Raw genomic sequence first — 144,179 nt, forward strand, 5'->3', positions numbered from 1 at the left:
GGGACCACAAACAAAGCCTTCTGCTTCACTGATTTTAGGATAGCTCAGCTCTGGATGAAGAAACTTCAAACAAACTAGATGGGCTAAATGGTGTAGTCCCATAGCTTTTCAGCCTGGCTTGATGTGATCAATTATGCTGTAAGAACAAAATATTACTTTGTGCTTACATCTAGGCCTCAGAACAATGAAAGCAAGTGAAAACACTCCATTGGACAATAATTGGTGTCCTCATTCGAGGAGACAAAAGCAATGTTTTTTCTCCCAGTGTGGAGATCTTTGAGATCCCTTAATTGAAACTGCTTTGGTCTACTGCCTGTAGAAAATAGCTTAATTTTATTTTAAACAACTTTTCAAATACATTATATAATATTCCAACATGTCATAAGCTATGTAGCCTGAATTATGTAAATCAGTTTAAATCAGTCACAGTCTTTAAATTGCTTGTGTTGAACGTGCAGCACATGGCATTGTTTCTGTTTCTTTCACATAATTCTGTGCATTCCTGATAATATACTGTCACTTATATCCTACAACTATCCTCACGGTCCTTCTGGTTGGATCTAACAATACATCACTATCACAAATGCATAAATAAAATGTATTCATTGTATTTTAAAAAAAAAGATTTTGGAGGGTGAAAGAAGATGTAAATGTTTTCAAATAAAAAGCTATCCTGTTTACAAATTACTAATCCAAAATATACAATCAGAATATTCCAAATATATAGATATTCATACAGGCAGAAGGACAACAATTTGGTCCTATTTACAGGGCACATTCAAAAGTGCTGACAAGGATACTCAAGCTCATTCCGAACATCTCCATTCTATGACAAAAATAAAATTAGAGACTGTATTTTTAATATACAGAGTTCAGTTAGCCATATATCCACTTAACATCAGAAAAATGAAGAAGAATAAGCCCACTAGCTTATTAGCTACACCAGTCCTATTTAGGGCTCTAATAAAAATTTATTTTATCATTCGGAATAACTTCGCTCTGAGAAAGAATGGTGCTCTCTCGATGGGCAGGAGGTTCAGATGTTTTGCCATACCACCCAACATCATTACGTTCAGTCTTGCCACCGATCACATAGATCTGGTTTCCACTTCCTCTTTTTCCCAGAAATCATTGCAAGTCTTGTCTCCAGCTCCTGTTCTTCCCAGCTCTTCTTTAGATCGCACTCCCCTGCTGTTTGCAGTCCAGTAAAACTCCAGTTCATGAATATTCATGAATGATCTTAAGAAAGGTCCGAGACGTCCCGCTGGGAGCATGACTGCGATCCTCAGGCAGAAGCAGAGGAGTCGTACTCATCCGCAGACTCGGTCATAGCTGGGTAGGGCCGAGGCTGGTCCAGGTTAACGTAGGTGACTTTGAGGTTAATGTAATGCTCGCCCTCCAGGTTTGACAGAATGTCCAGGATACTGCCGACAAGGTGAGCAAAGGTAGGCCGCTGTTCAAGCTCAGGGTCCCAGCACTGCAGCATGATTCTATACCTATTGAAGGTGGGAGGAAAAGGAATATTGATCTTTCCGTTTGCTTGAAGCAATGTTTGTACAAACGCTTCTGACGTCAGTTTAACTAAATATAATCACAAATGGGCAAGAGCCCAAGTTTGCAAGAATTACAGTATACCTTAAACTGGCTGCTTCTTCTCTAGTCACTGTAATAACAAATACAGTATAATGTGATGTACGAGCGAATAAGTACAGGTTGTGCAAGCAGATGTTTCACCGGAGAAATGTTCCAACGTGATCTGCACTCAGAGTTAACAAGTAAGGCGTATTTGTCGGCACAATCATCTCAAAAACGAGAGCAACATTTTTGTTGGATTAAAAGAGATATTCAAAAGCCTGCTTGCTTTCAATGTAACAGGGCCTTTTCACGTCACTGTAAGTTTTGTTGCCTTGGTTTTGTTGCCTGACTGAATCACAGACAATGATGGCAATATGGCACTGTGCATATTGTACCTGGAAGTTTTGTCTATTTTGTGAAGTAAACTGGAAGTTTTACATGTAACTTTGATTGTGGTTTGGAATTTACTAATCAATGCTAATTCTTTCTAACCCTGAAGTATAAAAATACCATTGCAGTTCCCCTTTAAGTATCCAAAGCACTGGTTATCAGCCCTGGTCCTGGAGAAAGACTGCATGTACTGAAAGCTGAGCTCTTAAACACAGGCTAAATGATCTCAGTTCCTTATTTGGGGCATATTTGTAAATCTGTTCTTAGGTCTTAAATGGTCACACAGGATTTGTAATTTGTATCAACCCTGGAACAGTTTCAGTTTCAGAATTGCCCAGTCAGCGCATGCTTTTGAAATATAACCAACAGAACATCTAGAGAAGAAAGAGCACTCATCATGGGTGTGTCTCTGTTCAATATCAATTGATCGATTAATAAGAGCAATGTAGTCAGGAATAATGACTAGCAAGTTGAAGACTGGCTGTGTATTGTTCTGTGTGCTGAAATTGTTGGAGACACTATCCTTAAAGTAGTGTATTTTTGACTGACCAAAGAAATATGTTCAATGAACGTCTAAACAAGAAGATCAAGCACCGGTGAGTTAGAATGCAACTAGACTGAAAATCAATAGACACAGTGTTGTGCCAGGACCAGAGCTTGGAACTACTGATTAAGTGAAACAGTGGTGTCACTAGTTTACTTGTTTAAGTTTTTAGCTTTTGAGTTTACAAGTCAATACTAATCTGTCCTGAACAACTATTCCAAAAGTAACCACAATGTTCCTAAGCAATGGTATTTTACAGATTAAATAAACAGAACCCATAAAGACTACAGTATATAGTTTGCCGTTAATTCCAGAGTGAAATGACGTTTTTTTTTGTCAGACCAAAGTGATGTAATTTAACTCAGATTAATTTAACACAACTTCAGTTTTACAAAATCCCAGTCTTTTTGCATGTGTCAGTCTACTGAGGGCTACTCAACTTGTGGCTCCTCCTGTCTACTCCATTTCTGCTATACTTTGTTATAACCAGTTTCTTTATTTTTACACTAGTCGTGATACGGATGACCTATTCTGTGTTTTGCTCTGTACTGTACTGTATTGAAACAGTCACACAGATTGTCCTTTTGAAACACTGAAAAATGTGACCACTTTATTTCCATTGAAAATGGAACAACCAAGAACTGAAATTAGAGATGTGTGTGCAGCTGAGACACTTCCTACTGGCTTTGTAACCCCACTTTTCAATGGTGAATGGGAGCAAATATGTAAAAAAAACACACATGGAGAGCAGAGCTAAAATCTAAAAGCCAGAGGAATTCGAATGCCTTGAAAAAAATGATTTTTTAAACATTTTAAACAGGCTGATTGCAGTGCTAATGCAGTGTACTCACAAGGGGTCAGGGCAGTACTGAGGCTGAGGTAGCCTGCGGCCCTTCAGTAGGAAATGTGTGATGTCATAGGGATCCACCTCAGGGTAGGGACTTGCTCCTCTGGTCAGCATCTCCCACATCAGAACTCCAAAGGACCACTACAGAGAGGCACCAGTGACTACAGGTGTGGCAACTACAGGTGTGGCTCATCACATAATTAAAAATCAGTTCTCAAAGGTGTACTTGGTGCCACACTTTTACTAAGTTTGTGTTTTGCTTGGTGAATTGTTTTTGAGAAAGAAGCTAAATGCAACTGCACAAAAATGTACAGCCTTGCATTCTTCCAAAAGTGTGACGTTAAAAACCCTTTTTGCTTTTTTATGTAACATTCACAAACATTCACACTCTGTGACTCTGGTCACAGAGTCTTTAGCTATAAAGATTAAATTATACAAAATGTTCCAAGTTTTAGAACACCAAGACAAAGCCGTTATCAGCAGTAACTATGTAAATGTACTTGCATTTGCAGTCTATTATATGCAGATTTTGCTAATATGGTTTAGCACAAAGCTACAAAAGCCACTACCAAGCAAGTTTATCATGTTTTCATTGTGAGTGACATAGCTTAGAATTAAATGTGCATCTGCAGCTTTATTGAGAACGCTGTATTTACAGTGTAACTGATGGTGCTCTGAGAACTCACTTGTAAAACAAACATTACTACTCAGATTAGAATTCCACCCAGCCTTGTACTTACCACATCTGACTTGGTGGTAAATTTTTGTGTCTGCAGGCTCTCGATTGCCATCCACTTCACCGGCAGCTTAGCCTTTTTGTGGTCTTGCACACTGTAGTACTCCTTATCGAAGACATCCCTTGCCATTCCAAAATCAGCCACTTTCACAGTGTAGGACTCATCCAGCCTGTGGCAATTCAATTAAAACTCCAGTATGTATAAAGGCACCAATGGTGAAAGCTCAGCATGCTAAAGACTGGTTTGTTAGCGGCAAGTATTTTTAGAATTTTTCTATTTATACATAAAGCATAACGCAATTAAATATGAACAGCAGTTATGAGCAATCCCTTTTTTCTGTTAGTAAGCTAACATGAACCACAAGAAACAGCAATAATCAAAGACAAATTTTAAAATGAAATATAAACGGATAAAAAATAGCCTACACTAGTGTTTAGAGAGCTGAGTTACTAGCAAATGTGTTCATGGCCATAAAAAATTACCGTCACTATGTGCCTGTCTTTAATATTTATTAGTTCAGGCCCTCCCATAAACTAATACATCTGAAGGATGGTGAAAGGATGGGGTTTAAATGAGTCATGAGCTGAAAGAGCATCACCTGGATGTGAAAAGCATAAATCTCTCCAGAGACAGAACTTTCAAATTTATGTGAAGCCATTAGATCAGATGGCACATCTGACACAGTATGATGTGGATTAATCTGACATTACACAGGTCTGACAACACAAAGAGATTTGCTGCTATGAAATTAATGTGTTATTTCACAGGGCTACTGCAATAAATACAGTATATGATTTCATCATTGATGTTGTCCGATAATTGCTATATTTTAGACTAGGGTATTAGCTATAGGTACTCCTTTAGGACCACCTAGCTCAGCCACAGAGAGCAAAATTGCAAAATTGTTCCCTATTTTATTGTGAAACATACCTAAAATGTACTGTATTACAGGCTTCATTAACAGCTACAGAGATGTGTTCATTTGTGCCATTGGCTAACTACAGACAAGGAGGGACTGACAAACTGGCCCCAGATGTGGAATATAAGGAGATACCATATACAGCACAATAGGAGTTTTATTAAGTATGATGCTGCCCCCTGTTTATTTCAAAATTTATGTTGAGGTTTTTCTTCTCTGTCTTACTTAATAATAAATTAAATAAATAATAAATAAGCATGTCAGTTCATACAATTTAAAGTTTTAAATGTTTGTGCCAACGTTCTTTGCTGATGATAACAATACATTCATCTAATAGTTTGGGATTTTCTTGGCAATTCTTTACTGCATTATGGCATAAAACGGAAAGTTTACAGTTTAATTACTTAGTTGTAATGTTTTACAAAAACTATAAGGTAATTAATGGCTGAATGGGTGACCTTAATTTTATCCAACTCAATGTGACTCACCAATTTACCCATTTTTATTATTTACCAATCTCTAAAGTGCTTTTTTTCTTCTGGAACTTTTCTGAGGGAAGGAGTCCTGCTTCTGATCTTAAAGGTACAGTAGATCCAGATCTCAAGGGACAGAATAGTTCATTGTTTTCTATCAGCCTGAATGTGGTGGCAATGACTCACATGCAGTTCCGTGCTGCCAGATCTCGGTGCACAAACTTCTTCTGTGCTAAGTACTCCATCCCTTTGGCAACTTGTAGACCAAAGCCAATAAGATCCTTCACTGTGGGATTCTTGGAGGAGAAAGAAGACCAGAGAGGAAGCCTCAGAAATTGCTTTTCAGGTAGATGGTTGATTTTTTGAAAGACGGACAGCAATTTTGGTGTCCCTCTTAATCACCAAACATGCACTCAGCTATGAAATCATCTCACAGCACAGCAAATGAGAAAACTAAATATAATGCAGCATTTTCACTAAATGTACCTGCAGTGGACATACAGTTATGCTTGGAAAGTGGTCTGAAGTATACTTTGGCTAAACTCATATTTGGACCTCCAAACATATTGGAATTGTCCAGTTCTCTTGTGTTCACATACCTGGAATAAATATGAAGCTTCTAAAAGGACCATCTGGACTACAAGACACCTAAATCTAACTAACAGATACTGCAGTATCTGAAGTAGCCCCAAAATGTGCCTGATGTCCTGTTACATTCTCTATGCCAAGGCCTATTAGTAACATTTCACATGGATCTGTCCTATTTCCAAAGCCTATAATTAATTTTCTCACAGAGGACTTGAGCTAATCTGATTCTGATTTTTTTGGGTGGGGTGGTGATGTTGGGAAGTGAACCATCAAGTGCTGATGTATGTGACAGTCTGATACTAAAGGACTAAGAGAAAATCTGTGACACATCCTCAAGATAATGTCTAAGCTTGCTATCAGCGTACTGTCGAGACAGCTCTGGAGTTCTCACCCGGTGCTCAGAGCGGATGAAGTGTCGCAGGTCTCCGTGCTTCATGTAGGGTAGCACCACCAGCGGCAGGCCTTCATTGGGCAGCAGGATGCCCAGCAAGGACAACACATTGCTGTGGTGGAAACCCTTCATCAGGATGCCTTCCTTCAGGAACTGCTCCACCTCCTCCACATCAGTGATTCCTAAAACAACAGGACCTCAGCTCAGCTAAGAAAGGGCACTCAATGACTTTCTTGATGGAGCTCTGCACTAGGGAAGTTATAACTTCAGAAAATGATTATGAAACTTCACAGTTCTCTGCTTTTCTCCTGACATGTCAATTATTCAAACTTACTGTCTGAATATATTATATTTCAACTGACTAAAACAATTAAACTAATTTAGTTAACATCCTTCACTTGTCTTTAATCGATGATATTTGTACTACTCCAATAATGTTTAAAGTTCAAATTAATGTTGTTTTTTCATTCCTTTCATCCAACCTTGTTAACAAAGCTTTGAAAATTATTTATTTTAATCTAACAATTTGCCTTAGAAGGATCTGCAGTTATGCTCTCAACAGTAGGCACAAGCTTTTTATATGCAGTAAGCTGTGCTCACATTCTAAGTCTAAGGATGTTATTGCTGGCTTGCCTCCTAGCTCTTATCTCCTAAGTCTTTTCTATAATCACTCTATACTCTATACTCATTAACTCCTACACAACCCCTCACCCCATCCCAATATCTACCCTATAGGATCTACATATTCTATAGCATCCATTACCAAAGACAATTTATCAAGCATGCAGACACATAACAGATTTGTACTTACTGTTCAGTGACTTAACGGCACAATGGATTTCTCTGTTTTGAGGGTCCTTTAAATATCCATGGTAAACTATTCCAAAGTGACCTGAAACATGAAAGGAAAACAGTTCTCGATAATAACTTATCAGTAGCTAGAATCTCCTTTCTACCCAGAAGATACTTTCAACATAAAACCTGAACTATAATATTCTAACATCTTGTAAACTATGGGACTAATGTTGGATCTTACATACAGTTTTCAAGGAACGAATTGCATTCATAAATGTAGGGATAGGTGCACGTATTTAATCATTAAAATTAAAGAGCAATTAAGATTTTGAATCTACTGTATATTGAATAGATGATATCCTGTGCTCAATAGAAAATACTGGAGCTGACGGCTGTTCATACATTCTATGATCATATATAGTCAGTATGATATATACAGTCAGCTGAAGCCAAACTGCTCCATGATGTGCCAGTATTTTAATATAAATATACTGAAATATTTAAAAATAAGAAGTCCCACCCTTTCCAATGATTTGGTCCTGATGCACTTTGAGCATGTTGGCTGGAATCAGCACATCCTTTACTTCTTCTAGGAGCTCTGGACGGAAGCTGGTGATCGAGATCTTCTCAGGAGGCAGGAGTGGCATTAGAGAAGCCTCATGGCTGCCAGTGTAGATCAGGCCTGGAATGGTCACCCCTACAGAGTTTGTGCTGGTCAGTTCTGGGGGCAGACACAGTATCAGGGTTACCCTTACTGTGAGCATGAAGAGCAACAGACAGGATGAAGAGAACATGAATGCAGTTTCTCAGTGTTCTTACTTGAACACTGAAAATCCTCAAAAAATCCTGTTGTACCTGCTGCTGTGTGCGATTTAAATCCTTTAAAATCCATCAAAGATTTTTTTTAAAAAAGCACCATCATGAACAGAAATGGTTTTAAGGTCACAACCCACTCAGAAATACAGAAAAGCAGCTTTCCAGAAAAGTTTTCTTAATTAATTGTCCTAAAAATATCTTAAATGTATGATATCTTCTTGTTAAGCAAAGAAGAAAACCAACAAAAATGCTGTTGATTACCTTCATGCAGTTCTGACTTATGTCATAGAGGTTGAGCAGACTTTTTTATTTTCTATTTACAAAGAGGTTAAGAGTTAAGGGAAAGACAAAGAGCAAAGGGGGTAGTCTTATTTTCTTTGTAATGTGCTTCACAGTGGAAGGAAAAATAAAGCAATGCTGAATTACAGTATTTCACCTTGTTAAGCATGTGATCTCCATATATTGTTTGTTGTCACAGAGTAAAAGATAATATGGGGAAGTCTTACCTCGTCTGTAATCGCCGACTGGGGAGTCTAAATGAGAGCCAGCTCTGTTATGATCGGTGTCACGAAAAGTCAATAAATGGTTCTCTGCCGTGGCAGCTGAAAAATGTAAAATGCGTTTTACGATCAGAACATGCTGAATCACTGTTCTACCAAGCTCACCGGAAACCATCCAATAAAAATGATCGTACATCCTGGTCTCGACATCTGACAATGTTCGAAATACTGTATAAAAAAATTCAATAATCTAGAATGAAAGTTTAGATTTTCTGTTTTGTTTTGCAAATAGCACATAGCATTTTGACCTCCAAGACTATGACATGACCATGACTATGCCATTTCTGTGTCTTAAGTCTTTCTTGTAACATAAAAGGATTTAAGTCAGAAAACAATAGGGAAAACTGCCTTTACCTTTCTTCTTTTTCCTTAACTGTTTCATTACCACGAAGGCAAGTACTGCCCCAACCAACAGAGCCATGAGGATGCCCAGCACAATTCCCACCACAGGCTGGCTCTCATTCACAATGACCACTCTACCCAGGTCCTGAATTTGTCCATTGATGGAGATCTGAGAAACACAACAAGAACTTTAAGCAGCTGTATATTATTACTATTTAACAGCGTTTATTCTGAGGAATTTTCCAACGGGTTGAACAATGTGCTTCAGCAGCAGCAGTAGCTCACCTTTACAGGCAAACCTTCATTGGTAATGATGATGTTTTTGGGAATCCTGCAGGTAATTTCATTGTCCAGGACTCTAGCATTACAGTCCACTCCTCCCACTGTCATTATGACTTTCATGCATGAACTCACCAAGTTCAGCTTCTTGTGCTGGAAATAAAAAATTGCTTATGCTTTAACAATTGTCTTCAAGTTTTCAAAATTTGTGTGCTTAAGAAGGAGAACCTGAGTTGCTCGGATTTTGTTTTTGGATAATAGACTGATTACTTTTTTTCAAATATGTAGCATGACTAAAAAAACATATGACAGTACTGACATTCCTGATACTTCTAGTCAAAGCTGATCTAAGCAGCTAACATTCTTAGCTAACATTGTTTGTATTTAATGAATATTGACATTTTTATTTAACTTAATAAACAAATCATTTAACATTTCCCCAAATCTTGGCCTGCTTTCTGACACCATCACTGAAAACTACCTGATCTAGTTCAGGTGGGTAGCTGCGTCAGCATGTGTAGGCTGCAAAGGAACAAGTAATAAGTTTATTCCATGCTGAAAAGAGAAGAAAGTAAACAAGTTCTCCTATGCTATTTAATCTTTGCTGTCTGCTCTATCTTTCTCACACCCGAAGAAGGCTCCACAGCCGAAACGTTGTGTTTACTTTTTTCTCTTCTCAGAATGGAATAAACCTATCACTTGTTCCTTTACTACCTGATCTAGTCTTCAGAAGTGCAATCCATTTCACACTGACACTATGAGCCTCATAGTGTCCACTACAGAGTTTCCAAAATCTTTAGGTATTAAGTTGCTTTATATGACAACCCTGAAAACTAACTCACTGTAAGTCATAAGGGTTTGTTTACTTTGGTAAGACATGGCAAAGATGACATCATCTCAGAGCAGAGAAATCTGGGCTGTGGGACGTCATGTACTGTACACAACGAACACTGCTTTCTGCTTCAGCAACTTGGAAGCCATAATCTCAGGTGTAACAACACACATCATAACTACAACAATATGCTTCGTTTAGAGAAACCACAGCGCTAAAAAATGCCAACATGCAAAATAAATAACAGTTCTCCCAAATAGGTTTTTTTCTTAGTTTTTCAAGATTCTACACATTCTTTCATTTTTTTAAATTCTTTACATCCTGCATGGATGACTGCAGAGCATTTGGTCCAAACTGGGTTTGAACCACTACTATCAGTTACTTGGTTTATTCCTGTATGCCCCAAGTATCAAAATGCAGGCAGAATTACAGCTTACATACGTGTAAAGACACTTCATCCTGATCAGGATGCAGGCGTAAAATATTGTCTTGATGTTCGAATGGGATAACTTCTGCATCAGGAAAGTACAAAAACTTCTTTCTCCATAGCTCAACAGCTCCGTCCATGTTTACAGAGAGTTCCCCTTTCTCTTTATCCTCCCTAAGTGATAAAAAGGGGGTCTCACATTCCATCTGTGTGGGGCTTGAGGCAGTTTTACACTCCTGAGGAGAAATTACGGTGAAGTCATTTTCACTCAAGTACAGAACATCAGTATATTTAAAAGAGTAAACAATTACTTGAACATTCTATTCAATTGTATGTTATGTCTGTTGACATTTCAGATAAAGAAGCAAACATTTTAGGCTTTGAACTTCAGCTCCATGGCTTTTAAAATATAAAAGAATGGCACAGGCAGGAGTGAAGTAATTTATTATGGTAATTTAAAATGGTAAAAAAACATTGCCATGCTCAGTATGATCATCAAGATGTGTTTAAGATAAGGTCAGCAAGTCTGACAATGAACAGGACACAATAAATTCAGACAAACAAAACAAGCATTCCTTGAACAAATAATCTTCTGCATTTGTCTTCACTTTACAAAGCTAAATATCTTGTGTGCTTGTGTCAGAGCTGATCCTCAATGAATAAATGTTTGTTGGACTTCTGTTTTCCTTCTTGTAGTATTACTGAAGTTACTTCATTTAAAAACTACATCAAATTAAAATGATTTTTTTTCAAATTTAGATACAAAGCTGAGAATCAGATGTGTATTTAAGGCAATAGTGCAATTGGAAAGGAAAAAAGTTACGTAAACAAATGGGCACATATGAAGTCTCATTAAGAATAGTTTACAGCATTAGCATTTTATAAATTTGAATTTTTCAAAATCTATAAAGTTTAAATCTCATGTTTTGCCCCATCTCATCTCAAGTACACAGAAAGCAGAATTGATATAAGTCAATGTTCAGATAATGTGTACTAAAAAGGAACTTTAGGGTAATTTAAATTTCTAGATTTTAAATCAGATCATTGAAAAATATAAATAAATCCTGCATCAATGTTAGTTTAAATATAAAAATACAAACTTGTTACTTTGATAAACTGGAGGACTATAGAGAATTGAAGTGCTCATTCCCTGATTAAATCTTCTTTCAGGAAAACAGTGGAGATAAAACCACACTACTGTAAGTATTGAGACTTGCTAACTTTTCATTGGTGTGTCAGCTACAAATGAACACATACTCTGTGCTTCTAAATAACTTAAAACACTATAATATAATATAATGATAGTTCTATCAGGAGAGCTACTGATATTTTGTTGTTCGATAAAGCCAACAGACAGATCTGGGGCAAATGCATTACGACTAGTGATCACCTTAAACACAGGCTTTAGGGTCTTCTCTGTAGGCTGAAACATTATGACAGTCTTGTAGACAGAATCCAGATTTTCTCCTTTAATAGTAATATTTGATCCCCTGTGTCAGAGGACAACACAGAAATGTTAAACATTATACACTTGAATCAATTTTCAAAGAAAACAATATACAAAGAAAACAAAGAAAACAAAGTTAAAAAAAATATTTTGAAGAAAAAAACATCTCTTGGAGCAGAGCACCTCCACAATCACACTTACTTGTCAAAGCTACAGTACGGAAGGATCTGGGAAATGGATGGTGTTGGCTTATAGTGGAATACTTTAGTGTTAGGTGCTTGAGCTGCATCAATCTTCACCACCAGAACAGCATCTTTCACAGCTTCCACTTCAGGAGCAACACAAGTGATTGAAGAGGTCCCCCCTTCTATCTGCAAAACACTGAAAGGACCAGACAAGAGCAATCAGCTACTGTCGAGTATATGGCCAAGTTATCCTTGTGCAAGTTCGTTGTCCTCAGTTTTGACAGATTAAGGACATATTTAATGGTCTGCTAGTACAAAACATTTATTTTAAATCTGCAGTTTAAAATAAAAGCACACATTTTATTTTGATTAGAGTTTGTTTTGCATGAATACAGAGGCACAAAGATCATCACTACACAACAATGGAACTCATCAAAGATTCTGTTATGAGTTAAAGTAATTCAAAAGGAAGTGTGATAAAACCTCTGACCAGAGTACAATTTAGCACTTATCCCCCAAAAAATTTAAAAGGAGTAAAGTACAAAGGTTTAAATAATATACTGTAAGTGTTGTGATACGTTTAGACATCATTATGTGTTCCTGGTGATAACAAACACAGCAAACTACTATGTAGAGTCAAGCTTGAAGACAGGGTACCAGGGACTAACCAATAAACAACACAAGCAAGAGAGAAATGGATGTTAAAAGATTATGGGAATAAGACAATGTTATGGGAAATGTGCTGGCAAGGATGAGCTTTATTAAGGGCAATACTTGTTAACAGCCATAGAGAGCCATAATTTCAATTGTACAGACATTTGATCACAATCTAAATGTTGCTACCTCTTGATTTGGCAGTCCTTATCATCAAGAAGGACTCTCCTGTGTTTTCCTGAATCCAGGTAAGGCCCAATCACTGTTATCATGGTCCCTCCTACAATGGGCCCAAAGTCCGGCTGGATCTCAGTGATATCGGGTTCCTGGACAAAGATGACAAGTCAGAAACATGTATCAACAATGAGAACACTTTGAGTTATACTATAGTTTTTTAAACCTTAATTTACAGTGTAAAGGTGCCTCTTCCTCATGTTAGAAGCTGTATTTTGCCTGCCACTTGTTTTATTTATGTGACATTTCTCACTGCTCAGCTCCTCCTACTCTGAATTACACTCCATGCTGACTAAAACCATGTTATTGTTGAGAAACCTATTTTTATAAATACACTTCTGACTATTATGTGCCATAGGCAATGCATACATCCTGAGTATATAATGGAATAATGAAGAATGCAGATGAAAAAATATATACACTTGTAAAAAGGTATATTTTTAACCTGAGTAAAACTGTCTAGCCTTCAATAAGAAAGCTAATTAGACATATTACCACAAAGATAAACTGCTCGATCTGTGCCTTCCCATCGATAGAATATCGACCTTCCACTTTTGCTTCATGGACTTCAACAGTGATCTGCAGAGGCTGAGACAGCTCATTAGCACCTGACTCAATCTGGCAAACCAGTCTAGGAAAGAAAAATAATCAAGTGAAATAATTTATCTTCCAATAAAATCCTAGTGCACTACGATATTCTTAGCGAATAAAGCTGCACATTAATAAAGACTCCAGTCAGTATGTCTTTTGTAGTGCTTCCTTGTAACTGCAAAAAAGACCAAACGAACATCTTTTCTTTAAGATGTACATTTTGAAGGTTAAATACCCACTTCTATATACTCACTACAAATGCTAATTTTTATAAAAAGCTGTTAATTTCTGTGGACTCAAAACACAGATGTGTATTGATTGAAATGCACATCCCAAGCTAAGACATGAGATGGCTTAGTGCCTTTTGGACACTCACTGGGTATTGCTGCTCTTGTTGGGCAGTACCACACAGGCTGTTTGCCCCACATTCACTTTATGAGTGCTGGCACTCATGGCAGCTTTCGGTGAGGACTGGAGATCCCATCCACACAGTGACAGTTCTGTGTTGCCATCAGGAGGTGCTGTCTTTGGAAAGAACTGGAACAGCAACAGAAACACGTTATCTATTTATGCTTATTATTTACCCAGTTTCAATCTAAAATAAACTCTCCATATCTGTAAGAATGAGAAATGATACATTCCTCATTTTCAATAGCAAACTAGCAAAATATAACTCTACTTATAATACTTATAATGTGAACATCACTGATATTTTTTTTACATTCAATTTAATGGGTCATATCTGTGGCTAGATTTGTATATCAAATCTAAGTAATCTTATCCAATTCCACGATATAAGAAGTCCTTTAATGAAAATAAAGTCTAGCTAAATAATGACAATAATTGGATTCATTTTGTTTTATTTTAACTGATAAACACAATAGTTTAATTCCTTTTTGGTAAACAATAGAGAGGTTCAATAACTTCAGGTCAGACTAAAGCAAAACCAACATCAGAAGTTCAAATGTCAAAGTTCAAATTCAGAAATAAAGGTCCCTCTCCAATACCTCAGTGATGACTGGTGGACATGAATCGTTTCTCCACTGGGTGGAACACTCTTGTTTCCAGGTACAAACCCCATCACACCAGCCACAGCCCATAAACTCTGGGGCAGCCAGGCAGGAGCTACAAATGAGAAAGTGCCGACAGCCTGGTCCTCTTTTAGGCACTTTGATCATCTGCAAACAAAAGACAGGCTGTGAACCAGTTCTGATACCCTAAAGAAGAGTCTGTTGTTACTAATTAAACACAATAACTAAACACAAGTTTATATCATGATTTGTGTCAACACATCAACTGTAGCGGAGCAAATATGTGAGTTCTCACAAGCATTAGTTTGGCAGTGGTCTCCCATGATACACAATACATGGGTCATGCATCTGCATACAGTATTTCTCCCATGCTACCTCCACAGTACAAAAATCCCTGTGTGGAAAGTAGAATATGCATGATTCATTTGTAAAATGCAAGACATACCAACCTGCTAATATAATTACATCTGTTTTAATATGAGGTTCATAGTAATGATTGCGTCTTTTTTTTAGTTAGGGTTGATAGCGGTTAAAATACCTTGTTACCAATAACAAATAGCAAGGAGTCTGATGTGTAATCAGAGGCTATTGAAGACACTGGCTGATTCTGCTCCAGGGAGTAATTAGCAAAGATAATTGGGCTTGTTCTTCTCAGGACAAGCTGCAAAACAGAAATGAAAAGAGCCCGTTAGACAATATGTCAGTACATTATGGTTATTATAGACCCTATTTACTTTTATTTTTCAAGGCACAATTATTCCATCTGAAACACTGTGCTCATTTTTAGCTCATGTGTATATACTGTAGGTGCAGGTCAGCTCTGCCCTGTCAGGAATCTATTACAACTACTCACAAACTTAAAAATATACCCAGTGTCACATGTTACATGCTTCGAACTCCACTACACCAAAAGAGTGCATCTCCTGCCATGGAAGAATTCTACACTGTTTAGTTTTCAAAGGGGTAATACTACCTTCCATAATAGGCTCCCACATATGAAGTTCAGGTGGGTAGCTGTGTCAGCAATGCACTACATTGGCGGGATTTATTCCTTTAATATCCATCCACTTTCTAACCATTTTATCCAATACAGAGTTGAATACAGAATACACACCAGAGCCTATCTCGGCAAGCCTTGCCTTGCCTGGAACTTCTTGAACTTGAACTTCTTTGAAAAGCAGCTCATAGTTTTTAATAAAGAGAAAAATACGAGAGTGTAAAATATTTTGCTCTTGTATTCAAAATAGAGAGCGGAGCTTGATTTTTATGTAGCCATATTTTGTTGATCTGTCTTTTTGATTAGTTCAATTCTACATAGATTAAACAGCTAAAGGCAGCTGTTCAAACTAGATGTAATTTCGTTGCACCTTGCTTTAGAAGTTGTAAAGTTAATACCAACAATTCTATCAAATTTTCATGGGGAACAAACTCATTGCATAGAGATCTTAGATCAGCTCAAACTGATGTGTCGCACTTGAAGGCTCTAGGAACAAGCCGTAATTGCTACAGAATCAAACTTGGACACAAAACTATTTGCAAAGGCTCTTAGAGGGCAGAAACACGAATCATCTAATACATCATCATCTCACATTAGTTTGTTTTTGTGTTTGTTGTTTTTTCTCATCATTTCTTCCGAAAATATTAAAAACATATTCGTTGCTCTGGGCTTTCCCACAAATTAGAAGGATTACTGAAGAGGTCTAGCAATGAAACAGAGCAAACCTTCATTGTTGAACCTTTGTGACTAAAGTTACAGCATCCCCTCCCACAATTAAAGATAGAAGGTGAAAATCTATAAAGCAGGCAGGTCCATCTTTGGCAAATATTCCACACTATACCTGCAAAAGCCTCCCTTCTGATGTCCCAATATGTGCTACTGTTTTGTCATTGATAGGGGTGACAAGCACAGATGTCAGTAGAACGTCCTTCATGTTCCCATTGAAGAGATCCACTCTGTAGAAGGGCTGGGCCACCATGGTGGGTTGGTCCGGGCAGCTTACATTGGTCTCGAGCTGAAACACACACATCAAGGAAATACTATGGCACACATTGGGTAAACGCATGGGTTTCCACAACTTGAGCAATCTATTTTTCCTGAACAAGAGTTATACTGAATCATTGATGTTCCGGGGTTGAAAAGGTTAAATTAATTCATGAACATTTACAGTATAAATCATATTATGTATGATTAAAGATACATAATAGTGTCACTAAGAGAGTCATTTAATTTGACATATTTGAATCATTGTTCCCAATGTTTGGTAAGTGAGTATAATTTCCTGTTTAAAGACTCATTTCCCTTGTAAATCATTACAAATACAGAAATGTGATTACATCAATATTTCAATGCTCGACAGATCTACTATAGGGAATTTATTTTTAATAATACTAGTAAAGAAGCAATTCTGCCACTTCCCACAGAATTCCTTTGAAAACTATAAAGTCTAATACAATCTATAATGAATATAGATTACATATCTCCACAAACTAATGGAAAACATTAAAACATTACTAAATGAAAATATTTCACTAACAGCATATGTAAACTTTGCAGAAACCAGCAGGTAAACACATGATTTTGAAACAATTAAATTCTACTTTAATGTGTCACTGACAAAAAAAATATATACCACATCAAACATACGTACTGCCAGTTCTTGTTAAACTGACCATATTTACCATCAAAAGTAGTTGTTTTCATAGAAAAGGGAAAACTAGTGGAATATTTGTATATATATATAAATAAGGAAACTGCTATGTCCTAGCCATCACATCTAACTGCCAAACATTAGCAATTCATGGAAACAATTTAAAGCAACATAAGGAAAGGTGATAATGAATGTCAGAAATACAGCACAAATCCTGTTGAAGCTTTGTCCTTAAATTAAGATAAACACAATACAAACCTCCTTCTCTCTTTACAGGTATATCATATATTAACAAGAAATGTGCTGCCCAGCTGCCTTTACCTAAGTGTTGAAATGTGCACCTGGCTTTGAATTAAGTTTTTAGCTATTGACATGGCATGAAGACAAACTATTTCCAACAAGACAACTTGTGAGACATCTTGTAATTCTCCAGTGTCACCTAATGTGAGCATACATGATGAGGTGCAAACCTGAATCCTAGCAAATCACAGATGTTTTAAAATCTGTCTCCTAAGCTAATAGAGATATTTTATAGCAGAAACTTGCCAGAGTAAATGTCTAAATATTTTATCTAAGAAGTCCCTCCATCAGTCAACATTTGCAGTTAGCTGTCAGCTGGTTGTTATGAATGCCCTTTCCTGATATTTTTCTGAGAGTTGATGAGTGTTGTTTGTAAATGAACTAAAAGTGACTTATAAATATTACCCAATGGTTTGTCTCATCACCAGTTATCTCTCCATTTTTCACAATATTTTTCTAGTTGCAGGAATTGCACAATTGAGTTTTTTCTCTTGTCGTGCTGTCTTTCTCCACTGTTTCCAAATTGCTTCATTCATCTATAATTTCTCGATGCAGCTGAATTGAATGCACTCTAATGCTGATCAGTCCTGCTACATTACACCCTGTGTTAGTAATCCAAAAGTAAATGATTAATGATTTAGTTTTCACTAAAACCTAAAGCACTGCACAGGAACTCAAACAGGAAAATGTTCTGATAACATCCGCCTTACCTTACATAACTGTCCCCCTTGCCAGTACACCAGGCTATGCATAGTCATTAAAGTAGGATTTCAGACAAAATGATTATTAAAAAAATACTTCTATTCAAAGACACTTCTTCTTTCCATGTAGGCGCACATATAAGTAATTGTCTGCTTTCTTGAAATAAAATACTTTTTTTCTTCAATGCCAGGATTGTGGAAATCTCCAGTGAGAGAGGCTTGCCTTTTGGGATTCATTAGACAATACATGGAAAGTTGGCTAAGGTGTTTTAGCAGAGAGTCCCCACAGTGCTTCCTGCTTCAGCAACAGAAGTGGACATCAAGGAAGGAAGGAACTGAAGGAAGGAAGAACTATTTGATAGCCATAGAGGGAACTGACACAGATATGTGAACTGCTTAGACAACAGACTACACATTATGCAATGCTGGCAAAGTGACAGTAACAGAGGTGTGCTCTGTAGCAATCTAGGAGAAAAGACAGCAAACAAGAGTTTCTACAGGAAATTAATATGTTATTACAGGAGGCTGTTCAACATAACTGCTTTCTGTTCTGAAGATATTTCAAAACCATGTGTCTGGCCTTCCTGAGCACTTGCTCATTGTAGATGTTTTCATTATTGCTGTTGTTTTCCTTTTCAATAGCTGACATACTAAGAACCAATAAAACAAATGCTCAAACTTTTCTCGCGGCCATGGTGTAAAAGGGCACTGCCAATTCACACTCTCCCAATTACATAATCAAGAACTCCACCTCACACTTCAGAAAAGTCCATTCCAGCATTATAAATTGTCAACAATGAGCACACTCATTCCACAGGCATGCTCTGTCCCCTTTCCCAGTGAATCACTTCTGCTGTCAGCACTACTCTTCACACCCTCTTAAAACTCGATTGCCAGAGTTAATGTGTCGGCCTGCTTTAACGTGCCTACTTCCTTCTGAGGTGTAAATTAAGGTTCCCCCAAAAAAATTATATCTATGCAAACACACGACAGGTTTAAGTTAATGGAGAGATTAACCCCTCACAATACCGTATATCAATAGTCATAACAGTGGTGTTACAGAAACTCAAACTTTAATTTAAATGTTTAATGATCTTCTTAAAGACCTCCATCTTAAGAACTCAAGATCCCAACTGTTTCAGGAAGAAATAGATTTGCAATTTAATTTTGTAAATCTAAATAAGTTTCTACATGTAATGTTTACTCTATATTTCTATTATTAGGAAACTATTGGCAAACTATACAGTACAGACAGCCCTCGTCTTATGTAAGAGGAAACTGTTCTGTAAGTCCGATTTCTAACTTGAGCCTTAATTGCTATTGAACTTATTTTTTAATATGTAATGAATATACTTTGTAATGAAATGAATAAAAATCATGCTTGGATTAAACATGCTCTGTAGAATGAAAACAAAACTAATGGATTAAATAGCAGAAGTAGCAGAAGTAAATAGCAGAAGTTGTTTAAGGACGTTGTATTTAAAGAAGCCTGACATGATCCTGAGCAGTTCCCTGGGAAAAAAAAATTACAGTGGTTTTATTAAAAGTTGCATTTGTGTAAGTGTAGTTTTAGATAAACCAAGGAGCATTTGTATTTAAATTTGGTATAACAAATGCCTTAATCTCCTGAATCTTCTCTGGTTCCTGTCTCCTTATATGTTAAGAACAAATAGATTTCTTTAGAATTATCCAGCAAAAAATGGTTTTCCCTGCAGCTCTCTCCATATTCTGTCATTTTGAAGATTACAAACATGGACAGAAGGCAAAACCACTGCATTGGACTTAGGGTATTTCTTCTGCACAACAGACATTTCAAAAGGGACTTTTGCTCATTAAATTTCCAAATTGTGTTTCTAAATGGAAAACAATTATATAGGAATGTGAATTCCAATGCTGAAATGTCCTGGTACAGTATGTTTAAGTGGCCCTAAGAAAAGTTATAGACCTGTTAACTGCAGGTCACTGGAATCATCATTGGGTACTATATTGAGGAAAACAAGTGTTTTGGGAAATAAATTGAAATTACAACAAAAGAAGGACATGAGCCCCACAGGTGTTTTGCAGAGATGTACTGTAGGTTGGGATGTCTACACTATAATTCATTTTAATCATGGTTATATCAACAACAAATGTTGTGCTTTCCTTGGTCAAGTATAAAACTATTTTTTTGCAAGATGTCCTTTTCGTTTCCTTTTGGATACACAAGGTCATCCAGCAAACAAGGTAGACTCTAGTTTGTTCCATTTCTTGACTACTGTTTCATTTTACTTCATGTTAAGTATGCATTAACTACAGCTTTATATGTACATTTTCCATCCTCTTACAGCTACAGGGCAGCTTTAACACTGCCATTAAAAATCAAGCCGTTGAACTTGGCATTTCTTAGGCACCTCTGAGAAAATTCTCTTGAGTTAATGGCAAAAAACAGTCCCAACATTTGCATTAGTCTCCTACATTTGTTTATAGAGTTCACACCCGACTGATGTCTGACAAAACCTTTTAAGAGTCTGCTGCTCCATGCTCAGAGACGTGGCTTATAAAAGTATGTACATTAGACATCTGAAAGCTAACTTGACAGGCAGTGTAAAAATTTTCATTATACAACAGGTAATATATTAGAATATGAGCCAGGTTATTAAGCTGTTGGCTGAAAGCACAAAATTAGCCTATGTTCGGGAAACATGGAAGGGAAGACAAAAAAGAAACCTCAAAGTTACCTCAATTTAACAAACACATGGTCTTTAGAAAAGATCAGTGCCACTTTCGAGCATCATTGTATATGTACAGCATGTCAGGTTCATAAATATTGCTGTCTGGGGGAGAAGCAGGATCTGGAGCATCTCACTTCCAGAACTGTGCGAATTAGGGCAGCTCTTACTGTCACGGATGTCAGGAGGGCAAGCCGTGGAATGACAAGGAGAGCAGTAAAGACCGTAAGCATGACGGTAAAAGGGGCAACACGGGGGTTAGCCCAGGCTCATAACATAACACAAAGGCATCCATATTTAAGTCTAAATTCCAGTTTTAAGACATAAAACATTTAGAGTATAGAAAAAACAATAGTGGAAGAATTCTTGCATGTTTCATACACATCACAAAGCAGAGATTGATTTGCAATAAAAGAGATTAAAACACAAGCATAAAAAACACTTAGAAATTTAGCTGAGATGATGTCGGTTAAGAAACCTATGCCCTCAGGCCACGGACAGGAGTGACCTGGTGCTAGGTGGGTCTTAGGACATCCATAACCTCAATGCTGAGCCAGGAGCAGAGCAGACACAGGAAGTAAATAGGCTAGACAACAAGACACACCTGAAAGAGACGGATAATCACAGGGGACTAGGAACAGAACAGAAGAAGAGCGCCCTCTAGGAGTACAGGGCGTGACAGATTGTTGGTGCCATCAACGCAAGGATTGCAGAGGGTCAAATACCTTGGGCACTGACAGTTACTCTTTTGAAAATGTTGTAGGACAAGGTAGTAGGAAGTGCGGATTGTGGCTCAAAACATGGACACCTTGTTCATTTGGTTAAGATTCTACAGGTATGGGAAGAATTGTAAACAATGCCTCAGTTTTCCAATAGGAACGTGGAAGGATGCAAGGTAATGCATCCTGGGAATTCAATCACCACACTCAAGTGATCTGAGACACCTTGCTCCTCCAATTGTATGTGTACGACTTCACAACCAATAAGATTTTAAAATGTTAGAGAAAATAATTGAGGTTTTAAAACAATATTCTCTCTGCTATGGGACAAGCACATTAACATATCTTCACAAATAGTAAAAAACGAACTTCTTCCTTGTTTTTAACTGTCCTTTACCACTTGTTCCTGTGCAACAAATCAGACGTGCTTAAACAGTCTAAGAACGCTTGGTATTCACAGGCGTCCATGACTAATATTCAAATCGCTATTTGTTTTATACTGAACCTGTTTCTACATACTTATCTAAAGTTTCCCAAAGACTGGGCCACTCCCTCTGCATTCCAACATTTCTTAGTTTATCTTTCAGAGTTAATAAAAGGCCTCTGCTTCACATCTTGAGTACTTTAAGTTCACCCGAGTGCTATACAATTACTCCATGCAGTACGTCACAGCTATGGAAAATGTACAGAGTCTGACAATGTTCACCATAGGCCAGTCATCCCCTCTGTACCCTCTGTTTTTGAGGAAAGAAAACTGTTTTAAAAGAATAATGGAAAATAGTAAGGAACAGTGTCTACCTGGAACAAAGCAGGATGGAACATTATAATCAGGCAGTAAAAGTGAAAGTGTGTCTTTGCACTGCATAAGATCAGCAGGAAAAGTAAATCCACTTTCAGCTAATATGTACAGTAGGCTTATAATTTGTGAACTAGATATCTGTACTTCCATCCAAAACACTCATGGGGGAGCCAAAGCAAATCTCAGCAAGCAATGGGCACAAGACAGGGTACATCCTGGATGACATGCCAGTCCTGGCACCTACAGACACATACAGGGACACACTCATGTCAGGATTTTCTTAGAAACCAATTAACCTACCATTACGCTTCTGGACTGTGGGAGTAAACTGGAGCACCCAGCGAAGAAGTGGAGAACATATGAACTCCATGCCAATAGCAGCCTATGTCCTGAATTGAACCCAGGGCTCCAGAGCTGCAAGGAAGCAATGTTAACCACTGCACTACCATGTTGCCCACATACTGTATGTACTTAAATATCACAATTGTTTTTGCTGTTGAAAGGAAAAGAGCATTATGAACACAAGCACTGGAGGAGGAGAACAGCTTTTTTAGCATTAGGCTTCTATTCCCCACAGTTCAAAAGATCTGCCAAGAGAGCTTATTTAGGCTTAAACTTTTACAAAACAAACACAAGTGACATCATGGATAAGAATGACATTTTACAGTGCTTTGAAGAATAAAGCACCTGGCTGCAGAAATCTCAGTGGTGCGGCTAAACATCAGCCTGGTCTACTTCAAAAAGGAGCTTATGACGCATGTAAAAATAGGTATTTGCAAGACATGCCACAGAAGACTCATGCAAACCTCATTGTGACAACACAAGACTGCTTGAGGCTGTGTACCTGTGTAACTTCCAATTCCAACTTACAACAACAAAATGGAAAAGCAGCATTGCATCTCTTAAGTTCCCCCTGTAGAATTGTTTGTTAAGCATATATGACTGGAGAAAGGAAAGGTAAACAGTCCACACCCAGCCCTGTGCCTGCCACCGATGAGGAAATTACTCAATTCATCTCTCAGTCCACCCCTTCTGTACTCCAATACATTACACAGCACCTTCTCACTCGTCTAGGCTTGCCCAAACTTCCTCTTCGTCATGTTCCCATCTTCGTCAGTGAGCATGCTCTGGTTATGATAGTCCAAACCCCTTAAACCTGGAGTTCTCTGGACATTCCCAATCCTGTCTCCTGGATTTCACTGCTTAGATTCTAGCTGAGCACTCATCTATTTAATTATGCCTCAAATAATATTTATTATTGTATTCTAACAAATTATATAAAGAAAAAATATGAATAATAATAATAGGTTAGATTATAAATGTGGAGATTCCAAACACTTAACAAAATTCCAGTTCACTTAAAACCTCTTTCAGTTTAAGAGCTGATCCAGGTAACAAACTACAAATTGAATTGAAAGCTCAATAAAGTAACAGACTACAGCAGAATACATAAAGCAGGGCGACCAGGAAGCTGTAGCCCGGTCTTGAACACGCAGTTTGTAAAATAATTTTGGTCCTGAAAAACTAAAAACCATGTTTTCTTATGCCTACTTTGTTTAACCCCAAGGGTCCCAGTTCGGCAGGAAGTGGTCAGGGTGACGTGACCTACTGTACTGTACCTCATGCGGGCAGTTCTCACAGTGCTGAAAGTAGCAGAGCCCACGGGAGAGGCGTTCTGGCCCAGTGGTGCAGCAGTCTTCCACTCCCTCCTCTATGGCTTTGTTGACCTTCTCCATGGGGAAGGCGCATAGAGCAGAATCAGGAAGGGGCTTCCCAGTCTCTGGGTGGGTCACCGCAAACACCCCATATAGGATGTCAGCATCCTGCTCCACCCCCAGCTCTTCTGCCAGCTCTTTGCCCACCCTCCCGAAGTGGGCGGCCTGCAGGGCGTTGTAGACCACGTCTCTTAAAATTTCTCTCCTCCGCCGCTTAGGCTCAAAGCGGCATTCCAAAACCACCTCACGGTAACGGCGCACCTCCCACTCGTGGCGAGGGAGGCGGCCCAGCCGCGTCTGAAAGGGGGAATTGGCGTTATCGACGCTCTCCCTCTGCACGGATAAGAAGTAGACAAAATCGGTTGTGGAGAAGCTGTAAATGTACTCAATGGGGTAGGACTCCAAGAACTCAGGACGAACAGTCAGTCCCCGCACATCGGTGTAAAAGCCATCTTCAGTAGCTAACGGACGTCTAACCGATATGGATTTTCTGCCATATTTCTGTGTTACTTTCTGGTCCACAGTGGCCGCCACAAAAATAAATGCAGTCTTGCCTTCTTCCACGATTGTGACCTTTGTACCCAATGGGCTAGCCACACAGTCTGGACAATTAGATGGTGAATTTGACCCATTTTTATAGAGGCACTTGGAGGAGGAAGGTAATCCATTTCCAATGTCATGAAAGTAGCAGATGCCATATTGCGAACTCCCACATGTATACAAGTAATTTAAAAATGGATCCAGAAAAAGAGCTTGGTTATCAGTGTCCTCCAAAATACCGGGGTCCTTTTCAATGTCACATAAGTTGCAGATCTCACACTGAGAGCTGCCCACTGGACCAGTACGCAATTCCCATAACTTGTCAAGACTGGCATTTACAGTTTCAATAATGTTCCGTGAAGCCACATAAATGTCATTGTTGTCTGGATCAGCCAAAATGTTTTGTATACGAGTCTCCGTCTGGAAAAAAGGCAAGGTGTACGTAACTGAAAAATTTACATTTATGGAGGGAAGTGGGGGGCAGCCGTCCTGAGCTAAGACTGATAGGCTTAGCATCCAGATGTAAGTCACAAAAAATGTGGCCTTTCCGAGCATCTCAGCTAAGAGTGCTGGTGAAGGTGAAGTCTTGGAGTCTTGTCTGTTACCTACAGGCTGCAAACCTGGAAGGGCAAGTCCTGTTATTCATCTTGAGCACTGCTTAGAGATCACTGCAGAAAGAAGAAGAGGAGAGAGAGGAAAAAATTAACATCAAGGTAAATGTAACTTATACGCTGTACCCTAAATCACATTTCTGTGAGTGCCTGTACATGCAGAATAAGACTTTTTAAAAAGCTGTACCTGGCTTGTAATAGTTTACCCAGATAAAGTTTTGCATTGCTAATTTAAAGTGATCATCACCAAATAACTAATCCTGTTTCTATTTTATATTAACTTATGCAAAACAATGCATAGCTTATAGAAAAAGATACTGTGGCAAGAGGATACCTACATAAACTGTCTATACATGCATTCAACAAGCATTCAATTCAGTCAGAGCTAAAACTAAACACCCATCAACAATGTACAATAATATACTGTACAACTATACAATAATAAACAAATATACAACAGCAGAATGTAACACTGCTAATAGAGGCTGTCGTGAGGTTTTGAGGTACACAAAATACACAAGATTATTTCAGAACAACAGGTCTGAACCTCACCACCTCTGATTTGTCTCTTAGAAACTAGATCTGGAACTGATTTTCCAAAAACAGCCTGAAGACAGCCTAGACTAAAGCTGTAGATATTAAATTACCATGTGACATTTCATATTCAAATCAGGTGACACGGCAGCATAACAGTCAGGGCTGCTACTGTACCTCATAGTTCTTGGGATCTGGGTTCAATTCTGCACTGGGGCACCTTTAGTCTGAAGCTTGCATGTTCTTATATGCAAATATTTGCAAGAATATTCACCAGGTCCTCTGGTTTCTTCCCACCTCCCAGAGACATTTCTGGTAGTTTAACTAATACCTCTAACCTGGTCGGTGTAGTTCCACCTTACCGCCTGTGCTTCTGGGATACATTATGAGTTACACAGACCCTTACCACGAATAAATGGCTTACAATTGTAGAAGGACCAATCAAGACATAACCTTGAAACTTTGTATACTGTTCTTATCCCTTTAACAGTTTGAAGTATGAATATCTACTAATTCTTCTAAGAAATTCTTAAATTGTACCAATATTCCAGGAATCAAAACTGAAGGTTTATACAAATTAAGATCAAAAGAGCAGACTTATCACTGTTTTTTCCACCTCGAGAGATGTTTAAACATAACATTAAAAATTATTTTTGCCTTTTCCAGGCTTGAATATTGTAATGCAGTGCTTTCTAGACTATGCAGTTCTTAACATGTTGCAGCATGTTCAGAGCTCAGCTGCTCAAATAAAAACTGCATGAGAATTTCATGTCCTCAGCTTCTTTGCACTGGTTCCCTGTGAAATCCAAAATTCTGCAGCTCAGTTTTGAGGCCTTGAATGGTTTAGATCCTGAGCATATCAGTGAATTGTTAGCTCCCTACACAATTCCATATCTTTTGTGCTCTTTGGACTCTGACCTTCTTTCAGTCCTAAAACCAGGCTTCAAATGCTGAGAGATTGTACATTGTTTTCTCTTGCTCTGAGGCTGTGGAATAATCTCCTAGCACATATTAAATGAAGTAACTGCTATAAAAGTGTTAAATGTTACTTTTATGTGCTTGCTTTTAATTCTGTTTTATTTATTACATTTATGTGCGTGTATCTGTCTGTACTGTTTCATTACACCTTCTGATGATGTGTCAAAAAAATGCTATATAAAGTAAATAAAATATTATTACAAGAAGCTGAACTAAATCATCTCTGATCTCCTTCAGGCAACTCCTAAAACACAACTTGTAGCTCTAAAACTAAAGAAACTTGTCATCTTCAGTTTCGAGTTACACTTTGGCAATTACTACAATTCTTAATTCCTAAGAATACGACAACAGGCAAGGGTTTAGCAAACAGATAAGATGGAGCTAAGATGTGTCACTTTTTGGGTGTTGAATTACAATTTTTACAGATCCAATACAAAGTGAAACTGGAATTTAAAAGGATTGTAATAGTAAGTCATGGTTAATAAATATACTGCCATATTTAGAATATGGTCCAAAAACCAATTTAACACAACTGACATGTAGCTTGTCTCTGATGACAGGATGGATAATAATAATTAATAATAATTGCTTACACTTATATAGCACTTTTCTGGATACTCCACTCAAAGCGCTTTAATGGTAATGGGGTCTCCCCTCCACCACCACCAATGTGCAGCCTCACCTGCATGGACTACTGTATATCTTTCAACAATTAATTCAAACTGAATAAATTCAATATTTTTGTTGACACTACGGAGAACAGAAACAATTTCAAAAATGTTTACATTTTCATATTTTTTGAATATGTACTTGGGTTCTGAAAGAAAAACAAAATAAAATTATGATCTTACATATGCACAATGCAATGTGGCTTTAATATAAAATACATCCCTGTTTTTTTTACACATGACATTTGTAGCCAAGCTAAAGGTACAAATTAAACCTTAACAAAATGCTGACTCACACTTTGCTTATTAAAATATTCATTGGTTTTTGCTCAACCTATATTTTTGGTGAGTCATAAAGTATATTCTAAAAGACAGACAAATCAGTAGAAGGATCTTTTCACATAATAATTCACCCCAGGAATGATAAACCCAGCAGAAAATTTAAGATATTGAATTTGAAAAATACTTTGTCTGACACCTTTATTACTTGCATCTTTCGTAAACAATTAATTTCAAAACACATTTACCATGAGTTCAAACCACACCACTCATCCTTGTCACAGCTGTGTTCAGTAAACAGACTTTGTATATTGTGTGTTGACTTGCAATATTTCGTTTGGAAAAAATGTCTTCCTCTCATGTATAAAGAACAGCTGTAAATCAGTTGCTGGGATTACTGTGTTGTTGTTTTAGTGAAAACTTTGTTTTCACTCAGAGGAACAGAAAAGCTGTTGATTAATAAAACGAGTAAAAGTACAACTGTGTCAAAAAGAGATTGGCTAAAATTCAATGACCTGTCCGCTTGATGATAAAGAAAGATATTATCAAAACCCGTCAGCTCCCAAGTTTGCTGCTTGTTTCTGATAGGTTTGAATAGTCTTTTTTAAGTTATGAACAGTGAAAGACTGAAGAGTGGAAAACCCATCTAATTTATCCTTAGTTGGCTGATTGTTTCAGAAGTTTATCAAAATTTCTGTTTGGCTGTTTTCCCCTGTGATTTCAACATGCCTTTAACTGCTCCTTATTGGACTGGACCCTAAGAATACTGTAAAACTGCCCTAAGAAACATTTGTCACAGTGTATCATGGTAATGTTCAGTAATAATGCACAACAAAGGTGAGGTAAAAATTGAAGAAGAGCTGATCAAACAGTAGCGAAATTATGGCAAAATGCAATCCATCAAGACAAACTTTCAAAGGGGCTAATTTGCAGATGATTTAAAGATAGCAACAGAACCCGAATAATAGAATATGGATCTTTGAATAGGCAGTGGGGGTACGGCTCAAGGTAAATTAACAAGCTAAATTTGGTAAACAGGACAGCTATTTCTTTCTACAAAGTAAGGTCACAACAATTTGCAGAAATGGATCACGAAAAATTCAGACATCTAAAGAAAATACACATTCAAGGATGGAGTACAAAATAAGTGACTACCCTACTTACAGTACAGTACATATTAATTTATTGTACAGAGTTTCAAATATCACCACTGATCAACATCACCCTTGTTTCTTGGGACTGAAAATCACAGATTCTTATTCTTTTCCTTATCTGAAAGGAAAATTGTGCCTGATCCATAAATCTAAAAATGTTCAAACAAAAGACAGGACCAGCATCGTTTTGATAAAGCTAATTGTGTTGCCCTTCAGTAAATGACTAAGCATCATGCCAATTCACTGCACACTGCAGCTTCAAGCACATAACACTGTTTTTTTAATAATCCCTGGATGTCAAGCAAGTGAACCGTGTCTTGGCTGAAGAAACTTCTGCACACCAAAATTTCCACTGAAACAAAGATGGATACTGTTTTGAAATATTTTACTTGTAAAATGTAAAATAAAACACTATAAAATGAGGAGCTAGATTTTTTATGAAAGATTAACTGTTTTCCTTCAAAGGAAAAATCCATCAATGTTACAGGTCATAATGATTCTACCATTCATGATCTATGCCACCTCCTGAGATCGTGTTCTTGTTTAGTGTGTCAAATGGTGGATGTTTAAGCTTCTTCTGCCTGATCTTTTTCTCTGTTCGGGGTAAAGGCAAATAAAAGAAAATCGACCAACCTATGTGCTTCCCAGTACATATTACAAATTCTGTAGCATCTGAATATGGCATCTAAAAAGTGGTTTCCCTTTTTTTAAAATCAATACCTTATGAGTTCTGTGGGTCACCATATTACCAGATGTCTAGGGATACCAGAAATCTTCTGGCCTATCTGTTGTCACAATTGTGCATGCATTTAAACATAACTGATGCATCTCAAATCAAAATCAAATCAAATCAAATCTAAGTCTATTTATCAAATGCACAAGAATACAGCGTGCAGCAGTAGTTGCTGGAAATGAAATGTCTTTTCTGCGAGCTCACAAAAATCACTAAGGCTATTCAAATCTGTGCTGGAGAACTGAAATAACTAGTATGTTAATTGGTCATTATTAATGTTCCAACTGTCTTTAAAGGTACTGTATATAAGACATTTGATATGTTTTAAAAACTATGAATATGTATGAATAAAGAAGCTATTTCTTGAGAAAATAGCTTGAAACACTACCTTAATTCTTTCAGACAAATGAACTAAAGTTTTGAAACTTGTTACATGTTAACGCGAGTTGCTCTATCTGACATCAGACCAGGACGAAAGGTCATGTCTACAGAACTGCGCAAGTGAGTGAGTGTACATATTGACAGCACTGACAAACTAATTCCTGAATGGTTTTTTTCCACACTCTTAGTAATTCAAGCTCAAGGTCAGAAAACAGCTTTCCATTAATAGTTCTTGTACTCTATTCATAGAGGTCTTTCTGCACACATTAAAAAAGAAATCCCTCGCCGGATACTTTGAAGAGATTTCAATGGTCAGAAAAGAACAAACCAGTAAGGTCACTGTGGATATAAAAAATTGCAGTGGCTAAATCACTTCAGTAAAATAAACATAAAAGGCAGAGGATCATTTTAAACAAATACTCTCTCATCAACACAGAAACAAGGTATTTAAATTGTTTAGGGCATTTAAGGTGACATTTTCACCATTTCTTTACTTTAGTAAGAAACCTGGCCTGATAACAAAGCATTAACTTCATTATTTAGCTAGAGACCAAGTGCACTGGTCTCAGTGACAGAGAGGGAGAGGAACAAGAAATAAATATTGATGAAGAAAATAGTCACATGAATAATTTCAGACAGGTTTAACCTGGGGACCCTGGAAAGAGGCGAGCCCAGGTAATTTAGAACAGGCGACAGCCTTGTTTACAGTCTTACAAAGAACAGGGTGATTAAGGATGTAGAAATTCCCACACCCTCCCTTATTAAGACTTAAGGGCAGGGCTGTGTGAAAACCTCAGTACGTCTAAGGGAAATAGGCCTGTACTGAATGCAAAGATGCATTTAATGATCTTCTATCTTACAGAAACTCAAATACATTTTCATACAGGATAAATGACACTTTTAATTCTCTTTCTCACAAAGGTTAATATTGAAAAAAACATTTTGGTTTAACCATCTATTCCTATACAATGCAACCATTGTATATTATCGGTGCTTAGGGTAATGCGTTGCTTTTTGATGCACTGCAATAACAATCTAACTTATTACAAGGTGATATGTCAGGTTACAACATATGGAAGTTTACTGTATGTATATTATTAGGTAGAGTTAATTATATATTGCTACTTTCTGCAGTGAACCCTTCATTATATTCTAGTGTATTCTTAGCTTAATTATTTACAAAAAGGCAACACAATCAGCTTTATCAAAAAGATGCTGGTCCTATCTTTTGTTTTAACATTTTTAGATTTATGGATCAGGCACAATTTTCCTTTCACATAGCCATTATTTACATTTGACACATGTCAAAATACTAAACAGAACTTGGTTTAATCGTTTCAGCATTCAGTTCCAGATTTGGGCAGTTTCCCCGGAAGTAAAAGAGTTCACTAATATAAGGTAATAGCAAAGTCAGTGATGTAACCAGCAGAGCCCTTCTGGGACATTATCAGACAAAGTTCTGATTCCAAAAGACTGTAGTGTTGAAGCCTTTCAGATACACAACACCAAAGAAAGCAAAAATCAAAATGTCACTGCTAAAGCAAGCTGAGATTTAACACATTTATTTAACTATGTAAATACATGCAAACAAAAAAAACAATATTAGAAAACAAATATACTGTACTGTAAGTGCTTAAGAGTGCTGGACTATTAATGTATTGTCCTTGGACTTCTTTTATTTTCCTAAAGCTTTCCTTTTCACATTTTTCCTGTTTTTTGGAGACTGGCTGGGTGACAAAGTCCACTTCAAACACTCTTCAGAATCAGGAAGAAGAGGATACGGATGGCAGCGTGTGGAATGATTTTACCTTGGCTACTATAATATTTTATGGCCAAACGAACAATGTTACTGTGGGCTGTTTTTGTCAGCATAAAACATTTACCATTTAGACCACTTTTTTTGTCAAGCTTTAAAATAACTTTGTTTCATGTTCTGTTGATGAATATTAATGAATACTCACTTTCACGTGCTTATTTTTGCTGTAATGTTCATATATCTTGCACTACATGTTTTAGTTTAAAAAGAATGTTCATTCTTCTTTCAGAAATATAAAGCATTATCTTCAAAAATTTGTATTTTTGTATTTTAGTTTGTTTAAAAAGAAATTTAGCATATTTTAGCAAAAATATTGTAGGAAAACTGTTGATTTGTGTTTTTTCAACTCAATGAGTACTAAGTTATGTACTGTACCTTGTTTCATGGATTAACATTTAGTTACTGTATAATCATCGAAAATATTAATAGCTGCATGTTAACCTATCATTTAGAAAACATATTTGAATTAAATAGCCTATGTAAAATGACTTACCGAAGATTTTGTTTAAACAAAATTAAATCTATTGAGTTATACATAACACATAACAAAATTAAATACTGTTTACATAAATATGTATTAAGGTGGTCATTCAATCCATTGTTATTTATTTTCCTGAGGATCGTACTAGCCATTTCATATAGGTTTTCATGGAATCAGTTTCAGCAAACAGGACTTGGTAGCTTGTTCCAGGCACCTACTGTATCACCCTTTGTAATACATGTCTTGTGCTCTGCATACCTGTGTCAATTCAGGATTCTAAATACTTCTGTGTTGTCCCCTCGTAATCCGGTATGTTCTAGATTAAAGAGAGTCAGTTCTTTTAGTCTATGTATGACATTAGACCTGGAATAGACTGGTTACCCTTCTCTGAATTTTTCTAAAACTATTATTACAAACATTATTCTAAGTAAAGTCTAACTAAAGCATTGTATAACCTTATTGTTACTTCTTTTGAATCCAGTTCTACTGCTATATAATCTATATCTTCACTATATTCCCTAGTACATTATTGGGTTTTTTTAATTGCTTCTCCAAATTGCCTGGAACAGGACAATAATAATAAGTCACCATGAACTCCCAAGTCTCTTCAAAAAGTTTGTTTTATCTGTTTTCAGTGTTTTCCAAGCTGCGGTCTGCAGACCACTTCTGGGCCATGGCTAGACTCCAAGTGGTCCATGAGTAACTCCAAAAATACAGCCTAGCTCTTCCAAAATGAAACCACTTCTAGAACAATGCGAAGTGTCTATGATAGTCGCACAATAGTTAAAGTCAGTACAGAATTGTGATGCCCCGACTTTCCTTCCATTTTTGTGCTGTACACATAGTGAAAGCTATGAAGCTGCTGAGTGGTTAAGACAGGCCGAAATCCTTCCAAGAGAACCTTCATGCATTAGGCACTCAAGATTCATATACACAAACCACTAGTGACTTTTGACCAATGGCATTCAGCCCCTGACAGCCAACCAGCACTTTGCTGTGGTTTTTAGAACAACCATTACCTTAGAACTGGGTAATTGTGGACTCATCAAGCAAAAAAAAGGACAGTTTCCAAAGAGCACAAGAGCAAACTAAATGGAATTTATAACGAACGTTTGGGTGGGACTACAACAGCCAAGTTCAATAAGCCTCAGTTGTCAGTAATTCGTAATCCCTCTTGACATCACTTCCTCACCTAAAACATTATAAATACTGCATGTAATCCGCTTCTCTTCCTCACATATATCATCCCAAATGACGCAGCTGCCCCTTGGTCCTTCCTTAGTCTGCATTGGGGTCCCAGCCACCTCATGCTATATCCAGGAGGTCAGCTTTTAGTGAAGCAGGTTAAAGCCAAATTGTATTGTAACTAAAACATTGCACTAACCTTTAAAACATCTTAGAGCATATAATGTATTTAGATTACATGAAAGAATTTGACAAGGGCCCTCATTAAAATCTATAAGCCATGCATTAATTGCTACAGGAATACAAGCTAATGTATGTATATGGATCAAAATGTGCTTTACTAAGAGGAAACAGCAAGTCATCTTACAGGAGTATAACCTCTAACTGGGCAGCTTCAACCAGTGGTGTACAATGGGGTCCTTTTTTGACCACTTTTAAAATAAATTATTTAGATTTGGATACATTTAGCAAACTTTAATATATGTTTAAATATATATAAAAAATATTAACAAAGTATAACTTGTAGATGATACAAACACAAGCGGAGTGGCAAACACAGACTCATCAGCAAGAAACTTGCAAGAAGCTATAAATCACCGAGTGCCCTGACACATGGAAAATGAAATCCAACACTGACAAGTACAATGTGAACCACACAGGATATAGGAACATACACTATAGATATTCCATACGTGATGTTGAGGTGTGGAAATGTGCGTAAAAATGAGATCTGAGTGTTTATAAAAATTATTCCATGTTTTCAAAATAAAACCGTGAAGCCAAGAAAAAATAAAACAATGATTGATTATAGCAAAATTAGAAGCAATTCAAATTTGGTGGGACAAATGAAAAGATCTCCTCTGTAACTTTTTTTGAATTGTAGAAGAAAAACCTAATAGAAAAACTGGAAACTTTAGGAATTCAAGATAATGTAAATACTTGCACACGGATAAAGAATTTGTTAATAAAGTAGTAGTTGCTTCAGACTGGAATGAGGTCATTTTGGGGATTTTAAAGGGATCGGGTTTAGGACTGATGTTTCTACAGTCATTTGATGATATAGGGAAGGAGTCTATAATGATGGAGAACCCCAGTACAGTTAATCTTGTGACCTTAAAGACAAGTTATTTATAAAACAGGGACACCAGAAATAAGTCATCTGGTCAATTAAGGGAGCTCTGGTTCTTCAGATTTAAAAGATATTCTGATTATTGTGCTAAGTGATCTCTGAATCAGGATGGCACAGTGTTTAGCATTGCTGCCTCAAAGCATTGGGGCCTGGGTTCAATTCCTGGGGTGCTATCTGTGTGGTGTTTGTTCTCCCTGTTTTCACCAGGTGCTCCTGTTTCCTCCCACAGTCCACAAACATACAAGTAGGTTAATTGGATTCTAGGAAAACTGGCCCTGGTTTGAGAGTGTGCAAGCTTGTGCCAGAGCACCGCGATTGACAGTCATCTTGTCCAGGGTGTATCCTTTGTTTGCAAGGATAGTGTGCATGTTTGTATTTGTGTCTGTGTGTGTCTGCCTGCGTGCATCGCGTCCAAATATGGCCAGGATAGGCTTCAGCTCCCCTCGACCCTGTATTGGATATGCAGCAGATGATCTCTAAATGACTTCATTGAACAACCTCCCGTTTAACTACACATAGTGATTAATGGAAATGACCATCTCCATGACTGTAAACTCATGCGCTAGGGACTGTCCTATATTTAGAAAAATAAGAGTATCAAATTTGCCGATGATACGAAAGTAAATGGAGCTCCAAACAGTAAGGTAATTCCAAATAAAATAGGTGCAGGCCATCTGGCGATTTTTAGGAAAAGTCAACATAAGGACATTTTATTAAGGACTCTAAACGTCACATTTAATTCCTGTTGATTTGCAGTTTAAAATCCCAGTTTAAACATAAACAAGTTCATTTATATTTTCAGGAGTCGTACATTAACTTTCAACTTCATAAAACATACATTTATCAGCTTAAAGAAATAAACTGTCTCATGCATAAGGGAAAAAGTTAAACTGCGTTCCCTAAATGTCGCTCACACGATTCCATGCATTATTTTATTTCATTCACGAAAAAGAGGGACGACGTTTATATTCAATTTAGAAGCTTAGTGTATGCGCGACGCGTTTACAACCTAAATAGTTTTTTAACAAATCACACAAATCTTTTACTGCAGCAATCTTTTGCAGCCTTAACAGATACATGAGAATGTAAAATATATCCTAACTACAATAAGCAACACTAATAGACAAGCGATGCCACGGAAAAAATGTTTAGTAATATTGTATTAATCTTGTTGAAGTTCTAGTATTATACGTCATTCAGTATGCAAACACCTTCACATTTATTAAAATGAAATATTTTACGTGACTACCATCCGTTGATATCAAAATACGTCAAAAGAAACAATACACAAAAAAAGATATACTGTACCTAAGGTGAGCCTTCTCTCTTGGTTTAGGTACAGGAAACTCTGAGAGCAAAATCCAACTAATTTCCAAGTTTTCCACAGCCAAACATCAAGAATTGACCAAGATAAACCAACAGATACCCGATGTTTGTTTCAGGATTCCTTACTTGTTGATTAATACTTTTCTGTTCCGTTAATAAAGTGTTAACTTTTCCTTTTAATAAAAAACATCCCCACACGCGCTACTCGTTCTTGGAGAGACGGGCTTCTTCTCTGCGTTGAGCTCTTTTGCCAAAGATCGCCCCTCCCATCGCCTGGCGAAGAGTAATGTAAAGATTGCTCAATTTGTCTGTGAAGCGTGACTGTAACCACTGCCCAAAAAGAGAACTGAAGAGTCTTACTTCCTACAGCTACTGGGTTTCATTTCTTAACGATAAAAGAAAACTGCTGAAACGTCCACCTTCTGCCTCTTCTTTATGGAGTGTTACAGTATACGGTGATTCTACCTGTATTCATACATTGGTATTTAGCATTTTACTCTCTCAGCATGTTTACAGGCCTTTCCTTTAGTTTCTCCACATCAGTCCTTACACACCTAGAATAAGAATTTTTAATTCAGATTTTTGTTATTGCTAACTTCTGATTTTAGGATAACCATATAGCCCAGTTTGATTTGATGCACTTGTCCTTCTATAAATATAATTTCTGAAAATAATACATATTAAATTATATATAACAAAGTTGAGTATGTTATAGCGTGAATGGTGGCAAAATGTTGCATTACTGTCTTTTCTGTCCCTTTTTTTAGTCCCTTTAGTAAAGTTAAAGTAACAGAACAGAAGGAAAAGCGTTTTCAGCCAATAACAACTGGAACCCCTCCAAAAGCATGATGGAGACAGACACATTCCAGTATCCTGCAATAACTGTTTCCGGACTGTTTGGGTAGACAGTGACATTGCAGAAAAATTGAGTTTCTGCCATTGCAGTGTTTATGGGATTGCTTAAGAAAATGAAACAAATTACTTGGAAAATCTTTTGTTTTGCTGATCCTAGAATTGGAGTTTTGGTTAGTTTGTACCCTTATAGTAAGGAGTTCCACTCAGATCACTTCAGTAAAATGCTCACCTGTAAGCTGCTTTCAATAAAAGTGTTAGCCAAATAAATAACAAATGCTACTTTATAGAGCAGATCCTTGAACAGTGTTTTATTCCTGCCCAGCTCAGACTCCTGATAACAGGATTGCTACTGTCTTCTTCGATGTGAGTCCTTTGGCCTCTAGAATCACAGACAAAGATTAGAAACACACTCATGATAGTTAGCTGTGGTGTGGTTATCACTGCTGCTTCACACCTTCAGACCCCTGGAATCTCAAAATGGAGAGTTTGCACTGTTTTTGTTTGTCAAAGTACTTTGGTTTCCTACTGTTTGTCAGAGAGAGACATGCTGGCAGGCTGATTGGCTGTGCTGAACTGCCTCTTCCACCTCGAATAGGAGTGGGGCTCCATCTTCGTTAATCCGCATCTGGGGTAGCCCTGCTGCAATGTACAACGCTGACCCCAGATTAGCTGGGAGAAAGATGAAAGCAGAATGCTAATAATGGGCAAAATACATTGTGACAGTGGTCTGGACTGGGATGTCAAAACTCATTTCAGTTGTTGATTTTAGTTGTACTGTAGAATGTGTCTGCCTCTAATTCAGGTCATTCAGATAAAAGACTACTGTATCCTGTCATATAACACTGCACCAATGCAGATAAAAAAAACAGAATCATTTACTTGTGTATTTCACATACACATTTCTGATTATTAGTAGTTTTGCTCTGTTTTATCTTTATTACTTTTATTAAGTTGTATTGTTGTTAATGTATTTATTCCCCTCCACAGAAAATGGGAGTATAATACCTCTATTCCCTATGCTTTCCCTTTTTTAACAATTTGTTTCTGTTGTCACCAAATCTGGTCTTCTTGTACAATTTTCAACACTATGTGAAAGTGAATCTGTACAAGCACTCTGGAGCTTCTGTTTACACAAAAGTTGGGGAGACAATGATCTTCAGTGTGTGTAACACCAATAATAACATGAATGGCATTTTTCAATTAGTGGTTTCCAGCTAGCACTTACACTACCATAATGTCTGAAGAAATATATAACTTGGGGGAAAAAATCCATTAGGGTAAGCTTGCATTCTTGTCACATTTACAGGACTGATCTCATCCAAACCTATATTCAATATGTGCTAATCTTTCAGAATCAGAACCACCAGAAGGACAGTGAAAATCAAATCGTTTTTCTAGGAAATGCTTTCCAAGACATCACCAAGAAAACATGTGCTGTACATTGCATTTTTGTCTGGGGGTGGTCAATGTGTGTGTTCAGGAAGTATATTGAGTAAGTTTGTCCACTCCAAGTAACAGCATTTTATAACTAATGTACAAGATCAAACAAGATCTAGTGCGATACTTTCACAGGGAAGATAGTACAATATGTGAGTTGATTTAGCTACAGAAAAAGTGAACAAAGAATATCAAAATCTCACATCATTATTTTTACCGCCTTCCAGCTATTTAGCCAGAAAACACTTCCAGACTGTATTATCAAATGTCACTTTCTCAAGATTTTCACTTATGCATAAGATTTTTATTAATTTCTAGACTGTTCAGTGGCTGGGTTATAAGGCAGAAACTGTATTTTTTAAACATAAACTTTCATTTGATTACAAACCTAGACTGAAATTTTGAATGCTTCATCTCTCTATTTGCTAAACCCTACTAGCATTACATGAGAAAAGAAAACAAAAATCCAGTTTTTCTAATCACTACGTTTCCTCTTGAGCAATGACAGTGCTTGCAAAGTTCACACCAACCTTCAATTCAGCAGTGTGAGTAACTGTCTGGTTTCTACTGTGACAAAGTGGCAGGTTTCAGGCAGGAGGGAGTTTTGAGTCTCTGCGGCCAAAACACACCCTTACAATGTAAATATAGTAAGATTGGCCTCTGTCAGAGGCTGAAACAATAAAAATTAACTGGCAGCAAAATGCAGTAAACTGTATAAAGGAATTCTATTTAAGTAAAAGAAACTCCCCGTTTTCGAATGACCTCTGCCCATACACACCTTCTCCCAAATGCTAACATGAAGAATTAAGAAAAAAAAACATAATGGGAATATGGGATATAAATCAAAGAATACCTCAAAATGAATGACAGGAAATTTAGGTTATACCTTTATATATGCACTATATATAAGTTATGCTTAAAGTTAGTTACAGAATATAATGGTATCTTAAGAACATATACAGTACTTAATCAACTCAAATGTTGTATGGATGTCTGTAGACTGTATGAGATTGCAGTCAGGAGCTATTGTAAAGAGATGACTACACTCCACCTACTGGATGTGATATTCTATTGCCCTGTAGAGTACCATATTATATTATTTTAAGTTAAAAAGTTACTGTTTTAAACAAGAATCCCCAATAACAGTTTATATTGCAAACAACAATTATTATAGTACATTGGTTCTCAATACCGGACCTGACGTAGCCTTGTCTGCTGGCTAATGTTCCAACTACAGTAGGTCCTTAATCACCAGCGCTAATTTTTGCTCTAGTTAAACAGCACTACAGTATTTCAAATACAGACCTTTATGCAGTTTCTCCTCAACTTGCCAATTAAGAATTTGCTCACTTATTTCAGACTAAACAACTGTTAATAGATGAACACACAGCTTCCATTTAATGACACTATTAGTCAGTGTTTTTAATTTCTGCTTAAATCCAATTGGTTGCATTTCAGTTAACAAACCTGATTGATGGTTAATTAGCACAGGGTTCAGACAATTACAAATCTAGATTTTTAAGAAATAAAAGCTAATGGGTTTTTAGTGGGTTATTAAGGGATGAATTGGAACACAAAATGGCAGACATGGTTATACTCCAGCACTAGAATAAGAAACTACTGATATAGTTAAACAAAAAAGACACCCAAAGCTGCATTGACATTTAAAGACTTTATTGAGTAAAACCAAGCATCATCCCTGTCAGTATTCTTAAAGCTTTGCACACAAACTGCCACTTTGCAATTCTCAGTCACATGCTTGTCAGTTAAAAATAAGATAATCTGGGATGTCTGCACTGCAGTTTTACACTTCACCTTGAGAGTGCTGCAGGCAAATTTGGCAAAGCAATTTTTATACCCTCAACATTGTTCTCAGTCAAACCATATTCCTTTGAGTCACTGCCCCAGGAAAGCATGTCCTTTTCGTTAATGTTTCTTCGCTTGGATTTGAAAGCAGATGTGAGAACGTTTGGTGATGGGGATTGTTTATTTCATTTAAACAAGGGAGGTGAATATTAGTAAAATGTCTATGAAACCAAGAAATTCATACTATACTTAAAGCATGTTTAATACTATTACTGCTGTTACTGCAGTACTAATTTATTCCATACCATGGGCACAGTGAAAATGCTTTTTCGAAGGAAACAGTTCCAACTGTTCAAGGTGTATTAAAAAGATGTACTTTCTTTTGAAACTTCACCCAAATTGTCACGACCACCAGCCAGCGGAGATCATCTCACAAAAGAACCAGTACCAACACCGGGTTAATAATAAGCGCAAGCAAGCAGCACTATTTAAACCATCCTAAGTCACTTCCTGCTGCTCAGTATTGAGTCTACTCCTGGAGAGCTCTACATGGCGTTTATTCTGTATCTCGCATTCTTCTAGATTCTGGACTTCCCTTTTGCCTTTCGACTTTGGACCTCGCCTCTCGTTTAGGGTTGTTTGCCACTATTTGTACTTCCTGGATTTCGAACCACCTTTCTTCTTTTGACCACAGACTCGCCTTACTTATCAGATTGTTTGCCTGCTTCGTCACCTACCTACTCCTGCATCTGCACAGGATCTGTATACCTTTTCACTGAGGATTCCTGACACAAATTCAGTTGCCAAACGTGGAAAAAAGACAGGAAACCTTATTGTTCTTGATGTTTCAATAAAAGCAGAGATGTAGTGGTGGGCTAAAATAATCATCAGATAAGGTACAGGTAGCTCAGGTGGCCCAGAAAGTTATACAGTCCCTCTTGTGTAATGAAGTATTTTAAATACAGGCCACAAATGTGAAAGGAAAGTAATTAATCATGTCTTCAAGTAAAAACATTAAATTTTAAAACTAGCACATGGAATCTGTTAGCTCTACAAGTGTTTTAAACCACATACAAAATAAAAAAAGTTAACCTGATTATATTTCCAGACTTATAGTAAGTCTATGTAGGTCATGAAAATATCTGCATATTGCTTTTAAAACCATGACTGAATGTTTTAACAGATTTTTCAAGGGATTCCAAAGGAAGGGAATTTAATGTAATCTAACTGTTATGTTCCCTTCTTTAGTATCTCTTCCCTCAGCTACTTTTGCACAAAGCAGAAGCCTAGGGTCTCTATCCTGATGCATTCTTCATCACTTATGACTCTCCTTTCACTTTGGAGCCTGTCAGCGAAGTGTACCCTCAAGTAAGCCATCGTTGAAGATAGCCAAAAAATAGTCCCAGTTAAGAACCTAATTGCCCTGATGTAAAGAAAAATAAAAAAGTTAAATCCAGAAAGAATTTAATCACAGTCGGAAGGTCATGAACTTAATATGTGGCCTAAGATAAATTCCCTAAGAATTAGCATCCAACCAGTGTACTGGTTCAATACTCATCATTAATAGCTACATTCACTGGATGGAAATGCCTCGGTTAGATAAAATACTGCCTTTGCTTTTGTGTTACATCTTGTTCTTTGTATGTTTAGAACAAAGTTAAATAAAATTCCCAAAATAACCCTGCTTGTAGTATACTACCGTTCTTTTAAAACTGGTAACGCACTTGGCACCTCTTGTTAAAGACCTTTGTCATAAGTGCCTTTTTCAGTATTTAAATATAGGAAGCATTTTACCTTCTAAAACACTTTGCTAAAAAGAACTATGCACTCAGATCCTGCTTTTCAAGTCAAAAATGTCATGCGGCAAAGACTATTGTAGTGCTTGTAGGGCAAAAGTGCCTTGATTTCTAGTTTTAATATTGGAAGCATTACAGATCACATTGTGTTATCTGTAAAATCAAAAGAACAAAATCAAAATATATTTTTTTGGTTCTGTAGATCATGGAAAGTATCTCTATGGCTTGATATGCCATGGCGAACTGAAAAATCTATAGGTGAAAACAATTATCCTGAATTATTTAAATATCTATTATCGTAAAGTATTCAATAAAAACCTAGAATCTAATTTTAACACTGAAGGTCACACATTTTTGTTCCCACTATATTTTAGTAATTTGTAGTAGTATTAGCTGCTAATATTGCATTATTGAGAATACGTGACATCTACAACTTTCTATACACAGTCTGATAGTTAGTCCATGTGAGTAGCGAGCCTTCAGCAGGCTGGAAGGTCAGTATGTCTGTGGACTGAGAATGAAGAGACGGTCCTCCTCCTTTCGAATCCACTTCAGCAGCTTGTTAATAGCCATCACAGCTTGTGCTTTGGTCCCCAATGGACTGAAACAGAGGTAGAGCTCAAAGCCGCTGGTCACCTGCAATTAAATGAGAGGCTTAATGTCTCAACACTTATAACATTCTAGAACGTTTGGAAATTTGTGATCTGATGCAGGCGTTATTAACATTCTCTATTGACAGTCTTTTTAAAAAACAAAAGAAGATATCAAGAAATAGACATGCTAGAAAAGGCCCATCTTTTAGCATTAATAGATGTTAGCTTTTGGAAATGTTAACTGTGACCAAAATAAACGTTCCCAAAATCAGGAAGCATTAAGCAGCCCCGAAAGTATATTTGTTTGTATAAAGGCTAACTTTTCTTTAAAATTTGGACCTGCGAAAGGAGAGTGAGAAAAGGAAGACAGACTCCGCCCGTACACAGCACTGACTTTACTGGAGGTTCAGTTGGAGGAGTGGGGCATCCCACGCGAATATCAATGTAAGTCAACAGGCAGTACTGTTTCACCAGGAACCAAGGCCCCCATTCCCAATTAATCATAACCCTGCCCTTAGCATCTCTTTGTTTGCTGCTGGCTGAGAAATGTCAGTCACATCCAGCTAGTTTCATGATCCAAGCACAAACTCACGATGAACGGATTACAGGGCTCAATTTGCACTTGGAGTGAGTGCTTTAAATATCTAGGTTATCTTTAAATAACTGGTTAAAATTGTGTCTTCAATCAAACAAATGACAGGACTTAACCACCAGTATAATGAATTATTGTGACTAATAATCAGTGAATGTATGACTGGGATTTCAAATCACAATAGTTTCCTTTTGACTTTTTCTCTGGACAGTTTATTTGTTCAGTTAATCTCCTCCTAAACAACCATTACGCCAATAACCTGACATGAAAAACATAAATCTGATAGTGAACCCTGGGGTCCATTTATTTGTCCATTTTTTTAATCATACCGCCAGTCTAAGGGAATAATTTAACTGCTTTTTCATCTATTATGACAACAAGATCCATCCACTTTCTAACTGCTTTATCCAATTTGGGGTTACAGTGGAGCTGGAGCCTATGCTGTAAGTAATGGGCATAAGGTACTGTAGGATACAGTATATATCCCAGATGGGATTCAAGTTCTTCATAGGGCACACACCAGGGCCAGTTTTACCAGAAGATGGTTAACCTATCAGTATGTCTATGGACTGTGGAATTGAACCCAGGGCCCCAGTGCTTCTAGCAATGCCAACAACTGTGCCACCACACTGCCCTAAGAACATCATACAGTATATATCACAACAACAAGGCATTCTCCCTCTGAAGAGTCTCACCCAGGCCAGCAGGTTCTCCCTCTCCCCACAGTGGTAGATGGAGCGCAGTGGGCGTGTGGTGTGATGCACTCTGCTGTGCAGGTACTGGTATAGACCCATCAGCCTCTCCTGCTCTTCCTCAGTTTGGTATGGTGCAGGGAGTTCGGGGCTGGCAAGCAACAATGTAAAAAAAAATAACAGCAATCATTCCTGACCTTTTTTTTTTCTTCATTTCTGATTCATTCAATCCATCCATGTGAGTCAGCTGATTATCCTTTGGATGTTTCTTACATTGCAAAGCTACGTTTTACTGTGTGTTTCTTAAAAATCTGGAAAAATGAACACCTACAGTCATAGTAAGAAATCAGTACGAGAAGAAAATGAGAGGAACAAGTGAATTCCAAAGATATTGCTTACACATTCTCTAATATTATTAACAGACTTCAGATACCCTCAGACTTGCTTTAGTTATAAATAGAATATTGCTATGAGGCCTATAAATTAGTTACAGGCTTAATGCACCTAAGGGATACTGAGCTCTTTATATACAAATTAACACCAGCCATTTGATTTTCGCATTAACATTAAGATCCTGTACCTGTGATTTAATTGCTTACTTTTGCTCAATTAGTGGTTAATAAATATAAAAAAACATCTTGAAACCTGGAATGGATTCATTCACCTCATTAATGACAAAGTGTGTAGTCCTCTTCTCATGAGAATCTGCGCACAGCACTGTAACACCTATCCTCCAAACAACTCTCCCTCCCAATATGCACAGTACATTAAAGTATAATAATATATAGTATACTGAAGAAGTGCGTGATATGCTTTTTGGGTCACAAAAGAATAACAACAACAATAATAACAGGCCACAAATATAGTGCTAAGTAGTCATTCCGGAGTCAACTTGTATTAAAATAAATATTTCAATGTTGTGATAATTTCATGTTCGCGTCATAGCGTGGCAATGTGCCATTGAACAAAAGAACAAGCAGATGTCTGAAAGGAGGGAGAATCCAGAGGTCTGTGTTGTAAAAGGACACGCCGACTGCAGGACTCCTCACCTGGTGTACAGCCCAGAGCTCTTGGACTTGTAGACGAAGTGCCTGAGTTCTGGAATGCCCACCTGGGAGACGGGATAGCTGGGGGACCGGGTCGCCTCCTGCAGGGCCGGGTAGGCACTGCGACGGCGGAGTCGCTCCAGAAAGCGCTGCTTGCAGTCAGACAGGTTGAAGAAGTCCTCACGGTCAGTGGAAACCAGGATGAGGCAGAGGTCAGAGGCTGGCTCCAGGTAGGAGATATGGGCGTGGAAGAACCCAGCAGTGTTGAACTTGGGCAGGCAGATAGGGGTCCAGCCCTCCCCCTCACGGAAAGAGCTGGAGGAACCCACCAGGTTGAAGAGCAGGTGGAGGTCCATGTGGTGAAGATACTGGTCCTTCTTTCGCACCAGCGTCACTAACTGGTTCCCAGCGAGCAGAATGGAGAAGACCAGGCTTTTGGATTTGGCGGCCTGCAGGCTGGAGGAGATGACATCGCGGGTGGAACTGGGGAGGGGGAGGCAAGAGACGGCGCACAGCAGAAGTCCGGGATCCCGGTCCAGGAGCTTGAGAAGGTTGTCGGTGAGATGCTCGGAGCCAGCCAGCAGCCGCCGCAGGTCGTAGTTCTGCTTGCGCTGGAAGATATGGTTGAGCTGCGTGAGGGTGAGCAGGCTGACGATCTGGTAGTAGATGTAGAGCAGCTCTCTGGTCAGCTCCCTCTCTGACTGTCGAGTGTGCGCCACCCCCACCAGCACCAGGGGGCTCTTACGCAGGAAGACCACCTTGTAGCCGTCTGGAAATCACAAACGCAGAAAATTACAACCTGGGATAAGGCGATATATCCTGGGACCAACTGCTTCACATTCAAGTACATTACACATTCTCTAAAAAGATGATGAAACCAAAATGACGTTCAAAATGGAGGAATTAAATACAATATGAATTTGAGAAGTTTTTATTAAAAGATACAAATATGGTGTTACTGGATACCAAGGGAGTAGAGATTTGTAAAATAAGGCCTTTTCTGGTTCATTAAGATGGAATGGAAACATGTATTTTAGATGTATCTAAATCTCCTAAAAACAAGCTGCATTAGAATAAAGAATGAAAAAGGAGCCCCACTTCCCTTTTTTACTTTGTACATTGGTTTTACGTAAATGTACAAAGTTCCAGAGGAAGAAAAAAAACATTCAACATTCTTTTGTGATTAATTCTTAGGTTGAGGATAATGTTAAGCTTAAGAGTCTCTGCTACATCTAAAATCCTTCACTCATATTTACCCAGAACTGAGGAATGTTCTTATAAAAATTCTCTGGATTTTAAAAATTCTCCCAGATGTTGAGAGAAAGTACAGATTACCCAGTAAGGATAGTACTAGTACTGTGCTATAAAAATAGCCTTTCCATTTCAGCAATTTCCTTCTGTGTTCCACTTTCTGATACTGATCAGTTAAGTTTCATTTCTGAATCTGATTGAAATCATAGAGCCCATCATCAGTTAAGACATAAAAAGTATCCCGTACAATGAAGAACTTGAACTGAAGTTAAATTGAGCTACAATGAAGAAAAAGAACTCTCATCTTTGGAACGATACATCTTTGTCTTAAAGATTAAACATTACAACATCCAAGAAACGCATTCAAAATTGTGCGTAGGAGCTCGTGTCTTGGCTCCTGTTCCATCTCATGAGTCAATTTAAGCTTTGCTTTTAGCTGCCCAGCCCAAAAACTGGAGTTTACAACAAACGTTTGGGAGAGATGACAGCAGCCAAGTTCAATTTGCCTCAGCTGTCCTAAATTGCAAACATGACATACTGTATGTCATGTCTCAATTCATAAGTACACCCCTTTACTCCTTCAGATTCATATTTCGCATCCCTCCTCCATCTCATCTCCACCTCCCTGGTCACTGCTCGCTCTACATTGGCCCTCCGCCATACCAGTTAAGCCAAATTTACTGTGACTAAACAAACACTCAATCACTTTTCAATACGTTATGTACAAGTGAACGGAAATGCTCTGAACTGAAAAGGGAACAAATGCAATTACACGACACCAGCAACCACCAAGCCCTCTCACCAGCATGGATGGACCTGATGACGTTCTTCCCAGCTTCCACAAAGGACACCAGAGCCATCATCACCCCCATGGTACTCGACAGTGCCTCCTCCGTGCCGTAGCGGGAGTAGATGGGCTTTCCTGCCTCGCTCAGCACGAAGACGTGCTTCCGCCGCCCGCGCCACGCCTCGCTGGTCACGTCCTCCTCCTCTGCCCTCCCGCCAGCTGGGGCCTCCGGGGCCTGCTCCTCCTCGGGGCCCACCGGCTCTGCCTCCGGCTGCTCACGGTCCCCCAGTGGGGTCCCGAGCCCAGAAGCGGGCCCCGAAGGGTCCGTGTCCTCGCCTTCTTCGCCGTCGGCAGTAAGGTCCTCAAAAGAGCGCGTGTGGACAAACATGGCATCGTCTTGTCCTGCACCTGTGAAGTATTAGTATTGATTACTGTTTGACTTCTTCCTCTCCTGTATATGTGTAAACTATCATTTTTAAGGAGATTTCCATAAGCTGGAATCATTGTTTTCAATAAACCTTAGCGAGGGAATTCTTTTTAAACCCTCTCCCCGATTATCCATTTTCTTGGAATACCACACTGGCCTTTTTGCTTTTATTCCAGCTGCTTCTTTAATAAACACATGTAGATAAAGGCTACCGTGCTCAACAATAGAGGGGTCAATTGTAATGTCTGTTACTAGTCTCTGACTGAACAGAACTTTTTCATGGCGTAAAACGCCAATAGGCTAATAGGATCTAATAGGAATCACTGTACTGAATGAATCATCCTGTAATCTTTCTCTATGCTAATCGCATCCTGTTCATAAAAATAATTTCTATAACAGGGCATGCTCCTTGCATTCAATTTTCTATTAAGAGGCCTTTGAACATAGAGGAATAAGTATAAACATGTTGTATGTATATGTGACAATTATGCTTTTTTAATTATTCAGTATAACAAGTAATGTGAAAATGATGTTCAATGAAAATGTCAAGAATATGAGAAAAGATATGACACATGGGTGCTAACAAATGGCTCATCTAGAGCTCCGGTAGTCATCCTTTAATCGTACAGCTCCTCTCCCATAGATGTGGTTGTCATATTACATCTACCGTAGTATGACCCTGAGAACTTTACAGTACAAGAATCAAACCCCCATGCAGTGCATTACCATCTTCAATGAAATACTTAAACAAAAGTGTAGTACGTAAAAACTCCAAAAGGGCTAGATGATAAATTTGAAATCACTCCCGGAGCTTTTTCTAAAGCTGATCGTTCAGCTGTCTCTTGGAAGAAAAAAAAAGAAATGGTGAAATGGCACAAAGATATATAACATCTTTGCAGACATTTAGCATGGTTACGGTATTTATTTAGATGAATTGCCATGACTGCATTATAGTTTAGTGAACACAGAACTGTTGTCAAGAAGGATTCTGTCATCTACATCTGCAATGTGTATTTTTCAGAATATAGGTTTTTTTTTTATTTATAATGGGTAACACTGCCAATTGTGATAGAGGAGGGAGGGGCTGCATTCCTGATGGATTAATCTCATTAGGATGATGCACATTGAGTATGACAGAGTATCTTGTTAGTGCAGGTTTTTGCTGACTTTTTCTGGATCTAGAACAGGTACTAACACAAAACACTTGGCACACCAGTACAGTGTAAATTTCCCTGTGAACTTCTCCCATGGGATGTTCATAAAAGAGGATGAAAAATGAATCTCTCTTTCTTGGACACACAATAGGACAGTCTTGTCCTGCTGCTACCTAACACAGCAGTCCAGATGTAGGGGCAATATGTTCTTATAAAAGCAAATAAAGGAAAACAACCAGCAAAAGACATATGGATTGAATCTAACATCCAGGCTATCTATACAAAAATGTTATTTTTTTGTGCAATATCATTTACTGGTCTGTGTAATGACTCAGTTCTGTGTTTTTCTACAAAGATTACAAAGTCTTCTAAAAGGATGCTTCAAAGTAAACTGGATTGAAAGAGATGGGCATCTACAGCAGTAACCATACTGATGATATCATAGATCTTAAAAGAAAAGCTTTTTAGAGAAAAGAAAAGTTTCTTCTATGATACCATAAGTGGTTGGGCAATTTTTATGCCCAATTTTAAGCCCAAATTGTATGCTTTAGTCTAAGGAATACCACATCATTTCCACTTGTGCCCCCTGTGTCATGTTTCTCTGTTAACTCTAAAGAAGTCCTCAGCATTGACTTTGTCAATGCCTTTGAGGATTTTAAATAATTGTATCAGGAGATCTCACAATCTTCTCTGTTTATGGTTAAAATTGCTTTTTTTTTTCAACCAATGTAAGACATTCCTTTAAGTCCTAGAGTTGCCCTTCTCTGGACACACTCCAAAGTAGCGTTATCTTAACATAAGGAGTGTCATAACATAATAACCAACATTATATATAACTTTCTAAATGCACAGTTCCTTAACGTTTTTTAAACCTACATTTTGTGACAATCACTCAATGACATGAAGTGTACTTCATTACATCTCACGTCTCAAATGTACACCGTTTATATGTCTCGAATAAAAAGATCAAATGCCCAAATGTGACAATTTCAATACACAGAAGGCATGAATGCATAAATGCCATAATTTCAGTTCACTGATTGAAAATAGCAGATTATTGTAACTAGATTAATTAAGAGGAGGTGGAGAATAAGATTAATTAGCAGAGGTGGAGAAATTCACATGCTTGGGCACCTGTGCATTAGGTGTACACTGACGCATGAGCAGAAATATCTACCTGGCTCTGTTCCCTCTACAAGTCCAGGAGTGGGACTGTCTGATCTCTCTGCGCGGAGTTTGCCCACTGGAGCCAAGCTCCCATTCTGCGTCTCCCAGGCCACCTTCTTATTGTGGACATCGGCCGCCATGCCTGTAGTGAACTGCTTTCAGTCTCCAGAAACAAATGCCTACAAAGCAAGAAGCCACTTGTTCAGTAAAAGGTGCCGTTAACCAGCTCTTCCTATCCTGCTTTCCTGGGGAAGTGACAGAAAGACAACTGCCAGTAACTTGAAGACTATTCAAAGGTCACTCATCACCGCAGTTTCCAATAAGCCCTTAAAACTTGAACACAAAGTGTAACTTTTTATTGGAATTTAGGCATATGCAACACAGGCTTAATATGAATAGTATATTTCTGGTAGATTTTCTGCAAATACACATACAGTGTATGCATACAGTATAAAATTATATCGAATACATCTAAAGCCCACAATATTTCATTACTAGAGTTAAAACAGTGAGGGTGAAATTCATTTTACATGGTCTTTTTCGTCACTTACACATTTAACTTTATAACATATTTTACTGTGACTCTTTGTGCTACTAACAGTTGTTATCATAACAATAAGAAACAGCAATAATAGTTTACTCAATTTCTGTCTACACGATACCTCAGCAATCCCCCAGTTTCGCTTTCCATTATGTTAGTTCACAGAGGTGACATTGTAACGACAACAACAAACTTGGATCTACTCCACTGATAAAAATGAAACTTTGTAAATAGCGGCCTTTGGCATTACAAACTACTCAGTTTGGATACGAATCAGCACTCTGAATAAAAAAAAGGTGTAGCTACCCTTTGTTTTCTTTACCAAAGACTAATCTCTTTGGCATGGGTTGCTGAATTTGGGTAAATAAAATCTTCTCGCTGTACTCTAGAAATGTTTCACAAACCTTGCACTGATCCAAGTGAAAGTACATCTTTTATTCGCCTTCCCTTACCACGGCTGTAAAAAACGAACACTACGAATCTGAATCTGAATCTGTCATAGGAGTCACTAGCTCCAATACGGAAGTACCCTGGACTATGGGAATTGAAGTTTTCAAGTGTGGGGTACTTGTAATTTATTATTTTCGAAAACGAACCTAAATATAGTAGTTTTTAACTCAAGTCGCAGTCTGTATGACAACAATTATGCATTGTAATATTCATCCAATTTTGTCGTTTATAGGTTCTGCATACTCCACAATCTATCTACACGCGACGCACATCACACAAGAAAGTGAGAGAAATAAAAATTTCAGACACACGAATTTATCGTTTCTCCATTACATCGAAAAAAATATTTCAAAAGAAAAATCTAGGTCTATGAAATATAGTGACAAAAGCAGGGTGAGAATTAGTGGAAACTGGAAATTTTCTAACTACATCTCCCATCAGGCTTCAGACATTACAAATTTCCGGTTGGTCGTTCTGTTTCCGCTATACTCCATGTTGTTTAACTTCTAAGAGGCGGTGTGGTGCAAGAAGAAATATTCTGTATTTAAAAAGGTTTGTGGATTATTTTCAATGTTCTGTTTTCACATATGTAAAAATGCGTGTAATCGAAGGTTTTCCCGGGGGGAAAATAGTCATTTTGTTATAATTGCATATTTCGTGAGGGTCGTGGTCTATTGTGATGGAGAAAGAGATCGAAATCTAAAGATACCATCCGCAGACATGTCTCTTTAACCTAGTTACGATAATGTAGTTCCCGTGATTTACTGGTAATCTGTACAGTGTAAAATATGGTGGCTCAAGCTGTACTACAATATAAAGCCAAGTCCAGCAGATGTAGCTACACCTATTTCACACGCCCTGGATGCTTTATAGGGCCTGCGTGCTACAGTTCCTACTAGTCTCGGAGCCTAGTGCGGTTTGAGACCGAGAGAAAGTGCTGCAGTGATCAGTTAATATCTAGCTGTGTGCTGTCATTAAATATTTGGTACAGGAGCGATCTTTATAAGTTCAGCTGGGAAATTTCTTTTGGGTCAGTATCAAAACATAATGACAGACTGCTTTGATTTTGTGTCTCGTCTTCAGGACGGCACCGGTATGTGGTTCGCCTCCAAAAAAATCGAAATATGCCTGTCCAACAAAAAATCGTGGATGGCGTGATTTAGTTGTTTAAGTGTTTTTTTTTACGAATTGTAATGAACAAGCTTTTCTTCGTCACCTGGCTTTAATAAAGATGCTTCTATTAAGATTGTAAGGTGGCAGTATTGTCTGCATGCGTACACCAGTCATGAGGTTCAGTGTTAAAATTAGCTGTAGACCTTTGGTTCCCATATGCGCCAACTAATTAAGGAACAGAATCCAGCCTGGCGCACAAGTGGTGCGTTTGGATTTTGCAGCAGAGCAAAACGTAATTGCTGGCTAAGTTCTCTAGTTGGGGCCTATCTGTTAATTTGTTAATGTTGTTTTATTAGCCCTATACAGTTTCTTGCATTAGGAATTCGTCTTTTTGCATACCCCAGCTTGCTCTCCATGAGACACAGACACACAGACAGGGAGAGAAGCTCGGGGTCAGAGCGCAGGGTCAGCCATTGTACAGCGCCCCTGGAGCAGTTGGGGTTAAGGGCCTTGCTCGGGGGCCCAACGGAATAGGATTCCTCTGCCGGCTGCGGGATTTGAACCGGCAATCTTCCAGTCACAGGCATAGATCCTTAGCCACAGAGCCACCACTCTGCCCCGATTCTGCAGAAGGGAAAAGTGCTCATAGCAGGAGGGTTTGCCCTAGTGCCATTGCCACCTGTGTTTGTCCATCACCACTTGACCAGCTAGTCCTTGAAAATGAGAATTAGCTCTCAACCGAGTTATCTGTAAAGACCTAAGCACTGTTGGAAAATCAGTTGCAACATTAATGATTAATAACTGAATTTATTCCCCCCATAAGTGAGGGAGAAAGCATTAAATCAGAACCAGTATATGCATCTTTTTTCAGTATTGCTACTGATCATTAAATATCATTAATGCTATTCCAGCTGTGTTCTTTTGTTTGTGTTTCAGAAGCGTAGGCCTCCATTGGAACAGCGTGTCTCACTGTTTTCGTAGATACTGTTGACTTGGCTTGGAAAAGAAAATGTGGGATGGCCCCCGGCCTGGCCCGCGTGGGCCTCCATTTCGGTAAGTCATACTGAAGGAGTGTCAGGTCAGCCGTTCGTCGATTTATGAGACTGCTCAGAGCGCATGCCGAGAAATTGAAACCTCTCACATTTGTGTTGCAGGGTGATATGCCAGCAGCCATATCACCCTGGAACTCCTGCTGAAGCTAAGCAGGTGTGAGTCTGGTCAGTACCTGCGAGACGTCCTGGGGAAGAACTAAGGTTGCTGCTGGAAGAGGTGTTAGTGGGGCCAGTAGGGGGCGCTCACCCTGCGGTCTGTGTGGGTCCTAATGCCCCAGTATAGTGACGGGGCCACTACACTGTAAAAAGGCACTGTCCTTCGGATGAGACATAAAACTGAGGTCCTGACTCTCTGTGGTCAGTAAAAATCCCTGGGGGTTTCTTGAAAAAGAGTAGGGGTGTTACCCCGACGTTCTGGACAAATTTCCCTTTGACCTTTACAAGTCATGGCCGCCTAATAATCCTCCATCACTGTTTTCCTCCCCACTGATAGCTGGTGAGTGGTGAGCGTACTGGCATACTATGGCGTATATACCACTACTATCCAGGTGGGTGACAGATTGGTAGTGGTGGAGGGGAGTCCCCATTACCTGTAAAGTGCTTTGAGTAATTATTATTATTGTTATTATTTTTGCAATGTTGATGTGTTCTGAAGTGTGCTGTAATCTCATCAATCCATCTGTTTCACAGTGTGCCCCATTAGTAGTTTTTAATCAAATATTCAGTTTTAATTCTTCTGTTGTCCCAGCCTCTGTGTATATTTTGTTTCATTATGTTATTTTATTTTTCTGTTGTCGTCGCAGTGGGGACTCCCATGGAGAGAGGTTTGATGCCCCAAAACGGCCTTTTCCAGATTTTGGAGGAACTGGTAAAATGCCATACAGACCGATGGAAAGGCCTCCTCCAGACATAAGGTTCCGACATGAACATCCAGGAGACGGGATGGGGCGAGATTTTAAACCTATGGACTTAAGAGGAAGAGATCCTCGTATGGACTTCCCTAGACGAGATAAGCCTGAGTTTGGAATGAGAAGAAGACCAGAAATGGGAAACAGGTTCAGGGGACCTCCAGATTTTAGGGGACCTCCAATGCATCATTTAGATAATAGCAGAAGAGATGGAGAACCTATGCATATGGGCGAGTTTGATGAGCCAAATGTGGATTTAAGAGAGAGGCATGGAATGGGCAGACCCGAATTCAGTACACCTCCTGTGGATTCCAGGAGAAGACTTCCTTTGGAAATCTTGGGTAGAGAAGGTCATGGACTAAATATGAGGGGAAATGATAAGGGTGGTGGGGATTTATGGAATAGAAACAGGCCTTGGGGGGACATGGATGGTGCAGATGGGTCAAATAAGGATTTGCCACAAAAAAACAGAGAATTTCCTGACTTTAAGAGGCAAGGTATACCTCCTGTAAACTTAAGGGGAGGGAGGTTTGATACTGACATGGACCTCAGAGACAGGCGTAGACCTCCTTCAGAATATATGGAGAGGGAAAGATCTCCTGTTGGTTTCAGGAACAATGATGGTGTCCCATTTGATGCGCGGGGAAGAGGTGAGTTGCCCCCAGATTTTGGAGAATGGAATGGACCAAACTTTAGAGGTGGGGATGGAAATTACAGAGAACAAAGAGAACCACCTATGGGTTTCAGAAATAGGGATGAGCCTATTCATTCTCAAGATATCAGGGAAAGGGGGCCTTTTCCTATGGAGCCCCATATGAAGGGGGGTCCTCCTTTTCCAAAGGGCAGGGATAGATTTCCTCAAACCAGAGGTCCAGAGAGAACTCCTAGAGGGACTCATGACTTCCAAGGCCGAGAGGGAGGTCCCATGGATTTCCCAGGGGCTAAGGAAGGCCCCTATACTTTTCCTCCTCCAGAAAGAGAGACTTTGGGTTCACAACCATGGAAGAGCAGTGTCCCTTTGGACAATTTTATAGGTAGAGATTTGCCACCGTTTGAGCACAGAGGTTTACTAGAGACTCCATTAATGCACACAGACCCACCGCCAATTAACTCTACCTTGGGAGAGGAGCCAAAAGGTGGACCAAGAGATCAGGAGAAGAATGGGTCATTCAGAGAGAAACCTCCTTATTTTGTGGGTGCCGATTCTCTCGATTCTCTCCCAGTTATGGACAGTTTGTCTCAGGAGCACCACAGCATTGAGGATCGTTCTACATTCCCAGAACCTAAGGAAGCAGCAGCAGGTCCAGAAAGAGAAGAAACAGTAGTAGAGACTGAGAAATTCATGGACAAAAGGAGTAATGAATACAAGGATCAAGACTACAGAGACATTGATTACCGGCTCGCATCCAGTCATACCTTTGATTATGAGCATGGGGAACCTCAAGGGCTGGAAAAAACTTCCAAACCAACCAAACCTGTCCCACCTCCTAGATCAAGTGACTTCAGTCTTCAGGTGAGACCACAGGTATTTCTCAGTTTATCAGGGCTGTGATTGATGTACTGTAACGCTTCTTGTTTTCATTGCTAATATCTCAATAAATAGACCATTTTAAACCCAGTTTTAAACATTATTACTATAGATTAACACATGTAATTGAATAAATAGATAAAAAAAGAGGCACTCCTTTTGTGTTTTTAAGATGCTCAAATTAGTATGTTGTATTGAACTGTTAAAACTAGCCATCTGTTTTGTTTATGTTCAATGTCTTTTTTTTATTTTTATTTAAGGATCAAGATTACAGAAGTGCGTCCATTAAGGAAAAGGTCTCTCAAACCATTTCCATCACAGGGATTCCTAAAACTGCTACAATGGAACAGGTACATACTTTAATATGTTATTATGTGTCAATGGAGATACAGGCATATATCATGTTGTACAAAAAAGTACAGATTTATGTTATTTAAATTTATTTGTATAGCAATATTGCAACTCAAATGATTTTTGTGGAAAACGAATTATATTGAAGTTTCTAAATGTGTTTATTGGAGTTATGGATATCATGAGCTTCATATATGACTGCAATCTGACTGAACAGAAAATGTAATGGCAATTGTTTTACATTATTTGAATTGGTTTACATACCTTGATGCTTTCTGTTTTTAAAGCAGCAGTTCTCCAGATTATTATTAGGTTTGGTTTGCAAAACTATTTAAGAGGACCTTTTGCTTCTTATAATGAATATGTTTTACGTTTCTTATCCCCTGCTATTCATCTTCATATTTTGGGTAAGATGGCAGGATATTGAGTCGCCATTCTTCCTGTTGGTGCTTTTGTATTATTTGATTGTTATTTGACCTTTTATTTTATGTAATTACAGAAATCGGTAGAACTTTGTGCTTTTTAGACTATTCCGTTGGCTAAGGAGAAATCTGCAAAACGTAGGATGCAGCACATCGATCAAATTGTGTACTCCAGTTACGGAAGGTTCTGATGCAGCACTCTTTCTGTGTGCACGGTCTTCACAGTGCTTAATTCTTTAAGCATTTCAGTGCAGAAAAAAATAGTCTTGCCAAATATTAACCAACCACGCAAATGTGCCTTGAACTTGCATGACATTCACTCTTAAATTAGGGTGTAGTACTCTCTCTTTGTGGACCTAAAGGTTATTTCAGTTGTCAAAATCTTTAAATTATTGTAGGCGTTCAATACCATTTCCCACAATATTTCCAAAATAATTAAAACACTTTGTACTGACTGCAGAGTCTATTTTTTGTTTAGTGGTCATCATCTGATTATAAATATGAATCAGAAGTCTTTTATGTTTGAGGCTTCTGTTTATAAAAAGTAGCTTACATTTTAGTACAAAATATATAAAGACTGTGACTTTATTTCCGAAGCTTCTCAGTGTGGTTCTTCATTGTTTTCCAACTTTTTGATCAATGAGGAATAGTCTTTTCTAAAAATAAACATAACTGAGCATTGCCCAAGCCGAACCCTTCACGCTTTTGAATGAAAGTTTCTTGTTCTTGAAACGCTTCAGGGATTTTAAAAAGTTTCGTTAACACATTGATTCATTTGATATTTGCAAGCTGACGAATATTTCATGCTTGTTGCCTTATTAAACTTGTACAGACAAACTTTGAGTTAAAGTAAATTAGACATAATTATGTCAACACAATGTTCTCATATTTAAAGAGCTCATTGGAGGGGTTTTATTCAGACTGTTTCATAAACCCTTTATGATCTGTTTGGTTTGAGTTCGGGTGGTAATCTGAAAAATCTCTCCAATGGTTCTGAACAATCTTTTGGGTGGTTTTGTAAAGTCATTGTTACATATTCTGCAGCAGTTGCAATTTGTAGCCTCTGAAAGTGTCGTGACTACAATTTTGGGAGACATATTCCTGTGTAACTTTTTCAATACCTTTTCATTTTTTTGTTTTGTAGATCCTTTCTGCGTTTGCTGTTCGAGATGGAGTTCCGATACCTGGCATGAAAATAAAGGCTGTTGTACCAGGTGAGAGAGCAGAACTACAGAGAAATAGAGTGATTAGAACAAGGCTTGAAGGCCATTTCGCTGCACGACATTCATCTTAGTTGTCTTTCGAAAATCTTTAAAGTTTGTTCTTCGAAGTCTTGTCGGTTCTAATGATGTTTGGTTGTTTCCCTTTTCTCTATTAAATATAATTAACAAGAAAACCAGTCTTAAAGTACATGTGACGTATCACAGTACTCTGATGTTAAAATTTAAACCCCTTTTCTTCATGCAAACAAATGCATAGGTAATTCAGTTAAGCGAACTCTTTATGATAAACATTGTCAAGTTTCTATGGGTAATGTAACTAGTATCGTACTTATCTTCATTTAGTCCACAAATATGTTTGAGTTCTGAACTCAAGAGTTCTTTTGATGAGTCCTCAATTATTTCTCAAAATGGGAAGTATTCAGGGACCTTATGAGCAAACGCATGGAATATCAACTCTCCAGGCTGGAGCAGGAGAGTTAACTTCCAGTGTCAATCTATGATAGTATTCATCTATGATTGACTGTAACAGAATGTTTCACTTTTCTCTAATAAGAAATGGTGATTAATGAGCATCTGTCTGCTCATTCGTAAGAATATGTGTGGAATTTTTGTTTTGCTTGTGCAGTGTTTGAGTACTCCCTATAGCATCTACTAGTGAGGTGCGGGTCACCTTTTTTCTGACCCCCACCTGTCTGTGGTTGTGAGAAACGAACCCGCACCAGCTCGACCAGGTTTAAAATGATAGAAGTACTGACCCGAACCCGCTCCATAACAAACCCGTACTCGCCTAACCCGATCGAAAATGTTTTGCGAACCTGAGTCGGTGAGTCATCCCGCGCAGCACTAGCATCTACTGTTGAAGGCAACATCATTACTCATAGAAGTATGCTGAACACCCCAAATCCCAACTATTCAGCAGAAATCAAAGTTTTCACTTTGCCCTAGTGCGCAATATACTTTCTACCTTCTACAAAGAATTCTCTTTCTGCTGCTGTTTTTATTTCCTTTTTACACTTTCAACGGATTTCTTTCATGCCATCTGCAAAATTTTGTGCACTGCCACTATAAACAAGGAACTTTTGCTGCAGTTAGACTTGCACTTCAGATCAATGGACTCTGCCCTCATGATTTTACTGGGTATAATTATGGAGAAGTAACTGAAAAAAGTTAAAAGAAAAGTTGATTTAAAAGAGAGATTCCTCAGATAGTCATACTATTTAACCATTTTCTATTACAGTAGTTATTTATACATGTATTATGTAGTATAATAGTTATTCTCATATGGTTGGTCCAGTTATATTTTTTGTCATATCTTTTTGTATGCAAAGATAAACAATAGAGGCAACTTCTGTAAACCTGAAGTATTTAAAGAACTTAAGAAGAAAAATATATTTGTTGTTAATGGATTTCAGTGTTTTTCAGTGTCGGTATAAAACCAGCATTTTTAGAAAAAGTTTTGGAAATTATTTGAATGTATAAAATGGACTTTTTTGTATTTTACGCCTTCCTTCTGTGGTGAACTGTAGTGTGGTGAATATTATAATTCAGAACGTAATGGTAGTGTGGCTCATAAGGAGTGTTCCAAACTTACTGCCAAAGTACTGACTGCTTGTTTATTGTGGTTTAGCTTTGTGCCATGAAGGCACATATGTCCTGTGTGAAGAAACTGTGGTGATTAAGCAGCAATTATAGATATGGAAAGACAGTTTTTAAAAACAAAGATAATGAACTTTATAGAGCTGTACTGAATTTATTCTGTTGCTTCCTGTTTTTTTGTAGGATGTTTTCCTACTCAGGTCATTAATACCTCAGAGGATCTAAAGTTGTGTAGAAATTCCACACTTGTATTCCAAGATATTACTTACTGAATGACCGATTTATGCTACTTGTAGGTAATCCTGAATGCTTAAACGTGAGGAGTTGTGTGGCTTTTCCATTTTTATTCCAGATCCATTACATTGTGACAGAATCCTAGGCAGTTTTTATAGAAACCCAGGGGACAACTTCAGACTTCAGGCACTGTAGCATTTATAATTGAGAATATTAAACATTCTTATGACCTGTAGGTGTTTGCAATGGACTTTCCGGCCATGTGAATGAGGCTCAAAATTTGGGCTGTTTTAAGATGGTATAATTTTCAAATTTCTTGTTCTTGTGAGAAGAGAGGTCATAGTGGTCTAAACTTTTTTTTTTTGATCGCCGAGAGCCTTCTAAAATGGCATATTGTTTGTACTGCGGAGTAAGCCAGAAGCTTTTCTTTAACCCTCCTCTTTTTTTTTCTTTCTTTCCATGTACAAATAGCACCATTTCACAGATCACATTCCAGCGGCAAATACGTTTGAAAAAGTTGCAGTTTATTGGAAATTGCGTGATGTATGTGTCAGTTTCTGGAGTATTCCTGAAATGTTAATGGAGCATCCAGAATAATTAGCACAATATTTAGCATTAGTGGTGAGCAGTACACCTAAAAATATAGATCATGTGTTTCCACACAGAGAGTGTGTGGTGTATTTTGTGACCTAATACAATTTTGATCAGAATTTAATGTAACTGGGTGTCTGATTCAGATCATATGCAGATCTCATATGCCTTTTTCTTAGGGATGGGTCATATATCTCAAAACAGACAAAGGAGATATGGGTTAACAAGCCTTGAGATGCAGTGTTCAGTATTTTACCAACAATAGTAGCACTGGCAGTAAACTAGTGTGGTATCATACAGTATCCATACACCTATATGTAGGGATAATACCATTTGAAATACAGGACTGGCATTGTTCAAGCTCAAGGAGGGAAACGTATTTGCTGTTCTCACAGTTAGAAAAGTGTGCTAGCAGGCTGAAAACAAAGTGGGATGTTCGTAATAAAAAAGGCAGAAATAGTAGATTTAGTACATGAGGCTATATTAATAGGATCATATTTTGACGGTTAGTTGTGTCATCTTGTCAATACTTGTCATTTTTCAACACTATGTATATATGCATATAGATTAAGGCCCTGATCTGGCTCTTGTCCAAGACTATTGGGTAGTCAAAATGTAGTTAAGATATTTTAACAACGGTATAGATATTTAAACCACAATCTGAGTTTTAATGCAGCTGCTGCATGGAGTAATGATTGGGGCTTCCGAGAATGGAGGGGGATGGGTTTAGATCCCAGCTGGGATGTTACTCTTGTTAGTCTTGAGCAAGCCTTGTGGTTCACTCCATTTTCTCTACATCTTAAACAAACTTGAAATGTACAAGCTTCACTTTAGTGCACAGCATATAGACAAAACCGTGCATTTTCCGTTTCTTGTCTTCAGTTTTGAAATGAACTTGAATATCATTTTACACAGAACAGATTTCTAAAATGTTTTATTAGACCAAAATTATCAAATTTTCTTATTGTTTTACCTTGGTTTTTGAAATCACTGTGACATGAATCCTTCGAATTTCCGAAAGCACTCGGGCACACTGACGTAAAGTGCTTGCTAGCACATAAAGATGAGTTGTTGCATAAATGAATACTTATGAATATACTGCAGGTTGGGACACCCCTTTCTACTCTCCCTAAAGCACCAAAGGTGCTCGTAACAGTTTTTTTTGTAATAACCATGTGCAAATATTTGTTCTCTTTAACAAATTATATTTACCGTTGTGGTGTTCTCTTGTAAATGGCTGAACTTTAAAACCTGCATCTGGTAGCATTTAATCTTCAGTTATTTATCCAGAAAGTTACATGTGCTTAAGGAAACAAAAACATTAATGAAGAAGTGAACCTAATGAAGAAGAGAGCCTGAATGACTGCAAAGTTTGTTTGCCACGGTAGTAAAAAGTGAACTTTAAGACACAAAAATGCATGTGAATTTCTGGAGTATGAAGATTTAAGGATGACCAATCTTGTGCAGCTCTGGCTGTTGGTATTTTTTAAAACGCATTTAGGTCAGTTTCTTAGAAGATGTAACACGTAGCTTTAATCCCATCCAAATTCTAGTATAGCGAATTGCAATAACGTTATTCTTCATCCTTCTGGTTTTCGTTTCGCCTCCCTTTGTCTCTGAACGCATCCTCTAATGAAAAAGAGAAGTGTGGCGCGTTTTTCCTATTCATAATTCAAAAGAGTCGCCGCTGTAGTTTATGCTTGTAAATGGTCTGAGATGTGTATGTTTTGTCGATTTTTGTTCATGACGGCCAATGACTAACACAGATCCATCTGTATTTTAAATGCTGTCCCCAGGTTACAGCTACGATACCGCCTATGTGGAGTTTTTAAACCTCGAGGATGCAGTCCACTTCATGGAGTCCAACCAGGTGGCCTTTCCTCATCGCTCTGCGGCTGCTGTCACCCCTGGGCAGGAAGCGAGTTGGGGTGGTTGGGGGTGTGGGCGGGGGCTGGCATGGCAGGGGGGTGGTGGGCAGGAAGGTTCCACGTGTGCAAGGTTTTGGTAAAGAGAGGGAGTTGCTTTCTACTAGAGATGCTTAAGAAATAACATTGGTTTGACGTGGTTCTGATTTGGTTCGACATTTTTTTTTTTTGTCTGGTCTCATGAAAATATAAGGAGGTAAATGATTTCGGATTTAATTTATGGAAAATAGTGCCAGAGAAGTGACATCATACCTTTCTCAGGTACAGTGAATGGATTGGATTAGTATGGTTGTTAGGTTGAGCTTGATTTGAATCCATTTTTGGAGGACTTCATCAATCTGTTTTGATGTTTTACAGCATCTCTGATGGATATTCCAGTTTTTTATGAGGGATAATTGGTTAAAACTTACATAAGGGTTAAATAGATATATGCAAGCTGGGAGTTTTCAGTGGTACGACATTTAACCATATGGTCTGGGATCTCTTATTCATAATATGTTATCTTCTCTTTGAGTACATATTTTTATTATAGATTTCCTTTCTTAATTTGGCTTAATTTGTTTGGACTCGATTGCGATTTTCTTTCATACGCTAATTCCTGTGTTGCAGATTAAGTGAACGCTTTAAAAAAAATGTTTGGGAGTGATGCTCATATGTGCCATTACCCTGAAAGTCTGGTAGCTGTGGTTTCTCTTATGTACTCATGCTACATTTCTGCTGATTCATCTAATTGAAATGTTTTGAAACGATTAGAAATTAGTATTGGTCATGTTATTTGCTGCAAATTGAATGGTATGTTTAAACATGCTAAAATGCAAAACAAATGCATTGTTTGTAAAAGGTTTAAGCCTAGAAGGATTTTAAAATGGTAAAATAAATACCAAGGTCTACTTGTATGTATTGTTGCTTTTTGGTCATTCCATCACTTTTGCTTTTATTCTTGGGTCATTCATTATTCCTTGAAGGGTTTAATCTTTTCAGTCATTCTGTATAATGCATTGTTTTCAAATATGTAGGTGTTTAATCTTAGCGGTGCCTTATGAGATAAGTTTTGGCTTTGTAGGAAATGCTTGTGTTCCTGGTGTTCTAGTACATACATTTGAAATTTTTATTTTTTCTTTCCCATCGTAATATGGTAAATCATTTCTGGTAGTGTTTACAGTGAAGTGGAAACCCCTCTGGCTATATTTCAGAGAAAGGAAGGTGTTCTTGTTTACTTCAAGCCTCGCCTTTTCATGATGAAAAGATTTGTGGTGTGTTCGAAGTCTCTGAGGTTGCGTTGCGGGTCTTGGATCTCTGAACCTTGGTGCCGCTGAGTCCAGGTTTTGCTTTTTGGGGAAAATGGGTATAAGTGATCAACAGAAATAAACTGAAGATGCGTTTAAAAAATGCAAACATTGGTGCTTGTGGTTACTTAAGCTAACTATTAAACTCATTTCCGGAGTCTAGGATTGTAGGTAATTGAGAATATAAATTAAATGTATTTATAGGTTAGTTTGGTAATTTATTAGATAAATGGATAAGAGAACAGATGCTCTTTTTTTGTCTTTGGTGTCATACCACTCTGCATAGGGGTTGAATTTCCTTGCAGTTAGGAATTATGTTGTCTGTCCTGTGGGCAAATGGTGGATTAATGATGGATCAATTCTGATCGATCAGGTCTCAGTCTCTGATGCTTCTAGCTGCCAGTCGGGCTCAGCTGGGGCCAGGTGTGATCATCCAAACAGTGTGTTTCATCTGTGCTTCCCTTCTCAGCGGTAAGAACAATTTGGATGTGATGACCTCTGGGATAACCAGCTACTTCAGGTCTTTGGATCTAATCTAGATGTGGAACACCACTGAGGGAATGCGCAGTTAGACTTCTGTCGTGCAGTTGCCATGCAGTGCTGGGGGTGTTCCCCAGGTTATCTGGACTCCTGGAAGAGGGGCTTGTTTCACTGGTAACTCCGTTTATGCCACAGTATCCGTTTCTGGGGCTTTTCCAAAGCCATATTGGTCGGAAGGCTCTTGACTTGAAGGCTCTTCTCCTTTTGGTGGCCTTTTCTGACTTGGCACAGCCTTACACCTAATCAGAAGCTGTAAAAGCAGCTTCTGATTTTGATTTTTAGTGTACCATAACAAAATCAAAACCTTGCTCTTCTTCCCAGAATATTGTCCCTTTCCACATAAGATTTTTTTTTATCCTTTTCTCACATGACTGATTCCTTGCTGGGACGGTTGCATGATCTGCAGCTTTTCTTCTTTTACGACAACGTTTGGTATGAGTAAATGTAGTTTTTTTTTTCCGAAAAATGATTTGCAAGATTGTTTAATCCTTTCATTAGAAGTAATATGTGATTCTAATGAAGGTACCTGAATGGGTTTTACATGCGTTCCAGCAATTAACTCCCTAAAAAGCTTAAGCTTTACATGGTCCATAGCTATTACCATGATTTTTCTAGGTTTTGTGCTGATGACACCTGCATTAACTAATTAGAGCTGGAAAATGTAAGACGTGTAGGTATGATGTCCCTTTCTTCTTGAAAGGTTTAGAAAGTGATTAGATCTGTTCCGTGCGTCTACCTTTTCCTGCCTTCCGTATAATGAAACCTTTTTGTTGCTGAAAAATGTCTGTAAGCCAGTGTTCAGTCACTCCTGCAAAAAAACAAGATGCGGCAAGCCCTGAGCAGTATTGCCCGCAACCTGTCAAACACTCAAGGCAAAGTTAAGAATGTTTTTTTCCTTTGTTTCCTTTAGTTTCTCAATTCAGTTGCTAGTATCGAAGCAAAGTACAAATGTTTTCTTGCTGTGAGCTTTGTCATTGAGAGATCTGAGAATGCCATGTGTGCAGATGCTTTCGTGAGCTGCATCTAGGCCACTTGTGGGACTGCTGATTTATGACTACTTCTCACACCTTTATTAAGTGAAGAAGGCATCTAGTTTGTAGAACAAAAAGGCTGCGGTGTTTAGCTATTTTCTATTTATGTCAATTGCATTTCCTTTGTTAGACAGAATGAGCGGCTACACATAACAAAATGCCTTCCTTTAAAGGAGACTTGTTATTGCAGCATTCTGCTACACCATGGATGCTTTTTATATACCTTAAAGCTGTAAATCTACACCTAATGGCTCTTGGGTTAATTTTGGTTGTCTTCGCAATGTTCCCGAAACTGCATCTTGTGCTGTCTCTAAATCTAAACTCTTTGATATTGAGCTATACCAAAATTGCTCTTTAATACTCAGTTGTTAAATATTACGATTTTGGTTCTCAATTAATTTCCCAGGATGTGTATTTCTTTTTTGTATCAGAAACATGGCATTAATAGAATGACTATTTGCAGTGTTATACTGAAAAATCTTGCAGCTGTGATTGAGGCGGTGACTTTTGCAATCATTTATCGCTTTAAATCCTACACCTATATAGTTCTGGTGCCAAATGTTCCATATCTTTAGAGTGTTCTGTTTTTTTTTTTAATACAAAAGGATCTAAGCCACTGGTGTTCGCACACTGCTATGTTACTAATCCTTGCAGACCAAAATTAGATACTACTGCTGCAGTCTTTTCACTTTACAGGTGAATGATCTGAAGATACGGATGAAACAAAACTATTAAACTGACATGATTCACATTCTGTGAACATATATGAGATCTCTTGAACCAGGCCTTCTTAATCTCCAAAATCAGCACTATTTCAGTGGAATTTATGGCCCGGATACATTAGAAAGCCTGCCACCATTAACAGTTTTAAAATTGTTAAAGGGGAACTGAAGTCCCAATTTCTCGGACTGGTTATTATGTCTTTGGTAGCGAATTTAAATTAATTGGAGGCATCGCAAAATTTTACAAATTCCAAATTAAGCACAAAATTGTAAAATTACTGTATGGTCTCTGTGTTGTCACAAAATGCTGGTCTTACCAAGGGACGAGACTGAGAGTTGGCAAGAATTGTTTCCTTTTCCGAGGGATATTCAGCTAGCCAAGAGATGGGTAATAAACATGGGCACTGATGTTGGTCCCATCAACGCATTTCTATATGAGATTCAGTGCGTTATACGAGTAAATAAGGACAGGTTGTACAGCAGATATTTCACTACAGGAATGTTCCAACGTGATCTGCATGCAGACTTAACAAGTAAGTATTATTTGTCAGCAAAATTGTCCCAAAGTCGATATGTTGAATTCAATTCAATTGCACTTGTTCAAGTCAGTATTCTAGATAAAGTATCTTTAAAATGTAGTCTTGTATGTGTCGGTTTCTTAAAGTTATGGATTAATTAATGCAGTGGAAAAATTCGCTTAATCTAAGGCATGTGTTTTATTGCAACAGAAATGTATTGTTTTTTTAAATAGTTAATTTGGGATAGGACATGTATATTGAACTTTTCTCGGCTTTGGAGTTTACATGATTATGAAGCCTGACAATTCATAATGTGAAATATTTTCATTTAATTTACCCAACGAAAACTTGTGCTCAAACCCGGTGCCATTCCTACCGTTTATGCCAATAAAAAGCAAACAATGAAAAGAAAACGCAAGGAGAGGGTGATATCAGAGCTTGATAGAAAAACAATTTAGGTGATCCTTTTTATCATAATTATGGTTAAGACCTAGGTTAAGATGTGATTGAATATGGTTTTACAACTTGGAACAATATTTCTATTGTATTAAAAGGGATATAGTCACAAATGTGCTTTTTAATGTAATAGGGCCATTGCACATCATCAGATATTTTGTTGCATCATTCTGAGTCACAGACAATGGTAATATGGTGTTATGCATATCTGGGCATTTTCTCTATTTTGTGATGTAATTTGGAGGTTTACATGTTATTGTATACTTTGTGTTTTTATTGTGGTTTGAAATGAACTCATCGATGCTGATTCTTTATAACCCCAAAATTTAAAAATAGCATCGCAGATCCGCGTTAAAAGACTGTGTTCTTGTTATACTTAAAATTTTGATTACAGAATTACTATTAAGTATTTTATTCTTGGTATCACCGATATCACTTGGTATCACTTTTTTTTTTTTTGCTCCTTAATTAATTTTATCAGGCATGCTCTAATAGGGCACTGGCATGTAAAGTAACAATTTATTTTTAGTAATTCATACCAAGTATATTTGTTTTACTTTTTTTAGGACCTTTGGTACAGTGTTGAAGTGTTCATTATACATTTTGCAAGAACATTCATAGAGGTTTACAAGTATAGTAGTTTTTAACAATAGGGATTTAGATTTCTAAAAGAGCAAAACAGTACAGACCTACCTAATTAAGATCACTGACAATCACTTATTACTTGGCTTCAGATGTGACTATTTTAAGAGATATTGTTCTGAAAGAAATATCTAACAATTAAAAAATGGATTATGTTAAAAAAACGTTATAGTTTGGTTTATGCTGTAATGGTTTAATACTAAGTCTGAAATCATCCATCCATTTTGCTGCCCTTTGTAATTAAATTAGTCACTTTCATAACTTAATGCCTGCATCCAAAATTTTAGCCAATTTTCAACAGGAATTTTATGTGCTATTGCTGTATTTATTACAAGAAACTGTGTGTCTTCCATTAGGAAAGAATACTGTATCTGTCTTTAAACCTTTATGTACTTTAAACCATCTATTTGGATTTTACACTTGTGACTAATTAAATTTGAACTGGTTTGAGATGTCTGCAAGTTTATGTAATCTACTATAAATGGGACTGCAGTTTGTGAAGATCTTTGCACATCTAACGTAACTTAATTTTTTAATAATGTGATCAATTGGTTGATGTTAAGTGGGTAGGCTAAGATCTTTGACTTTTATAGTACAAATATTTTGAATGCTTAGCTCAATTTGTTGCCTTCTGGAATACTTGGCTATATAAAAAAACATGCATCTACATGATAAATTGGAAAATTTAAAGCACTGAAGAAATGAATGTTTCCTGGTCTTCATTGATACCCTTAGTTAATGTAGGTTTTTGTGTTTTTTCATTGGCTAAACTAAGTTCCTTGAAGTCTTGCTTTAAGTGACATCTTACTGCTTTGTATATACAGTGACCATGGTATATATTGCAGTATTTTCAACCTTGAATGCACTAAGACTAGAGACAATCTCTTTATTTATAAAGCAAAAAGCTAAATTGTATTCTCAATAATAAAGTTGCATACCTCAAGCATAACCTTGAGAACAAAATTGAAGTCAGTGTAATTTTTATGACGTTTTAGCATTTAGTGTTTGATTTTTTGGGGAACTAAGTTATGAGCTGAAATTTGTAGCTGTCTAAATAGTCACGGTTTACTTTGTTGTACTGGCTATTTCACCATCCAAAAACTTTCTGAAAGTGTAGAATTATCTGCTCGAGTGTGCTCTGCTCCTCCTTTGCATCTATCATGTTACCTGAATGAAGATGCATGCTGTATGTTGAAAATTTAAGAGTTTTAGTATTGGCTGGCAGCGTGCTTCACGAAAAGAGCATTTTGCATGCCTGAACAAGCTCCAATATGTCATAGCCTGGAATGCTTTGGAACACTTCTTCCTGAAAAGGTTTTACTGATATTTATCAAAACATCAAATCCCATGTATCATATACAAATGTTATTTGGCCCTTAGTTTTATATGTGCATATTTTCAATGTGCACATCGAGATGTATCCCTTTATAGTTTTATCATCCGAGATCAGTAGTAGAGTTATTTGAGTATTGTAGATTTATATATACATTTTGTTTATAGCACCAAAATGTCAGAAAAGTGAATGCAGTTGGTTGTCTCATAAGTCGTTAATAGTTCTTAGTTTTTAATTCCTTGTTAAAAGCTTGTAGGTTGTCAAATTGTACATGAGTACTGCCTCACAAGAGAACAATTTAAAAAAAACGTATTTTTCACTCAGGCATGGGTCTCAAATATCGGTGTCTTTATGCCTCATTTTACTACTTTGAATTGTCCAGTTTTCAAACAAAAAAGCGACATTCGCATTAGCTTATTCATGAGCCATCCCACTGAATTACGCTTGGGAAAACTTGTCATTTTCTCACCTTAAATGGCCACTATGACTGCTCTTTCTTCTAAGCTGATATCAGATAGCGCAGACGTTTCACATGTATGTGTATGAAATGATTTTCTTTTAAGTCTTCATCTTGGCAGATACATGTTCTGTTAACTGAACATCATCACATTATAGAGCATATCTGCGGTGAAGCATGCTGAATGCACACACACTTTAATAAGATAATAAATGTTTTCTGTTATTTTTAACCATGCAAGTAAAGATTTGATGGAAAATAACCATGTTCATTTATTTCCAGGGAGCCTTGAAGATTGGCAGCAAAACTGTGACGATGCAATATGCCGAGCCAGACTGGAATGACAAAGTTTCTGCTGTAAGTATCCACATCTTACTGGGGTGTTAATCATTGTTTTGTTTCTCAGTTCTATAGAACATCTTCCTATGTTTTAATATGATGCTACTGCGTAACATCGTGGCACAGTTAGTTTTCTTTTCTTTCTTGGTTTTGTCACTAATAATGCAAAGCATAAAAGTCTGAATTTGCCAGTTGTGACAACAGCAATAGCATCATATTTCAGTAGTTCTAATAAAGATGTACTATATCTTTTTAATATGGGAAAATCTCATTTTCCATTAAATCAGTTTATGGTTTCTATGCATAGTCTTCCAAACTGACATTTGCTGCTTACATATTAAGTAATGAGAGATTTGTTATAATTTATTTGTTTAAGGAAAAATAACCTACATATAACCTGAAACTGCTAAAGGCTCCTTCAGTGCCACTATTCTAGGCAAACATTCCTGAGAGTGTTCTTAGAACTGCAACTCAGATAGTAATAAAATGATAGTTGTATTTGTTTTATTTAGGAATGTTCATCCAAATGTATGACCTTAAGAGAAGCGTCACTGAGACATAATTCCTTGTGGAAACCTTATCTCTGCATTGTACTAGTGGCAAATTGGTTGTTAAGTTATTATATTAGCAGTTATTTATTGATATTCCCTGTTGAGGATCTTGCTAATGGTGCTGCTGAAATCCTTCCTCTGTGTTTAAACAAGGTGCAGCAGGAGTCACAGGTTGAGGAACCCCAGTCTGTGGAGGTCTGTCCTCCAGCCCCAGCGCCCCCAGAGCCTCAGCCACTGGAGCCTGTCCCCGAGGTGCCCGGTTCCCAGCACCCACCTGGGGAGACCGAGTCTCAAACAGATTGGCTCCAGCAACCCCAGGATGATGCCTCTTGGCAAGAGTCGATGGAACAGCAACCTGCAGAGTTCTGGGGCACGTGGAACTCGCGCCCCGCAGTTCGCAGCGTCGACCCCATCTTCAAGGAAAGCAAGAGTGAGTGCTGTGGAAAATCGTGTTACTCCAGTTCACAAGTCTTTTTTTGCACATTCGTTCTTATTGTGTTTTTCATTTTTTCATGCACACACACCCATGAAAGGAAGTTTGAGACTCCTCCATGTCCGTATACTTGTAGATGCCGTACCGCAAATTCTTGTATGTCTACACTTTTACTATAAATGTGAAAATATAATTTCTCTTTATTAAATCCAAATAAATTACTATCAAAACAAATGAACAAGAAAAAAATATATACAGATGAGCTTAGTAACATTGCTGTAACCTAGGGCAGTCTTACATTCACTCAGTTGTTTTTATATTTTTGTTAACATGGGGGAAGTAGTTTCATACCTTTTAGTTAACTTTTCTAATTTTTCAATACATAATTACACTCATTTGTCCTATGGTCACTCTACCTCGTCTATAAGTAGCTTGAGTATTTCAGAAAAAATCATCTGCAGTCTACAGAACCCTTTCCATCACATACATTTATTTTCTTAATGACAACCACTGTCCATAGGTTGGAGAGTTAGTTCTTTATAAGCCAGTTTAGTGTAATAGCCTTTTTGCAGCTGCTAATAGAACTTGTCCCAAGAAAGCTTGTTCTGTTTGAATAACCTCCTAGTCTTTCAGTTGTAGGGTCTCTTGGTAGTCCTACATAATGTGGTTTATTGTACTGTAAATAACTAGACTTCTTTTTAATCATACTGTATATCTGCCGTTGAAGTTTCTCTTGCCCATGCCATTAAGAAATAGATTGTTAGAGGACTGAATGGAAGCACTCTTAGAAATGAGATGCAGCACCATTCTTCCATGGGAGAGTCAGTCAACACAATGCCTGATTGAGGTGGAAAAGCTCCTCTATTGACACTGTCAAAGTGGTGTTCCAGTATATCCTTAAAATGCTCGATTGGGTTCAGATGAAAGAGAACATCTAGAGAAAGCAGTTTTAGCACATCTGATATGTTCCTAGTGTAAAGGGGCTGAGAAAGTATTAAGATTTTATAGTTTCTGGGAGGCATCTTTGAACCCAACACACCAGGCGTGGGGCAACCTCACACTACTGTCGTAAAATATTTATATTAATACAGTATTGGCACCCTTGTAGGGTATCAGGTGTGTGAGCATCAGCTCTTCTCCTGTGCTGTTTTATTCACATGTAAGCACTGTTCCCAAAAGAATGTAATGCAATTCCAGCAGTGATTCTGGGATGCAGGTGGAAGTAGACCACCTGTGTAATCTGTCAGCATATACTTAAAGAGACTACCTGGTTTCATTATCAGGCAGTTGAAATGCAAATATCGAGTTTAGCTATCTTTCCAATTTACATCATTCTGCAAGAAAGTCAGTTAACTTATCTGTTTTAAAGGCTTGCCAGTAGTACTGAAACTGTTCTGATTTAGGTTTTTGTGTTACTATAATTTGGTACTTTAAACAGTGACTGTCATCAAGGGGCAATAACGTTTCTTCCATTTTTGTTTGTGTTTTCAGCTATGATAATTAAAAATGTGAAGTGCACATCCACAGTTGAGTCAATCCTGAAGGCTCTGGACCCATTCGCCTACCTTGATATGAGAAATGTGCGGTTAGTGAAAGGCAAACCCGTGGGGTCCAAATGTTTCTGCTTTGTGGACATGGATTCACATGAGGTGAGCCCTTTATAGTTTCCATTACGGCAGTGCCATTTCCCAGTGAACTCTGTCAATATGCCTGGAAGTGATATTTTGAAGTTCAGTAGGAGCAACAGCTCTGTTGTAAAAATAACACAACATATACATTTGATTGCAGTAGTTCTGACATCAGATCATTATTTTCAGTGTATTTCCAAACACAGGTCAGGTCATGTACACTAAAAAATATAACAGTGTGAACTATTTTTTATTTATTTTCACAGCAAGTTGTTCATCTGGTGGAACTACTCACCAAACCCCAGCCTTTAATAATTGATGGTGCCAGGGTACATGTGGAAGTAGCAAGACCTTTAAAAAATCAAAGGTTAGTGAATTCTGGTTCTGACCTAATTTCCATATCCGTGTGCAATTCACAAACACCGAATCTGGTTAACATGCATTCCTGTGATTCTTTTTTTTTTAGTTTTAAGAAGGATTTTGAAAAACCTTCGCTTTTGGGATATCCCGATCTTAGTGCAGAGGTGAGTGTCTGGCAGTTTTCTAGGAACTAAGAATTTGACATTACAAACGTTTTGTGATCCTTTGTATTAAATAATGGAAAACTGTTAAATATTGCTGCTGTACTAGCCGATTCAGTATAATGAAAGTTAAAAAGAATAAAAATTGGTTTAAAAAGACCAAATGGTTTGATTGGAAATATAATCTAGAAGTATTGTATCTTACTGGGCCAGGGCCATCATTAATGTATACAGAGATAGGGGGGGGATGGACTTGTTCAGTAAAACCTATGGAAATGGATGCAGGATGTTGATGGATTTCTGCTCTTTCAACAACAGTACTATCCCCAGCCTCTTCCAGCTTCTGTGGGGACCCCCGCTGTCGTTCAAGGTAGGGCTTTTCTCCTCTCCTGATTTTTAACCACGGAGGGTTTTTTAGTCCACACAAAAACTAAACTTTTCTAGTTTCTTCATGGAGAAAGTGTTTTCTCCAAAGAACCAATTTCTGTGGCAGTACCTTACAGAATGAGGATCTACTGACTTCTGAAAATAAACAACTAATACCAATGAAATACCTCCTTTCCATTGCTGCAAGTTTCCAGACCAATTACTGAAATTGCTGTTTTGCTGAACCCCAAAAGGGACATATCCAGCTAACACTTCCTGTAGCCTGTTAACACTTTGCCCTTTGAGCTGCTGCTTGTGGGATACGTAGCTAGAATAGTTATACTTCTCAGAGATGGAGGACTCTTTCAAGAGAAAATTGGATCGTTTGGGATGTTTGTTGAACCAAAGTGACAAACACTAAAGGTGATGATACAGTTATCCTAAGCATTGTGTTAGACCATGGAACATTTTGTTGGAGGCTGTAAATTTGACAAATTCAATGATGAGACAGTTTGGTTATGTCCTGTATTGATGCTGTCTAGAGGTAAATCAAAGGAAACGTTTGTGTAGCCCTCCAGCTATGAGCACTATGTTTTTGTTACTATATTTAGGAAAATACAAGGTCCTTCAACTTTTTGCGCTGTACAGAAATCCATGTGTGGAAATTTACTTTTGCTGTTTTGTTTATTAGGGGAAACAACAGTTGCAGTCAGTGGAGATGCCACGCTGAGCTCTGATCTTCAGTTACAAACCTCTCATCTGCCACAGGTATTCAGAGCAAGTAGTCCATCAACAAGGGGGCTACAGATTCCAAGTCCAGAGCTGCCATATTGACCGTTTTTGTTCTCTCACCCTTGTTCCAGGGTACAGGCCTTTTAGAGACTCCTGCCACTGCTCAACCCTACCAGACTACGGACCCCCAGGCCTCTGCTGCCATCACCCCTGCAGTGGGAGATGGCTCTGATGCCTATAGCTATGGTGAGGGAAGGAGATGCTTATTTTAGCTTTAATATTTAAGTAACCTGTTTTGACAATAATATAAAATTCCCCTTTAATAGAATGTTGAATTTTAGTAGTTATGATGAGTTGTTAACAATGAAAGGTGGTTGTTCCTGCTGTAGAAAAATAAGGAATTTTGATATACTGCAATTGAACCAGGCTGAAGATCGAATATCTCTACTTTTAAAAACCTAACGTAAACTAAGTATATTTTTACAAGAAAGTTGTGTAAAGATATATACACAGCGCAACTAAACACCACAGTTAAGCTTGTTTCTTTGTTCCTTTTGAGTATGGAATTTTGAATTTATCAACTTTTCTACAGACGCTGTCGCTCCTGATGTGTCAACATACTTGTATGATGCTACCTCTGGCTTCTACTATGATCCCCAGACCACTCTGTACTACGACCCTAACTCTAGGGTAAGTGCTGGGAATAATATAAATGACTTATTCAGTCTGTAAACATTTTGTTTTGAGGTGGGGGTTTTGACGAGGGTGACAAAGTCTCATTCAGTGTAACCAATCATTGAAAGATCTCTTATTCACAGCTACTTGAAAGACAAAGAGGGTGTACCGTTTTTTGCAAGTAATTCTTTGTTGATAATTAGGTGAAATTGACTGTCTTTCCCTGTGAATCACATTTTGCCCATGTAAGATATATGTATTGAAGCTTACACTATTAAAAACTTACAGAATTTTTTTAATCACCATTTTAACAGTAATTAATTCTGTTATTTCTAGAATACCTTTTTTTAAAACTAAATGGTGGTTTTTCACTGTTGTGATCATAAAAAAAACACTGACTTGTTCATTGTTTTTGTTGTACTAGTATTTCTACAATGCGCAGACTCAGCAGTACCTGTACTGGGACAGTGTCAGGAAGGACTATGTTCCTGTCCCAGGCCACACAGCTGAGACTCAGCCCCCGAGCTCCCAGACAGCTGCCGCAACAGTCACAGCTTCTGCGGTGGTGCCCCAGGAGACACCCCAAGACACAAAGGCAACAGGCAGTGAGGGAGCCGTGGACAAGAAGGAAGAGGACATGGTGAACAAGCCAGAGAAGAAAGAGAAGGATGACAAGCCTCGAAGCTTGGCAGCACATAAGGTACAGTGTTCCTCTTTGACACATTGTTTCACAAAGACACTATGTTTCTGTTTTCTGCCTGTGACTATACTTTGTTCTAGCATCTTATGAGGTAGAATTCAAAATCTCCTTTATTCTATTCTTAAAACTGCACACATTTTTCCAAAAGAACAGCTAGAACTGTTGTTGCCATTGCTTACTCTGCTCAGACACGGCTGCAAACGGGATTACAAAAGCAAGCCATCTCAATCACTCTAGTGGTGTGATTTACAGCCTCTTGTAAAACACAAAGGGACTGAAAATGGGTGGGAGGTTTGTTTACACCCGTTTCCTAACAGTCCCCTTACAATTTTGACATCCCTTGGAATTCACAACTATTCGAAAATGCATTAATATGTCATGTATTTGAAGATTATGAAAGATATGGAGCGATGGGCCAAAATCCAGAATCGACAGAAGGAGAGCATCCGAGCGCCCTCTCCAGTCCTGAAGCCTCAAGGGAACACGGAGGAGAAAAAGGCTTCTAAGGCTGCAGATGCAGCATTTGCAATCTTTGAGAGGAAGGTGAGCAGAGGAAGGGAGCAGCACACCTTGTGCCAGACTGCTCTTTGCCACAGGGCATGTTCCTTTTGATTACTTTTTCCAGTCAATGGACTGATATTAGTTTTTCCTCTGGCAACCATGACATAACCAAACAAATTGTCATAATTAGTCAGGGGGGTTATAAGTAGAGCTATTTGTTTCTGGTGTTCGTTTTTAATTATGTTGACATCCCTTTAAATTTACAATAAGTTAACTCAGTTTCCCATTTAATAGTTAAAACTGTTCATTCCAATACAAGGCTGATCATAGCCTTGAATGTTTTTTCCCATCCGTGTCTCATGTCACATTTACTAACCCCTGATCAGCTGTCATTCTACTTCTACTTTCCACAAATTATCACAGACCTTTATCACAAAGTTTTTCCCTCTTTTAACAGTTTGATCATTTTTAAAATAAAAGTTCCTGCGCATTTTCTAAATTCATATTCGTTGGTTACATGGTTATTCTTATCTAAAATGTGGCTTTCCCATAACCATGATTCTCAGGTTATTGCTCTGTTAAAACAATCTCTGAGACTCTGCGAAGGGCCAATAAGGATATTTTTTATTTATATATGATTTATAAGAACATTTGCTGCAGAATCAAAAGCTTTGTAAGAAGTTAATTCCAGGAGCATGATTTTGGAAAGCCAGATCACATTTGCATGTCTAGTCAAGATATGTTAATGTTGTGAATTACTTTAGGTTTTTTTTCCCCTTAGTGTATGCTTTTTCTGGATTTTTGATGTCACCAGTTTAAAACTTATATTGCTGGAAATTGTCACAACTGGCGCCAAATTCAATTTGAGGCCCATAGTATGTCACTGGCATCTGATTTTACTTTTCTTCCTGCTCACTGCCTGCCTTTTCTGAACCACAGGGCACAGCAGATGATATTTTTAAGAAGCCATTTGCTCCACCAAAGAAAGAAGAGAAGGCTCTAAAGGTATTGATTTGCCTTCTTAACCATTATATAAGTCTCCGGAAAACCAGGGGATGGAGCATGCTAATAAATTTAGTCCTTCCTGGGCAGCAAGAAATCTATACATTGATATTATGACCACTTTTTCCAACTCATGGTCGGAGAGACCTGGAGTCTATCCTGGCAACCAGTGGTCATAAGGTAGCATACGCCCTGGGTAGGACGCCAGTCTATCGCAGGGCAAACAGATGTAAACACAAACACATTCACACCAGGACCAATATTCCCAGAAGCCAATTAACCTAAGAGTATACCGTTTTGAAGAATACTTTAAAGTTCAAAACTTTTTTTATAAATTTTTTTAAAATAATATTTTGTTTAGAACTAATATTTCTTGTTAGACATAATATATAATTGTTCATGTTTTACATTGTAATCAATGCCAAATATTTTTATTCCTGTTTTCCTTTCTCTAGTAGAGTTTTATTAATAACTAATTGCAATGTATAACTAATATATCTTGAACTCTCTACACAGGTATCAGGACAGTATTGCTTATTTTGATATGTGCTCAAACATAGTGTTGGTGTGTAAAGACTTTATTTACGATTTTAAATCTGGCCTCTTGCTTTTAGTGATCCAGAACACTCGGTTTCTGTTTCTTCCCCATGTGTAGCGGCCGTTGGGCTCTCTTGGAATGCTGGTATCGGAGTATGGAGCAGGAAGTGATGAGGAGGAGGAAGAGGAAAGAAAGGAAGAGCCACGGGCTGTGAAGAGCCACCAAGAGAAAGAGGACCGATTGACAGACTGGAAAAAGATGGCATGCTTGCTCTGCCGGAGGCAGTTTCCCAATAAGGATGCTCTAGTCAGGCACCAGAAGCTGTCTGATCTCCATAAGGTATTGTCATTTTGGGATAAGTGTGAAGGTCTCTTAAATATTCCTGGATTTCATATCAACTTTTTGATTTTGGGAAACTGCTAATCTCTGCTTTTCTGTCACTGAATCTTGGGACATTTGCAAATTCTTAGTTGTTTTTTTGTCATTTTAGCAAAACATGGAGATACACCTGAAGATCAAGAGGTCGAAGAAGGAACTGGAGGCTCTTGAAAGCCAGGAGAGAGAGGTGAATGAGAGGATATAGTATTTCATCTCTTCTTCAGAATTCCATTTTCAAACCCTTTGTGATGTCTAGTGGTCTCATCTTCCTCCCCTGATTAGTTTATATTATGATATTCAAAATTTGTTTGAAAAACAAAATGAATATTATTTACGTTGAGGTTTCTCTTGATCTACAGACTAATTAAGGTTTATGTTATTGGTTTACGTTTCCATGATCAAAAGGAATTGCATTTTCAACACATATTACCCGGCTATGGTATCTCCTGTCGATAACGATTGTTTTTGTTGACTGCTACTCCAGATGAGTTCCAGAGATATGACCAGCTCTCCTACTGAAGCCAAACGAAGAAAGTACCAGAGCTCTGATTCACTGTAGGTACTTCTTTTTCTCACCAAGAGTTTTTGTCTGGTTTGGGGACTAATATAATTAATGATAAATTAAAAGCAATGTGTAAAACCCTTACACAGTGTAATATTTTACAAACTGAAATATTCCCTTCAACTCGACTTGAGTGTTAGGAATCTGTTGTTTTGGTTGACATAAGCCTTTTCAAACTTTTTCACCAATGCTACAAAGTTATTAGAGCAAAATCCAGTGAATAACATGAGGTTGTTCATTAGTGTAAATGTTTTTCGTTTTACATTATATATATTTAGAATATTCCATTAAATGAATTGAGTTGCAGAATCATACACTTCAGACTTGCTGCCACCCCCCTGAAAATACCTTCTTTGTCTCCCTCATGTTTGAACAGTGACGTAGAAAAGGGTGTCCGCAAGGCAGGGGGTGTGAAGACAAACTCAGGGGAGGAGGAGTCTTTTGAGGTAAGAGAGACGGTGCCTGCATCTTCATTCAGGCATTGGGATTCATTCGTCTGGATTTTCAGCCTTTAGAAGTAATTCTGTTGTTAAAGCTTATACTTCATAATTAAGGTAGTGTGTGCAGTGAAATGTACTGGAATGTTTTAGGTCTGAATATTTGCCATCTAAAGTGTTAAACACGGGTAATAAATATTGAAAACAATTTAATAAGGTTATTTTACAATGCTAACAATTAAACTTTTCATTTAGATTTTTCTTAGCTATTTAAGTTATATACTAATATAACAAGCAACAGAAGATTGACTCCCTCTTGGTATATACTTGCAGATATTATGTGTCTTTGAATGGTCTTAAAATAAATATTACATCCTAATTCTGCCAAGTCAAATCTTATTTTTACTCAATTTGTTGTTCGTCTGGTATTGGATACCTAATGCAGTTTTTTCTCATGATCTTAAATTCAGAAGAAGAAAAGGGGCTCGGAAACGCAGGTCAGGACCCCTGCCACATACCGGGAGGCTGTTCGAAAGGCCATGTTTGCCCGCTATAAGGAGTTGGAATGATTGCCCAGGACTGCCTTTCTGGAACTAATTTTTCCCATGTCTCTGAAAAATGTCTTACGTCCGAGCACATTGACAAAACATCATAGGGCTGTTCCTTTCATGCTGTGGACTGGCTTCATTTTGAAACTCTTACCAAATGTGGGTTTATTAAGTGTTACAAACCCACTTCTTCCACACAGGCTACGGAAAGTGCCCTGACAATAACCTCTAAGGGATATGCCTTACTGTGAAGTTGTAGAAAATTAAGGCTAGTTACAGTTACTGTTCACTAGCAGAAATCAGTGTTCAGTGCACTTCAAAAATAGCATTGACAAGTGTAAATAATATTAATTAAAAGTGATTTAGTGACTATCTTTGAAACAAATGACGTCTGCCACTACCTTTGTGGCTTTTTGGCCAGTAATCAGGAGTAGGAAGACTACGATATCTGCTATTTGACTCAAGCATCTTCTGCACTTTCCCTTGTTTGAGAAGGAGGGACAGGTGTGATAGTACCTTCACTTCATCTCTGAAAGCTGAGTTTTGTGTCCAGATGTGAAGGAAACAAAGTAAGGTCGGCCTGCAGTGGACTGTATATTAGTGCTGCTGCATAATACCATGATGTTGGCAAAAAAAGCTGTATATTAAGTTTGCCCCACCAGCTGAATATAAAGACCTTTGTTATACTGTATGTCTAGTTTTTACACTTGGAACCTTGATTTATGTGCCACAGGATGGTTTCAGCAACGCTAACAATTGTACTTTCTTTGTTAACACAATGATTTTTATATTTTTGTTTTCCCAGATGTGCTTTGTAATGTCTTCAGTGTACATTTTTAAAGTAAAAATGTCTGTAGATCACTGGCTTCATTTTATTTTTTAATTTGGCATTGACTGCTTTTTGAAAATCGTACTCGAAAAGGACTTGCTACCTTTGTGGTGTGGCATTAATCCAAGCAAATATGCTGTATATTAAAATACATTCTACCGGGGTAAACTGTACCAAAGGTTAACATTGTAGGTATTTCAGTGTTGTGTGGGGTTAGATAACCCTCTGACATTCATAAGTGGAAATTAAGAGACTTTCCGGTGAACCACTTAAGCCTGGCTGTCTTCAAGTTAAAATTGCACATCATGTCCTTAAGAGGATCTTTAAATCAACAGTGATAGAATAATTAATAGGTTTATTCCATGCTGTAAAGAAGAAAGAAAACAACATTTCAACCGTGGAGCCTTCTCACACACCTGAAGAAGGCTCCACGGCCGAAACGTGTTTTCTTTCTTCTCTTTTCGCATGGAATAAACCTGTTGTTCCTTTGCAGCATACGCATATTGACGCAGCTACCCACCTGTTATAGAAAAATGGCATAATGGTTAAAATTAATTGAGAAGATGAATCTAATGTCTTTTCCTTCTTTTCAAGAAGTGAAGGTGACAAGATCCGAGTGAAGATTACCATATACACTATGTAACACTGCAATACCTATATTAAAATATAGATGGCAGCATAACCATAGATCTGTTGACAAGAAGAATTCACTTCAGCTTCCAGAAGAAGGCAGCAAAGTGTATTTTCATTTCTCACATTATATTGACAAGAGTATAGGGAGCCTTGAACAAGTGTGGTACCTTAAGTATGTAGAAACAAGATAAGTTGAAAAATGTTTTTTTTTATCTCAGTATATTTAGCACTGTGTCCTACAGACCAGAAGTGCTTGGCAATTAAACTCTTCTAAGCTATACCTCTATCGGTTGCCAAGAAATGATCTTTAACCCATGCATCATGCACTGTGTACTTCAGATGTCCAAACAAATTGTTCCTCAGGGTCAAGTTTTGGCTCGTTTGTGTTTTACAACCTCTCAGTTCAGAGCCTTGTAGTCTCAGCTGCAGGTCCAGTGATCGCTATCATTAACATTGTATCATTACATGAATTACCTGATTTGAGCCGCAGAACCAGATCTCAGGATTTTGGGGAGTGAGGTGCTTCGGGTAAGATCTGACATGTGCGTGCAAAAATACCAGACAAAAGCTTCCTTTATGGCGCCAACAAAAACTGGGCGCTGAGCCTGCCGATAGTGCCACGCTCCCACACCTTTCATGTGCATTGCATTAAAAGCTCTTGACACCTGGAGAGACTAATGTAATGCACAGGAGGCAGCTATGATAAGTAATTGGAATATTCCCAAATTTGTGATGTATCCTTTTGCATTTCTATGATCTTTTGTTTCTTTAACTGAACTACATGTGCTTGCTCTTTTTTTCCCCCCCTGTGTCGGCTCAGCTGATTCTTTCAATCCTCCTGTTCTCCGTGTTGTCCCCGCCTCCCCCCACCACCACCACCCTTGATCTCCAGGTGTGTTGCAACCCTGCCTTACCCCAAGGGGACAGCCTCCCCCTGCTGTTTGGTAATCAGAGGATTATTTGTGCTTAGTATATCTGACACTAAAATAGGAAGCCCAGAAACTGCCCTGAATATTGAATCAACACAAACCTCGCTTTAACAAAGCGGGGTTTTAACTGCCTTGCAAAAGCATAAGTGGAAAGGCATTTCATTTGGTTTGTATTTAGTAATCAGGGGATTAAGGCAGCTGCAGGGGGATATTGTTTTCTCAACAGACAAATCCCAGAATACTGTAAAACCTCAGCTCCCTTGCAGAGGATGGGGATTTATTGCATTCCATAGATTTGTGGGGAGGTGCTGGGCTGTGATGAGACCCTGAACTGAGTGGGATCAGCAGTGCTCAGTAAGGCTGAAAGTCATACAGAACTGACCAGCTGGATCGGTGCCGAAAGAATGTGGAATGTTCCGCATTTCGGTACACCGGATTGCAAAGAAAAATCTCGGCTGGGGATATCCAATGCATTTTGACTATTTTGGAGGGTTCATAATAACGTGTCAGGTGTTTCACAAGTTTGGCACCTTTCTGTTGTAAAGCACGTTTTTAGAATGGGTGAATTTTGTTTGAAAGTGGTGGGTTTATTTGCGTTGTGTTTTAAAACATGCTTGTATGTCCAGTGTTCCTCAGTTTTCAATGTCCTACAGATGGTTGCATCATGCATCAATGCTGCAGGAGCTTGAGTCCTGGGTTCAGTTGTGGGCTGGAGTGTTTTGTGAAGCCTGTGGGCTTTCACTGTAATTGTGTGGGCTTCCCACAGGTGCTCTGATTTCCTCCAGTTTTGCAAAAAGTTGATGGCTACATTAATAGTCTCTAAGATGACCCCATGAGCATGCTATGTGCAAGGGGCGATTCTGCCTTGAGCCTTGTCTGCTGGATTGGGCTCATGGGATATTTTTCGTATTCATTTACTGTTGCCTATTTAAGTTGGTGCTTTGTTATAGTAGGTAAATGTATGCAACTTACAAGTAGGAATCTCTTAAGATGTGTTAAAAGTATAGACTGTACAGTTTTTAGAATCATGTTTGCAAATTTATTCATTGGTAATTTATTCTTTTGTTCAATGAAGGGTAAATTGAAATCAGTTTTTAAAAAATGAATATACGGTACATCAGTAAACTATGAACTCATTCAAATGAATTTAATGCTCTAAAGGTGTTGGTTACTAGAAAACATTTTTTGCATTTGCTTTTTGTTCTTTCACTTGTCTACTGTATTGTGACGTATTAAAAACCTTTTAGTTGTTGAGTCATACAAGGAGGCTACATTTTTTTGCAGAATCAAAATTGTTACATCTTATTTGTTCTTTACACAGTGTATTTAAGAAGAAATGTTTTATTTTTTGAAAAATATTAATGCTAGGGCTATTTATTTCTAATGTTTGTAGTCTATATATAAATATTCTATCAAATCCTAATCTAAACATTCCTTTTAATACCACAGCAGTGTTTTGTGCAACTACACTTTAAACAAAAAAACCTTTTGAAGATTCCATTCACATAACAGTTAGTTTATACTGAAAAGCTGTTTGTTGTTTACGGTGTCTTAACTACAGTTGGACCTTCAGGAATCTCATCAGAGCTGAACAACACTGGTTTTGTGTCATTCCCTGGTTGTGTTCGCAGTACTGACACTGTCATGCTCAGCTTAAGGGCCCAGAAAATATACGGTGTCATACTTAATGGAGAAGGTGTGAGGGACAGAACGGACTAGTTCCTTCTGTTTCCCCCTGCAGTTCTGCTCACTCTTCATCTAGTCATCCTTTGAAAACTGAAGAAGAAACTGCTTAGACAGTGGGTTACAACTTTTCAGAGGTGTCCTGAAGATAAGTATGCCTTTTTTGTGATGTGCACAGATTTGCCGAAGGGTTGTGCCTAATGGGTGCCCTGTTGAGCTTTGTCCTTAACCTAGAAAGTTATTTTAAATTGTAATGTCAAACTTTGTTATAATTGGTATTTGGCCTTGACTATAAAGGAAGGAAAATGGGGGGGGGGGGTGGTTCAAAAGTAAATCTGTTTACATCAAATGACATTTTGCAGAACATTCCCTATTGCATGGTAACATATAAGACAATTAGGCCACCTATGTCTAATGGATCATTAATACATTCCTTTTCCCTATTTACTGTATTTCAATAAAGTGGATACATTTTTGTAGTTTTGAAGATATGGAAGATGCAATGAATGGTGTGATTTTCTGACAAGTCCTGTATGGAGCTATGAACATGAAGTTTTTGAATGTGACGGACTTCTCTTTCTCTGCATTCAATGAGTCTTTTTGAATCGCTTCCTCGTGTATGCATGCTACAGATAACAAAAAGACCTCAACATATACAAGCAGCATTGGCTGCTTAGTATTACATGGAAGTACATTTTAAAGGCTTCGATTTCTTGGGCAGAAATAACTTTCCAATAATTCTTGAATTGCTAATTAGGATAATCTTATCTTCAGTAAAATATTGTATAGTGTTCATGGTGAATTGAAAAGGCTGTTAATCATTGGTTTTACTGTTTTTTATGTTTATATATGTTTATTATTGAGTGGCACAGTGGCTCAGGGTTTAGCATTGCGGTCTCACAGTACTGGGGCCCAGGGTTTGCTTCCAGACCTGTGGTGCTATCTGCGTGAAGTTGGTGCATTCTTCACGTTTTTGTATGCGTTTTCTCTGGGTGCTCTGGTTTTCTCCCACAGTCCAAAAACATACTGGTAAGCTAAGTGGCTTCTGGATAAATTCACCTTGGTGTGAGTCCTTGTCGGTGTGCCTGTCTGCCCTTTGATGGACCATCCAGGATGTACCCTACCTTGTCCTCATTGCTTACATAGTTTGGTGATGAGATTGGAAGACACTTTAATGGTGGTGTTCTTAGTGTTCCTACTTTAAAAAAATATATATATATATTTTCTATGATCTTTTATGTCTCAGTCTTGTATCGGAAACATAATCTTTTCATACTTTTAGACATGCTTTTGTGGAATGCTAGGAGCTTGAATAAGATTGCAATAGACGGGGAAAAGTTTTTCCAATTTGAAAGTGGACAAACAATGTAGTTAATTGTCAGTAAAGTTCTATCCCATATGTTAATATGAGCCATGGTGCATACTGTGCCCAACAGTGAAGAACACAATACATACCATATGTGAACTGAGGTCAACAGCTACTTCATCCTCATCTGCTGCAGGATGGCTTTTTCCATTCAGAAACTAAGAGGAGTGTGATGCAGCTCATTGATGGATCATACTCCTTTTAAAGAGCACAAAGGTATTATAAATCAAGTCTGCGGGGGTTCTCATGTTCTGAGATGATTAAAAATGTATTCAATCATTGTGTCCAGTTTTGAAGGGTTATGAAGAGGGCAGATTTTACTAAGGTTCTGTTACACCAAAAATTTTGGGAAGCTTTCAATCTGGCTGTCTGAGAATATAAGATGAACTGGTAATTGAACTGCTAACCTACAAATGACTAATTTTATAAAGAAATTTGGGCATGATGGGAGCCTCATGTGTTCAGGTACAGGGGTTGCTCCTGCTGTGGATGTGGTTCAGTTACTGTAGTGTTACTACTCCGGGTGTTAGTGGGACCAGTAGGGGGGGGGCTCGCCCTGCGGCCTTTGTGGGTCCTAATGCCCCAGTATAGTGTGATGGAACACTATACTGTTGCAGCACTCCGTGGAAAGCGATGGGCATGACAAGGCACAGAAAGGCGTCACGGCCATCCACTGCTACCAAGGAAGTCTCCAGTCGGGACGACTATCCATACCACTGGACCCAGGCTTCTGAGGTCGAGAGAGTGGGACTGCCCCAGTGCAATGGCTCCCCCACACAGGTTTCTTTGTGCAGCTCATTTTCCAAACGGATGAGCTGAACCAAGTACAACCATCATCATCGGACACGATGGATAGCCATGACTGCTCTGTGCTTTTGAGCTCAGACTCGGTGTCCCTGTCCCTGTCCCTCGCCATCCTTGCTGTATATGATGAGAGGAGAAGGGCTGGAAACATAACGTTCCTGGTCAGAGCTGAGCCTGAAAAGCACCTTGGCCCTCCTTCATTCTGTACACTATAACATGGTAGACCTGGGAGTCAAAACTGGGCATTGCAAATAAGTGAATTCCACATCTTCCTTCTTTAGAACTCTGTTTTTACATGAGCACTTTATAAAAGTGCTACAGTGATGAATTGCTGTATTCTCTGAAAGTCTGTATCCATGTCTGCTCAGACTTAATTTTTAATGGACATGAATTGTCAAGTTCTGTCATAAGATGCACTTTTTTCCATGTATATTCTCTTCTGAAGCATACAGAAGCATACATCTTTTTGCTTTAGAACTCTGGTTAATATGAGTTCGAAAACATGTCAAAGCCTCTCTTTTTGTCATTGCAGTTCTGTTTTTCATTTCAGCTATCGCTCATCCCCTAACCAATTATCTGTACCTGTGCCTCTAAAATTCACATTTGAATTCTCTAGCATTCAAGTGCATCTTGAGAGGCTTACCAGAGAAGTACATTTGAAGGGCTAAATGTCTGAACATTGTTTTGTGATGGGGGTGATTTCTGGTGAGGAACCATGCTGTTCCACTGACCTCTTAGTATTTGTAGTCCCTGGTTTTAAAATCATTTTTACATCTGCAATTACAACTAGTAAAATGTAAAGTAGTTTCTTATTCGTGCTCGTAACTCTTAAGAATGGTCCTCAAAGGAATCTTCACATTTTGTTTTTTTTATGACTAGACAGGATCAAGTTCCATCACTGCCAGTTGTGTATGAATGCTTCTTTTCTTTCCTTCCTAAAAATAGTTTTTTATATTCATGAAACAAAAAGGACTTCAGATATTCTTGATTCAGTTGTGAAATTCTGCTATTATCTTGCCTTCATTAAGGAACTGTTCATGTGTTCTGCAGAATGTCATTCTTTGCTAGCCCAAGAATGTAAAAGTTGGACTGAAGTCTTCAATTGAAAAAATCTACTTTAAGGGCAGAACTAAGAAGTGATATTTTTGTAGCACCAGCCTACATTTTGCTGAGTTGTCCATAAATTAGGATTGTACTGCAATAGCTATAACCTAGACACTTCACTCTAAATTTTATTTTCAGAGAGAAATGCTTTAATATTTCTGGGCTCTCGGCAGTCATGATGTTCTAATTTAAGTGCACTTTAAAATTAAACTGCATTTTTTCCATATGACCCAGTGACAAGAGAACACAGACTCTCCCCGAGGTCTTCCGTGCCATTGGAAAATTAAAGCAAGCCCTTCTTTCTGCTTTTTTTATCTCTTGCTTCATTGGAATTGCAGGGGATTCGTTAAATAACCCTGTCATCCCAGGGGACACAAAGTAAAGTGCACCTATGCATGGACCAATCAAAAATACACTTCATGTAAGCAAGAGAACTGATTTTTTTTTTTGCACAAATTATGGAACAACTCTACGGTTATTATGCTAACATCTTGTATAAGCATATTTCTATTCACCAAATGTCATGCACTCCCAATTTCTCTTCATAAAATATTTCCTGGTGAGCCAAAATATTCTTACGGAGGGCCTCACATTCTTCCAAATATAATTGCGTACACAAGAGAGATAAAAGTAACAGAACTTAAAACGGTTACAGCAGGCAGTTCATCAGATGCTTAATTTGTCAGGTGCCTGTTGAGCACTTTTCATTAGAGCGCGGCTGTAATAATTTTTCATCCCCTTCTGACAGGCAATCTGACATTACAGCCAGCCGATTAACTCACAACAACTGTTTGCCGTGAGATTAATGGGGCCCATCTCCATGCAAAGGTCAGAGTGCTGCTATCAGCAGCTGATCAAAGGCAACAGGGGTGGTACGCCCACTGCAGCCTCTTTACATTCTCTCACATTCCTGTCATAATTGAGATAATTAACTAGCTGCATTGTAGTAGCCCTGACCAATGAATGAGTGAGGAGGCCTTATTCATCTAGCGAAAATTTCAATCAAAAAAACAAAGCTAAAAGCTGCGAAGAGAAATTTGGGAGGAAGGGAAAGTTGTCTTACAATGTGAGATGCGGTAATAGTATCTATGATACCACTATTGCATGTCAACGATGGAAGTGAAAATGGGAGTCTGAATGTTCTCCCCATGTTTGTGTGGGTTTCCTCCCACAGTTGAGACATACTGATAGGTTAATTGCCTCCTGGGAAAAATTGGCCCTGGTGTGTGTTTGTTTTTGTCTGTGTGTGCCCTGTGCTGGACTGGCATCCCTTCGGGGTATACCCTGCCTTTCTTCCTTTGCTTGCTGGGATAGGCTCTGCTCCTCCCCAGCCGTGAATTGGATGGGTGGTCTGTCCCTTATATTAAATGAGGATATTGGTATCTTGGTAACAAAACTATAATAATAACATTTATTACACTAACACAGCATTTTTCTGGATGCTCCCCTTTACAGGTAATGTGTAGCCCCCATCTGGATGATGTGACAGTAGCCAAAGTGCACCAGTACACTCACCACAGATCAGCTATTACTAGGAAGAAAAACAGAGTAATGAAGTCAATTGATTGATGGAGATTAGGGGGCCACAATTATTAAAGGTCTGGGGGGAAATCTGGCCAGGACACAAGGGTAACCCTGGGATGTTTCATGACCATGAAAGTCAGGACCCAGGTTTTACTCTTCAGCAGAAGGAGAGCAACTTGTTTGTTTTTTTTTACAGCATAATGTCCCAATCACTATACGGGGTTGTTAGGACCCACACAGACTACAGGGTGAGCGCCCCTTACTGGTCCCACTAACACCTCTTCCAGCGGCAACCTTAACTTTCCCATGAGGTCTCCCATCCAGCTACTGGCCAGGCTTACACCTGCTGTACTTCAGTGGGTTGCCAGGTACGAGTTGCAGAGTGATAAAGCTGATGGATGAAAAAGAGAATTTGCCAATCTTATCCTTGTACACTGAAGAAAGAAATGCCTTGACCAGTCGTTATTGCCCATCAGCTGTCTCATGTGTCAGGACAGGTGTGTTTGATTTCATGCTATTCCTCCAAGAGTTGCCTTAGCAGTTTTCTGAAACTCCATGTGTGCTGGTATGACGTTCTTTGAATGAACAGCAGATGTCAGTAATGGTCAACATTATTCCTATGGAAAATTAATTGGAAGCCTTCCAGTCAGCACAGTACCAAAATACAACACGTCTGGAGTGTGTTGAATAAGATTTTTTAAAAACAAAATCTTGCAGAATTACACTGATAGAATAAAAAAATAGATGTTCACCCTGTAAAAACTTCAAAAAGTTCACCCTTTTACTTCTGAATGGGTAAATGTTTCATCGTGCCTGTGAAGGGAGAATTTTATTTTTGCTCTTTGCAAGTTGTCATATCACCCATTAATGTGTTGGCCCTGCAAACAAATTCCTTTAGACAGTGTCATGCATCAGCACTCTGTACGTTCTTTTTAATCCTCTTCAAGCACATACTATAGATGATGGAACTACAGTAGACTTACTCCTTTGTGTGCTAGCACTAGCTGAGTGTACCCACTGTCTGATGCCAAGTATTGTTGAAAATACCCATTATTCTTGTTTTGCACATTGTAAATGGGATGTTGCAAATTATTTTAATTGCTGTTTGTGATGAGAAGTTTCAAGTCCAAGCCTTTTTAAAACTCTGTTAGGGATCCACAGACACGTAATTCCAGTCAGCATGTGGACCATAATTGGCTGCTAGCAGTCGTGTGCAAAATGTCTCCGGATTAGTGAATCCAAGGGCTAATATCTATCTACTTCTTAATTCCACAGCACTGGAAATGCTCAGCAGAGTGAGGTGCCTGATGTTCAGCTTGCTGTACTGTAGGTGGTCAGTCCTGTGCTCATGTCTGTTTCTGGAAGTCGGTGGATACATTCTATAGAGCAAATTAAGACTTAGAATTAAAAGAGAGCTGCAGCATATTTTGGTTACAAAAAAATCCTGTTACAATTTAGACTTAAAAATTCTTTTTATTTCAAGCAATTGCATTTAGAGGTCAACAGTTTCCCTCAAAAGGGTTTAAGCTTTAAGCTTTTTTGGATTCCATTGCACATGTGGCGACGACCTTCCAATAATTGTGAAATATGCAGTCTGTTTTCACTTACCAGTACCTAAGTTAGAGGAAAAAAGCAAGAACTGAAAACTGCTCTTAACCGACAACTTTTTCAAAGGCAAAAAAAGGTTCTCTTTTTAATCCGAGTTACAATGATCCTTTTATTGTTGCCTAATTTACAGATAAACAACAGTTAATTCTAGCATCGCCATAAACTAATGAATAGTTAATAAATGACGTTTTAACCAATTAGGCATAAACGATAACTGGGAATAGACCTTTCTTAGAGAGTTCTGTATTTTAGAACCACGTTAATGATCAATATTTACCCTGACAGTAAAGCATGAACCAACATTCTGTATGTTCACACCCAAAGAAGGCTCCACAGCCGGCATGGAATAAACCTTTACTTGTTCCTACTGTATGTTAATCTTCACATTACAACAAAATAATTTCAATAACTTTTGCTGCCCGTCTGCTAAAACCAATGTATTGATGAATAGTCTTTAGGGTTTGTTTCATCACTGAAATTGTGAGACTGGATGATGTATGAGAAACAGCTTTTATGTCTTGTTGTGCACCCCATCTCCTTACCAGTGGAATGTGGGAATGCTAATTGACTGTTTTGTGCCTGTGCATTGGTCCAGATCACAGTGTTATGCTGTAGTTGTTACTATAGCTGTGGGTGGTGGCGCATTTGACAATTATAAACCCAGATTATAGGTTTCACAGGCAAAATGTACTGTGTGTCTGTTTTTTTAGAGCACTTCGAAGTGAATTTTTTTAACATCTTGTTTTAATATAACTTCATTAAAGCATAGAAAAATTCAGGGGTGAGAAACTGGTCATGATTTACACACACAGCAAAACTTGAATTTATTGACGGAGTCACACCTAAAAAGACTGGACACTGTAAAGGTTGCAGTAGTTCATGAGCCTGATTTAGCACCATGTGTGGTGGAGGTGCTCATCTGTAATACTGAGAAAAGAACTAATGATGACTATAAGCAGACCAGTATCTACAGTACCTGAGCTGTGAAGGATTACTTTTTTTGGTCAGTTAACCCGTCTAAATAAGGTTAAGCTGGGATGGGGTAACAGTAGTAGTTAATAACTTTAAAAAAAATGTTGGGTTTTTAAAAGCCACAAATTCATTCAGGACCTATGGAATTTGACCACTCTTTTCTCCAGTAGCACTTGACAATAGAATATTCCCAAAATGTATGGAGATATGAACCTGCCTTTTCCTGAGGAAATATGCCACAAACAGGTTGTGAAGAACATTTGAAATTCATTTGAAAATATTAAGGGGTTATAAGGGATTGTGGGTGCTCTGTGGATTAAGTTAAAATGTGTCAACTGATGTGCTGTTTTTGCAAGCCAAACTCCCATCCCAATCAGGAATATCATGAATTTTTGCAAGTTCAATAAATTGTGGTTAACAGAAAGTGAGGGGCAAATATGGGCAAAATTGCTATAGAGAAAGGAATTTAAGCATCTAAATGATGATGTTTTGGATAGAAAGTCAACTATTTAGTGTGTTCAAGTACCATAAAGACAGAGAACTGGGAGAACTCAAATGCAATTTCTTTTTAGCTCTTCAATTTCATATGTCAATTCAGTCAATTCAAAATGTATCACAATATTGTGGTTTTTAATTAGATAATCTTAAAGAAATTCTCCTTTGCAAATTTGCAAATCAAATCTCAAAATAAGTTTCATTATTCAAATCTGTGTTCTTTATTGTACAATATAATAATTGTAAGTATATTATCTTTACACTTACTGTATTTAGCACTTTTCTGGACACTCCACTCAAATCACTGTACAGGTAATGGGGACTCCCCTCAACTCCCAATGTGTGTCCCCCACCCGGATGATATGACAGCAGCCAAAGTGCACTAGTACAGTCACCACACATCAGCTATCAGGTGGCTGGAGAACGGAGTAATGGAGCCAATTCACAGATGGGGATTATTAGGAGGCCATAAGTGTTAAAGCCCAGGGGGAAATATGGCCAGGACACTAGTGTTAACACTTCTACTCTTTTTGAGAAATTGCCTGGGATTTTTAATGACCACTGAGAGTCAAAAACTTGGTTTTATGTTTCATCGAAAGGACAGTGACATTTTTACAGTATAGTGTTCCCCTCGCCATACTGCGGCTGTAGTGTCCTCACCGAACACTACTGGTCCCACTATTCGCTTTCCCGGAAGATCTCCCATCCAGGTACTGGGCAGCCTCACATCTGCTTAGCTTCAGTGGGCTGCCAACTGTGAGTTGCAGGGTGATATACAGTCGCTGCTAGCAAATACAGGTATGACTTTTGTCAGTCCATTAAAACTCATTTGAGATGGTGGTTGTGTATTTATACATTAGATTAAGATTACATTTAGTGTTGCAAACACTAATTGTAACTATTAGTGTTACATTCAACTAGTGTTACAAATGAACATTGAATAGTTATCAATCTATGTACTGTCATAGTACTATGTACTATGTAAGTTTAACAGACATTGTTAATTAAAACTACCAGTTGAATACATACAGTATAGTGGTAGTTTTTAAAAATTAGGAACAATTAAGTTTATTCCATGCTGAAAAGAGAAGAAAGAAAACACGTTTTGGCTGTGGAGCCTTCTTCAGGTGTCAAAAATGTTTAATTTTTAAAAATTAAAAAAGCAATTTCCCCAATGGGTTTCAAATGTCTGACAAATATTGTGTGGACTGAACCAATTGGCTTAATTGTAATAATAAAATAGTTTATTCTTGTAAACTAATTTTAAACTGATCCTAAAGGAACAGAAAGAACACCACCCTGGTAACAGGCATTATGAAATTTGTTTTCTATAGTTATCCCAGAGAAGAAATTAAATAATCTAATTCATTAGGACCTTCTTAGATCAGCCTTAAACTTGCTAAGGTACTGTCTCTGAGCTCCAGAGAAATTAAGGTATTTTAAGCCCATACTTCTATATTGTTATGATTTTCTGCATGTTTCACAAATAAATTCAGTCACATATTAGCTTGGGGGACAACAATCATATTCTAGGAAAGGAAATTTTTCAGGTTATGAGCTAATTTTGGTGCTGTATATTTACATATAGATTGTATATTTATCAGGAAGCCACATGTATAAAATAGATTTGCCCATTATTTTTTTGTAGATACCAGGGATTTGTTTTCTTTAAAGTCCCTGAAAAGATAGAGATACCAATTTTGGAATTACAATTTTCTGGGAGAAGAGGCTTCTGGGAAATCTTGAGCAACGTTTCACTCTTCCTGTTACTAAATAAAAATGTTTTAATGTTTATTGTGGTATCTACGTGATAATTTTGCAGATTCTCTGTGTTGATGCTACTGTATATATTTATTTTACAATTATTTAGATTTAAATTTCAAATGAAGAATCAATGAATTGATGTTATTGATTACACCATGAAACATTAGTTTAAAAATACAGTATGTCCTTAATACTTTAATAATGCAACAGCCAACCATTCTTTAATAATTACAAACAGGGTATGATTTGCTTTTTTGTTATGCCATACATGAAAAAAATACCTTGAGCAGATTTATCTAAAATAAATCAAAAATAGATTGGCAATCAAACAGGAGTGGCAAGTTTAAAATGTTTTAAGATCTAATTCATTGTTCAATAGAATGAGCATCAAAGTATTAAGAAAGAATATCCATTATGCTTCTTTCTTTAAAAGTACAGTGTTACCACATCAAACTCTCCTAGAGATATTCTCAATATCTTAACCATATCTCATGTATCTCAGAAAAAAAGATTAACAAAAAAACTGTCATGACATAACGAGTTTGCCATCCTAAAACCGACCTGTTTCTTTGCTGGGCCAAGAGGCATGAATGAGATTATAATGTTGAAAGCCCTTGGGTCATCTCTCATTGCTCTTCATTTCAGGGCCTGGCACTTCTACATTCCAAGCAATGATCTTATTGAATCTCTTCTCCCCTTGCTCTTTCTTTCTGCCTGAATTTTCTTCTTCGACAAAACCTCTTATTCTGTGTAGATTAACAATCTGTGGTTGGCTGACACTGTTTTTGAAAGGACAACATTTTTGAAAGGACAAATACGCTACATGTGACAACAATATTCGCTATTGAGAATGCTACAGTATATACGTAACAATCATTGGATTTAATATGGAAGTTAGTACTCTTCAGCTGACAACTAGGTCTGTAAAATGAATGTCTGTGACATAATTGTGTAGTGTCCTTTGTCTGAAGTCTCTGGTTACCCTTTTATAAGTTTTTGGCATCCCTCTAACACAGCATATTGCTAAATATCAGGTGTAAAAGGAATGCAAATGAATCCTACAGGGTATTCATTCAGAGTCATCCTGTTGCAGACAGACAATGATTCTCACATCTCAGCATGAACAGAGATCCCAGCTGCATCTAGTTCAGCTGAGCCAACAACACATTTTTTACTGTACTTTTTAGTCTTCAAGGTAATCAAAGCACATGGTTCTGAAGACATATTAATTAGCTGCAAGTGCTTTTAAGCCTATTACATTTGTTCTAAGACAGAATGGGAATCTCAAAACCTGGATGGTTTTATATCTAAGGTAGTCATTATTTTAGTCCCAGATTTAGTCTTGTCGTGTCATCATTCTACTTTCTTTACATTCTGTAACTGGCTGTAATTCTTTCTTTCGCCAATAAGCAGAGATGCATGTTATGTCATTAACTTAATTATTACCTCAATAATATGCAAACATTAAAAGGATGGTTTGTTTTTTCAGTCTCTATCAATCACTTTACTGAATAATGGTATTTATTTACTTTCTGGGCAAAAGACATAACAGTAGCTGGTCGTTTGGTTAGATAAAAAGTATTTCTTAATATCACCTCTTGCCCTGACCTCTCCCACTTTCTTCAATGGTTTTTCTTGATGTTTCCATCTACATTCTCTGTTTTTTCAATCTTTCTGCGTTGGCACACTCATATTCCTTCCCCAAGGGAACACAAGCATTGTGATCTAATTGAGGTTTTTGCTCAAGCTGGCTTATAATATCCATACAGAAAAACGAAAACAGAAATATTAGATTAGGATAATTGCTGAAAGCCTTGGAAAGCAAGTCAAATCGAAAATTGTATTTCTACAATACAATATTCTACAATATTTCTACAATTGTATTTGTATCCGGAGCACACATCTTGCCCTTTGAAGCGGACAGGGGTTGAGATTCTGCACTGGGGGGCCAATTATACCAGTCCATAGCCTTTCCAAGTCTGCCTACAAACAAGGCAAGCCAACAAGGGGATAGTGCTCAAAGAAGCATTGTCAGAATGGCCTTCAGATATTGAGATTTTCTTTGGGAGCGTGAGAGATCATGGAGGTAAGGGAGAGAGGAAGAAGGGGAAAAAAACCTTTGAAAGTTTTTTAATTGCCTCAAAAGTATGTTTTTGACAGTGCTTATGATGTCCCAGCTGAGACATTTCTATAGAAAGCTACAGGTCATCTAGGTTACTTTTATACAGGAAAACTCTGCATTAGATATCTGCATGGTGTCCCTGGAAACTGAAGAAACTGAATAAAATATGTGGTAGATGTCCTGGATGGAAATTTCAAGAGTATCCACCTTACAGGACGCTGTCGTTATTTTAAGATGTTTTATAAAATCTCACAGGAACGAGTGAAGGTCAATATAAAGAGATCTTTTGAAAGCTACATGGAAACTATTTTTTTATAATCATCTCACATCTGCAGTGCTGCCATTACTTTAGAGTTCAAATGGATTTTGTTCTAAGTTTCTGGAAAGCCCTTTACGCTTAAATGTTTTGAATCTTACATTTATAGTTTAAAATGATGGTTTACAATTTCACAAATTACCACCATGACAGCCTCGCAGCCCAGAGAGGTGAGAAACCGCTGAAGCAAGAAAGTATATCTAAAAGTAGTTTTTAAATGTGTGTACACTTACAATTGTTCATTAAACTGTTCTAATAATGAAAAGTGACTATAAAGAGCTTGTAATTTCCAAAGTCGTGCCTAACATTCAAACAACAGCAGAGAGTAATTCTGCAAAACAGCTCAGTTTGACTTGGTGCAAGTAGTGGACAGTGCTTCAGTTAGTTGCCTTGTTCTTACAGCATCTTGCACAACCAAGGTGTATCTTTCTCTGTGCATCACTGTGTTGAGGCCCGGAATAAGAAGTAGACTAGATAGAGTTGTCCATAAGGTGGACCATTAAACATTACATTTGTAAGCAGAATATTTAAATATAATTTTAAAAAATAAAAATAATTGTTTCTAATGATTTTATGCAAAGCTAGTTAGTTTTACACATTTCTTGACCTGTTTTTTTTTTTACTGAAACAATCTAAAATGAAATACATTGTTTAATCATGCAGTGTTTCGACCAGGATTCTGACCTTGCAGTTAGTAGTCTAGAGCTCTCTCCACTGCTCTGCACTACTGTCCTTATACTGTATATAGATATGCCATATAAGACGAAGTTTTCTAACTATAACCGTAGAACTTGTGTTGAATAGTTTGCAGACATGAAGTCACAGTCTACACAACAATAGTAACTTTGTTAACCAGGCCATATATCCAACATTACACGCCATTTCACCACCAGGTCACATTCTTGTGCTGCCAGATCACTGGTTGCTATGCTACCACTGCAAAGAATCTGACTACCCTGGGTATCACGATACCCTTGTAATTTAACTGATAGTGTTTTGTTCTACTACTCTTATACTAAATATTTTTAAAGCCTTCTTAGGGAATGACAGGTATACTGCAGTTGAAAATGTACAAATGTACTCGAAATTGCTACTATAGAACCTGTCCCAAATAAAGACAGAAACATTATAAACTTTAAAGTTATTTTATATATTATAGTGTACTGTATTTTCATCAGGTTCTAAATTCAGTGCTAGAAGGTTCAAGTCATTCTGCACCATGGTGAGGTGCCACATTACTTGCCTGTAGTGTTAGAGAAACTTATTGCACCGAAGACAAGAGACACTAAAGCAAAATCTTCCTCCTATTCTTTAAATCCCATCTTTCATCTTCATTCTTTTTTTTTTGCAGCTAGACCACAAAACAACCTTCAATGTTTCTAACCATTAAGTATAGAAATCCACTCATTCATGGTAAGGGTTTCAGTAGCCCAGAGTCCACAGGACCCAATGCAGTACCAAGCCCTGGACAGGACACAAGTGTCTGTAAGTTTTTTTATGAGCTGAATGATAGGAACAAAGAAAGAATGTATAAGAATTGTTTTATTTTGACTGATATCGAAACCACAATGCTGCATTAAAGGTTTGCTGTCGTGAAATTGTGTACTATCGTGGCACCTACTGTAGGTTCCAATAGAATAACTATCTGTAAGAATTACTTGTGTCTTCAGTAATATAATCACTTAAATCTGATTCGTTTGAACTAGTCAAAATGGATTTGGCCCTAGAATTGAAATTATATGATTGCTCTGTTGTGTTCAGAATAGTACTTTTTGATAAGCAATATAAACATTATAATAAAATACTTTTTTATGAGAATCATGCAACTGCTTTATGCCAAGGACACTAACTGAAGCCCTAACAAAAATTAGCTGCAGTATTGTATTGATGTACAATATAAATGCTTTACTACTCTATTATGTATGTGTAACTACAATGATACTAAGGATTTAAAGAATGAAAATGTTGCTGCTCCTATAAAAATTACGTTACCTACAGGTGTGTACACAGCAAGATAGCTTTTTCTTAAGTGTCTTTTGTTTATTAAAGTCTGTTGTGTTGCAGCATAACTGAATTTAATCATCCTGGTAACTGAATCACTGTATCGTTGTGTGTGAGTGTGGGGGGTTGTGTAGCGCTGATGATATTTTCACTATTGCTGTATGTTTGGTTCAGATGCTGAAAGTGTTGTAGTGTGCTGCTTCTCTAGTTTACAGTATATTCTATTTATACTGCTGCAAAACTTAGGCTTAAGTCCAAATACAGTACTTCCTAATGTTTGTATTTTATTTTCTGCACCAAGGCACAGAATAAATCCAAATACTGTATATTTTTCTTTTATGCTCTGTACTGATGGATTTTGACAAAAATAAACCCTCCTGTTAATTTCTGTTTTATTTATTTTTGGTTCAGGTTTTTTAAAAACAGTATTCCATGATTGCTGATATTACATAAAGATGCCAAAAAATTAAATATAAATGCAGCTGCAGCAACTGAGAAATTGTTTCCTCTTTGATCCAAGATTAGACCTGATTAAAATAGCTTGTAACTCCTTTCTCTTTATCTGTAGAATTGTTTGTAAAAATGTAACAAAGGTCTAATATTTAAGATAAGCTATTTTTTCCTTTCTGTAATCTGGAGAATTTCTAAAATGAAATCTATTGATATTACAGTATTTAATTTTAAAGAATGGACTGAGCAGTTACACTTTTTTCTGGCAGTAACGTTTTTCTTATGGTCAAAGATAATGATAAAGAACGTGAATAACTCAGAAAGAAGAAAGCTGTTTTTTTTTTCATTTTTTTAACGAGAATAAAATTACTCTAGTCTGCATATTTGCAAATGAAGGAGGCTAATTTGTCAGCCTGTTGTAGTAATTAGCAAGATGATTTTTGAACAGACTTAAGCAAAATTCCTGCTGGTGCAGAGGGAAAACCTATCTTCTTCTACGGCACACAGGAGTACCCCTGCCCCACTCTCAGAGAGATTAAAATCAGGGGCCCGGGGGCTGACATCATGTTCTTGGCTCGGCTGCAGACATGTGAGAAACGACAGGAGTGACAGCTTTAAACAAACACACAGGGATGGCTCTCTTGGGGCAGAAGGGGTCCTAGGCACTGTTTGACTCATAGCTCATGAAGGTGGCAGGCAAAAAGCTCTGGAAACAGTAGAACATGGCCCCAAGGGAAGCTCTGTTCCACAGCCACCTGAACACCAGCAATGAGGGACCAAGCGAAATCCACAATGACAATGAGTTGAAACCTCAAAGAACAGACATCTCTTTTGAAAACTGGAGCAATCCGCCAACAGGCTCTTCGATATCAATTCCACAGGGTCTTTCCCCCCCTTCTTTTTGTTGTTCGGAAACAAACTTGTATTTACAAGGAATAACAACACCCAACGTGAACATGCAATGAGGAATGTTCATTGAGAAGTGAATAGGAATATTTAATCTGCTGGAGTTGGCCACCAACTGCCTGTAGGATGAGGAAGTTAATACCCACATACTGAGAGGGATGTTAACCCAGGGATAGCTGCAACGATAGAGATAGGGTGTAGCAGGGATGGAGAAAGATGCATGCAAGGAAGAGAATTGTGGTATTTATAGCTTTTCAGGAAGTGATGCCATCCCTCTCAAACATTCATCTAAAGCTCTATTACTTTGCAGTCTGCTGTAAAAAAAGTTTGTTTATAGGCTTTTTAAGTTTTGTTTAATATACAAAAACAGCCCTGAAATCAGTGCTTCAGACATTCCTGCACGATCACTATTTCATAGTCAGCAAATGGCAAATCACCACCCTCAGTTACTGTATTTCATAGAACCTCAAAGAATAAAACAAACAACTGTCATATTCCATTCAGCTGCTTCTCATACATCAGCTGGAGTTCATGTGAGCAAAATAAACTAGGCCATCAGGAAAGAACAAAAAATAATTTAAAAGGGAAGAATAAATATTTTTATGATCTCAGATACCTCCTCTTGCTTTTCTCAGAACTGCATAATTGCGTTATTTGGTATGGTTGGTTGTATGTTACTCCTGTCTTCCCAAAAGTAAATGAAATGAGATGTTTGCCTTCAGTCGAGTATTGGAAGGTGCCCTGCTATATGTTGAACTGTTCTTGGTGACACAAAGCAGAATTCTGAAAAGAGTAACATAGTTATATTAACTTCAATGGTAGCATGTGGTTTTACTGTCTTTTAAACAAGTATTGATCTAAAATCTACTTAAATGTGAGTAGACACAACCTGTTAATTACAAATCTAAAACTGCAATGGAAAGACAGACCAGTACTTTACGTACAACCTCTCCTTGCCAGATTTATTTGCCGATTTTAATCTTATTTTCCATAACTGGATATCATAATCATCCCTTTTCTCATGAAGCCTGCTGTTCTTTTCAGATTGAGAGAATGGATGATGATCTTGATTTGAAACAGCTGTTACTTTCTTATATTCTCTTTAGCTTCCAAAACTATCCTGTTAAGGAAACATAGACACAGTAACAGCACTAATTACCTGTCTACCTGTGAAGAAATATCTGCATAATAGTGTATTTTGTAATGGCCATGGACACCACTGGATGCAGGAGATGGGACTACAGCCTGGGATTTAGTGGGATTTAATTACAACAATTGCTTGATGGGAACCTGGAATGAGAATAAACTCTCCTCTGTTATTTTTGGTTTCAATCTCTTTTTCTATCATTTATAACATTCCATGTCCTGCTGCTTTTTATGCTTAATACAGTTAGTGGTTTCTGTTGTACATTTTGCATCTGGGGGAGGTGGGTTCCTGACCCTGGACAACTTGGGGATGCATGAAGCTTACGTGGTCCTGGCACAGAAAAGGTAGTCAGGCAGGGGCCCTACAAAGGGTCAATGTGCTACAGCTGCCGATTGCAAGTGAGAAGAGAATTGCATTTCTGAGCTCACTGCTTCCACATTCCTCAAAACGTAGGTGATTAGATGTAAGTACAGTACCACCATAACTTTCCAAGGACTTGCTTTTTCAATATGATGCAAATGCAAGATCTTTTCGACTTTAATGATCTTTTAACGATTGCTTTTATGAGCAGATGTCCTATTGCAAACCCTACTTGCGAAGCAACACCTGGTCCCATCGACATGAACACACAAGCTGCTGCTATTCCAAAAGATCCATGACGCTTGGCAGGGCTGTAAATATGTGCATTATGCAGCATGCATTACATTTCTCTCCCTGCCAGACAAGGCTTGTGTTTGAACGGCACAACTAAACCCCGCTGTGATTCCCTGTCTTAGGTTAGTGCGACGAGAAGACATACTGTATTGCACTGAGCATTTGGCACTGGCACTACAGTCACTCACTCAAAGAATAAGATTCAGTGCCTTCAGATGCCTTTTATGATGAACATGCTGTTCTTTTCAGGGTTCTAGGCTAACCTGGGCCTCCAGGACATAAGCACTCATGTATTAATGATAAGTTAACAGTAAGACAGCTTAGTGGGGCTGTAGAAAGGTAGTAAACTATGTACATAAGTTATGCAGATCAGTTTTAATAAGGGAATTGTATTGTAAAGGCATTTTCCCGGTGTGCTTACTATTTTAAAGGGTATGAAAAAGATTTTTTGTAATGTTTAGATGTTTTAAAATGTCAGCAAGCCTTTGGAAATGACTACACAATTTTCATTTACTACAGTAATTCTTGTACAATAAACTGCACAAGTGTGACATTTTGTATAATTTTAATCATTAATATCAGCATCTGTGTTTTTCAGATGTGTGTATACAGTTATATATGTGTCAACACAAAATTAAATATTAATACTGATAAGAAAGGTAAGGAATGCTGATGTCAAGATATAATAAATAAGCTAAGAGCAGTTTAAGGAGCGAAATGTTAACAGAATGTCAAGCCATTAAGGGAATTACATAGCCTTCAGGTGTCGTTTGTGGTTTCTGGGTAAACATTACGTCTATGTTATGGAGCTGTAGTTAATTATAGGAAATTTGTGCTGAATTTAGACTCCAAGCAATAAAGCAATGAACTCTTTAATGTCCCATTTGCTATTAAAATAATATTGATTTTATTGCAGTTCTTTGAAAATACAGTGCAAAGATTGCAAATAAGGATAGCAATATTTAGGAAGTGACCTGAGCTTCCTAAAAGCACTAAAAGAGGACATACATAAAGTCAGGTTAGGTTTTGATTAAAAAGCTTTTTAAACTCTTACGTTTCTATTTTCTAAACCTTTGAAGAAACAATTGTATTATTTCAAAGGCTTTTCCATCCCCGAAATCTGAATTTAACAGTGCAACAACATTTAACAAAATGTTGCAAGTACTGGGTTGCTTAAAAAGAAAGAACAATGCTCGCAACACATGCTCTCTTACTTGATCAAATCCAAACTGTGTTAACTGGATAGGTACAGTGTTATGTATTCAACAAATAATTTTCTTCCATTCATCCATTTTCTAAACGCTGCTTCCAATTCCAATTCAATAGAGCCAGAATCTATCCAGGCAAGCAAAAGGCTCAAGACAGGATACATCCTGGATGAGATGCCAGTCCTTTTCAGGGGAGACACACAAACACAGACACACATACACTGACACTTAGGGCTAATTTACCTACCAGAAGCCAATTAACCTACCAGTATGTTTTAGGACTGTGGGAGGAAACCAGAGCACCCAAAGAAATTTCACATGAACACAGGAAGGACATACAAACTCCATGTAGATAGCACCCCAGGTCTGGGTCCAAGTGTTGTGAAGTGTTTTGTGTTTAGTAATGCTAACCACAATGTACCAGTGTGCTGCCTTCCAATAGCTATAACTGATGTTGGAAATATAGATGAAACAAGACAAAACACATAAACTCTCTCCAACCTGTATATGAACATTAAATTTAAAAGTTTTTCCTGTCCTTTTGTGACTTCTTCAGTTCACACAGAAATGTAAAAATCCCAACAATAATGTTCATCTCTGAATAGCAGGAGGGGTGAGGAAAGGTGAAAACATAATTCTATTTATAATGAATTTTAAACCATCCTACTTTTAAAAATTCAATATTTCATTTTCTTTAAACTTGAAGTGGATACTTAAAGCATTCACTAGTAAATTAGATTCGTCTCTTCATTGCTAACAAATATACTGTAAATGTATGTTCATAGGAGCTTCAGGCACTGCTGTTCTGATCCATGAGTCATTGCTGGAAAATCACTATCTCGGAGCTGGGAAATCCCAAGATACAGTTTGGAAAAACTCCTGCTTTCTGTCAGATCCCCACATCCCATAGAGAACAATGGATATCCTCCAAAATAATTCTAGTATAAAGGAAGCTAAGGCTTGATTAAATATTATTGAAATGACCACCCAAGGTCATGGAATTCTGAACAAACTACAGTAAAAAATGAAATTATGATTATTTGACCTTAAGATCCCTAAACAAGATTGTTATGAACTTTTTTAGTACACAGTAGAACGAATGCGTTACATAATGGAAAGTGCTTAACCTTTTTTTATCCATAGATAATTTAATAATGTTCTTACAAATGCTTAAACAGGACGTTTTGTTTAGAGGTTTTCATTAAAGTACAAAATGTTTTAACTGTGAGATAAAAGCAGTTCTACATGCAGATTTATTCTCTATGTAGAGAAAGGATTATAAAGATACAAACGACATGCATCAGAAGATTTGTTCTGAGACCCTTTATTAAGACAATAAAATAATCTTAATAAACTAAACAACTAGATCATTTCAAAATGTAATGAGAGGCAGCATTTTGCATTGTGAAACATCATTACAGCGTTTGAGAAGACCTTCTGAAAACTCTAATTTCTCTTGGCTCTACAACAAATGTTGATCTCTGCACTCCAATTCAGAGACTTGTTAGAAAAAGGGAGGGAATCCATTTAGTTCTCACAGCTGAATGATATTTGCAAATTTATTTTTGTGTAGAACCAACTACTTGGCATACTGTATTTGCAATTGACAAAATTCCTAGCAATGCTATTTCACGTATCACCATTGCATGCATTTGTAAGCAAGATCGTCACCCCTTTTTTTTACAATATTAAATTAGTCTGTTTCATGTTGTCTTTAAACAATGCTCCCAGGTCAGAATTACAACAGAGAGACACTTTTATAAAGAAAATAAGAAATCAAGATTTATGATTTCATCTCACTACCATGCAATATTATTAAGATAGTAAAAAGAATTATCTATATTGTCATGCAGGATGACAATTTCAGTTATTAAATCAACATTTCTGATTTAATACTTAAAGTATAATGGCACCATTGAAAATGGACCATGGTCTAAAATCCCACATATGTGATAAATGAGTTTCAGTCCATACTTGCTTTCTAACACAAAGTCCAGGTTCCTGAGTCATTTATTAATTTTGTTTTCTTCATTTTGTAATGAAGTTTGAATGGATTTACTGCCCTCTTGGTGGTCTCCCAGGCCTCTTGCGTTGGGATTGACATATCACTGTGATTGTAGAGCTTCTGCTTGGCCTTCACCCCAAGACTATTAGATTCCTAGACTTTGTCCAGCTTCACAAAAGAGTTCATTGCTCTCCTAATACTGCATCTGATATCCCTGAGAGTGTTTTGCCATCTTTGTTCTATCAGTCTCTGGAGTGGTAGAACTGCTCGACATTCCTCACCTTGTTGTCCATTCAAAGTGAGACTGTTGTTTTCTCTTGCCTGATTGATTGATGGTCATCATGATTGTCTTCCCTCCTCTGACCACGAAAGCTCCTCTTTTGGCTGAGCCTTCTGCACTGACAGTTTTGATTTTATCTGTGATGGATTTAATGAGCCATCAAAAGTCTTTTGCCATATCTCAAAGGATATTTGTTCTCTGCAATGGGGCATTAATGCAGTTGACTCATTCCTTATGTCTCTGTCTTAGTTTTATTCAACTCAATACTTTATTGATCTAAAAGCACCTTACTTCTACCACATTTTCCAATGTGTGAGTTTACCCCTAAATATAAAAAAAGCAATAAATTAACTACTACATTCACAGAATACACACACAATCTTTGAAAATCTGGAATCTTTTGATGCTTGGAACGTGTCTACAGTGGGACAATATAGTTCTTAAACTTTAGGAAATCAATAAAAACTGTACCCAGTGAAGCAAAATGAATTTGTCTTAAGTGTATCTTGACATCTTGAAAAGGTATATCTCAGTGTATAAGAATCTTTCATTATGATCTATGCCAGTGGAAAAAAATAGTCTATGAAAAATAAATCAATTAGATGCAGTACCTTTTAGGATATTCCTGAAAAGATACTGAAGGATGTATGGTATAATGTCTGTGAAATACCACAGTGGTTTTAAAACAAGAAATAATGAGGAGACAAGCTCAGACACATTCTAAATTGTACGTACTCTAAATATCTATCTTTTACAATAATTTTATGTTCAAGGTTAAGAAGCAGTAGAATTGAAAATGAAGGATTTTCAGCATGAAATGGATTAAATATACTGTGAAGCATTACAAATGCAACAAATTATTATTGGGTCCAATTTGATTTCTCTAGTTTTCAGACAATGTTTTCCACTGAAATTAAAGCAATTTCAGTAATAGTAAACGTTGAATTAGTGTCATGTGAGTAATGAAAACCTTTCTGGATTGCCTTAGCTTGATGGATTTTATATCCACCTGTATGAAATGCCTGACTCATTGCAAATTATCATCAAATTGAGCTGACCTCTTATACAGTATTTCATCTTCTCCTGTCCCATCAACATCCTGTTTTATTAGGTTCTTTTTAGATATGGTTTCATCCTTTAGCTGTTGCTATTCTTCATTCACTTCCTGCCTCCTGTCTTAATGATAGAGATATCTGAATGAAGTTACAAAAGCATCTGTTCATTTCCTTGCTCCCAATAAAATCTCAGAGGCCTTCTCTGGGATCACACAAAAGGAAAAATGGAAAGCAATGACACTTTGTTTTACTAAGAATTGCACAAGACTGGGCAGGAGTATGGAAAAGTATATATTTGGTGATTATTATGTAGATTGCCGCGGGATGCTTATACACTCAATTATTAATATTTGTTTAGTACATTCACTCTCTACAGGTGCCAAGTATTCTGCATTCTGCCAGCCTATCACAGATGAACAATGCATAATAGGCTCTCTGTAATTCTCCTGACAGCTCTTCAGCTTGGGGTTCGCTTCCTCCTGGAAGTGGGGGATTTGCACATGAATTAGGTAATATTACACCTCTGTCAGGGACAAGTGCAATGAGACCCCTAAATGCAATTCACTTGTGGCTGAGGAAAAATTTTAATGCTCCTCCTCAAGTATTGAACGTTTGCATTATTCTGAAACGGCACAAAATCACTTTGTAGAGGGGCCAACAACTTGACATGTTTTTTTTTGCAGGGTTCAGTTTTTAGCTGTTCAATTAACCATTAGCATCATTAGAAATATATACATAGGAAGTACAGTATAAAGTTATTGCTGACTGAGACAAAGATTAGGCCCATTCCACATGGGCAGCCAAGAAAGAACTACTTAATTCAAAATCCAGATGGACACCGACTATACTTGGCATCCCTTTGCAAGTTTTTGAAGGTTCTACCCATCTGTGCTTATTAGTTGTACTATTAAATTTCTGCAACCATATTTCTGCCCCCTTTACTGAACCTTAATATAAAATGAAGTATCCAGAGCCATTACTTAGGATTTGTTTTAGTCATCTCTTAATCCATGTATAAAACAGACTCTGAGCCTTATCCTGAAAGCTGAAATGTCAGGAAAGGTTTTTGTGAACAGCGAACCTCACATTAGCCTTGTCAGAGTTACTGTAACATGGCTCCGAGTAACAACAAGGACTTTGGAAAAGTCAGCCGTAACAAAAACGTTGTTTATTTTTGAACAGAAGAGATGGACTTGTATTTCCTTTGCTTTTAGTTGTATTATATCCAGAGCCTTGGTGTTAAAGGCACATTTGAAAACACAATTTGTATTATATTCCAAATGGGCCCCTACCACAGGATATGATACCATATGGTTAAGTCAGCAAACAGTGGTGATATTAGGGGGAAAGAGAAACAAGAGCTTTTATATACTTACTATTCTACAGATACTTTGTTTTAGCCAGTATATCCATATTATTCCATATATGTATATATATATATCCAGATTTAAGGGGGTCATGGGATTTTTCTACTATAGGGAAAATGTAGGCCCGTGAGTTCTGCTGAGAGAGTGGCTTTGTCCATAAAGCCTGTTGTACTACAGTATTTAATCTCCATCATGTAATCTCAAGTTTGAGAAAGCCTCAACATTTATTTGGTGTAAGACTGTGATATTATTGTCACTTGTGTGACAGTGCGGAGTGGGAGGCGACACGGTGAGCACCGGTAAAAAGTCAACGCCCAGGGTGAGGGGACGGAAGCACCGGTGTGAGGATAGCAGAGACCAAAGATAACACAAAAAGGCTGGGCTTACCCTATTTAACGGGGTCCATCCTGGGAAAAAAGAACTGCTAGCACAGCGGTGACCAGACTGGACTTACCCAATTTAGCGAGTCCAGTCAGGTAGAGCAGGGGGTGTAAAGCAAAAACAAAATAAGAACTTAGTGCGTGAAAAAGGCGTGCCTGCCCAGGTGAAAATATCAGGATGATGGGAAAGGCAAAAATAAAAAGAAAATCTTACGATCCCCTCTGGGACTGTCAGTGTAAACTCCCCCTTCCGGGCCTGCTCGTCCTGTCGGGGCATGTCCAGTGTGCCTTTATAGGACCTGCCCAGCTGTGACTCATCATCTAGAAGCTGGGAAAGCTGGGACTACAAAGGCGAGGTTTTGCCCTTCTACCAGGGCTCTGCCTCCACACTGGGCGCGTCCCCGCGTAATGCCACACTTGTCACTTTGACAGTTTCTTAAAAGAGACATTTCACCTTCAATCGTAACCTAAGTCTAAGCTAGGCTTGAAAACACAACAGTAGGTATTCATATACTCTTGAAATAAATGCCAGCTTTAATGATGCATTCATATTGTGTGAAGGAATTGAGAAATTCCCATTAATGATGAGACAAGATTGTATTGGGGTGTGATAGACTTATACTCAGCTTTAGAAATTAGTGAAACAATGGCCAATGACTGAAGCTTTCTGGACATTGTAAATGTTCAGGGAGTAGTTTTCAGAAATCAGTATTTACTGGGTAATGGCAGAATGGTGCAACACCACCGATCAAATGAAAATCTTAATGAGGTTTCATGTTTTTTGTTACAGTCCACATTGCTAGACAGTTGATGTCAATTCAGTTCACGTATTTTACCAAGGTGATACTGTATGTGGATATTATAAAGACTCAGGCATCCGATTTGGTTCAGGTACCCATCCAAATAACCTGAGATTTTTGGATTGGAAGAAGTTGTGCAAACCTTTTTGAAGTCTAATAATTAGTCTCTCAATCAAACCACTCTGTAACTGATAAATACCAGGAGACAATCTTTAGGCTTGACTGAGTAACACTGTAAGCGTAGTATAATCACACTCTTAACTAAAATGGTAGTAGCTCTCAGCACTCAGCATTCCATAAGTCCTTTCTAATTCTTCTGGTATCTGTCTTGGCATCTTGTGACTGCCTTCCACCTGAAATGTCAAAATGGCCTCTTGCCTGCTGAGTTTTATGCATCCATACAAAGATTGTTGCATAGATATGATAGAACATTACAGCCACATGAACAACATGCACGTCTCTGATGAAGGTCACCTCGTTTTCCCCACAGTGACTCATAACAATGTTGTGAAATGAAATTACACTGATTTTTAATGTTTAAATCACAAGACAATAAATGCAGCTATGGAGTGTCATGCATCTTAAAATTATCAGATGGAACATGTAAATCACTTCAAGTAATGACTGCTTAATCTGAGAAATCAAAACCTAAAATTAACCTTCCTGTGACTCTCTTTTCAGATGGCTTACTCTTGTCATAGAGCCAATGACTACAGAGCTTAGTCGCCCTCTATAGGAATGGAGCTGTAAGTAGATCTGTCCTTTCATGCTTATCATGGTCTTGATTTGTTTTTGCTGTGGTTCACCATGTGCATTAATCTCTACTACTGCTATCTTTGTTTCATCACAAACCATGTGTGTTCCCTTTATTAATGTTTCTCATGCCAGTAGGAACATCATCCTGCTCATTAACTTCATACATTTCTTATTTATCTGTTGCTTTGTGGTGTGTCACTATGGTGACTGTGGTGAGCAGGACCAATTATGGTTTTGGATCCAGCAAAGTCTGTGTTTTTCACAAGGAAACAGGCTTATTATTCGGTTCTGTTTTCTCCTGCACTTTTTTGTTACTCTGAGACTAATTGAACTTGATAGTGGACCGCTGTGGAAAAATAAATACATTTATTTTTAATTGTTGAAGTACAGGTACACATATTTCCTCTTGTATTTAATGGAGATAAGCTTGGCTTTAACGCTTTACATATGCCAATGGATAAATCTGTGCATGATTGCATGTGCAAGAACGCATGTCTAACAGGAGTGTTGTATACCTGGTGAACATGGGGTCCTTATTTAAATGCTAATAGCTATAATCCTGAACTATTTTGGCTGCTGTAGTGAGGGCAATTTCCAGATAATTTATTCATACTTAGACATGCAATGTAGCTTCTTCTTTTCCACATCAGCTGCACAGCTGGAAGTATGATATCAATAGATTTCAGCATAATATATTATAGGCTTTCACTCGAGGCACAAAAAATAATATTAACCTCCTACACTGCACCTGTAAGGCACCTACAGTACACAATAATAGAGGTTCATAGGATACTGGACTGTTCTCAGTTTGTTTTGTTAAGTTTCATAATATAATCTTGACCAAAGCACTGCAAATGTTTATGTAGAATACATAACATATATAAATGTATACGACTTGTACTGAACTTCAGATAGTGATAATATGAATAATACAGTTAGTTTTAACAATTTATTGAAATAAATTATTTACTGCACTGTAAATAACAAAATTGGGTGATAAGTAAGATGCAATAATTGGACATAATCTAAAAGACAAATACATTAAATATTCTATGGGAGCAGCCTTCATCATATTACAAGAAACTGTGTATAATGGATTAGTTCTTTATTTATTTTCTCTAAATTCATTAATTGAACACACAATTAATATAAACAGAATCTGAGGATTTACCTGTGTATATGTTATTTTATCCAGCTTTTAAATCTGTCTTTGTAAGATTTAGTGTTTGAAATGTCTGCCTTCTTTACTATGAATCGATAAAACTGGATTGTCTGACGGTAAGATGACATAATATATTTGTTTAAAGAGACCAATTATTTTCTGTTCACTACTTTTGTTTTGTTTTAGTTCTTAGTTGTTTTTTTTTTATAATGGGCTTGGCTATCCTGTGGATTGAATTCATAAACAAATGATGAATTCAATATGTGGAGTCTCATACAAATGACACATATCATATGTTGTGTATTTTAAATTTATTTAATCAAACTAGTATTCTTATTAAAATGTATAGTACAAATATATTAGTAAATAATTCGAAATAGTCTATCCTAAGTTTTAAATAGAGAAGCTGCATGAAGCTATTGCTGAGAGACAGCAGTTCAGACAGGACCTGTCTTTCCAGAGAGTGTTATGAACATCTATGATACTGAGGTGGATTCCAGAGGTTTAAAAGCTCTGCAACATGTTTTGTATTGAGAAGAGACCATCTGAAGCCTTTACTTTATCAAATGCAATCCATGTAATGCTCAAAAGGTTTGATTCAACAAAGGATTATGAGTTTTCTTATGCTACTAAATGATAAATGTCTTGCTTTACAGTACGTAAACCAAAAACTCCTAAGCAAACATTGTGTATTGCTCATAATCTTTTTTGTGATATACATTTGAAAATTACGTCATTTAATGTGTGTTGGAATGATGCAGGTTTCAATTCAAGTTTCATCCTGACAAAAGCAATAATAGTCTCTGCAAAGTACTGAAAGCCCAACCTCTGAACTGCCACCATATATACTTAATACTTTGTTTACATCACATTATAAAGTGTACTGTGAATACTTTTATTCTGATAAGCAAACAAAACACAGTTCAAATACAGTTTCAACACTAGTGCACGTTTTCTGTGACAATGAATAAGTTTAATTTTCATTTGATTTTTGTGTGAAAGCAAAACCAAGGACATCTAATTTCAACTGGAAAGACAGTAAACATCAGATGCAGAAAACATCTTTTACCTTGTTAATGATAATTTGAAGATGTTCATTTTATTTAACAGAAAATATAGTTACAATCAAAATTACCAATGTCCTAAGGATTTTCTGAGTTTTATGGGTTATGCATTAATTCATTCATTTTAATTAAGAGACTTAGTCTGTTACCCCACCTTCATTCCAATCAGATGAGCTACATATTATCCTCCTCAGACATCTGCAATTAATTTTTTAATCATCTGTGTTTGTATTATGAACCATGGAAAATGGAAAGGTTATTCCCTATGAGAGTGAAATCTCTTTTAACACCGACATTTACAAGATGTTAGCTTCATGCCTACTAAAGTCCTTCCTGTGAAATGACATTGCTCTTACTCTTATGTGATCCCAGAGGAGTTCTAACAGATACTGCCATTAAACTCTACTGATTGCTTAAACCCTGATCTGGCCCTGTGTTGTAATTTATAGTACACTCCCTGCACTCCTTCTCAGTGAGCTTATGAGAGTTCTTTAAAAAAATCTGTGAAATGTTCCAAACAGACCACTTTAAAAGTGTAACGATAGGCTGGCATTTATTACATCAGATAACAGGTATGAATGAATTTTGTGCTAGCCTTAACTTTTAGGTCAAATTTAAATTAAATTAGGGATTTCTTGGGGAGAATTCTGCTATATACTGTATGTACACTGTATGATTATTAAGTTATTAAAAACTATTTCATTTGGAAAAAATATGGCATACTTTTGAACTTTAGAATTGCCTACAAACAAGTGAAACTTCTTCACTAATTTGTTTATTTTTGTCAGTGTTCTATTAAATTTTTCACTTCATTTGTTTGGATCATGACACGGTGGTGCACTGGTTAGCATTTCTGCCATGTAGCGCAGGGGCCCTGGGTTTAACATCAGACAAGGTGATTTGTTCCCCCTGTATTCACATGGGTTTTCCTCCAGGTGCTCTGGTGTCATCCCACAGTCCAAAGAAATACTGGTTGGTTAACTGGCTTCTGGGAAAATTGGCCTCAGTGTGAATGTGTGTGTGTTGCTGTCTATGTTTACCCTGCGATGGACTGTCATCCCATCCAGGTTGAATCCTGTCTTGTACTCATTACTTGCTAAGATAGGATCCGGCTCCCTCACAATTCTGAAGTGGAAGAAGCAGAAAATTTAAGGATTTGTTGTGAAAAAAATCCATCTTACCACTGATTACTGAACTCTTTTTTGCATTCATACTGTATTTGCAGTGTCTTATCATTCATTACTAGTCTCTATAATTTAAATACTTTTCATTTGCTTTCAACACGTTTTCTATATAATTCTGTTTTAGATTATTTTTTACCACTCAATCCTGAGCTCATGTATTGTCCTGCTACTGCTTTTAGCATTTGAAAGTAAAAAGCTTCATAATGTTACACTGTACAATATAATTGATTTTGTTCTCTTTCAATTTCATACCCACTGATAATTGTGCACACTGCTTGATAGCTTTGTAGAGATCCACAATATTGGATATTGGATTGGATGGGTAATGTTATTTTTTGTACCTTAACATTTCTAGGCTGATCTGTTAAATATTTCAGTGATCTTGATTCTGGTATACCTCGGTTAAAAAAATAATCAGGTTTTCAATGATACTGAAATAGAAGATTTAGCTAACAGTGCAAATGAGAAAACAAAAAGTAGATAATGTTCAAGAGTGGGTTAACACCTGGCAGATGACTTTTAATGTGCAGGGTTTTTCATGAAATTATTAAAAGTAGTAACAATAAATAAAAATGGGAAACACTGAGAAAAGGTGTTTATAAAAACATTTCTGTGTTTATTGGCACATCATTTACAGCCTTTAGATGTTAGGAAACAATTAAAGAAGGGATTAATAATATATATATATACTTTTAGTTTTTTTTTAATCTCATTTGCAGTGTTAGCTAAATCTTTTTTAGTTTCATTGAAAACTTGACTAGTTTTTTTTTTAACCGAGGTATACCAGAATCAAGATCACTGAATATATTTAAATGTGTAGCATTCAAACCTAGAGATAGAATTTCAAAATTGTACAACTCATTAATAGGTGGTCATTTAAAATATTGTGTGCAATTTGGGTCACCACATTTTAAAAAAGATTGTTGCTCAGGAATCAGTCCAGAGAAGAGCAAGCGGATGAATTCTGAAGATAAAGTAATGTCCCATATTGACAGGTTGACAGAACTGAACCGTTTTAGTCTGGAACAGGGAAAACTACGGGAGGCACAATTGGAAATTATTAAAGATGTGCATTTAAAAGTGAGAATAAGAGGCACGTCTTTACCCAAATAGTTGTGGGATGATGCAACAAGCTACTCGGCCAAGTTGTTAAAAAATACCTTAAATAAGCTATTAACAACTATTAACTATGAGTTAGATAGACTGAATGGCTTTCTCTCATTTGTAATGACATTTGAGTTGAAACATTTGGTTTGACAACCACTTTACCAGTTGCCCTGTATTGATTGAACAGAGTGTACCTGATGCATATTTGACTGATCCTAGTTTACTTTTTTTGTATGACTGACTTGAAATTCAACTTAAGGTTAATTAACCAGTGTAATGCTCTTGGGGATTGTATCTCTATTATGTAACCATCGAATTTGTAAAGAGGGCAAAGCATTGTTATGGAATCCATAGTTTAATCTAGATTGCCCTAGCCACATTTTACAAATTTAATGTGCCATTTGTGCTGCACAGTGGCCTTGCCCCAGTCTGGTTCAATTTAAGACCCTTCATAAATATTATCAAAAGGCAGAATATCTTGTTCTTAGAGGAAATGTCATAATATGCTGAGGATAGGACAAGAAAAGAAGCACTGGGCTTCCTCTGTGCCGGACGCTGGCACTGATGCTTTTGATCGCAGCCACTGTGGGCACTGATGCCTGAATGATTGAGCTAAGCATAATCCTGGTAAAGTAACAAAAACGCCTTGCACTCAATAATGCTTTCCATAGAAAGAAAAATGGCCCTTTTTTAAGAACAATGAATGGCATATTTTATATTGCAGATGGTAGGCTGGTAAAACATATTCAGGCTGGCTAAACAAGTGAAAATCTTGTTTCATACTAATGTGATGTTACACGGAGCACCACCAACATAATGGTGAAATGCTTGGCAGACAATGTGATCTGAATTCAATGTCATTCTGTCTGAGGAAGTTATAACTTCAGTCTCTTCTACCCTCTGGCCTTGGTCTGTGCTTAACCTAATTTAACTACATCTAATAGTGTGTAATCTCTTCAGGTGGGAGATTTATGGAAGACTTCTTTTTGTCCCTGGGGGAATGAACTATAGTTTCAGAAGAGCAGATAGAAGAGCAAATGAAGAATGATCTGATATCTGCAATTACTGTGGGAAAGATATTTAAAAAAAAATCTAGACAGGTACTTATTTTTCTTTATTTTTTCCTTCTTTCCCACAACCAGATGTTGAAGCTGGAACATCTGTAAATGTCAAAAGAGAGAGGAAAAAGAGAGAGGCTCTGCAGAGTAAACGTCTCTCTAATTAGCCAATTCACCTTTCATCCCTCCAGTTTTTCGGAATGTCAGCAGGGCTATGAGTCAACCTACTTGGGAAAATGTTTTTTTCCAATTAAATGGGTTTAGTGTGGAGTTATTACAGCTTGGATTATGCGAGGCTGGCAGGTGTGAGTTGGGGCAGTACAGGCCTGTGTGCCTTTTCCATTCCTGACCAGCACTGGATACTAATCGTAAACCCTGCCATATATTTAACCTGACTGACACCTTCAAAGATCCAGAACAAACTATAAATAAACACAGTTTTTAGCCTTAGATGAACAAATGAAGTATATCTGACACGGCATAAAAAATACCACTTACATTAGCTTGATATAAGATATACTGTAAGCCCAAATGTGTTAATGAACTAAGGAGTTGTGTACAGTGTTTCAGAAGAGAGGAAGGTTGTATAGATTAAGAAATAAGAAATAGCAAACCTCTTGTCCACAGACTGTTATGAAGACTGATTTATAACTGTGTTTTTTTTTCTCATACATACTGAATGTTAAGAGCCAAGCCTGAATTTGGGAAGTTTTCAACTAGTAATAAATAGTTGAATAAATAAATAGGGCAAACTTCATAGACTACAATAATGACACTGTGCAAAGCAATACCCAGTTAATATGACACTTTTGAATCAGTTAGAGTTTGATATGTGCTTACGGTTCTTATTTTTGGAAGGAATAAAAAAAGAATTTGACCATACCATCAGACAGTCAAAATCCATTTTAATCATCCCCAACTCACATTAATTTTCCCTGGAAAATTATAGCCTCCACCATAACTGTTGAGCAGTTGATATTGTGTCACTACTAGTTTAGATAATTTTATCATCGCTTCCAAAGAATTTATGCTCCTGTGGCAGAGATATGTCTCCAAGTCATAAAAAAGAAACCAGGTTTGAGTCATTATGAGCACTGCAGTCCTATGCTGTGGTGGACAGAACGTTGTATTATTCACACATTCCTGCATCTTGTGTTTCCTTGGTTGTAACCTTTCTCAAATGAAAATTGTGATTAGACAGTAACACTTCATTAATCTTTAATGCGTAAACCCCCAAAGTTGTCTTACTTTAAATAGTTTTCCCCCTCACTGGCTGATAGTTATTTGGACTAGATCATTCAGTAGTGGGACCAGAACAGCATTTGGGCCCCATACACCACAGAAATATAAGGCATTTGTGTTTTGCTTTAAAAATGTTTGCCAAGTATTCCACCTAGATTTCATTTACTCAAGGTTGAGAGATCCTTGCTGGAATTTGTACAGCCTCATTTATCCCATGCTGAAAGATTTTTGCTTCAATGAGATTTTTGTTTGAGGTTTATCTGTCTTGCATGAAAATATCTTGGTTTGTTTTTAGAAACATTATTGTTTGAGCTACCTGACACCAAAATGAAGGTTCTTCATGAGTGTGTTATTATCTTCGATGTGGTCAAACACTGAGATAATTTAGCTTGTTTTATTCTAATTTCATGCAGCTTTATGGAACATATGGCAGATGTTGGGAGCTTTTCTCAAAAAGTAGACAAGTGACACAAATTTGGCTACCAAAATACCATGACTTTCTGCAGTTTATGTATTCAGAAACTAATCATTCCTAGCTTTTATCATTATAAGGTCATTTTAAGGCTAACTGTTTGAAATGGTATTGTATTGACATTCCCCTCATCAAATTATCAACCCCTGTTATAAACAGAAATAATGAATTTGTTTCAGGAACAGTGATTACATTTATGGACTTTAATTATTTTAATGCTGTCTTTCTCAAATAACATACTGTAGCTGTAGCCAGAAAAGGATGTGTTCAGATAAATTGGGAAGAACAGTATCAGACAATGGCTGAACAGTGTTGTTAGTAGAGGCTTGTCCCATGGTAATAAGATTAGAGTAACCTCAATGGAAGGCATTGAGGGCACCCACTGATTTCATAAAAAAACTATTACAGACAATTGAAAAAAAAAGTGATGTCTAAACCATTTATATCCCACAGCTTAATTATGAATCAGTTGTTTGGATTGTAAAGATGTGGTGCCTTTCACAGCTGGACTGAGCCCTTGGTTATTTCTTCAAGGGCCAGCTAACAGCTGGGTTGTAGGCTCAAGAAGGATTATCTAAATGGAACTGAATTGTAATTATTTGGGGTTTCCAAAAAATAAATGTACAGTCTGCATACAATATTTTTCATTTAATTGATCGGTTCTGAAAGGATTTGGAATTGTCATTTGTGTAGCAAGTGGCACTCTGGGTAACACACCTGAAGAAGGCTCCACGGCCGAAACGTTGTGTTCTCTTTCTTCTTTTTTTCAGCATGGAATAAACCTATTACTTGTTCATTTGTGTAGCAAGTCCTATTCGACTAAAAAATCTGCATACCAATTTTGGTGTTAAAGTACCATTGCATCAGCTTGAAGCTGTAATGAAGTTGGTCCATTGTAATCAAACAGGGTTTATTTCTTGGCAGCTGTTAAACACACCATGTTCATGATCTTCTATCTGTATGTTGCATATGGCTGTTGATACTCCTCAGGCAGTTCTCTCACTAAAGAGAGTCTTTTGACTATTTAAGTGAGGTTTTCTGTGGTGAGACTTGGCCCGCAATTTATTAACATGGTCAAAATATAGTCCTTCAGCAACTGTGCTTACAGGTAACACACATTCTTCCCAATTGGCTCTTTGTAGAGGCACTTATCAGGGATTCTCATTTTTCATTCTTTTGTTTCCCTAGTTACTGGAAGCACTTGCCATACGTCAATCTAAACTTTCTGCTCCTATTACTGTCAGCTCTATTCATCATAATATTTCCCTTTTTGTCGAGGAAGTGTTTCTGTCTGTTGAAAATGTCTGTTAACAACTCCCCCAGATTGTTAACTCTGAGCATTTGAATTTTGCTATCAAGGTAGAAGATTAATTGATTAAAGCCAGTGCTGATGCCTTTGAACACTGTGAGGGTAGGGCTAGCCTTGTTGTAGACCATACCATTGCTTTAAGCATATCGAATATCTGGGTGTGGAGATTTATCCTTCATTCCATTTCACTGTCACTAGCTTTGGGATCATTTAATTGTGCTGTATAAAATGCAATTAATTATTATTACTACTACAACCTCTGCTACTGCTGCTAATTTTAATAGGATATTAATGGAGGTAGAGGCAGACCTGAATTGATGAGTGCATTTGCCATGTTCATTACAAGGTCATTTTGCCGTGATAAAAATAAATTGTCTTCCCTGCACTACCCTTTTCAGTTCTGTGATCTGACTCCCTGTCCCAATGTGCTACTGAGATAAATTACTTTCCATGATTTCAAAGCATCCTCAGACTAAATTTCCTTTTTTTTTCCACGTACGGGGTCTTCAGGAGGTTTGATTTTAATCAGATTTTTATTTTTGTTATTAAACACCTGCAGTCTGCCCGCTTACAGCAAAGTTTTTGTCTGCCGCTCTTGCTTCGCAGCAGCCTATGAAAGGGAATATCAGTATTCAGTCTCCAAAGTTACTGTATGGTTCTTGATTGAAACACATGGCACTTTCATAGTGTCATCTTTTACAATTACAGGCTCTTGTCAGGAGCACACACCTTTGCAGACATCTTCAATAATAGTGACATTCTTATTTTTCAGGACTTACAGCACAACTTTCCAGCCTTTTCTTTCTTTTTCTGCCTCTGCCTTTGTTTAGCAGTTCAGGTTTTACACAACTGGATATGGTTGGATTGGGTAAAAGGTATGGTACCTTTTTCAAAGGTGATTTCAAACAAGGGCACTTGTTGAGACACTGCTTATGTTTTCAAAAATCCTAACCATCACATGATTCCTGTTCATTTATTTCCCCGTGCAAGATTTATAACCCCTTGCAATTTAAACTGACTTCTATCAATGCCAAACACTATAGAAACCTATACACATAGTTTGGAAACGTTTGTTATTTTCTAGTTTGAGGTTACCTTAGTTTCATTCCCTATCCTTCTTTCAGAACATTCTTGTGATTCGTTCGGTAATCGATGACACAATATCCATAGTGCCTGACGTTGATAGAAGTGACTGGCCTAACTGTGCAGCAGAGACAGTGGCTGGTTTTGGAGTGGTCAAAAAGATTATTGTTCGCCATAGACAGTCTCCACATGCAGAAATGGATCCCTTTCCTTTTGATTTTATTTATATAGAACTTTCCAAAACTAGAATCCGTGTTTGAGAAAGAGGAAATAGAGGGGTGAGGAAGTAACTGTTGGGGTCTGGCAAACTGCAACGTGTGAAAACTATTATATCAATTATTCCCATCTATCTTAGATTATTTAATCAGATGTGTTTTCCCTTCTATTAGATCCCCTGGGGATATTGGGTTATGTATATGTTCTGTGTGCGTGCTCCTTGAATTGTTTCTGTTCAAACTAAAAACTATTTGAAAATCATGAAGTCTTCCAAAATGGAGATTAGACTTCTAATTTATATGTGAATTATTCTTGTGAAACATCTTTTACAGATATGTGGTATACCTGTCTCATTAATGTTTGCAGAGGTCTACTCCATAACAAGTAAGAGAATATCTAGGCTTCACGAGAACCAGACATGCAAGAGAAGATATTCTCATTGCTGGTAATTTGCCAGTGTAAATTATGTGATGTCTACAGTGACATGTGTGAACATGGTAAGGTCCAGTATGCTGCTTTACATCATGTGTGGAGGTAGAAATTGAGACAGGAAGCAAAGACCCAGTTGAAATGAATTAAGAAGCTTTCCAGAACAAAATACGGTAGTTGTACCTTGGCTGACTCAGGAAGGAACAATCAAGACTGAGATACATTGAACAGATAACAATCTTTTAAAATGGGGAGAGGGGGGTGATTGATTCTTTTCTGGTGTGGAGGTCACATGTGAACAATAATTCATCATGAAGAGGCTCAGGAGGAAGTAACTCACTCTTATTTTTTATGAATTCTCTGTGTCCTCTTTCAATGAAATGGTATGTAACTTTCAGATAGATAAGTTGAGGGGAATAAGGCTAACAAATGCAGGAGATGATAGCCTTGTTTCTGTAATAGATATAAGCTGCCAAGTTTCTTGCTCCTTGAGTACACAATAGCTCTTCAAACCTGTCATATGAAATGTATCTCTTTCAGTACGAGAAGCCTAAGATGAGCTAATAACCAAATTATGCAGTTTATATTGCATGTTTATACAAATCTCCTTTTGCTTTCTTTTTTGCTTACATTCCTTATAATTGGATGTGCAGTTATTTTTTGGAACAGCCAAGGTTTTTGTATTGATTCCTAGCCCTATCTTCTATTAAAACTATTTAGGGCTTTGCAGTTAAAAACTGTTTTTTAAAATGTTTTTATCATTCTGTATTTCTTCACTTCTTTCATGCAGCATGCTTTTTGTAACCAATCAAAAAAGCAATTATAATTAAGTACTTTGTACAGAGTGTTCATCTTAAGTCTAAAACTTGAATATGCTTACATATAAACCCTTTGGAACTTTGCAATACATGTAGTAGTATACTTCAGCTTTTTGTAGTTGATGTGATCATGTGAAGGGATGCAAACATAAGACAAGTTTATTCAATTTCTTAAACTTTTTATAAATGCAAAATTCAATATCTAGTGTAAGAACAACAGTTTCACTGTATTTTACAATTTTCCGCATTTCCATTAGGCAGTGGAAGTTATTACCCACATTTCAGGATGACAGCAGTGTAATACTACAGCTGCTTTTGACAAAGGAACTGCCTTGTAATAAAAACACCTTCTTTTACAGTGTTAGTGCTGTATTTTTTTAAAGCTACATTAGCTCTTTACATCTTTCAAAAGTCTTTTTTTTTTTCTTGAAGAGCTTCAGACCTCTCTGACAAGAGGAGTCATAAATCAAGTTGATGGCCTTCTTTTTTAAAAGCTGTTTTAAAAATAATAATGAAAAGAAACAACTTTGTTCATTTTAACTCAGAAAGTTTGTACAAGACTCTATTATGCTAGACATCATAAAGAAAAGTACACTTCATTACTAGGAGCGATTTATTCCAGTTCATTTCAAATGGGAAAAAGTTGGATTGTGCCAGTACAAAGCTGATGACAATATAACAAGCCCTAAAACTAGGAATTTATTACTATTAAGGTGTTGTCCCTCAACTTTCAGATAGGTTTGTCTTAAATCAAGACACATTGCCTACACCACAGAGATGACAATTTTATGGATTTTAAATGCTTTGAGTTTTTATTTCTCAAAACAGTTATAATACAGTGAATTATCTGCATTATAATACATTTAAATATACACATTCATATTCAGTCAGTCACTCAATGAAGGAGACAGAAACAAGCTACAGACTATAGCTGCATACACTCCGATGAACAAAGCTGTGGAAAAGGTGTCTTCAGAATATCCTATTCAAAGTAATGGGCACGAACACTCAAATTATATTTTTGCTTTTAGATAAGTTATGGCTTTCGTGTTGATTTATTATTTATTACATAGTAAAGTGATAGGGCAACACAAGAAAAAAGTTTACAAAACCCAGCACTGCAAAGCACACACTGCAAAAATTGTTGACCTATAAGCTGACAATATATTTAACCCTTGTTTGATTATTGCTTTGATTAGTGCTTTTAGTACAGTAAAGAATTGTATTTGCTGGTCTGTTGTTTTTGTTTTTTTCCTCAGGTCACCTTCTAAAGACGTTCTCTGAGGAAAAAAGACCACACTTTAAGAGGGAGGATACATTTCTGAATCTTCAATGGTCAAGGACTTACCCACCATTCTGCCAATTAACATTAACTAAGTTTTGACATGACAGAGCAGATTCTTGCTTCTAAATGTTAAATTAGCAATGGATACCACTATGACTGTTTCTGACTATTTTGAGGGGATTAGAAAGTGGTCTGTAATGGAGTGTCTGGCTCACATTCAAACTTGCTGTTTGTAACCTTATCAGACAGCATAGACTCCCATCAATCTGAATACAGAGAGTAGGGGATATCTATTTGATACAGTAGAAAAGTAGTGTGTTCCTGGGTGCATAATTTTTTCTATCAGTACTCTATTATGTCATAACACAGTGCTTCTATTGTGTGTATTTTCATTGGTTATCTGCTTTATTATCCACCTTCAGGGATTATCAACTGGGCTTTCTGAAATATTCAGGGTATGTGAGAACAAAGGTATCGCTTTGTGTTTCTGCTTGTGTGAAAAAGTGTGTGTACTGTATATCTTAGAAATCCTTTCTTACACAACAGCACTGAAGGGTCAGAAAGGTTTAAATTGGTTTTAGTATCTGTCTTGAAATGATTCAATAAATGTTGCAAATAGTTTCTAATATGTCTTTTATGCTTTGGAAGCACACTTCTGTTGAAATGCAAAGGCCCATTTTAAAAAACAATACTGAAGACATTGCTCTCTGATTCTGCATTTGTGAAACTTATGCTGGCTATGTAATTATAAAAATATTTAGCTGGTGAGAATGGCACTCAAGTTATAACTTAAGATGTCAAATTCAGGCTGTCAAAAATGGATGGCTTGGTTGTTTAGATGGCAAGTTGTGGGCAGTGCATTACCTTCCATTGTTGACCTAGAAGTCTGGCTGCCTTCTCTGTGTTTTCTTCCCCTGTAATTCTGTCGAGAATTCTCTTCACAAAAGGCATTTTGGCAGAATAGCTGCCTGTACAAGCACAATCTTTTCCGGCACCATTCAGGACCCATGCTGGGTGGGGGAAATGGGTTTGGTTTAACAGGGTGACTTTCTGAGGAAGAGGTCTCGTTTGCAAAGAAGCATGAAACTAGTGGAAGTGATGCTTCTCTGGGATGCTTTTACAGGCCAGAAGGTTATGTAAATGATGTGGAACATTTCTTCAGTCAGGACAGCTTGTTTCTAAGGAAAAGACCCTTGACATCAAAGTGGCCAGATTCACATGCTACACACATATGTCTTTATCCTTAAAACAACAAAAAAAACTTGTTTTAAACGGCCATTTTACACCACTGGAAACGAGATATGAGGAGCTCTGATGCTTCCCTTATCTATTTCAAGCTCATTTCTTCTCTTTTAGAGTCCTGCTGTCTTTTTTTCAGCAACATTAGCAGAATATGCCCTATTGTCTTGACCACCATTTCTCGTAGTCCAGGCCATGCCTCTGTCCCACACAGACTGCTGTCCCCTTTTAGCTATTCTCTTTGATTCTACTACACTTCCACTCAGGCTCATCCCAAACTCTCTGCTCATTTCGTCTTCTTCCCTCCCCAGTTCTCTAACACAACCCCACTACTCTGCTCTCTTCATTAACTCACTATTGCTGCCCACCTCCATTTTAAAATGTTTGTCCTTCTTTCACTCTAATTAGTTTTTCTCCCTACTTATAAATTTTCACACTCCATTGATTTTTTCCTATACTGCTTGACTTTGCTGCCCCTCTTCTAAAGCCCATTTCTTTTGTATTCATGCCGCTTTTTGGTGCAATTGTCTACTCAAAAGCTCTAGAGGTTACCGATGGGAGTATTGGGACCTCGAGCTCCAAGACCTCTGACTTTGGAAGCCAGTGATTTCCATATCTTCAACCTCTTAAAGAAATGCCCGTCTAACAGATACTTTCTAACCAAAGCACATTAGGCAGGTGAGTCTTGACTTTAGGAGTTTAACACTTCATTTCTACACTGTGCCAGAAACTGTGTTGGTGGGACAATTAAAAATAGACATTCGTGAAGTTCATGAAAAAGTAATGAGCATCATCACTTATTGATATAGCCTGTAGCTATGCGCAAATAAATCCATTACCACAGGACCTCTGGTTACCTTTCTTATTGGGACAGAAATGAAATGTCTGCATAAAAAAAATTGTTATAGTTAAAGCAGTAACATACATATTTGGAATGCTCATTTGTTAGAGAGCTGCCACCTTGCATGTTAATCCAACTGACAGGTTTTTCTTTTGTTCTGTGTGGGAATTAATCTTTTGCTTTGAGTGATGGTAATCAAAGTATTTATTTTTTTGTCATTTTTGCCGTTTCTGTGGGTCTGTATTCTATTTTTTTGGATTCTCCCATCAAAACAGAAAAAGTAGTTAGGAGTGTGTATCAGCCTCTTTTTCTGATGAGTGTGCAGGGTGTGAACTTAATTTAGGACATTTTAAATAAATTTATTTGGGCAAAAAGTGCCAAATGGAGGAGATGAGAGATTAGAGACTAGAGACTAGAGAGATTAAACAAGTTTTGGTTTGAAATTTGTTCTAAAACATACAGACGTTTGTCACGAATATATCACTTCCTCCTTTTGCTCCAAAAAATAAAGACATATAAATAAAATAGCAATCTCCACCCTGGTGGTGATATAATTCAAGTATTGATCTAAGTAACAAGGGTCAGAACATACTAAATAAAATGTTAAATGCTAAAATAATTAATTGCTGTCATTAAAAGAAATATCCCTGGTATCCATTGGAATTACTGTATATTTAGCATGGGCTTGCCCAGTCTTACCAACTGAATTCCTTGGATCCACATTCATTCCTCTGAATGTTTTTGCTAGAGGGAAGTTGTTTCTATGGTAACTAACACAGAAAGAGGGAAATGATGAAAAATACAGTTCTTTCAGTTTCTCGCTTTCTCACCCTATCTCTCACCGTACAGTACATTCTTCATTCTTCATTACTGTCTTGCTAGTTCTTTTGGAAAGTCACTGTTTGGCTTTGTTTGGGATGGAATAAGCACTAATTCATTTAATAGTGCCATATGTAGTTGACAGGGAAACGTAATGTAAGAAATTGGAACTAGTTGGACCATTACATTGAAACTATTACTTTTTCCATTTTTTAACATAATATTAGATTTTCCAAGTTTAAGATATTGTGGATACCCATTCTTTGATATACATAGTAATTCATGAGTAAAATATTCAGAACTTTTGGAATACAACATATTACTTGTATTTTCAAATGACTTATGGAATGTGTTCAGATAATATCTGAGTGTTTTCTAATGTTTGCCTGGGTTTCTTCTTCACATTTGGATTCAATTAACACATCATGTATAAGGTGTTAATTAAATCTGGATAGCTTTACTCCGCTCTACATATTGCATTAATATCTCTTTCCCAGATGCATCTACGTTATGGAAACTAGGAACGCAAATGCGAGTTGGATTCCTGGCAGTGTTGTGGATGTGCCCTCAACTGAACATGAGGTGAGGAGATGGAATGATGGGAAATCTGTTTTAGTAAATTACTGGATTGTTGGTTCTACACTTCTGTTTTTTGGAATTCAAAACAACTTGAAGTGACATCTGAAAAGATTTGTGCAAAGGAAACAAAGGGGTTATTTTACCACACCTTAAGGGTTACATTTGGTTACATCAGTAGTGTCTCTGAAAACCTGGATGTTTAAGCAGCTACACCTAAATCTCCAGTCCAGTTCCTTTTTAAATCAATTACCCTGGTTACCAGCTTGGTACAATTGATAACGTAATGCTTAACAGAACACATCACCCTGAACAAACATTACTCAATGCAGATTTGTCCTGTTCTAAAAAACATCAGTGTTGACTCAACATGTAAACTGAGTAAACTATTAAACTAGTAAACTATTCTTTCATAACAAAATGTGCAAATTCCCCATTACCTCCTTGATCTTTTATTAGAATTGATTTTGAACAAATCTACTGAACCATCAACAAACATGACACTGTTTATATGGTTACTGGTGCAGACTGACATACTGTACTGTATCTGCGTTGGTGTCATCTATACTGAGAAGCAAAATGTTGTCTTGTATGAGGCATTGTTGACATTCTTGAATCTAAAACAACATGGCGCCTGTTAGTTAACAAAACCAATTAACAGCACCGTTGAGGGACATGCATCTCTCCTCAGTCAAAACAGCATCTGCGGTTTTGCTTGTTGCTACGTGTCTGTCCACAGAACCAAACCGTGTGACTTGGCAGCTTCTCTCTCACCCTGGCTTTACAATGTCCTCTGCTGCCAATTCACCCTGTCACCACAATCGTTTATAGAACCATTTCAGGGTTTTATATTGCACTGGGGAGCTGTAAATGTGTTAACAAGATGCCTACTGGATATGCTAATAGTGCACAAGTGGTTGATGGCTCACATGACACCTGTTTTGGTAATCTGTAATCACCATTCACTTCTCAAGAAAGTGCTTTGTGGGTTGTGTTAACCGCTGCATGGCAGGTTAACTAATACTCCAGTCTGAAAAGTCTCTGGTGTTCAATTGGAGCTTGGGTTTATATTATTCCATCAAGCAAGATGTCACTTCAAAGTGAATTGAATGGGTGTAGTGGCCACAGTAATGGAGTCCTATTTTGGCTGCCTTATGTTTTGAGGCTAAACTTAACCTTTTCCTTAATGGATGCTTGTACATCAAACTTTGAGTGAGTGTTCATTCCACAATGACCAACGCATACATTGAAGAAAATAAAATTGGCATGTAGACTTCATTGCCAATAGCAAGAAAAAAATACAAGAAATATAAGAGAGAATCAGTCAGCCTTGATATTTCTCATCCTGCCCTGCAGAACTGTTCTTTGGGTAAATATACAGTTTTAATGTCCATTTACTGTATGACAACATACAAAAATTCTATGACAAAAATTAGCAATGCACTGTATTTCCCTATCACACCCAGCAGGCTGTCATTAAATAGCCCCTAATTATTTAATGACATTAATGGATCAATTAAATATCTGGTCCAACATGCATTAAACATTTCATGGTGATCATCACCTGGAAAAGACATGAGTTCTTCCGATTTATTTGTACAGCTTCTCCAGGTGAAACTGACCTTTGGCATGAACCAGACAAAGACACTCTATGGACCTAGAGTTAAACATGAATGGTGGGTATTTGATGGTAATTAGTATTATTATTATTGAATTTTAATTTGATTTCCAAGGTTATTGCCTTTTATTTATTTATTTTATTGGGATTAAGGATCCCAAAGTACTTTGCTTTAGATTTTACAGGACAAATGCTTTTTTTTACTGGGTCGTGAACCTAAAAATTTCCAGTGTTTTGTGCAATAGTCTTGAACTCAGGGAACTCAGAGGGTTGAAAAACCTCAGCTAGCTGAAAAGGCTATAGGCAAAAATGTATTTTCCAAGAACAGGATATGGGTTTCATTTTTATGGACAACATCCATGGATTGCGAATGGGAAAGATTTAATCTGTGTTGCATAAGGTTAAATTTGTGGTATTGTAGTATTAAAATTTCCCATGACAGCTGTGGAATTGCAATTGTGAATGGTAAAATTGTATACTGCATTGTAAATGTTCTTACAAGAGATATGTTCAGTTGTATTTGCATTCAAAACTGTAAGCAAATCATTCAGAAATTGCAAACATAGAACCAAACATGTAGCCAGAATGCATTGTCAGATCTTCACTCTTCTGTGGCTTTTCAGACAGCTTAATAGACCATCTTCTGCTGATCTTTATAAATACTGTACATAAATAAGAAGCAACATAGATTCTAGCTATATTTTGCTAATTGGTCTTTTTTGGTTTATAACATATTATCCCCCTTCTATTTCTTCTTTGGTAGAAAGTTTTTTCTGAAACAAAAATAAAAATATAAGCCATTTCTGGATGTCTGAACTCAATATTTCCACTGTTTTCCATAGAAAACCTACAGTATATTTTCTATCTTACAGAGTTAAAATGTCTGCTTGCTCACTCCATTTAAAAGCTAGAGTAAAGTTTAAGTCTTGTGTTTCTGTGTTAGAATATTTTCCAGAGCTGAGTAAATGTTGGCCTCTGTCAGAACTCTTGGCTGTTTGCAAACACAGCACTCTATGGTCACCAGGCAGGTGCATCACCAGTCCTAGTTTCCTGAGACCACAGAAACACGTTTATGACTTTCACACTGGACCATAAAATATATAAGTGAGGTAATGTGTGGCCCTGTGTGCTGAACAGTTTTGACAAGAGGATATTACACTGACAAGGTACACCTCTGGAAACTGTGTGCTAAACTGAGAAACATGAATTCTTTGATTTGAATTGCATAACACAGCTGTAACAGCCCCTTCTCTGACAGCCTGTCATATTCAAGATGTCTTAAATGTTGTTTTTTTTTATATAAAATGTGTGAAACCCATATGTATAATATGACTGAAACTCTTTATACCTTTCTGGAACACTTCAAATCTGCTGCTATGATCAACTCATTTTCCCTTGAAAGTTTATTAAAGGGATTGTCAAAAATAAAGCCACAAATTAAATTTCACACTAACTGTTGATTCCTCTTTTTTAAATCAGTATAATACAGCTGGAAAAAAAAATGATCTTGTTTTGTGTCATACAATGGAATAGACAATATACTTATAGATTAAATAACCATTTTACAAAAGACAATTGAAAATAATTTCATTGGGTGCCCAAAGTGAAGTATCCAGTATGATTATCCACCAATGTAACAGTAATGGTTTTGCTTGTCTTTGGGGGTTTTCTGTTGTGTTTGTAAAAGGAGAAAAGCAATGAATTGGTCCCCTTATGAGAAAGAATCACTCTGTCAAGCACATTTTAACATGCATCTAGTGAACACATGGTAACATGCACATCTGTGAAAGGAAAATCTCATTTTCCAACTTGATCAGCTTACCAGACACTGATATCTCAAGAGACATTCAAATTTGCCTTTTATTTGAACCCCAACATAGCTTTTTTAATGAATATTTTCTCCACCATGTTGCACTCCAGTTGGAAACCAATGTAATTACTTGCACTTTTATGGCTATTGACATGTTATCGTAATAAACTAATGAAAAACAGTCATAAGAATTAATTGATCTTTGTTTAACAGGCTCCTGGTGTGCAGTAAATTTTCCCCTCTGGCCACACAATAGAATGCCTGAGGTATTAACTCCATATTACTAAAACATGTGTATTAAACGTTGCCTCCACTGAAGTCAGTACTTGGAAAATGCTGTAATTAGGAAATGTAAGTATACTCATTGGCTGTTAGATGTGATTAAGATCCGATCAGCTGATGCCAGTTTCTTATCTGAATTCATAAATGGTTATGTCCACAGAGCTCTACCAATAGTAAATGCCAAAGACTGCTGCATGCTGCAGTAGTTTTGGAGAAATTGTTCTTAAAATCTGTAGCTCTGTAATGTTATTGTACCCAATGTGTATATTCATATTTATACACTTTTAAGTTGTTGAAAACCCACATGTGCTCATTTCTGCCTGACCGGGCATGACAGTGGGAAATAGCTGCCATCATTTTTGTAGATCTCTTGTCTTGTGTCATGTTTCTGATCTCCCCTTTAGTTTCAGTTTCTTTCATTTCTGGTTTAAGAATTATTTCTTCAATTTCCCCACACTGCTCAGTTATTTCTGCAGTGCCTTAAATGTAATTGAGAACATATGTAGCATAATTGAAAGGATATTTAACCCTTCTGGTTCTATTTCTCTGGAGCAGTCAATCAGCGCTCACCTTTTTGTCTTTGAAGACAGGAGTAAACCAGGGCAAATGGTAAAACTCCATGTGAACATGGGGAGAATATGCCAACTCCATACAAACAGGTGCTCCAACCAGGAATTAAATTTAGGACCTTGGGCCAATAAGACAGTAGAGATAATCACCATCTCATCATATTGCCCAAATTCTTAATTATTTATCTTACCAGGGCATTGAGATCTTCTTTCCTGTTTTCTCCATTTGTGCATTTTCATCCTAAAAACTTCTTATTCCTCCATAGCCAATCTAAAAGTGTTTGTTCCCAATGAGTAAAAATTGTTTTACCTGTTTGTCTTGTAGCTTCTCAATTGTAAATCTGTATGCGTTTGCAAACTCTGCACAGAATACAAAAACACCATTGAATACCATCTAGAATGAAAGACATGAAAGAGGTTTGCAGAAACAGAAAATTCAGTTAAATGAAGACTACAGGTGAGCTACAGTAGATATAAAATAAGTAGACTGAAGGATTGGTAGCGTGTATCGGTATGATTTTGGCACTTTCTTCTGCTGGCCATGCCAATAGACGATGTCATACAAAAGGCAGCTGCTTAGTTCACTGTCCACTTTTGTGTGTGCAATGGAGACTGTAAATTATAGAAACCTACCTCAGAGTAGCTGGGTGACCAAAATATCACAGCTCTTTCTGCACATGTCAAAAGAAATAAACACGCTGGAGGTCGAGAACATTAATTGTCTTTGAAGGTAGCACATTTACTCTTGTTCTTCGAGATTTTAAAAATCAGAAACAGGTACAGCATTAACACAAGGTTTCTTTTTTTGATTCTTGTATGAGCTCTATTGTGAATTTTCCACACAATTAAGGACTTAGGTTTGACTGCAGCTTGAATAAAGCAACCCTCACTCAATTAGTAATTAGAAAAGTGTCATCAGTGAATCAGGTGTAACATTCCCTTTGTGCAAATTGTATTCATCTCAGGTACCCAGTTTGATCAGCTGCCAGTGAGGGTGAAGATTTCCCTGCATAATTATTATTGTTCTCCCATGGGGGGGGGGGGCTATAATGGGAAATTGTCAGTGCCGTTTGTGAGTTGTAAAATCCATCCTTTCCAGTTCTGCATTTTAAAAGAGCACTTCAGTCTACATTGCTGTGAAACTAGCACCTTTTACAAATCATATCAGCATCTGCATTAACCGTCTGTATATAAATGATTTCAGGCCTAAAGGGTGTCTGAAGTGACTTTCAAAATCAAGATAAGTGTGTCATTTTCAGCAACATTATTCCCACTTGTCAGAGACAGCCGTGGGAACAATGGAAACAAGGTGTCGGAGCTATTACAAATTTTGTGATATGAAAGGCCTGCAACTCATGCATAAAATGAAGGAAGATGAATTTGGAAGTCACTAATTAAATAAGCAAACTTCCTGCAAGACTTGGCTCCCTAGTTCAATCAATGTTATACAGTATGTCAAATGCAAAATCTTTTGAATACATAGAGAAAATTTAGTTTGAAGAATACTGTTTTGTTTCTGTTGCAATTTACTTCTTATATTCTTAGAAAATATTCCTCAAGTTTTTGTTACAATGTCTGTAAGCCAGTTAACTAAAAGTTCAATCTCAGCTATGTGAATCTGTTTTTTGTTCATAAATATTTTCCCACACATCCATAGATATAATATGAATGAAAGAATGCAGTATGTTGATGGCAGAGTAGTGCTTTGGGCACTATTGTTGCATCCTTTAGAAAGGTACTTTCCTTAGATTGCTCCAGGAGAATCCTGTCATCCTGTAAGAATGGATCCAAATAGAAGCTGCTGTACATGGAACCTCAATCAAAGAAATGACTGATATTAAGAAAGCCTCTCTCAGCTTTTCAGATCAAAGCAAGGATCAACAGATGCATATCGATGCATGGCTGGAAATAAATTGCACAAGTTCATGCTCAAGATTGCATTTGGTGCAACATGCCTTCCACCTGGCCTAACACGGCTGCCACGACTTTGTTTTCCCTGGAAATAAATTGAAACTGTCAGTGTGGGTCCTCACCACTATGAAAAATGAAGGTGATCCTGAGAGGCCTGGAAGGTTTCAAGTGGTAATGAGGACAATAATAGCCCCTGTTTTCGGCAATGCTCTACAGGAGAGGTGTAACCAGACCTCAGCTTTATGGAATAATAGCGAGAATAAGTGGGCCTGAGGGGGTTCAGCTATATTTATAATGCTGCACTGTACAGTAGCCTGCCTCTCATTTATCATCCCTTGGTTTGAAAAGTGTGGGAAGCTGTTGTCTTGGCTGTGAATTGCCTACACTTCCCTGTGTTGATGGGGTGCTGTAATTTCAAGACGAGCATCAGAGGTCAGTCTTTGCTCGTTCTAAGAGCTGCAGTTTTGGTGCAGACTCTTCCTGGAAATGAATCACGTCTGACCCATTACTTTATATAATATTGTGACCTAAGGGAAGCTTATCACCATTCTATGGGCCAGATTTACTACCCCCCTGCTCCAGTGACTACAGATGTTTGTGCTTTTTTTTTCTGAAAGGAAATTAGAAATATTTTTCAACACGTTTTGAAAGGCAACAGCCGGCTAACTCCATCCACCTCAAATAATCTTGCATTTGACTTGCACTACCACACAAGTGTTTCTAGAAAAGTCGGTTTAAATTATTTACACCATAGCAAATGTAAATAATTTATTCACTAACGTATTCACTATGGATACTGTAGTGACCTACTGAATAGACATTTGAAATGCTAGAAAGTGCCAATTAAAATTCCTATGAAAGATTTCATGAAGCTTTGGTATGTATTCATAATCGACATTAACATCCCTGAGAATGTAAAATCTTATAATTCCTAATTTCATGCTACAAATCTGCATTGTTATCACAGTATGCTTTGTGTAATAACAAATGTTGAATAAGTAAGGTCCAGTTGATTTTAATTACTTTACCTGTATTTAAAAAAAAACTACAATATTGTATGCTATGCCCCTTGTTGCTTTACTATGTTTTTCACATCACTCCCATTCTTCTTACATTCTTTATTTTTGTATATCTTAGAAAGAACAGGCTATTAGTGTGAGATACTATATTTTTTTAAATGATCTCTGAGAAATATTTGTGAATGGAAATATCCTTATAAAAAGTATATTTTACCATTCTAATCTGTAGCATGTATTTAAATACTGGTTTAAAACATAGTTTTTAATATTCAAAATGTGTTCAAAACTATGTACAGTACATGGAGGATATTTATGTCACCAGCTCTTCTATGTGTACACCAACAATGAACAAAGGATTGATTATTGGATTCTTACACTGGTTGACTTTTTCACTAATTATTTTGAATGATGCTAAATTTGTATAAAGTGGGCCCTGTGGATTGGAAAAATAATGGATATAATCCAGATAATTAAATGTGAAGGAAGTTATTCTTGAAATCTATGAGGCTAAGCATGCTCTCATGATTTATTGCATTGCTCCCTCGTATTGATTTTTATTCCTAAGAATGTTTCGTTTTCAGAAAAAAAATCCCTCTGAAGATTTTAAATGTTTTTCGGTCATGAGTGGGAATTCATTTTAAATGGAGGGTGTATTTGTAACTGAATGGCGCTTCAGAGTCTTTACATAAATAGTCTCATGGATGTTCATTTAGCTTAAATATAATGTTTCACAAAGAAATAGGTAACTGTAGCTCAAGAAAAATTAAGTATCGCTGCTCTTCTTTTCCAAGTTTTCCAAGTTATATTACCTTCATAGATATTTTTATATCTGATGTGCAGTAGTTTTCTAGTGAGTGGCACATTTAAAAAATAAGAAATAGATTTTTATCTTTTCGGTAATGTCAATAAATAATTCCTTTTTTTTTCTATGATCCATATGAAACTAGTTAGAATAATCTCTTTGACAGACTAAATAGTCATGGAAAGTATGCAGGTTTATACAAGGGAACAGTTCTGTAATAAGGAAAATCTTGTGGCCAATTAAAGGGTATCATTTCAATAACTTTATCATTATTTATCAGACCTCTACTTTCTAAATTGGAATTTAAACTCTTCCTGTTCCTGTTTATGAACAAGTATTCTTACTGTATCAAGGTTCAGTACAGTAAGGAATTTCTGCTAAATATTCATTCCAGTCTTCATCTATAGATGTACTGTATTGCAACAAATCAAAAGTTAAACCATTCAAAAATGAACATCTAATTAAAGTTAAGCCCCCTGTGACATAAACTTAACTTAAACACAATAAATAATGCAATAATATTCATGATAAACTGTATGCAATTTGTATTCTACTATATACAGTAGGTTCCCAGATCTGTGATACTGGAAAATGTACATAATTGTAAAAACCAGAAAAACATCAAGCAGTTTTGAAGGCTTCCAGGTAAGTCCCTGTCCACTTTCTTTGGCAGTGTGAGTGAAATTCAAGCAAATTAAAGGGAATGTCTAATGAAACTTACAGTACCACTCTTGGAGCTGAAACAGTTTTTAAACACCGGAATTCAGAATTACAGATTGCATAATAAAACAAAATTTTCATGACCACAATCGATACTTTACAGATTGTACAAAAGTATACAGTATGTCACCATCAACAGGCAGAATGTGGCTTCCATATTTCACACTAAAGAATTGTTTATCATAATCAATTTACTGTATAATCATTAATCAATATATTTTAGATCTATTTTGGACATTTAAATTATTTTCAAGACCTCTAAAACATACAGTAGGTAGATTGTGATTTTGAGAGCTAGGAATTTCCCCTTTATCTTTAAATACAAAATACATTTCAAAATACGTCCTTATGCTTTTGGACTCTGCTGCTAGAATAACTTCCCACACACTTTATATTCCTCGTCAGTCACTGTCCTTAGTTTTTTACCTAGGTAGGTATTATAACATCCCCTTATTTCCAGAAAATTTGTAAGAAAAATATGGTTCTTTCCTGCTTGATGTTCTTCACAAAATCCTAGAGGTTTGCTCATGTTTAGGGAATATCAAAATTAGAAAAAATATGAGGGTAAAATTAACCCTTTAGGACACTTTCACTTAATAATATGAATTTCTCTCATATAGGAGGACAATGTAAAACATAAAAAATAAAACTTTCTTATAACTACTACAGACTAGACGAATAAACCTAATAATAATAGTACTTGGTCATCTACATTAGGAGATACTAAAATATATTTTTTCTGTGTGGAAGTGGAAAAGTTTTCCCTGCAGTTGATTCCCCATTACCTGTTTGATTACCTGGCCATGGTTTTGTCATAGCATCCTGAGCCATGCATGGAGATACAGAGCCCAAATTAAGTGATTCAAGTCCACATATAAAAAACTATTTTTTAGGTACAGTATATTAAGTTTTCATCAAACAAAATGACTAGACATTGTCCATATAAATAGAGCATTGTGAAGTATAAAATCTGAAATAATCTAGCAAGACTGACATGGCTAACTGCATAAGAAGAATTTGGGGGTCTTCAGTCACGCACCTGATAACAGATTCTGTAAGGAATGATGAAGTCCATGAGGGCCTGTAAAAGAACAAAGATGGTGGTTGGGAGCCTGGCATCGGTTTGGATCTTGTTAAAATAAGTTTTAACATCTGAATTCTGTTAAATTGACAGGCTAAGCCAAAGGAAGAAAATCTTGATGACAACACAATTGACAAAGGGTCTATGGCAGGAAATTGCTATAATGCAAAAGGCACAAAATACTTGGTCATTCCAGGATCTTAGGAGTTTTTAGTTTGATTGAGATTGTAGCACACTGTGGCATATTGGATAAATTAGTCACTGACAATAATGCAGTTTACCACTGCAGAGTACAAAGGGTTCAATGGAAACATACAAATTTCATCACTCTGCTGCTGGTACCCACAGGCTAAAAGGACTGCCAAACGGGCAGATTGGACTGCAAAACAAATCTTGAAGCAGCTTGATCGCTTTCTGGCATCAAGCAGTCTAACTGAAAGACAAGAAAGCCAAAGAGGCCTGTCAGCATTTCTTAAACTGGAGACACCCAATGACAGGCCAACCTGACCTATAGCCAGAACAATTCGTCAACATCAAGTTGGATGGAGAAAAGGAACCGAGAACCACTGTCAACAGGAAGAATGTTTCACCAAGATCATACGCAGGAGAGGATGGGTCCACGTTTGGCAGGAACAGGATTTGCAGAAGTAAGTCAACCTCAGAGCGAGAGAGCGTCACATCTAGCCATCACTCCTCCAGTGGAAGAACCAATTGTCTTCTTCCACAGCACTTCTTTCAGCAGAAGCCTGTATCAAAAAGAAAGGACAGCAGCATCAAGTGGAAGACTCATTGTAGCACCTTTGTGATGTTAGTCGATTAGAAACTGAGACTGCTGTTGCAAATGGAAAACAATTCACAAGTTGCTGACGCCCAATACAAAGTACAAGTTAGAAGTTCAATTTTGTTTTGTTTTTAATTGCAAAACCAAGCACACGTCTAAATAGGCAGAAATTTTATATAATACATGCAAAATACTGTATCAGTGGAGACTAATGAGAGAGGAATCAAGCTCAAAACTACAGTATATTTATGTAAATGTTTAAAATAAATATCTCTGTACCCATTTCATGTGACTCTGTCTTACCAATGCTCTGAAATGCCCATCTTGTTCTGTAATCCTTTTGTACTGCATTTAAATAAGGCAGAGCCCTACCGTCCCTTTTTCTGTTTTCCATGTAATCAAGGTTTTTAGTCTCCCACCTGCCTTAATGTTTGCGAAATTTGTACGCGTTTTGAAATTTGAGATCACTTCTACAGTTCACTGCTATGAACATGTATGAACAGGCCCAGCACAGCTTGAGGGAACACAGTGGAAACCTAGATGGGGTAAAAAAGTCTGTGAATTATACAAAGAAATCAATTTCTAGGATAACTGTAGTTTGCATTAGAATGTGTATAGCAGATAAGGAAAATTATCTATAATTAGCTAACTGCTTCATGCAGGATCACATTTTTGGCACAATCATAGTAGAAATAGTAATTGTTATTATTATTTAAGCCTGTAGTAGCAATAATAAGAGTATGATGATGGTATTATATTAGTGAGCTCCTTCCACCTTTGCCCTCCATTCAGAGCTTTCTCCGTTACGTACCGTAGATGGGTCTTTATCCTACTAGGTAGGATTTAAACATTACTGATGGTCACTCCTGTAACCCACAGAGAAATTTGTAAGAGGAGGATCACGTTACTAAATGAAGCCCACTTCTTTTGTGTTGAGTTCTTGTGGGGCCCGCACCCTACCAGGACAGCTGCTGTGTTATAAATCAAGAGGAGTAATGCAATCGGGCATTATTCAAACATGACTATACTCTCTCCATGTCCCTGTCTGTGTCTTCTTACAGTCCCTTACTCCACTGTTACAAAAGCAGACACATACTGCTTACATATAAAGGCACAATAACATACAGTTACTGTGCTTTTAAAAAGTGAAGGCACATTGGCAGCGTGGCCAGTACAAGAATATTGTATATAAGAATAAAATATAAGATTTTAGTTGTTAGATTTCAGCTGTGGTTTGAAGAGGTCTAGGTTTTTATACAGTATTTTAAATCTTTCCTTTTTTATCTCTTTCAGAGATATGTAGCCCCTGAATATGACTGAGACAAACCCCAAAGACTCACAGAATGTGGAAAAAACCCTACACAATATCCTACAAAAAAGAGATATCTGATAATTTGTTGTTCACCAAAGTCATCCAGTTTCATTGATTGCTTTCTTTACTGGGATACACTGCATTTCACTACTGACAGGTTTCCATCACATACTCAGGTCCAGCTTTTAGATTTCTAGGAAAATTACATTGTTGACCAATGTTTCTATTTAACTTTTAATTGTATTTAATTCTTTAATATCTTGTTCAATCTAGTTCCATTTGTTTATCATGTTTATCTTTTAATTCATTGTTTTATCATTTTATCCTGATCTTTTTTCAGATTTTAAGTGATACTAGGTGTCTTGAATTCAAATTTGGATTTAATAGTTATGTTAGTCTATTTAACTAGAGTGGTGCATTCTCCTAACACTTTTTAAATGGATTAGGATTCACCCAGCTGTTGATGTGAATGATGCTGGCTGGTTCAATCACGTTTCACGTCAATGGCTGCAGTAATGTATTTAATATAGAGTCAAAGCCTTTTACGAGTATTGTCATCAAAACAAAATCTGTCAGCAACCTTAGCAGAAAAAACATGAAATAACATAAAATTAGATTTTGCTTTGTTGCAATTCAGGTTTCTACTACCATATTCTGAATGAACAAGTGGCCCCTGGTCTTTCAAAAGGCTTATGGACATTCAAATAAAAATATTGGATGCAAACAAAAACCCATATTTAAACACAGGACTGTAGTTTAGACAAAGGTCATCTTCACACATTACAGCACTTCTTCCACTTGCTTTGTGATCCACACACAGTCCAGACTACAACAGGCTAACTGTTTAAATGCTGTTTAAAATATGAATGTAGTGTAATATGTTGTTTTCTTTGAGGGGGCAAAGCCAAAATGCAAACAGGTTAAAGCAAGAAAAAGTCCTTTTAGCTTATTTAACAATAAGACTATTTTATTTCCCCCCCAAAAAAAAAAAAAAAATGACATTTTCAAATTAGGCCTAATCCAAACTGCCAGTGGAAATAAGTTCTGCCAGTTGGTTTCATAACATGTTATAACAAGAAAATAAAAAAAAAAATACTATCGACTCTGGTAAAAAAAGATTCATGGTTCCAAAGTATGTAAGGGGTGAGAGATCAAAAATATCCTTTGAATGTCAATTTTCCAAACTATGTATCAAGGAAGATAACATTGGGGTGCTGACATTTGATTTTGTAAAAACGTTTTTCAAGTCTGGGAATTGTGCTCTAAAATCTACCTTGACTCTCCAAGTAGGGTCCTTGGAAGATCAAATACACCCATTTTGAAGGAATTAATTTCTGGAGTAGAAATTATTCTAGAACAATCTTCCATCTGCATTATTAAGGGACAATTGCAGTCAGTGGTAACACAATTCAATAAAAACATTGGCAAATTGTTTTCACCTAAAGGAAAACTGGAAACATTTCACTAAGAAATCATTCTATAAGCAGGAATTGGGATTTTTCTGATATTCACTTTCATTTAAACTCGGTGCCCTATCAGCCTGTTGCTGCATAGTTTTAATCCTCTCTGAAGGATTCCCCTTATTATAGTGTTCCGCAAAAGAGACAGCTTAAATTTGTAGTTCTGCATTCTTTCTGTATCATTCCCAGCCTACAAAAAGAAAAAATATATATTTCTCTTCATCTGACATTTCAGTGGATTTTACCTGTAATTGAAAGCTAGGGTAATATGTTTTTGCAGATTTATTTCAATGTACTGAGAAAATATACAATAGCAAAAAATGTTTAAGAATTACCATTTGTGAACATATCAATATGTCTACTTTGTTAAAAATAACATTATACAGGGACAGTATTTCTTACCATAAGAATAAGTTTTTGTTTTGATATTCTGGAACATAAAGCAGGCACTTCTTAAAATAGTGCTGTTATCAATCATCTAGCATGGCACTCTTTGTAGTGTTGATTATGCTGAAATAAAAATCCAGTTTGAATAAATTTAAGTGTAAACTTAATCTCACTTTATTGTTCAGTTCTTGTCTCTAATTTCTTACTCTTCAGGGTTTTCCACACTGCCAACACTGTCATCAACAATTCGCAGGAGATTCAGAAAGGTTCCTTTACTCTTTAGTCCAGTATTTTTGCAGCCAAGTGTGTTGAAGAATTATTCCAGAGGGAAATTGTTTCATCGTGACAAACGTTTTTCTCCATTCTGATATCATTTTGTCGCCTTATTATGAATTGCGAAATCTTTCGAACAGCTAAATACATCCTACGTATGTTCTTTGTATGTCCGTTACTGTTGCTTGTTAACTCTAACAACTCTAAATCAAGGTTGACTTTCCTCACAAGGATCATAGGTAGGTAGGTACTGTAGGTACCTTTTCAGGCCATAAAGGCACATGGGGGGAATGGGGGGCAAGGGCTAGCATTTTTCTGGACCATCCATCACCGGAGGTGGAGACGATGTGGTCAGCATCACTCTCTGGCTGGCCTGTTACCCCCAGAAGGATTAACCCCCAGTACTCATTTGGAAAGCAGGCTGAGTGGACCTGGGAACCATCTGTAAGGAATAAGAGCAAGCTACATCTCTTGCCCCTACCTGGGATTGAACCCAAGACCTTCCGGTTAGGAGCTAGACGCCCTTTGCCATCTGAGCTACCACGGCTCCTCCCAAGGATCATAACTCTATATAAATGATCCTCTTGTTTATTGTCTCCATAACCTAACATGTAATAGAAGTCAGACCTATTGGTCTACAATTACATGAATAAGTTTTGTTACCCTTTTAATGGATGGGCCCTACATTAGCAATTCTCCAGTTCCTGGATACTACACCTGTTTTGAGCAACTGCTGGAATAATTGCATTAATGGCTTATAGACAGAATCTCTTGGTATGTTAGATACAATGGAAAGAATGCCATGAAGAACCTGGAGGTGTATTAACTTCAAGTGCTTTTAGTACCTGAAACACTTTTGCCTCTTATCTGTTAATACTATTTGATAAAGAGCCTTATTCTGCCTGAGGTAGGCTGTTGAAAATGCTTATTTCGTAGTTTGATGTGTTAAACATATTTAGAACAAATGAGGGAAATATTTGGGACATCAGCCATTTCTTTTTTATTGTCTAGATGTTTTCTATTATTTCGTTTAATCGTTTCTGGTTCTGTTGCTGTTTCAGCACTCAAAAGAACCTTTTATTGTTGAGTTTAGCCAATATACTGTACCTTTCCATCTCTTTCTTTCCCTTTCAACTATCATTTTCGCACTGTGCTTCGTAGCATTCATTTTCCTTAACTGGGTCCTATTGCTTTTAAATAATTTTATAAAATACTTTATCCTTGTTCACTACAGTCTTGATCACCTTGCTGAAATACTTGGGATACTATCTCTTAGCTTTTGATTTACTTACATTTTGGATTAATCTGTTCTGTGCTTCAGCTGTTATATACCGTACGCAACATTCTAGCTCTGTCCTAGCTATTTGACTTCTCTTATGCTCTCTCATTTCTTCAAAGTGTGCTTTTCTGAAATTATAAACTTTTGATTTGGACTCAGCCTCTACAGTTTCAAAGTATACTACAAAGCACACCATATTATAATCACAGTTCCCTAGTGGTTCTCTCACCTACAGTATGTTTTTTTTTAAATCAAGAACAATACAAGCAGACATCAACCAGGGCTACCATTTCTGTTTCTGCTGCTGATATTCCTATAGGTCAGCTGTGGAAATTGAAAGAAGAATATAGGTGCTGTAAAGTCAGTTCAAAACTTGACTGATCCCTGGATCAAGGTAATGCCATAGGCAGACAGATTAAGGGAATAGAATCTTCTCAGCATGGAACAGAGACGATTGCTCGAGGACTTGATTCATGTTTTTACAGTGCAGAAAGGCATTGACCAAGTCAATCCAGGGGACTTCTTTAATATCAATATCAGTATCAGTAGCTGGGTACAGTGCAGGTATACAAGTGGTCAAGGAACCTCTTCACACAGAGGGTAATGGAAGTGTGTAACAAACCTCTTAGTCCAGTCTTTCTGTACCAAGCATTTTTAAAGTAGAAAAAAAAATCATTATGTTGTAATGTTTCCAGTTCATGAAGAATTAGTACATTACAACTATTTATGTGAATGACTTAATCATTTTATCTATGTAAAATACCATAATTATCAGTTTAACTTTCTAAAACAGCACCTTCTTTTTCTTAACTGTATAGGCAATTGTATGTCATACAGTATATATCTGTTCCCTCTCTCTTTTTTCTTTTGCACACAAATCTCCTCTACTGTATCTCCATACAACCCTGCCTCCCTGCTTTTCTGTAGAGTGGTGCCACAGGGAATTTTCAAATTTTGTGTCTTTATGTTTGCACATTGTTTGGTGTCTTGACACTAATTAGCAGTGAGAGTCTTCCCTCTGAGCCAGAAGCCCAAAGCAGCCGGAAAAAAGCTTTATAGAAGCTTTTTATTTTTTTCCTTCGGGGTAAGTCAATGCCTCAAATCGTCGATCCAATTGCACAAGAATGAAGAGCGTGTTCGCATGGTGCACTCCAAAGAACCTAGTTCACAAAGCCCTCTGTTCAACAGATAGACTATCTTTTTCTCTGTTTCCCAGTCTCTTAAGCAGGCTATCTTTGCCTGAAAAAAGTTTTCTATTTTTCCATCTTGCACTCTGATGTTTGTCTCGAGCTGAACAGTTCAAAGGCACGTACTGGCCCTGTGCCAGCTGGTACTGTGTTAACTGGCACCTGATCTGAGAGAGTTTTTTTTCTTTTTTACAGCATCAGGGAATGGGGCATGGCGGAGCCAAACTTGACCCAGAGTTTTGTTAACGAGACACAGGAAATCAAGGGAATAGGGAAGTAGTGATGAGAGGTGAAAGGTGCCATTGTCTGAACTGAAGGAATTTTGAGAATGAAGATTGACTACCTGCCCAGTTCTCTAGCAGTACATTAGGTTACACGCAGACCGACGACAGTCTGAGTCAATGACTGCAGAACTGATTGCCAGACTGAAGAAGAGAGGACTCTCCATTTTCAAAGGCAGGTGCACTGAACAGAAGTTGTGAAAAGACATTTAGAAGTATGCATAAATAATGGAGCAATTTTCAATTTCATTGTTACTCACAATGGTCAAAATATATATTAACCTCTAGATCATTTCAAGTCTTGTAAAACGATATTCATAATGATGTTCACTAAAAGAGAGAACTAATATCAGGAATTTTAGTTTTTTTAAATCATTTGATTGCATGATTTATCGCACAACAGTGACAATTGTTAGAATTTGCAGAGCCTTAACTTGTCATGTACAGTATACAACAACTGTCTTTTGGCTTCCTTGTTTAAATGGTCTCTTTCTTGGTAGCTCTTGAATGGACCATTATCTGATCTGGATGGAAAGCAATCACATGAATTCAAATAGCTACACAAGTGGGCATATGGAATAAGTATACTGATGTACAGTAGTAAAAAATTGTTTCAAAACAATGACATGTATTTTAGAAAACCAGACCCTCAAACCATTCCTCTTCCCATAAAAAAGGTTGACAGTTTAAAGAGTTAAATTGTTTTCTATGAATTATCTAAAATTAGCTAACTGCTTCATGCAGAATAACATTTTTGGCACAATCAGTAGAAATAGTAATTGTTATTTTTTTTTTACCTGTAGTAGCAATAATAAGAGTATGATGATGGTATTATATTAGTGAGCTCCTTCCACCTTTGCCCTCCATTCAGAGCTTTCTCCGTTACGTACCGTAGATGGGTCTTAAACATAGGATTTAAACATTACTGATGGTCACTCCTGTAACCCACAAAAAATTTGTAAGAGAAGGATTAACCAGGTGCATCCTCTGCTTCTTTTCAGGTAGGATTATGCAGTTAGAAAGGGAGGGACTGGTTCTATTAGATCTGTAAAATGCTGTAATGCTCTGTAATCTGTTCTGAGCCTTAATTCTATACCTTCGGGGCAAGCAAATACTCAATTCCTCAGGCCTCATGCTGAGAATGTGCATACATTGCTTGGAGGCCCAACACTGGAGTGGTGCTCATATGGCTTTGAGAATGCACTTTGAAGTATTTTTAAATAGTGGTCTCCTGACCCACGCTGAACATATTGGAACTGCGGTTATTTCCCGTGAAGTTTAATGAACACTATGTGGAAAGAAGCTGATGATCTTTTTAAACATTGTTTTCACTTCCTGTGATATAATGGAACTTGCAGAAGTTGCTAACATAGGATATCCTATTGCATTCATGGGAAGCAAGCATTCCTTCATGTGTCAGTTTGCATTTACAGAACATTGAACTCCAATCCTAATTCATACTACAGTAATCTAGGAGTTGTGTGATTCCATCTGTCTATATTAATGGAATTTCAGAGAAGGACTGTGTATGTGAATATAAACTTTATAAACCATAATCACACATTACCCACTTTCAACAAGGTAAACCGCTACATATTCCATATGTTTTTACAATGTGAAACACAGCAGGAATATTGTCATAAACTGTTAAACATATTGGGTACACTTTAGTACCATAAATGTAAAAATAATAGTTTTATTATCTTACAATTAGATAGAAATCAGAAGTACTTAGATTGAAAATACAGAAAGTCACATGAATTGTGCTTAGTTTAACAAAATTAAGCTTTATTTTAGCCCTGTAACTGGAGGTTTATTTTTAATATTCCATTGTCTTCATGGCTGGCATACTTTTTTAAGATTGTGTTGTGCTGCTTGCTGTCTTATTTTCACCAAAGTAATACACTCAGATTTGCTCAATTAACATTTATTAATTGCTCAAATGCCAACTACAACCATCGGCTAAGATGAATAGTTCAGTATCTTAAATTCACGTCTCTGAGAGGAGCCAACATTGCTGTCAGCCAGAGCATACCAACCATTTTCTTATTTTAAATCATTTTTAACATTTCTCATCTTTGTAGTTAATTTCAAAAGAGACCCTCAGAAAGCTAAAAAGCATGCATCTGTCACATCTGTGAACATCTGTCAACTGCTGCAATTACCCAAAAGTGCTTCCCAGGGGTGGGCTAGCCTGTATTACAGTACTTTGCAGTGAAGTGTTTGCACCGTGAGAATGCATCAGTATGACAGCTCTGTGTAGCTCATACATGTGGACCCCATATGTGCGCGTGTGGATGTATGTGATTGCTCACGTGTGTGCTTACGATAGTGTGTAACTGAGGCATGAAGAATTGAAAAATGCAAAAACCTTTTGGCTGCACAGTAAAGATTGAGAATGGACACCATTCTGTTAAAAGATGAATGGATATTAAAATAATCCTTTCTTTTAACCGAGACCTGAGTGTGAATGACTAGAGTCACCATGTAGATGTGAGCTATCTAATGTCTCTCATGAATAGGATTGGAGACAGAATGGCTCATTCCTAGGATACGGACAAGTCCAAAAAGACACCCATGTTTTTAACTACCCTTTCTAATGTCCATGTGTTAAAGTGTTTTTGTTTAAAATGTACAATATGCCTGCAATTCCAGTGAGAAAGCACATGGCAACTTAATGGGTGAGATATTTTAAGTGAGTCATATGGAAAGCTCGGGCAGGAATTTTGCTGGACAAAATAACCTTTCAATCAATAACCTCGTGAAATTCAAAGCTACTGCATCCAAATTAAGAAGTTGCCAAGTCTGTGGCTCTTAATTTGCTCTTAATTTTACGAAATCACTTGTCCTCTTTATGTGCTTAATTGTTAGTGTTTATGTCTTCTTTAAAACGAAACCTGATAACTAGACAAAAGACAAGGGGACTGTTAAAGTAGTGGGAGGTAGTAGTTTAAGATTTAACAGCAGCATTGTTATGGGTGGGTGGGCTTTCAATGTGTTGCAATACACACTATACTATATATTCCTTTTTCTATATGAAAATAATCTTAATATATAGAGCTGTTCAACTCTTGCCAAGTAGAGTTGTGTGAGCCAAAACCTCAAGTACATTACAACTAAGCCATAATATGAAAGAAAGGAACACATTGCTATCCTTAAGTGCTGTAGAAAGTGTAGCAGTATAACAAGTTTTGGAGATTGTGGTCTCGTGGTTGGAGCTAATGGGTTATAAGCAGTGTGGCTGAAAGCTGTGGCTGAGGATGCACAGACAGTCTACCCTAGTGATCAGATCTAATGATTATAATGTACAATCTTGAGAATTAGATAAATATGGGTTTACTCTTGGGATATTTACATGTGGTTTGCCTGAGGCAGTGCCAGCAGCTACTCAACATTTGCGTTGTATGCAATGTACTTATTATTTGTAATGATTTCTGGTGACAGAAATATAATAGTTTCAGGACTTTTTCTCACCGGCTCACACTACAATCAATAATTTTTGGAAAAATCAATTATGTATATTTTTAGAATTAAAAAAGCAGGGGACAACTGGGCTAAACACTTTTCTAATCCAGTTTAGACTTGCCTGTTGTTTTGAAACCAGTGCTTATTAATTGTTTTCTTGATGGTGCTATGGAGCATTTTTTGTGCTCAATCTATGTACAGCAGCAAGAAATAATGAATACAAAAAGAAACAACCTCCGTTCCTCCATTTTTATAATTTTATTTTCCTTCTATCCACCTAAAGGCTAAGTTCTCAAATATTGTAAAAAGCAACAAGTGAAGGATGCATAAGAAAGACTTTGAAGCACCTTCTATTGATTAAATTAATGTTTAGTTGCTTATATTT

General features: G+C 37.3%; 3 protein-coding genes across 5 annotated transcripts; 1 reads left to right on the top strand and 2 right to left on the bottom strand.

Annotated features, from left to right (window-relative positions):
- Window positions 1-314: 314 nt before the first annotated feature.
- mst1rb (macrophage stimulating 1 receptor b) lies at window positions 315-36,335 on the bottom strand. The gene is made up of 21 exons (XM_015347375.2): window positions 36,045-36,335; window positions 24,152-25,455; window positions 16,496-16,669; window positions 15,196-15,318; window positions 14,634-14,804; window positions 14,003-14,163; window positions 13,531-13,666; window positions 12,991-13,127; window positions 12,164-12,343; window positions 11,906-12,005; window positions 10,530-10,751; window positions 9,263-9,409; window positions 8,990-9,146; window positions 8,582-8,677; window positions 7,780-7,980; window positions 7,276-7,356; window positions 6,465-6,646; window positions 5,672-5,781; window positions 4,097-4,262; window positions 3,361-3,497; window positions 315-1,496 (listed from the first exon to the last, which is right to left on the bottom strand). Exons 2-21 carry the CDS (start codon window positions 25,340-25,342, stop codon window positions 1,286-1,288), a joined length of 4,083 nt encoding a protein of 1,360 aa, XP_015202861.1. The 5' UTR covers window positions 25,343-25,455; window positions 36,045-36,335; the 3' UTR covers window positions 315-1,285.
- Window positions 36,336-40,011: 3,676 nt separating this feature from the next.
- Window positions 40,012-50,717, bottom strand: mon1a (MON1 secretory trafficking family member A). The gene is made up of 6 exons (XM_006630685.3): window positions 50,611-50,717; window positions 49,676-49,844; window positions 46,933-47,325; window positions 44,883-45,648; window positions 43,837-43,984; window positions 40,012-42,592 (listed from the first exon to the last, which is right to left on the bottom strand). The coding sequence occupies exons 2-6, from the start codon at window positions 49,803-49,805 to the stop codon at window positions 42,452-42,454; spliced, it is 1,578 nt and encodes a 525-aa protein (XP_006630748.1). The 5' UTR covers window positions 49,806-49,844; window positions 50,611-50,717; the 3' UTR covers window positions 40,012-42,451.
- Window positions 50,718-51,129: 412 nt separating this feature from the next.
- rbm6 (RNA binding motif protein 6) lies at window positions 51,130-79,356 on the top strand. 3 transcript variants are annotated; one of them, XM_015347366.2, is made up of 23 exons: window positions 51,130-51,208; window positions 52,706-52,822; window positions 53,625-55,242; window positions 55,518-55,607; window positions 57,175-57,244; window positions 61,471-61,544; window positions 68,867-68,941; window positions 69,628-69,904; window positions 71,399-71,556; window positions 71,802-71,902; window positions 72,002-72,059; window positions 72,375-72,426; window positions 73,114-73,190; window positions 73,286-73,400; window positions 73,747-73,844; window positions 74,254-74,529; window positions 74,920-75,072; window positions 75,970-76,035; window positions 76,688-76,909; window positions 77,061-77,135; window positions 77,433-77,503; window positions 77,887-77,956; window positions 78,418-79,356. In XM_015347366.2, exons 2-23 carry the CDS (start codon window positions 52,779-52,781, stop codon window positions 78,514-78,516), a joined length of 3,939 nt encoding a protein of 1,312 aa, XP_015202852.2. In that variant the 5' UTR covers window positions 51,130-51,208; window positions 52,706-52,778; the 3' UTR covers window positions 78,517-79,356. The 3 variants fall into 3 exon arrangements, with proteins under 3 accessions (XP_015202852.2, XP_015202853.2, XP_069045469.1); XM_015347367.2 differs by lacking the exon at window positions 75,970-76,035; XM_069189368.1 differs by lacking the exon at window positions 51,130-51,208 and having other exon boundaries at window positions 52,687-52,822.
- Window positions 79,357-144,179: the final 64,823 nt, after the last annotated feature.

This window comes from Lepisosteus oculatus, chromosome 4 (assembly GCF_040954835.1).
Source record: "Lepisosteus oculatus isolate fLepOcu1 chromosome 4, fLepOcu1.hap2, whole genome shotgun sequence".
Lineage (NCBI taxonomy): Eukaryota > Metazoa > Chordata > Actinopteri > Semionotiformes > Lepisosteidae > Lepisosteus > Lepisosteus oculatus.

Bases quoted from the DNA above. Each gene is read 5' to 3' on its own strand.
- rbm6 (XM_015347366.2), top strand. From the start codon at position 52,779: ATGTGGGATGGCCCCCGGCCTGGCCCGCGTGGGCCTCCATTTCG. The intron at 68,942-69,627 runs GTAAGTATCCAC...TGTTTAAACAAG, and splicing joins GGAATGACAAAGTTTCTGCT to GTGCAGCAGGAGTCACAGGT. The intron at 72,060-72,374 runs GTGAGTGTCTGG...TTTCAACAACAG, and splicing joins ATCCCGATCTTAGTGCAGAG to TACTATCCCCAGCCTCTTCC.
- mon1a (XM_006630685.3), bottom strand. From the start codon at position 49,805: ATGGCGGCCGATGTCCACAATAAGAAGGTGGCCTGGGAGACGCAGAAT. The intron at 45,649-46,932 runs GTGAGAGGGCTT...TGTGATTTCCAG, and splicing joins CATCAGGTCCATCCATGCTG to ACGGCTACAAGGTGGTCTTC. The intron at 42,593-43,836 runs GTGAGACTCTTC...ATTTAATTGCAG, and splicing joins GGGAGAACCTGCTGGCCTGG to GTGACCAGCGGCTTTGAGCT.
- mst1rb (XM_015347375.2), bottom strand. From the start codon at position 25,342: ATGCTCGGAAAGGCCACATTTTTTGTGACTTACATCTGGATGCTAAGC. The intron at 14,805-15,195 runs GTATTTTAACCG...TTTTGTTTGCAG, and splicing joins TATTTGTTATTGGTAACAAG to ATGATCAAAGTGCCTAAAAG. The intron at 1,497-3,360 runs GTGAGTACACTG...CACCTTCAATAG, and splicing joins CAGTACTGCCCTGACCCCTT to GTATAGAATCATGCTGCAGT.